Raw genomic sequence first — 118,680 nt, forward strand, 5'->3', positions numbered from 1 at the left:
TTGGTTTTCACCCTTCAGCTCTGGTAGAAGAGGGAAAAGAAAGAGGTTGTGGGAGAAAAAACCTCAAGTTTTGATTTCCAAAATGAGCAAATTGATGTGGAAGTCACAGATGGTGAATAAATATGGGACACAGAATTGTCATTTGGCAGCCAGTTCTGACCAATTTAAGAGGGAAACTGTTATCCAGTTTGGTTCAGGGAAAATATATTCTGGGCAGCAGTTAGTCATTTAAGAGGCCTCATTGTTTCATAAAATATATTTGGGTTTGATACAAACACAGTTAATTCAGCTTTCTAACATTGTGTTTGAACTAAGCCCAGAATATTTGTTGTGAACATTTATTCTTTTATGTCATTTCTCAGTTCCAGGTTCTTTTCTGAAGGCTTAGATTTAAAAACAGACTTGCAACAAAGAAAGAATGTTTGGGGTGACTTCAGCTGGTACAGCAAACTCCATTTTGTGCACTGTTTTGAGATGTGCCTCCAAATTATCTGACAAATGATATGTTTCAAATCAAGTCTCTCATTACCCATGCTTTTCTATTACTAAGTGCTGCACTTTCATTTTTCTGGAAGTATTTTCCATTATTATACCCTGTATTTTGGGGACTTCTTAAGCTTTGCTTGCTGGGTGTCACAACTAAAGCAAAGATTTGAATGAGGCATAGCAAAGCCAACAGTGCTGCCAGCTGAATCCAACTGCATTTAAGCTCATGCTTTGGCTTCCCAGCCTTTGAGGAGACAACACGAATGTCTACAGCCCTCCTGCCTCAAAAGCTTCTTCACTCCCAGCTCTCCATGCAGATCTCATTGGTGGTGATTGTGCTTTGGAAGCAGAAAACAAAGAATAGCACTGATGAACTGGAATGCTAAATGGTTTTTTTCAGTGTAGAAGCAGCTTGCTGTCTCCCATCTTACACCATTTTTCCTTCCCCAAAATGCTTCCTCGCCAGTGGCTCCTGCAAAACCCTCTTTTCCAACACGCAGCACTCAGAACTTACTGCAGTTGCAGAGCAGGGGCAGCATCCAAGCTCCTGCTGTACAGCTGCCAATTGCTGACAGTACAGATGACAGAGGGGGAAAAATCAAACCTCCATGTGGACATCAGTCCCCTTCTCCAATCTACGTAACTCTGTGGAGAGAGGAATTGGACACAAATATTTCAGTTTGCCATTCAGGTTAGGAGCCTCATGGTCTTGAGCACTGCAGCTGATGCTGTTCTGTGACCAAAGGGAACTGAGCTTCAAAGTCAGTACACAAAGCCTCTGCTGCTGTATGCTATCCTTTACTGATGGGGAATCAGCACCGTGTGTGTCACAGCTGATCTGCAGAGCACAGCACTCTGTCCCACACATCACTGCTAATTAGTGAGATTCCTGCTTCAAATTAGTGACGCCAAAACACTTTGAGATCCACACATGAAAAGAGCTGCAAAGGCCAAAGTGTTACTCAGCTCTTTGGTCACAGTATTTGAAATAGATATCCTTTAATAGCCCCTAACAAACAGGTAGTTGGTAAATGAGCCCTGTCCCAGCCTCCCTCAGCATCACAAGGAGGCAGGAGGGGGCCCTTTGAAGCTCCTCTGCAATTACAGCCCGGTGCTGATGAGCCATGCTGGGCAGAGGCACAGCAGTGTTAATGAGTTTCAAAACACACACGTGAACCTGAGCGATTAGGACTCTCTGAAATACCTTCAGTGAGAATCCTCACTGAGACAAAAATAGGTATCTGGTTTATTAAATATCTTCAAGATGAAAGCAACTTCTGAGTGTATCTTCTCTGCTCACCACATTATCATATTTGTGATAAAAAGGCCAGTCGAGCTTCTTGGCTTTGGAACTCATCATGCAGTGATTAATGTTGGTCTTTTTTCTTCCTGTTAGATGGTATCAGTACAGAGGAGAGGAAAGAGGTACCAGCACTGTTGGTCATAGGTATATGGCATCTTTCTAGTTAGCAGAAAACAGAAAGGACAGCTTGATTATCAACCATCTGTTTACTAAAAAAAAAAAGTCAATTACTACCATGAAGAAAATACATATTAAGTTCATGGCATATTTACTCTATAAGTTGTCCATCCACGCAGACTTGGAGCTCTTCTCTGAATACCTTCAGATCCTGTTGGAGATCCAAAAGCCCTGGGTTGCTTTCTGTCTGAACGCACTGCAGCTCGCTGCTCCTCCCACAGCCCTGCCAGCTCTTGGAGTCCCATCCCTTCTCTCCTCTGTTCTGCAGAAGCCCGGAGGTGCCTCATACCTCCCTGCCCATCTCAGGCTGCCAACACAAGTGCAGAAGCTCCAAACCACCCAGCCCTGCCAAGAGCTGGCTCCTGCCTGTGCAGCTTGCTAGCCAGAGGCAAATACATGAACTTTAGCGATTATCTAGTGGGAATATTCCAGGAATTTAGATTTCAGCCACAGCAGTAGGGCCATACATCATTAAAGCTGCCTCTCCCGCCAATGTAAAAAGCAAACAGTGATGATTTAAATCAAGGTTCCCCGGTGGCTCATTTAAATCACTTGGATGGAAATCAGTCCACCTTGTCACCGAGGCAGAGGTAGGAATAGAAGCTGTGGATTCATGACTCCCAGGTCAACGCTCTGCACTGCACACAGACCAGGTGACAGTAAATCCTGTGAGGCACAGGGCATAATAAGCAACTTTGTGAGGTGATGAAGGCTGCTTCCTATGGCATGCAGATTGTGTTTAGAGCTGCTTGGGTCTGCAAAGCATGACTGTGGCCAGAGCTTTTCCTGCAGTCATGGTGTGTACCATGGTGCTCCTGGGTGTCTTATGAGGGTTGAGCTCATGAATCAGCCTAATTTCTGTGAAACCTGTGAAATTAAAACACATTTGGGAGACATGGTAGGCAGACATGAGCCCATAAACTTCTCATGGTCCAGAAACTGGGTTGGACACCAACCTGCCCCATCAGAACCCAGCCACAAGCAGTGTGTGCGCAAGCAGCTGCCCACATTTTGACCAGCTTGTTTGATGGCTCCAGCATGGAACAGGTGACAACTGACTTCAGTCCCTGTGACATTGCATTCAGATGGGTGACCTTCACAGGTGCTGCAAAGAAATCTTTCCCAGCTTATGAACAAATAGATGAAAAGCAGAGGGAAAGAAAATGAAAGATGGAAGTAATGTCACATCAGTGTTCTCTCCAGCACTGGTTTATGGGAGTGAGAGGGAGAAGAAGGCACAGACTTAAATCCCTCTGACACTTCTGGCTGCTTAGTTTCCTTGTCTTCCATTTCATGATGCAGCTCTGGCTGAATAGGGCTCATACAGCATTAACTGTCTCCCACACTATATAGAAAGCTAATGCAATCTACACTCCATAAAGGGGAGAAAACCTCCACTGAAAACAGCAATCTCATGTGGCAGAAACAATTCCTGCTGAGATGCCTACAGAAAGCTCAGCAGTGCTGGGAACCAGCCAGGCAGGTCCCATCATAGGAACGTGTCCCTTCTGCACGAGCACTTCAGTTCCTCCTGAACTGATTTCAGCCACTACTGTTTTGCAGATTAACAATTTGTTAATGAGGATTTTACTTCCTATAAGTGGGCATCAGTTGACTCTGTTTAGGGAGTCTTCAACCTTTCACTTTCCAGTACTCAAAGGCAAAAATAATAAATTGTTCTTATTTGTATTAGAGCAAGAGCAGTAATATTATACTTCTTCCAAAGGAAGAACTTACAGGTATTACTCTGCCTTTCAGATATTAATTTGCCTTTCTAATGCTTTAAAACAGAGGTGGAAGCCTGGAAGCCAATAAACACCCAAAGTCTGAGAACTTACAGTGTTGGGAAGGCCTTGAGCTAAAATCTGGTGCCCTGTCTGAACTTAGAACCACAGAATAGAATCATAGAATCATCAAGGATGGAAAAGAACTATCAGATCATCTAGTCTAACTGTCAGCTCAGCCCCACCATGCCCACTGACCACGTCTCCAAGTGCCACATCTCACAGTTCTTGAACACCTCCAGGGGTGGTGACTCCACAGGCAGCTGTGCCACTGCATCACCACTCTTCCTGAGAAGAAATTTCTCCTAATACTCAACCTGAATCTCCCCTGGCTCAACTTGGAGCCATTCCCTCTCATCCTATCTCTGTTACCTGGGAGCAGAGGCTGACCTCACCACAACCTCTTTTCAGCCTCCTTGTAGAGAGTGAAATTGAGTTATTATTATTCTGCTCAATCTACAGCATAGCCCCACCAGTCCCCCCAGTGCCACCTCTCCCCAGGATGCTGAGCCTTTTCTGCAGTTCTTTTCTGAACTGCTGTTCTACCCATGCAGCTTCCAGCCATGAAATGATAAATCAAGAGCAAGGCAGCTTCCTCATCACACCTCTAGGAGGTGGGGAAGGACCTGAGTGTTCAGTGCCTTCTTCCATATTCCTGGTAACACAGTGACCTTTCTCTCTGCAGCTAGCAGCATCACATGGGATCAGCACAGAAAGATCAAAGAACACCATGGTGAAAAGTGATGGGCAATGAGCAGGCTGTGTATGAGCAAGAGCAGGAGGAAACGTGATAAACCCATGCTGAGACCTTTGAAGATAAGGGATAAGAGGCTAAAGCAGAGAAGTCCGTAGAAGAGTATAAATATGATTGGGGTATGGCTGGAGCTGTGAGATCTGTTAAATTGAATTTCTGTTGTGTGTAACATCCCTTGTATATGTTAATCTGTATGTGCTCTAGCAGCCTGATTTAGTGTTATAATCAAAAAGGGTTCCTCGACCGCCTTTGTCAAAGGAAGATTACAAATTATTCCAGATAAGTAATGCAACTAAAGACCTTTAAAACTAATTGGCAATTGTGCAATCCTGTTAATATCCTTTCTTGTCTAACAAAAACCTAGAAGGCAATTACAGGCAAATAACAAAAATCTGTACCTGGTCTCTTGCATGAAAATATGATTTATATGCCCTTGACTTTTTCTTTCAAGAGAAGAAAAAGTGGCAAACGATCATCCATCAGTAGCTAACATACCCGAGAAAATGATAGCTACTGAATTAGCCCTGAAACAGGAATGGTTTAAAGACGACCCTCCCCAAGGCTTTCCACAGAAATTTCCATTGGATGCCCTCATCAGGTAAGGAGCCCTGCTATTGACTGTGCCTTAACAAGGTGGAGCTCTGGTGTTTGGTGTACTATAGCTGTTTCCTGGCAGTGTGTCAACACTGTGTGCATGTGTGATGTGCTCCATCACATTCGTACAGACATCAGCAGAAGAGAGCTACTTTTGGCTGCACGTGTTGCATCAAAGGTGATTCCCTGTGTCATAGATAGGTAGAATCATTAAAGTTGACAAAGATCTCTAGGATCACCAAGTCCACCCCACCATGCCCTCTGTGTTCCTCAGTGCCACATCTCCAAGGTTCTGGAACACCTCCACAGACAGTGACTCCCCTGCCTCCCTGGGCAGCTGTGAAACTGCATCACTACTCTTTCTGACAAGGAATTTTTCCTAATAGCAATCTGAACCTCCAATGGCACAACTTGAGGTCATTACCTCTCATCCCATTGCTGTTACCTGGGAGAAGAAACTGACCCTACCTCACCACAACCTCCTTTCAGGAGATTTAGAGAGTGATGAAGCCTCTCAGCCTCCTCTTCTCCAGACTGAACCATCCCAGTTCCCTCAGCTGCTCCCTATAAGACCCCATTGTGTACCAGGTCCTTCAGAGCTTCTTGCCCAGCGGTGTTGTTGGGACAAAAGGAGTTGGCTCAGGGACATCACCCTATGAGCTGGTGCTGGCTGTGGAGGCCTTGTTGGAATCACCTTGCTCAATTTGGAAGAAATCAGGTGCAAGCATGGGGATTTCTCATTTGATAAATGAGATAAAACAAGATTAAAAGAGAAGAGATTAAGCTAATAGCTCTTCTGGGTTTTTAAAGTTGTCTAGAATTCCATGCTTTTTTATTTTATGCCCCCAAGCTAAAGCAGTCTTCTGGTGCATCAAAAGCTTTTGCATCTCACCTGCAGTGCTGTTTGCCTGATAAACCTGGCAGCACATCACTGCAATGCTGTGCAAGGGCTCCATCAGGTTGTCATCCTAAACAATACCTCAAAGCTCTGTTTAGTCCTAAAACTTACAACAGAATTAGTTCTGGAAACCCAAGGAAGTAGGAGGCTGGAGTAAGAAAGATCAGACAAGGCAGACTTTGACAAAAGAACTCTCTCTAGAGTGGAGCAAAGCATTCAGGTTGTGTCAGATGAAATTCTCCTGCACCCAAAGGGGTTCTGGTCACTGCATTTTGTTATCACTGTAATGGCCAACAAGCACTGAGTGACTGCTGCGGCTCTGCAGTTCGGGTGGGCATGTACATCTACAGACATATTTTGTCTTTAATGCACCAGGTTGCATTTTCCCTATGAGGCAGAGTCTTCAGCCTCCCTTGTAAAAGGGATCTTAGGAAATCTCATTTAAATTTCAAGGACCTCTTAGGGATAGTTGCTAATGGTTATGCTAATTGGCATAGGGTCTGAGTGACAGTTATGTCCTGGAATGATTTGCAAATCACATTTTCTTGGAGCTTATTAGCAGACTCATTAACTGTACAACAGTACATTACTTTCAGAAATTCAGATCTAAGCAGAAAATTAAAATTATTTGCTAAATGACCTAATAAAATTGAGCAAAATGTGCTGAGAAAGTAGAAACTGAGGTATATCAAGACACCAGATTTTGGCTAAAAATAATTTCAATTTACCATTGATGTTCACCCCTACTCTGGGAGTATTTTTAGTCCAGGTAAAACTCAGAAACCAACTTGTCACACCTAGAGCCAGCATTAAGATTTACTGCAGTCTTGGCCAGGACTTTTTCCTAGCAATGCATCCCGTGCTCCCTTCTGCACAGCCCTGAGTGATTAAGGCATGATACCCAACTTCCTTCTGCCTTCATCCCAAACTTCACAATGTTCATCTGCAACTTATTTGAATGAACATACATTTAAAGCGTTAGAAAAAACTGCAGCGTGAATGTATGCTTCCACTGTATATATAACAATATATATAACAATATATATAACATGATGCCAAGATGAGCAGTGCCAGTCTTTGAGGGAAGAAGCATCTGAGGAGTAACCTTTACAACAGTGTGTAAGCGCATTGCGTTGATGCTCCAAATCAAAGTCTGCTCCCAGGAAAGCCCTTGTACATCCAGCTGTTATGGACTGAAGTCCCATATCTGCATATCCGGAATGATACCCCCAAAATTGGAGAGCCAGGTGAATGGTTTTCAGCATCAGTTCTACCTGCTTCATTTCTTCTTTTGTTTCTCGGCTCTCTATCCACCAAGGCAACCCCTACTATTGTAAAAGACATTAAAGTCTTCACGGAGGATGTCAGTGCACAAAGGACAGGAATCTCTGTTAACCTCTCAGGGAACTCAGACTTCACCTCCTATTCAGAATTAAATGAGGTGATTTCTGTTGGCTCTGGATTTTATTGCAAAAGGTTTAAATACCTCTACTTAAGAAATGTTGAGCTGTGGCAGCAGTAACTGATGAGTGCACAGTTTTCTTGGCACAATGAAGTGTTTGAAAAATTCTCAGCAGTTCCCTGCTTCTCACGGGCATTGTTGCACTGGCAATTTATGTAGAGGTGAATAAAACACATTCTGGTTTGTGACACTTTTTCCCTGGAATTTTTTTTTTCATGCACATAACAGCAGGTTTTAAATAGAACCCCTAGGATATATTCTTTTTTTCATTAAAGAATTTCAAACGAGAAGATCTTTAAATTTAAACCTTCTCATCCTCACAAAACTGTTTTGCTAAAGAAGGAATCTGATATCATTGAAGTGATGTACAATTAAAAGCTTTTTTTCTTGAATGAGAAGTTCAAAAGAACTAACTTTTGAACAATTTCTTTTTTTAAAAAGGAAGCTGGAATTAAATATTTTGATGTCTTATAAAAAAAATCACTGCACATAAAAAAATGCATTCAGCTCTAGTGGTTTGGAACTGAAATGCTTGAAACTGTGATACTCTCAGTAAGTGAGGAAATCTGTCAGGAAAAAAGTGCTTTTAAAACATTCCATAGTTTCAGTATTCAAATCACAGAATCAGAAAGGTTGGAAAAGACAGCAAAGATCACCTGGCCCAACAATTAACCCATCGCCAATACACCAATTAAACCACATCCCTCAGTACAACACAGATAACATTTCACACACCTGTGGCGTCCTTTACATAACAGCAGATCTGCTCTAGAAGAGTCACTGCAGATCACGGACATAAGGCCAAATGGGAGAAATTACTGAGGCAAGAGAACCATGAGCAGATGGAGAAGTCACCCCTGGAAATGAGACAGCCACAAGTGTTGGGACCAACCCACCCCGGCACCCAGCAGCAGGCAGGCTGTTGTGATACACTTTGCTATCACAAAATGTAGGAAGGGCCCATCCTTATGGGCTGGGGTTGGTCCATTGAAAGCTTTTTTTCCCTCAAACTGTGCTGCAAATGCTGCTTTAATCCAACTATTCCAATACAATCCAGACTTACAGTGCTTATACACTGCTTTGAGCAATCTCACTTGGAGAGGCCAAGTCTTTAATAGCACTGATAGCATAAGGGAAAGCAAGCTATAGAGAAATCTGACCTTCAGGAAAATCCTCTACATGCTCCTTATGACATAATTTGTCTAAATATGTTACAGTCTCCCATGATAAATATGGAAACCTGTAGGAAAGAACCTGGGAGACCAGCACAAGAGCAGGGACCCTGCAAAATGTGTTCTTTAGCAACATACAATCAATAGCTGTACAATCAACAGGCGTACAGAGGTTAGGTGCAGTCAGATTATCATAGTGGAAAGAAAATCAAAACAAACGGAAACGCTCACCGGTGTCACAGGCTGACAGCAAACTCCACAAGGAGTGATCTCCAGAAAGAGATCCTTCCTCAGTAGCAGTCAGCACTTAACTGGGATCTAGGAGAGGAGCAGCCAGGCTCCACACCTTCCAATAGCACAGCTGAACTGCCCTCACCTGTGCTCCTGTGGCTGAACCATAGCTTGCCTCAGGTGGTCAATCAGAGGTTCAGGCCGTTCCCATACAGGCAACCAGCATGGAAACAACAGAATCATGTCAAAAGCAAATAAACAGCATGGATGAATGGTGCCTCAGGATCCAGACATCCCCCAAACTGGACTGGACTGTGCACAGAAGGATTAGCCAATGACTCGTCTGACCTGATACCAAAAGAGGGTCAAAGCCAAAATGCTTGCCTGAGAGTCCAAACATCCCTGGTGCTCTGAGAGCTGGATGAAGCACATCTGTTGGATGCCAAAGAGCAACGAGTAGCCTACGGGGTGGCCAGGAAATAGACACACCAACTTGTGTTCCTGCCTCTTCCTCCAGCAACCAAATCTAACATGGGCAAACAGAAACCCATGTCCTAGGCAAGGGAAGCATGCCCTTATCTTAGGAAGACTAATGATAGTAGATAAGGTATAGAAGTTCAGACTTGAGATACTTGAGACCCAAGAAGACCAGTAGTGCTGCCTTTACACTTGTTTAAGCTTCATGGGCTGTCTGGATGTCCATAGAGACAAAGCAACCGCTTGATAGCAACTTTCATGTGGCGCCTTTCACACTAGCCTCTTTTCACATTAATGACCCATATATCTCCATATACATTCAGCTTCAGAAGTTGCTGAGCATATTGAAAAAACAGACTAATTGTTTGGGAGACTGCTTGCAAAGTTAGGAACTCACCAGTACACTTCTGCATGGGGAAAACTTGTTCTAACTTGATTTCTATTTAGATCATTCTATTACTGGGAGAAAGAAACCACCAAACTCCACACAGGTCTACAAGTTTGCTTCAGGAGGCCCTTCTTTCCTAAGATTTTCATTCAAATCTGTGTCCTGGTTTTGGCTGGGGATAGAGTTAAATAGAGATACGTGGTTGGTGGTGCCAAGTTTTGGATTTTGGATGAGAATAATGTTGACAACACACTGGTGTCTCAACTGTTGCTGAGCAGTGCTCACACTAAGTCAGGGACTTTTCAGCATCTCGTGCTGCCCTGTGGGTGCACAAGGAGCTGGGGGGGGGAACCAGGACAGCTGAACCAAACTGGTCTAAGTGATCTCCCATGCCATTGGTGTTGCACTGAATGATAGAACCAGGGGAGCCAGCCAGGAAGGGGGCACTGCTCAAGGACTGCCTGGGCATTGGTGGGATGGCAGGGAGCATTTGTGTTGTACAATGCTTGTTTTGTGTTCTTTCCTTATTATAATTATTTTCCCTTCCTTTTCTGTCCTACTTTTATCTCAACCCATGAATTTTATCTTTTTCCAATTCTTTCCCCCATGCAGTGGTGTGCTGCTTAGCTGCCTGCTGGGTTAAACCACAACAATCTGCAAGCTACAGCCATTGTTTCAATGCATTCAAGCTATCCACAGGCTGCATTATTCTAATGATTTTACAAGAGGAAAACATTTCCAACATTCACCCTTCTTAAAAGTGTACCTGAGTATTAGCAGCCCATCCAGCTGGCTAGTTGCAGTTTCTCCCTGCAGTTCCATCTTCCCACTATTTCTGTGCCTGTAATAATAAAAACAAGGCAATAATTTAGCTCCCGTGTTTGCTGTACCGAAGCTTGGTTTTTATCCCACTCTCTTATCTTCTCCATTCAGAGCCAATGTATCTTATTGCTTTGCAGCAAACACGGTCAGAGATGAAAGATTCTGCCATATATTTTCCTTCATATTAAACCATAAGGCTTTATCCTTCTCTTTCTTTCTTCAGTCTTGGACTTTATTGTTTCTAGCTATCTCTGCCACGTGTGATTTTGGCCTTCGTGTGGAGGTGAATATGTGCATTTCCCTATTTATCCTTTTTATCACTACCAAACAATACTGGGAGCACTTTAAAATAACTGGCCACTGAACGCTGGTTCCGAAGTTATTTGATGCAATAACCATACCAGGGCAGACTCGTGTTATGCAGATATCAGAATAAAGCATTGTGGAAGGCTTGCAGTATTTCTATACATTCTCTTTGCCTGCCTAACACATAACTGCATCACAGCAGAACAAAAATCACATAGAAGCAGTATTGCCAGGCCAGACCCTGCCCACTGCAGTGCAGAGGACGAACCCAGAGGATGAGAACTCAGATAGGGCTCAGCAGGAGCTGTGGGACTGGATAAACCACATGATGTTCTCCTCCTACCAGCTAAGTACAGCCCAGCTGCAGGTTAGGATTAAAATACTTGATCACTCGGTGGAACAGTTAATTCTTTTTACCTCTATCTTCTCCCTTCAGATCTCAGATGGGTTTTTTTATTGGAAGGAGCAGGGTTTGCTGGAGACACAGTGGACATCATTTCTATCCCACTGAGGCAAAAATGGGGGTCAGGAAAAGAAGTGGAGTTTTTAAAACGATTTCAGTAATAGTAGTTCACCTTTTAAATTTGTACGTGGAGAAATGAATGGAAGAGAAGCCAGAAAGATCAGGGTGCCTGAAGGATTAGCATCTGATTTCGGTTTAAAGGAGTAATCACATCACCTAATTCAGTCTCCAAATGCCAGAAGCTGTGTTTCTCAAGAAAATGAAATGAATTGGTTATACCAGAGGGAGGAATGCTTAAACTATGAAACTCATAAGCACTGCTCAGCTATGTCTTATCCTAATTCTTCCTTTTCTGTTGTAGTTCCCAGCCCTTTCTGACAGGGCATGTCTCAGCCAGCTCCTCGCCAGGACAGCAGCACACCAGGACGAGTGTGCCCCAATAGCACACCCACCCTGCCCCAAGAACCACCCCAAGAGTGGTGATGCAGTGGCACAGCTGCCCAGGGAGGTGGTGGAGTCACCATTCCTGGAAGTGCTCCAGATGTGTGGAGATGTGGAACTGAGGGATGGGGTCAGTGGGCATGATGGGATGTGTTGGGGTCGGACTTAGTGATCTTAATGTCTTTTCCCATCTTAATGATTCTGTGATTCTATCTGTAAATAGATGGCAATGGTTTGCACTCATCCAGTGTAGCACCAGTATTCCTAGCCATAACTGACCTTGTGCACAACTTCCAAACAACCAAGGCTCACTTGTTTGGCAGTCCTCCTATGCACATGCAGAAAGCCAGGTATGGCTGGATGCCAACTGGGCTGTGCTGGCAACCACACTGCTGTCTAAACAGTGCACAGAGAATTGGTCAGCCCACAAAACCATCAGGTGCCCATTTCACAGAGAAAAGCTACAGCTTTCCCATGGATGCAGTGCTCATGTGCTACAATGAGTTCTCGCTCATGTGCTTTGCTGTTGTCCATCCACTGTTCAGCTGAAACAGTGGGTTGGAATGAGAGAAATGGAGACCCAATGGGGAATGTTGCTGCATGTGAATTCCTGTTCACACCTCTAATTAGTGTCAGTAGAATTGCCAGTGGTGTGGTCACATTAATTACAATGTGAATGACAGCAACAATAGCTTTGAGACTAAGAACGATTTCACTAGAATGACAAAGAGGACATATCTTTGACACAACACTAATACTGAACATATTAAAAAATAGTGATTTAAAGATTGCAATATTTTCATATTAAAATTATCTATAGTGTAGCAGCAATAGAAAAGGTGATATGAATGGAAAAACACAGTTCAGACATACAGTTTGTATTAGTGGTAATTCCGGAAGTTTCTTACAAGAAGAAGCTATAAATACGTTCATGGTGGCCATTAAGTCTCCCAAGATCTCAGCTGGTAGGAACCATCTGTTCTTCTGGCCTTTGCTGCAGAAGGCCATCCGTGCTCTGCAAGCACAAGTGCACAGGACCTTTTGCATGCTGGAAGCTGCATGGTGTGAGGAGCAGCAGCATCACCACAACACAGCTGAGGGAGCTTGAGGGGTAAGCATGACCATGCATGAGTCCAGTTCTCAGCTCCCTTGATCATGGAGAGCCTGGGTCTTCCTAACACTGTTCAGTGACCATGGCTGGGTGGAAGCAGCCCAGTGTCAGTGTTTGGCCATGCAGATGTAGATGAGGATGTGTCCTGTCAGAGGGTACCTACACCGGGCAGTGTCAGCTGTGATGGTGGCACAGGTAGACATGCCCATGGTCGCTCTGATCTGTCACAGGCAGCCAATGAACAATTGCAGTGCGTCTCTCCCAGCCCAGCCAGCTGCAGATACCTGGAAATGGCTGTGGCTGGCAGGGCAGCCTGAGCTGCTACTCCTGTTGCCCAAGGAGGTTGTGGATGCCCCATCCCTGAAGGCATTCAAGGCCAGGCTGGATGTGGCTCTGGGCAGTCTGTTCTGGTGGTTGGTGACCCTGCACATAGCAGGGGGTTTGGAACCAGATGATCACTGTGGTCCTTTTCAACCCAGGCCATTCTGTGATTCTATAATTCTATGACCTTGGCTGGAAGAAGGCAATTCCTATCACACTTCCTTAACATCTTCATGCAAAAGGAAACAACTTCCAAAACAATTCAGACAACTCATAGCTTGCTGCAAGCAGCATTCTGCCACAGAGTGTTAACAACATTGGGATTTTTTTGTTTTTTTTTTTCGCATGGAGGCACTTTGCTGTCCATTAGTATCCCTGGTTCTCCTGTGCAGAAGTGCATTATCTCTAACATGATAGAGCTGACAGTTAGCGAGAGCTGTGCAGCTCCCCAATGGTTAAATCTATGGAAAACCTCTGGTGTTTAATGAAACCCCTATGGAGACCTCCATATTAGCCATGGTTTAATGCTCCGTAATGGCAGCGAGTAATTTATCTATGAGCCACAACTCCCAGTTCTCTGTGCATTAAGAGTTATTTATGAGGTAATTTTAACAGTTTCACACTGGCTGGTCATTATGTTTCTGAAGGCTAACTGTCGGCAATTGTAGCATGGGAGGAGAAAAATACTTTCCCTGTCACTGCCTGAGTAGTAAACAGTGACACGGGAGTGCTGGCGTGTGGGCAGGAGCACAACTGGGAAGGGATGGCAGAAGGAAAAGCTCCATGGGGCACCCTTCCTCTCCATCCTCTTGTGATTGCTCACAGCACTGGTGCTGAGGAGGGTGGTGGGAGCAAAGGGAACACAGGGCAGCCTTGAGATGCTGATGGGCTGAGATATGGCATCACACATAGAGACTTTGCTATGGTCTGGTGGAGGTCCAGCTGGCACAGAAGCTACTGAGATGCCACCAAGACTGTGGTCAGAGCAATGAGATCAGTGAGAAACTCATCTTTAGGTACACAATTTGAGAGCTGGTGGAAGTTTTGGTAGCAACATAAGATGGTTTATTATTTGAGATTTGCTTTTCCTTTAGAAAAAAAAAGCATGTAACAGCACATGGGTAAGGTCAATGCAGAGTGAGCTCATATGCAAAAGGCTGCAGGGTCCCTAAGAGTCAGATCCTGGCTCAGCTCTCCCTCCTGGCACCTCTCTTCCCTGCAAAACACTGCAATGTAGAGCCAGCCCATTGCATGGGGATAGCAGTGTTGGTCTATTAGGTAGCTGCAAACCATAACTTGTATTCATTTTGTTGGCACTGTGCAAGCCAGAAATTAAACCTCCTTTTTTTTTTAACTGCCTCCCAGACCTTTGCAGGCAGACGTGATGCTGCACTAATTTGCAGAGCAGGTGTGCTCACTAAGAAGGTCCTGTAGCTAAACCACGCTTACAGAGTGGAAGCTCACATCAGGAGAGTTTACTCTAGGGAAGCATAACTCCTTGGATGTACATCTGGGTTTGCTGAAGCCAGTTAAAACACATTTACTGATCAGAAGGAGCCTCATCTGGCTTTCTGGATTCATCCCAATGGAACTACTTAAATGTACCTCCTGCCTCCACAGTCCATTTCTCTCAATGTGAAAACTTCCACCTCTCCGAACCATGCTCTAGGACAAGTGGATGCAGCTGTGACACCTGAAACCTCAGATGAGAACACACAGCTCTCCTTCCAACAGCAGAAGTCACCCTTAACACTTGTAAAATACAACATTTCCCAGTGCCATACTGCTCACCCACTTCTGCTGAGACCTTTTGAAAAGCATTCAGACTGAAACAGGTTCCCAATGCAGAAAATTTCAGTTAGAAGTAGCAAAAAAGGCCTTAAAATGGGAAGTGCTGAGCCATCCTTACAGTGTATTGTGGCCTTAGCATGTATTTGAGCTGTCCGATAGCTAGGCGCAGGGAGAACTGTCTGAAGGTGTGAATAGTTCTATGGGATATAAAATATATTGTACACATCAGGGCTAAATCTAGTATTTTGGGCAGCAGATCTCCTTCCTGGCTGCAGCTGTGTGATGAAATTCAGAATTTTCAGCACTTACTGAGCAGATGGATACCTCATGAACCGAACCCGTAAAACTCCCATAGAACATCCCACCTGCCTGCTTCATCTCTGGATTCCTGGAGGATTTCTTAGAAACAATTCTCAATCTATTCCATGTGAACAGAACTTCCAGAATTGGACTTCATCATTTTCAAACATCCGAATTTCCCCGAAAGGCCAGCAAAGAGTGGAGGAGTCATTTCCTCACCCACCCAGAGCCCCCACCCATCACCATCCCTTCATTGCCCCGATCCATGATGGAGATATATGAATTCATTCCAGTTCTCCATCCTACACCCCACCCCAGCAGTCCTTGCAGTCCTTCAGAAAACACATATATGGAACACAGAGAAAATAAAGACTGTTTTTTACTAATAGTTCTTAACCACATGCTTTACAGTGGGGTTGGCGCTGTGCTTTGGAGCATTAAACAGACCTCCAAAGTGGTCTATGAAATGGTAAAGGCTCAGATGCATTTGAACCAAAGCTCTATTTCTATATTTACACAATCAGAGCTGGAGCTGAGCTCAATCCCAGTTTCCAGAAGAAGCCAACAAGACTGCGCCGGTGTGAAACCACCTGCAGAAATACATTCATTTACTCTGAGAGTAAAACACAGTGTTAGCTCCCTGCATCCACTGCTTCAGAGAAGATCTAGCAAGGGAAGCCAAGCAGTGAGTAGGTTGGAGAAACCCCTCAGAGAAGTTTGCTTTTCCTTCCTTTTTCCTATATTGAGCATCAAATAGACAGACAGGCCAAGGAGCACCAGTTCCACCTCTCTTCATATGTTTGGTGGAGAATCAACACTTCTCTTTGAATTCTTCTGAACTTTCTGCTCCAATTCAAAGTAACATCAGTGAGCATTGGGTAAAGGACAGCAGGTGGAGGTGGGACAGGCAGAGCCTGGGAAGAAGAGTGATGTTCTGGCATGATAAAATCAACATTATTCAGTAGGAAAAAAAAAAGTGGGAGCAAAGACATGTTCATAGGAAGAGTCAACCTACACTAAACTTCGTTTTATTTCACCGAGATAGCACAAACAACCCTTCCTTGGTTCTTTTATAATGCTCATAAGTAGTCAAAGAGAAGAGAATCCCCTTTAGTTGGAATTCCAATAGATACAGCTGCAATGATTCACACTGCTGGGATGATTTACCTAAACCTGTAAACTGGGTACTTTGACAAAGCTGCCTGCAACTGAAATCAATGGAGATGCTTTCATGCTCTTCTCCTGTCCGCCTCCATAAGTTTTCTGGCTTTAAAACACTTCTTAACCTCAGGGCTTTACTTTCATTTACACGAGTTACATACATGAATGGCATCAGAGGAAATGTGTGTGATAAACTGAAGGTGCTCACTGCATACGTGGAAGGGGACCTTAGTGCCAGCCAGAGCCAGGCTGCTGCAGATCAGGGTAGGAAGATTCACCTTTTAGCTCCTGTTTTGGATTTGCTTTGGCTTCTCCTGGCTTCCTGTGAAGCCTCTAATTCCTGTACCAGGGGAATTGGTGAGCAGTCAACCTCTATCCATCCCCTCCCTCTCTCCTGTAGTTTTACACATCTCCAGGTCTTCCTCAGCTGTTTGCTTTCCAAGCTGTCACAAAAGGAGTAATAGCACTATAAATTATGGGACATATTTACAAACAAGCTATAGTGGTTTCTTAAAATCTAGAGCAACTACAGCAGCCCCCCATAGGGTAACATTTGTGTATACTGCTGATAAAAAGATGCTTTTATGTGAAATATGGGAAGAGGAAAATCAATGTAATTTCAGCTAATCATATGAAAGCAGTAACCATATTGTGATTATTGCAAGTTTTTCCATTTGTACGCAGTGCAAAGCTTCCTAGCAATGCTAATTAAATCCCCAATTTGTCCTCATCACAGATATAAAATATAACAGTGACAAAAGAACAAATGAAAAATTATGGCCCCAGGGCAAAGAGTAAGTTTAGGCTGGAAATTAGAAGGTTCTTGCATTAAGGGAGATGAAGTATTTCAGCATCCTCCGATTTCTGTTAGGAAGACTGAAAATGTCTGTGTGGCTTTGCCTGGCCTGGCACAAATTTCACACCACCCAACACAAAGGAGATTCGCAACGGGCGCAGGATGGGCAGAGAGATCCCAGAAGGAGCCCATTGCAGGCTTCTCACCCACTCTATGCATGCATGACACAGACCAAGCTGATGGTGCCCGAGCTGAGCTTTCATTGCCAGGGCTGTCAGTGTTCACTTGGCAGGGGCTGAGGGCTGAGCTTTCCTTTTTGACCTTCACATAGGAATCAGAAAGCTGTTTCCAACACAGTAACATGCTGTGTCTTCAAGCTGGTGATTTTATAACTTATTTATTTATGAGTACCGGAGTAGTTCCAGGTTGCACAGAAGCCATCTCCAGCTGACATAGTTAGAACCCTAACAAATCACTGGAAAGAGAGGAATTCTTGGTGTTTCTCTGATCTTGCCTTTCTAATTGCAGTGCAGGAGAGGCCGTAGGAAATGCCTTTTTTGAACCCATACAATTTGAAGCCAGCCAGCAAGATGCTTTGTGGCAAAAGCAGAGCCACATGTACTCAAACCATTCAATATTTGCTGTAGCAAACATGGGATGGAGGGCTTGGTGGTGCAGGAACACGAGCGCGGCACAGGAACTTTTGCACTGCTGCTTTAGACTTAAAGAATTCAGTGGTGAACATTTTTACTAATCACTGGGCACAGTGCTTTGCTGGCAGAAGAGATTCCTACAAGACACAGGCTACAGGAAAAGGCAGAAGGAAATCCTTGTGAAAAACAAAGAAGACAGTGCTGGTGTGGTCCTGTCAACCTGCACTGCATGCTTCAGGAGAACCATGGGTCTGCCAAAGACTGTTCTGGGATGGCAGCGATGTGTAGGAAGACATCCCTTGGCCAAACTGGGTAGGAAAAATGCATCAGCTTTGTAGGACTGTGTTTAGCACCTTCATCAGGACAGGCTTTTAAGAGCAACAAATTGAAAATATTGGCTGCCAATAGAGAAGACGACAGGAAGCCAGTCCACTGGCTGTGTTTGGATACGATGTGCTCACTTCATGTTTCTGGATGTGACTCTTCGCCATCTGTATGGCAGATGAGGCTTCTATGAAGCCCACGCTCTGACTATAAAACCACACAGGATCTCAGTTGTTGCTACGCAACATTCCAGCAGTGCAATTATTTGACAACTTGATGCCCCCAGTGCCCTCAGTTTTGCTGCCCACTTTGCTCCATCACCAGCCTGTGCAGCTCTGCTGTCACTCAGCGGGGTATTGCCACCTCCATGTGCAGTGAATGGCCACCTCCTCACCAAGAAAATAAATATAATCCCCGCATTATTCTCAGAGCAAGGCTCATGTCACAGAGCTGCTTCCCCATCTGGAAAACAGCAGGTCTGTTTTGTTGGTTTTTTTCCTGACAACAGTTTGTCCAGTGAGATTTATTGCAGGAAGAAAATGAATATATTTGCAGCCCCTGTCATTCCCCTCGCGAGGAAGTGAAAAGCATCAAAGCTGCAGCAGAACCGGCAGACAAACCCTTGCTCTTCCCTCGCCTGCAGCATCCTTCCTGCCCCTCTCACTGCTCTTATAACTTATCTTCTCATCTGAAAAATTTATTTCTGAAGGCCTTAAAGCATCATCAGTGGAAATCCACTGCAGAAGACATTACTGACAAAGTTCTCTTTAGATCCGCTTTCTACAGTAAGGCAGATTTCACAGAATGGACTTTGGAAGCTGCTCAATATATCTCTTTCTAGAAGAACACAAGAAAATCCATATGCTCAACAGTTGCAGATTTATTAAGTAATTGCTTAGGGATCTTACGCCATATATATGCTGCTTCAGGTAGTTTCAGGTGTGTATGGTACATTCCTATGACAGATTCAGGAACATCCAATGTTCTGTATCATATCAAGCCGAAAGAGCAAAATGAAAACCCTAGCCAGAGCCTTTCCAGTACTTTCCTAACCAGCAATTTCCCAGGTGCAATCTCAGCATGGATACACGAACCTCTTGTTGTCAGTCAAGTAAAAACTAACCTTTTTACAAGTTCCTGTATGGGAATCCTTAGAGCAAATAAGTACTTTTATTGAGGTCGATATGACCATCCTTGAAACCACTAACCTCATTAAGGAGAGGAACTCTTAATCACAGTAGGATGACTAAACTTCTCGTTGAGACAGGAGCATCCTGAAATAACATGCAGGTAATTAGCATGACTAGCTCGTCTGCAGGTAGGGAGATCAGCCCTGCTTCTCACTGACCAACTGCACCGTGCTGCGTCTGCACATCTTGGGAACCCTCTGGCTAGGGGCAAACCCAGTGGTTCCCAAAAGCAAAGGGAAAGACTACATGCTGCAGGACTTCAGCTTGCTCAAAGAGCTTGAAAGGGAGCAAAAGAAATCCTTGCTTCTTAGAAGAGTAATGCTTTACAATGCCAACATCCACTGAACCCCCCTTACAAATCACAATCTGAGCAGCACTGCCTGTAGCACCAGCTTCAGTACAACTGAGCAGGCGCACGGACAGTGATATTTAGCTTTCCCAGCTCCGCAAGCCCTTTACCTCCTACTGAAGCTGTTAGTGCCACAGTAGCTATCAGCCTGCTAGGGAGCTCAGCAGCAGAGAACACGAAGCTAAGCCTTAAAGAAGGGCTTTATGGGACTAAAGAAATCACACCCCTCCTCTCATGACCCATGCAAGTAATGCTAGGTTCAATGGGGACCCCTCCAGAGGGTAATCAATCCCACCCACAATAAATAAAGCACTGCCATTTGCATGTTAAAAAAGAGCTTCACAAGCCAGTTGCACTAATAACCCATAAAACCCAAATCACACAGGCTTTATCAGCTCTGTGATTTATACCTCTGTAGATTGGTAAATAATGGGGACTCTTGCTGGTTTTTCTTTCCTATGTGAAAGCTCCCATTATCTGAGCTAGAATTGAAAATGCAAAATGAAACAGATGTTTGAATGCCCTCGTTCTGTACCTTTCTGCTCCTGAAAGAAAAAGGTATTATTTCACGTTTAAGAAGTTGTCTGAGCAATGACTGCTAATAAAAGAGAACATATTAAAAGGTCACCAGCCTTCAGTGATACCAAAGCATAGCAGAAGCATCTTGTGCTCAGCTCAGTGCCAGAAATGAGTTAACAACCTTATTGTATTTTGGCCAAAATGACACTTTCCCAACTGGAACCCAGGGAACAGTACCATCCCCTGCCTGGCCCAGCCACCACCGGGCAAGCCCATGGGGTAAGAAAGTGCCAAGGCCACCCTTAGCAGACACAATGGAGGCAGCAAGGAGCAAAGATGGATACAACACAACCACAGCCCCGCTCAACAGAAGGACCTGAGTTTAAACACAGCCCTGGGGCTCAGCCAAGGTTCTTCAGGGTGATGAGGGCTTGTGGGTGCATGCAGTGACAGCTGTGCTCACTTACCTGCATGTCCTTCTGCCACTATCTTCCACTATCTTAGTGCTTGAAGAACATGTATTTTGTTTCTGGTATCTCTCTGAAGGTTGAAAGTTTTTCTGGGTGTCGTACAAAGAAGGAATTGGGTCCCTGAGGCACAGACATTGTAAACAGGATTTCTTCTGTTCTTTGTTTCTTTTCATTCTTTCAGATGAAGGTGGTGTATGGGCACCACTACCTTGATGTCAACTCACTGTGGAAAGAGCCAACCTGACCTTTTGGCTCAGACTGATGTGGGATTATGCTGCAGGATTCCTTGATATGAGCAAACCTGCTTGGATTTTGTTCTTTGTATCTTTATCCACTCCTGTGGAAGAATTTGAAACTCTTTCTTTCTTTAAACCACGTGCTACAGGTCCTCACCAACCCCATAGCTTTTTCCATGTGTGGACCTGGTTTTTGCCATGCTGTGAAGGACACAGCAAAGGTAGTTGCAGACAGAGATGGAGGCAACATGAGAAGCCTGACCAGACCTGCTCCATCCAACCTGCAAAAGCAGGCTTCTGTAGCCTGTTTTCAATATGGATCTGGTGTGAAGATCCTTATCTGAGCCTTTAGCAATAGGTGGCCCTTCTCAGACAGGCACTGTGGGGTGGAGTAGAGCAGCAGAGGTTGTCTGTAGGGTCATCTGTGATGCAGGGCAGTGCAAGGACATATGCAACTTTTGGGTGTTCACTGGTGATGGAAAAGAAGCCTAAGGATTCTCTTAATCGTCAATGTATTGGGGGTGGATGAGTGCCTGCTGCAAGGTTATCATCACCTGGGTTTGGAGTCTGTTTCTTGAATGGCACCACTTGACTCATCCCAATTTGTTACACCTCCATCAGATCAAAGTGAACTGAATGACTGAAACATGCCCATGAAGCACAGCTGGGATTGGCAGCTGTAGCCTTTGTGCAGAAAAATAAATATCACAAAAGTGCTTTGTTTTGGTTTGGTTTTTTATCTGAAGACTTTTTCGTAAGTAAGCAAGGAGCGTGCAGAATTATAAAACTGAAGCAACAAAATATCCAGGAGACATGTTCATGTTTACATTGTGTGCATTAAAATATATAATAAGGCTTTATGAAACAGGCTGTATTTCTCCTCCAGACATTCCTGATGTGTAATAGGGCTCATTTGAATTGGAAAGCAGAAAAGTCTTGGAATCGCTCTAGACATAATCCTGGGGATTTTCCAGTAAATTCAGTTTATTTTGGACTTTGCATGTGGGCCTGACTGAGCTTTGGAAGGTGCTTGAGAAATTTTGGAGCCCATGTTAGATTTTTATCTCTCTTGCACAAGTGGGAGCCTGAAACTGTTGTATTTATAGCATGAGATTCACTTCAGCATTACATCTGGATGCATTAATCAAGATCATACTTTGGCTCTGTCCCTGAATGTTTTATTTTGTGTTTGTTTGTGGGGTTTTTTTTGAATGGAGATGAGAGAGAAAGACAGCATTATGGTTCTTAATTTCCATTGTACCCCAATGGCGTTTAACAAAAAAAAAAAAAAAAAAAAAAGAAAGAAAACAAAGAAAAAAAAAGGGAAAAAAAGGAAAAACCAGCAAAATCTTTTCCCATCCTTTAACTTTCTGAAGTTTCTCATTTTGGTGACTTCAGCTCTTGGACCACATGAGGAAAGAAAGAAGACTATCTTCCACTGTCCATTAAAACTCTGAACAGCAGACAGATGCATTTTTCTATTTAATTTCTACAAAAGAAGGATGCTTTCTCATCTTCGTAGCAGTGCCATTTCACTGTCATAGGACAGGGCTTTTTCTTCAATATTGTTAAATACAAAGAGAAAGGCATGTGTGTGACTCCTGCACACTGGGAGCTCAGGGCCTGAGGGGTCTCATGAGATTGCCTCGTTTATTTTCCTGCCCTGGAGCAGGATCAGTCCTCCCTGCATCAGCCCTGACAGGTCTCAGCCACACACGTCCTCAGCCGGTCTGCAGGGAACCACATGGAAATTCAATCAAGTACACCAGGATCCAACAACAAGCAGATACTCATTTGAAATTGTAATTGCTGTTGGGCAGGAATGCTCCTTTGGAAATGGTCTTTGTTAAAAGTGATGCCGAGAGCAGGGGATCAAACTGTCCATTGCTTGGCCCGAGTGGGCATAAGGGAGAAAGCTTGGGAGAATCATTGCATTCTGGATGGCATGGGAAAGAAGCTGGGTACAGAAGTAGTAACTGGCTGCTTTTGTTTTATTTATTTATTTTTTTCACCCCTCCATTTATCTGCAGAGCTTCTCCTCTTCTTTGCTTAGACAAAGAACTTTGGCACTGAAGGCTGAGGAAGCTCAACAAGCAGATCCACCACCACAGACTGAAAGACAAGGGATCAACTCACTCCTTAAAGCTCCTTTTCCTTTGCTGGATGTACTTTTCAATTATTCCTGACCACCCGAGGTTTACTTTGGCAGCCAGTTTGGGTGGCTTCCCCCTTTGCCATGGTCACCCCAAGCGCTGCATCCACTCCTTGCGTGGAGGCACCTTTGAGCTCTTCACCAGTGCCTTTGCACAGATGTAGTTGCTTTTCCTGCAGGGTGGCAGAGAGCTGGATCTGACAGCCGGGTGTCTGAAGATCTGAATATATTGCCATGGTTAAAAACCAATGTAATTATGCAAAATGAGGCTCTGTGCATGCCTGGCAGTGCACAGTGCGGGTGTGCAGATGTACTGAAAGCGGCAGCTTCACCCAAAATGCAGCTGCTTTTTTTTTTTTTTTTTTTTTTTTTTTTTTTGCTTTTTTTCTAAAGATAGTGAAAAATTTCTCCTGTCAAAGAAATGCTCACGGAGCGCTAACAGAATCCAAGCAGAAATCAAAGTTCAACCAGACTGCACAGATTGGATCCTCGGTTGGTATAAATCGCTGCCTCCAGCAGGTCTGACAAACTGTGGGGCTGGAGCACCTTCCCCACAGGCTGCTGTGCCTCCTGCACTGCAGCTCAGAAGATGCTGGGACACCCCAAGCCCTCTCCTTCAGCTCGATGTGATGCCAGACCAGACCCAAAAGACCATTCTGACTGCCTGATGGCTGATTCAGATGCACATCTTTATTAGAAAGCTTTCCAGGTTCAATAAGGATAAGATACTCAGTAGCGGGGATGAAGTCCCAGCCCCTTGAGGGTTTGTGGTATCTGAGCATGGTGCTCAGGAGGACCAGGATTTTGAGCTGTATTTCAAGAGGGTGAATTACTACCTCATTACTTCAACATCCAAACAACATAGCATAGAGTAACGCACAGCAGCCAGAAAACGAATCTTAGGAGATACTGACCATAAACAAAAGTGAAATAAATACTTATTTTCCATTAGGCAAGCAGACAGTCCATAAGCACGCAGCCAGTCGAGCTAGCACAAATGTCAATGAACTTACAACAGCCATTTATTGCCCCACTGCTCACCTTCCATCCAAATGTCCCCAGCTCTCTGCCCACACGGGACTCTTCCTCCAGCCCCTTCTTGGACATGAACATAGCACATTTGAAATTCTCCAGCCACAGAATAGCTGTCCAGGAATTTCACTTTATTTTTTGACGTGAGCAGCTCCACAGAGCAAACCTGGCCTGTCTTGATGCCTGCAAAAAGGAAGCAAACCTGGGAGAGGCAGGGTTGCACCCTCATCATGCAACAAAATCCCTTTCCAATAGTTGGGATCCTGCTCTGTGCTGCTATGCTCTGCCAGCCCTTCTGCTGGCACTTTGCTCTGCAAATGTGTCCGGAGAGCTTCTAAAAGCATAAGCAAATATTTGCAGACCTTTTTGTCCTCCCTTACACATGTTTAGTCTTTATTTGGGAAAGCGTTCAGCATCCAGGATGCCAAAGGTTATCAAACAACTCCATCTAGATTTAAATATTGTTTTTGTACTGCGATTTCTCCAATAGATCTCCAGATGCTGCTGTGCGTCATTTGGGGCAGGAAGCATCAACCCACTTTCTCACAGATACACCTAAGGTCAGAGCAAGTTGGTATCTGAAAGAAAACAGCCCCAAATCCCAGTGCCAGACTCTAGAATGCATTTGATGGGGTGTGCATTAATGCAAAATTAATGGATATACATCACTGTGCAGTGACATTTAATTAAAAGTGCTATGCGAGCTAATAAATAACATACAGCAATAAAAAGTACATGATTTTGATGGCCACATGCTCCTCTAGTGTCAACAGTTTCTGCCAGTGGACTATTTGGCTTTCCAACTCCAAATAAGCCCAATTAAGGAGACAGATAATGAACTGACAGCTCATCTTCTGAGACTGAACTGTTCTCATCTAGATATGACCAAAACAAAATCAGTTTAGATATTAGGTACTTTTAGGATAAGCATAAGATAAGGAAAGGAAACACAAGTGGAAGAAGATAGGAGATAATAGTAAATGCCAATGAGTAAATGTAAGAATGAAGACCTTGGGTTTTTGTGAATGTTTTATGTAAAATTTAAATATTCTCTTTCTAAAATATTTTCAGCAACGAGCAGTGAAGGTCTGAGTTCTTACTCAACAAAGCAGATGAAGAGGTGTCCCCAGCCAGAAAACAACAGGCTCAGTATGAGGGAGCAGGATTTCCAGCCAGGAGGGGATACTGATGGAAAACCTGCACAGAACATCATTACCAGCTGCAGCCCTATGTGGAGACATGGGACATGGGATGCATAGAAAAGGAAGCTGGTAACTTATTGTTTCATGCTGCCTGAGCATCAGCAAAGGCCCATAAGGGCAGGGGAGAGATCTCTGCCCTGTGCCTGCATTGGCTTTCTGCAGGTCTGGGCTGTCCTTTGCTCCTTCTCCAGCAGCACCTGAGCACACCTGCTGCAAACAAAACCAGGAGGCAGCATTTACAGCAACACATCTCCATTACTCTGAATGCATCTGGAGTAGATTCAGAACAGGAAAATCCTCAAAAGAACTTTCAGATCCCAGTCCTAAAGCAAAGTGGAATCATAGAATCACAGAATGGCCTGGGTTGCAAAGGAGCACAGCGCTCAGCCAGTCCCAACCCCCTGCTGTGTGCAGGTCACCAACCAGCAGCCCAGGCTGCCCAGAGCCACATCCAGCCTGGCCTTGAATGCCTCCAGGGATGGGGCATCCACAGCCTCCTTGGGCAACCTGTGCCAGGGCCTCACCACCTTCTGTGTGAAAAACTTCCTCCCAATATCTAACCTAAACCTCCCCTGTCTCAGTTTGAAACCATTCCCCTTGTCCTATCACTATCCACCCTCATGGACATTCGCAATGGACAGATTGCTGGGTTGTTTTCTGCTAGGATGAGTAAAACAATTTCCCTTTGTGTTCCTTCTCTGGAGTTTTTTTCCTGACCAAAGCAGCTGCAGAAATTTTCTGCAGACATCCTCAGCCCAAATCCTTACAGTCTGGCAGCATTCTGAGCAGCTGACAGTGAGATGCAGTGTGGGGCTCACTGACCTGCGTGGGGCTGAAGGATGGCTGGACAATGAAGGATGGGAGTACATGAAAAGACTGCTCTTATTATTAATTGTAAGGGTTCCATAAAATTGCCCTCAAAGGAGAGATGTGACTAAGGCTAGCCTGGTAAACAAATTAATTCAATATCAAGCCATTACATTAAAAAAAAAAAAAAAAACCACACAAAAAACCAACAATAATAGAAACAAATAGATTAAGTAACCTTCAGCTGAACCAGCTCTTTGTCAGTTTGTATTCCGCTTACCAATAAATAACAAAATCCATCAGTAGAGCTTGTTCACACATTTCTACTTCAAATACCAATTTCAGCCCAAAGATCAACTCCTGACAGTTAATTAGGTGAACTGAGGTGAGAGATGTTTCTGCTGATTGAAAAGTTGCAGGGAGGGAAAATAATGCCATGATTTGCCAGTGCAGATGGAGGCTGTACAACGTGTGGGAGGTGTGGGCAGCCCTGGAGTGCAGCACTGGGTGAAGGCACACATCTGGCAGCAGCTGGGAGCATCAGTGCTGCTGGGCTCCACCTGCTGCAGAGGGAAATGTAAAGGTTCTTGCTTTCAGGCAACAGAAATGGTGATGATTGCTGAACCTCAGCTCCAGAGACTTGAGTAGGATATTCTTCTTCCACACCCAGCTGTGCTCTGCTTTACATACTGATGGCTGAATTTGGTAATTCAGGCTGAGCCTGTGCACTTCAAACCCCGAGGCGCAGATTTTCAAAGGCATTTAAACCATTAACTCCATTTCAAATCAACAGGACTGGAGCACCAAAATATTCAGGATAGTTTGAGCACTGACCTCCAGCACTTAACTGAATACTGCCAAACCAGAGTAAGCCAGCACAGCAATGGAAGGGGTGTGGGAAGAAAGGTCCCGTGTGCTATCAGCACCAGAGTGCCCTGGTAGGACCTGAGTGCAAGTGGGTAAGCTGCACTAAGGCACTGTGTCAGGAGCTGGAGGGCCAGCAGCATCAACACAGCAGTTGCCACTGGTCACACCTCCCTGCACACCGCCTGGGGAGGGAAGGGGAGCACCGTGTACATGGCACAGGGTCACCATCCCCAGGGCACAGATGGGGAAATTAAAAGGCAACGTTCCACGCCCACGATGGCACAGCAGCAAACAGCAGCAGGAATAGAAACAGGCTGTTTGCAAAAGCTCAGAAAGCAAACACTGCTTCTGAATGTCCTGGTGCTTGGGGATTTCATCCCAGCAAATGTCTATGAATATCTTTTTATTTTAATGAATAATGTCTCCTTTCTCATTTTAGTGAACAGTTCCAGTGGTGATTATCATGCATTTGTATTATTTATAGAAAACTGGTGAATATGGAGAAAACAGCAAGATTACCATACACTAAATTCCATTTTCATACAAATATGGAAACTACCCAATGTCTGATTCAGAATACATAAGAATGATTGGGCCTCAGCTAGCAGTATAAAAATGGACCTCTTTAGCTCAAGTCCACATCCTTGCTCCTGGTTTCATACCTGGTTTCATATGAGTGACCACTGCGACCTTCCTGAAGGAGGGATTTCGTCAGCACTTGGTTAAGAGGAACCAGAGAAAATCTTTGTTGAATCAAGAAGAAACACAGCTGCATCGGCAGATGGAGCTTCTCCATGCAGTTGGGATTCTGTCTCAGCTCCAGTGTTCACCCCTTAGCTCAAAGGAAGTTCTCAAGGACCGCCAGCAGCCAGCAGAGCCCCTTCAAAAACATCAGAGATAAGATCCAGTTTGCTGACATGGCCTCAGACAGCGAATATTTTGCATCCTGGTGTTATTGGCACCACTATTCTGGTGCTTACATCCCATGTTTCAGTTGATATCTGCCTGATCCTAATGGAATCCAGAGTCCAGATCCACCCCTGAACATGCAATGGACTTCTCTGATGGCACAGTCATTTGTGAAAACAAGTTATCTTGACTCTGTACCTGCTTTTCAGGCATAATTATAGGACTACCTTGCCAGAAAATCAGGCCCAGCAGTTCCGTCTGCTAAGTAGTTGCTGGTGGCTTGATGTGTGGGGAAAAAGCAAAGCTAGAAGGTGGCTTAAAATCACAAACAAACAAACAACCATAAAATGCTATAGACGAGAGTCCATTAAGTCCTAAGATTCAACTCTGCCTAGAAATCCCAACCTGACAAAGTGGAGGATCGCGTCCTAATCTCATATAATTAATGTCTGTCATCTTGCTGGAAACTGCCAGATTATCAGTAGTTCATCTTTTGTGTTTCCAGGAGAAACTCATTACTCAGTGAGTGAAACGTTAGGAAATTATTTACAATTATGCTGCCGAGAGCAGTTGGCTAATTCCATCTACTAATTAGCCCCACTTGCATAAGTATAGGTAGAGCACTATAAATAATAGCAGCAATGTGTGCCATGCTGGCACCCGCTCTCTGGGTCTTCGCTGCAGCAGAGGAAGCTGCCCCCTCTGGTGGCCTTTTAATGGGATTTTACTCAATCCGTGGGAAAAGCTACGAGTTGTTCTTTGCCTTGGTGGAGGGAGCTGCAGCGATGTGCAGAGCAGGTTCTCTGGCTCCTTTCTGCAGAGGGGAACCTTGGCTTAAACACCAGTCGATGCTTCCCGGTCTGCCCCGACACTGCCGGGAGGGAAGTATTTCTGTAAGAGGCCTTAGGGGAAGCAGAGCAAATAGGAGGGGGGGAAAATTAGGTGTGATCTAGAAGTTGTTGTGGAGGTTCCAGGCTACAGATGTGCTGTGACAGCACTGGTTTGTTCCTCTGGTGACTGAAGTCTCCTCAACTCAGCCAACCTCTGAACCAGGATGGAGTGCACAGCTGCAATGCACATCCCCTTTGTGCTGTGGCCTCCAGCAGCAGAGACTGCATTTCACATTCAATAGTGAATTTGAAAAAAAAAACACCAAAAGAATAAAACAAAAACCTAAAAAAATCCCATGCCTTAGGGCAGGAATCTGTCTCCCAGCTGGCTGGATCAATTAACTGAAGGCAGGGGAATTTGTCTTATTTGCACAGCACATGTGCATAGGTAACCCTCATTTGGGTGAGACCTGAGCAAAGACCTGAGGTTTTTAAATCTGACCTCTGCACTCCCACAGTCATGTTATTCTACGTCATCACTTGCATTCTCCACCCACCTCCATTAAATTCACTCCTCCCTGCTCAGTAACCTGGATTTACCAGGGATTCACCCTACCCCACAGCTCAGTCTGTTCCTTGGGGATCTGGGGAGTGGCTAGAGATGTGCGTCTATGTGTGAATTTAAAAGTCAATTAGCTCTATTTTAAAAAAAGATTTGGAAGCATCTTCCTTTGGAAAGTATTCCAGACTGAGGATCTCCCATGGACAAATGCAAGTCCTGTATAGATGGAACTCATCCTCTCAGCTGCCATACAGAGTCAGGCATGTTACCAGCAAGCTTGTCCTTCAAGAACATCTGATGCCTAGAAGTGAAGAATACAGAATCCTTCTTTGGATCAGGGCTGATGAATCAGCGCCTGCTTGAGAAAAAAAGATTAATGCATACTTGAATTGTAATCACAGAATTAGAGAATGCCTTAGGTTGGAAGGGACCTCAAAGATTGTCCAGTTGCTCCCCAGCAGCTCAGGCTGCCCAGGGCCCAGCCATGGCCTCAGGCACCTCCAGGGATGGGCAGCCACAGTTCTGGGCAGCAGTGCCAGGGCCTCACCACCCTCTGAGCAAAGAATTTCTTCCTCACATCTAACCTAAATCTCCCCTCCTGTAGCCTAAAGCCATTCCTCCTTTTCCTATTACTATGAGGCCAAACAAGCCCGCAATGCCAAGGTGTGCACTGACAAAAGAAGTCCAGAGAATGAATAACTTTTCTTAAGGCCTTGGAACATGCAGAAATGAACAGCTGCCATCTTAAAGCACTTCAAATATTAGTGACATAATAAAACACTGATTTTCATATGCCTTTCAGTTTGTACACTTAGCCACAGCCAGCATTTCCAGACTAAATACATGGAATTGGCCAACAAATTCGGCTGAACAGTCTCAGATGTTGGAGTCCTTATTACAGTGTTCCCAGCATCAACTGCCTGGAACTGTTTAATAAGATGGAATTGCAGTTTGAATGACACATATAATCAAAATTCTCATTTGTTTTCAGAAGGAAAAAATCCATCTGATCTCCAGCAGAAGAGAATGGAAGTGGTTTTGAGGCAGGCGGACCACGCTGCAGTATCAATTTAAATGCAATTCGAAATATAGGATTTGCCTTAATGGATCATCAGGTCTTAATACTGAGGGAAAATGAAAGTATAAGAAGGGCTATTGAATGTGAAGGAAAGGCTATTATTAAAAAGCAAGAAAAAATCACGGAGGGAAAATAAAATATATATTTCTGTGGTTGTAAGTAGAAACAATTACTGCATACAATAGGATACTTCAGAACCCTTTGGTCACTTGCTATATCCAGAGCATTTTCCTGCTGCAGCAGGAATGTTCCCTGTAGCTCATGATCCGATTTTCCAGCCAGTTTTTCAATGACCCATGCAAGACATCAAAACACTCCCTACATGAATACTGCACTGCTCCAATCTGCAAGAGGAAATCATATAATTTTCTTTACAGGGTCTTTACCATCCATCCAAGGTACCTTACTTGAAGAAGCAGCCAAAAGGAATAGTTTCCTTCTTCTGCAGCTATTTTAAAACATATAGTTGTTTCCTGCTCAGCACCTTCTCTTTTCTTCCACAGTATCATTCTCCAAGGAAAGATGGTTTCTTCTTTCAGCACTGCAATCCCATTATTTGGGTTGTTTTTTTGTTTTTGTTTTTGTTTTTGTTTTTTTTTTGGTGCCTGCTCATTCTCTCTCATGGTTTTCATCAAATATGTTCTTCAGGAAAAGCATACACTGACAAAGCATACGCCTCTCTCTCCCCACGTCCTTGTTTAGTTTACTTGTCTGTTAAACTGAGTTGTTCAGCACAAACACTTCCCTCAGACACACAGAAGCCATGAGAAGAGCACAGCCAAGCTCTTGGAGCCCTTCATTCTTCACTGCAGCCTCAACACTTGACCCAGAGCTCTTGTTGCATTGACATTACAGGGTACAGCATACAGGGCTGTGTGTGTGTGCCCTTGTGCTCACTGGCCTTGCTTATTTGGTCTCCCTTTCTTGTCTTGTTATCCAGCTCCCAGAAAGACTCCTCTATTCCATTCATTTCCTATAATTCATTTCCTACCATTCCATACTGGGAAAGTGCCCAGAACCCCCGGGCTCTTCAGGACAATCTCTCACCTTGTGGAGCATTTTCCTGATGGGTATAAGAGCATGTTTCCTGACAGCTCCCACTTCTTCAGCCATCTCCATCTCATATGTCCCACAGTCCACCAGCTCATACAGCCATCAGGCCCCAGTTTGGCTGTTGGAGCTGGCAATGACACAGAACCTGTACCCTGAACATGATGTGTGCAGCAAACCATCCCACACCCCTCAGATCCCAGCACTGACTGTGTGGCAGCCCAGAAGTTTCCAATGGAGGCAGCAAGGTTTTTGCTGAGAGTTCCCAGGACTGATGCCCAGCCAATGGGAAGCAGCTCCACGTGCATGCAGCCATACTCACATTCTATTCTGGTAAATAAAAGGCAGAAACAACTCCAATTTGATCCTGCTCATGGCATTCCCCATGGGTCAACAGATACCAAGATCTGCTTTGCTGAGCATCTGCGAAGAAAGCCTGGGCTTTGAAAGTTACCTTGATTTACACAGCTACAGACACATGTACATTCAGTTGTTTGCTTTGCAAATTTTGAAGTCATTGCAACACTTTTTATATGTCAAATTCAAAAGGCAAAAGTTTTCCGCTGCTTTATTTTTATTCCCTCTTATTTGAATTTGTATTTCCAGCATGGTGCAAATCACAGGCTTACACCAGGATGTAAGGCACAAAAGCACCGCCTCATTACACACACAAATGTTTGGGATTAAAATTATAGGCTAGTGGCATACATAAGAGGTGGATTATAATTAGTATCTAGATGCATGAGTGATGAATCACAACAGAGCATTACATACTATTAGCCTTACACCATGTAGAGGGTCAAACGCCAATGATCCAAGCAATGCCCTTGAGCATAAGGGTTGCAGGACTGGGTGCCCCTTGGCATGACTCAGAGCTAGCAGGTGTCCCTGCTGCTTGGACTTTCCCAGAAAGCTAAAACAGTGTTGATGAAGGCTGCTCCAGAGCACAGAGCAAAAAAGGTTTAACTATGGCTGCTCGGTATCAGGAGGGGCGAAGCAGAGAGAAAGCAGGGGAGAAAGCTGAAAAGGAAAGAGGAATGGATAGCTATGAGCATTGGGAAAATTTCAGGTTATTTGCAGGAAAATCACCATTTCTGGAGCTGAAATTCGAAAATCGAAGTTTGAAATCTGATCTGGATTGAAGGTGGAGATGCAGACTTCAGAGAAGATTTTTCTAGGAAGGAAAGGGCAAGAGACAGGAAGGTGGGCAGGGACACTTCCCGGCCTCCCTGGGCCATGGGTTCCTGGCACTGAGCTGGGACCGACTGTCTCCACAAAGCTGGGCAGGTTCCCCAAGGCCCCTCTCTTCACAGGGCAGTTTCCAGAGAAAGTTGCTGATCTCCCTGCACAGGGTCTACAGATGATCTTAGTGATCTTTTCCAACCTCAATGATTCTATGTTTCTGTGACTAATGCCCACATGAGCCCGCTCTGCTGAGCACACGAGTGCAGCCCAGTGTCACTGCAAGCCTTGCACTGTGCTGCTGCTTCTCAGTGTATTTCTCAGCTGACTGAATAGTTAAGAAGATGCAAATTCAGTTTCAATGCATAATTTCCTTTCTGAATGCATGCTGCCCCCAACAATTAGTCTGCATTTCAAAGCATGGCACACATACCCATTTATATACACATAGTCACATCCTCGTGAGACACACGCACATGTGAACTAACATTTCAATTACAAAACCACCCCGAATCTCCTCTACAGTAATTCCACCCTGCAGGGAGACACACGGGCTGACAGTGAGATGATTGTGAAGGTGATTGAGCTTTGAGACGTATTGTTGCTCTGCTCAATAGTGCTGATTGGCAGCAGTGATTAAATGACTCAAGCAAGGGGAAGTGGCATTCAGAGGCTGACCAAACGGATCAGAGATGCAATCAGTTTAAGCATCTGAGGATAAGTGCTGGTTTCTTGGTGCTGCTGTGGAAGCCAGGTGTCTATGCTTGGTGAGGTTAGGGTAGGAGGATCAGGCTGGCTTTTTTCCCACGTTTCTAAGTTAATCCATCTGGTGACATCATGGGAAAACCCAGGTGGTCAGTCTCTACCTCCTAAACTTCAAACTCAACCAACCTTGGAAGGCCAGATGCTTCCAATGCTGACTTTGTGGTAATTCCCTCTATTGCCACAGTGTGCTGGAGATGGGCCTCAGGGCTCCTGCTGCTTTTTTTCCATCTCACATTCTGGTTTTTCTTCATAGGAGTTCTCTGGTACATGGCAGTGCTGGAAGTGCCCAATTGCTGGGAAGAAAAGAGGGCTGGGAGGAGACCTGCAGCAACAGCCACATCTCAGAGCTGGCTGCACCCTAAATAATTTCCCAGTCTCCCTTTCCCAGGCAGCGTGCTGGTGGATTAACATAACACATACATCCACAAACACCTCGATGTCCTCAGCATGAGCCAGCATTCATAGACTGGTAGGGGAAGCACTTAGTGCCCTGAGGCCACAGAAATCCCACAGTAGTTAATGGAGGAAGGCCAGACTGCCTTCTCCCTTGCAGCCTTCACTGTGCTGAAGACCTCAGTCCTCCATGTCTAGTGGCTGCTTAAAACATCCCATTCCGGAAATCCTCATTCCCCTGTGCCAGCAGCTGTGACAGGGACTCTGTGGATCCTACCTTCTGCATCTCTACCCACCAGATTCCAAAGCAACCCAACAGAATTCAAACAAGACATTTCAATTTCAGCTGGGTCTGGAGAGTCTTTCAAGGACTTCCATGGACAAAGACAAATCTGTTGGCTAGCTTGAAGCCTACAGACGGGCACAGATGGAACTCCCATTGGCAAGGGAGGCAAATAAGATAAAAAACTGTAGGAGGAATTATTTTTAAAAATCACATTATATGCAAAGATGTACATACCTGTATGCATCTGTATACATTCTTGATTACCCTTTTTAAAGCTATCAGAAGTTCAAGTATCTGTCCTTTTTTCTGTTATTCAGAGGAGGGCGAGATTGCCATCGTCAGTTAGAACAGGGAACAGTCACTGCTTGAATACATTTTCTGTTATTTTTTTTACCTCAGCATTTCTTGAAAACAATCAAGATCTACTGATGGGGTCTACACTAATTGCAAGCCATTGGAAAAAAATACTGCACCAGCACAGTGAGACAGAACAAAGGAATCAAAACAAGAAGGGCATCTGGATGCCCATATCAAAGCACTGTTGTAAAAGCCAATGACATGATCTCACTTGAGCACTGTGTTCAGTTTTGATGATTCTATCTCAAAAGCTGTACAGACAAAAATAGCAGTATCTGTGAGGAAAAAACAGAAGTAATGGTTTTAGAAGAACCTTCATGTGAACAGAAAGCACAGGAACCAGGAGTTAGCAACATCTAATAGGATGAATTGATGGAGAGGGGCATGGGGGATCTGAGCTCCCTTCCCCATCGTCTTTCACAGACAATAACCTCAGACGAGTTATTTTGCCTCCTAACTCCTCAGTTTCCCCTTCAGTAAAACGAGGAATAAATGACATTTAAAAGACATGCTCTGAAAGAACTGTGTAAGAAATCCTCTAAGGTGACAGTACCTACTTGTTATTTAACATCTGCATATCGGTGTCACCTTTCTCATGCCCCATCTCAAGGCAGCTGCAGTGGCCCCAGAAGAAATGGGATTCTCACCTGAGGAAACTGCTTTTCTGATCCTGCGTGGCAATTCCTATACTGAGCTATAGAAATACCAAAAGTATAAGGGTGAAAACAGAGAGAGTATTTACGCAGAATACAATACTCCAAGGAACAGCCTTCAAAACACACTTCTAATTTAGAGAAGACTGTCAAATGCCCCGTAGGGTTACTGTGTCATGCATCAAATTTCCTTTTTGCAGGTTTTAATTTGCGACTTCTCTCATAAAGCAGAAAGCAGATGAATTATTTTAACAGTTGCTGACTGTAATTATATCATTGCAGCCTCAGCTCTTCCCTTGGGTATGACACAGCCACCACAGCAAACTGCCCAGAGCAAAGGTGCTCCAGTCCTGGTCCCCAGAGGAGGTGCTGTTTGTATCACCTTGCAGCACAGCCGAGTCTTAACCCTCCTCATCCCATCATATGGCTGAGTACCATCATTCTGGTAGTGGTGGCAGAGAAAGATGTTCCTCCCCAGAACCACGGATGCAGACATCTTCTGTGGCAGAGGTCTTCCTCAGGAGCTCACAGACCAGCCGGGCCCTACATTTCTTAGCTTTGCTTCAGGGAGGTTTCACTGCAATGAAGAAGGGCTTTCCTGGAGGACACCAAACCTGAGCAGAGATAAGGAAGGATATGGAATTTCTGATGTGCAACTGCTGTTGACTTAGCACGAAAACTTCATCTTACAAAGGGCAGCTGTATCATGGTGCTGCTCACATGCCTGCTGTGCTTGTCATCCACATCCCACTGGTCAGGCATAGGCTGCCCAGGGAGATGGTGGAGTCACCGTCCCCAGAAGTGTTCATAGATGTCATACTGAGTGACATGGTGTGGAGTTGATGCATGGGCAACAAGCATGAGTTGATGGTTGGACTAGATGACCTTAGAAGTCTTTCCAACCTTAATGATTTCATGATTCTATACTGCTTGTCAGTATGAGCTGGGAGAAAGCAGAGGAGAAAGGGCAGCCTGAGAAGTGGGAGCCCAAGGAGAACCACGGCCTCTGCAGCTCACCAAGCACACTCACACAGCTCTCAGGGCTCATTACCACCGAATTCCTCTTTCTTCCTTTTCCCAATGTACGTTTCATAAATTGCAGAAGCCACGTCTTTCAGCATTAAAACGTAATTAATGATTTCACTGTAATGAAATTAATAATTAACTGGAAAGACATTTGAACCCTTTGTTGAACAAAACTCACTAATATTATGATGTATTAGGACGTCTGGGCTAGTCTGTCTCTAGCAGCACTATTGTGCTGCTGGCTGGAAGCCAGGAGCTGCAGAAAACATATTTTCTTCCTGTCAGAGCCTTTCTGACAGGCCACTGCAGCACAGTAGCAGCCCCACTCGCAGGCACCGTCTGATCCTGGCTTCTGGATCCTTTCAGATACAGGAAAACAAAAGAAAATGTTATACAAAGATGAGTGGTGCAAGGGTTCCAGCTGGCCAGCTGCCCACCAACCTGCTGTCATGTGTGGGATGTGCAAGCAAGAGCATTTTTAAAAGAATTTAGGCATCAATATTTTGATGTCTTCTTCAGAGGATGGTGTCTACTTGGCAAAGAAAGACTATGGAAGCCATCAGTCCCAGGACAGGAACAAGGCCTCAGGACATGAACACCCTGCACAGCAATGTCCTGTGTCCTCAACTTTGAAGTATCTTGGGAGTATGATCCCCAGGGCACATTTCTTTCATATCCACCTGATGTCATTGCCCTGGTGATAGCCAACAACATTGCCTATGGGTTCCTTGAGCTGATCCCACCAGCACTGTGCACAGGGTTAAGGTTGGATATTAGGAAAAACTTACTCTCTGAAAGAGTGTCGATGGAGTGATACAGCTGCCCAGGAAGGTGGGGAGTCACAGGGTCCCAGAACCGTTGAGATGTGGCACTGAAGGACATGGGCAGTGAGCACAGTGTGTATGGGTTGGGGTTGCACTTGATGATCTCAGTAGTCTTTTCCGATCTTAATGATTCTAGGATTTTAGCAGGTCTTTAGGTCTATTGAAAATCTTCATCTGCTGGAAACACATGAGGCTTGAACTCCGAAACTTTGCATAAGGCCTTTAAGACCTAAGACTCAAAACAACCGATTAGTGACCTCTGCAATACCACCTTAGCTTCCAGCTGAGCAAGCTCTCTTCTTTGGCACTGAAGCATCTTAAACTAAGGTTTTAGCTTTCCCCCGAAGAAAACTGAATTAATCAATTCCTCCTCGGCATTGAAATAAAGCTCTCTTTCTGCTAGGTGGGTCAAAAACGCACAATCTATTTCAACTGTTCTGTTCCCATGAATTCTATTACAATACATTGCAAAAGGGAAGATTACAGAGAAGGCAGAGCCAGCGGCATGCCTTGCTTTATGAGGGGGAAAAAACACACACACAATTTATTTTTCATTGCTTTATGATGAATATGAATTCAATTACATGCAGAGGAGAACTGCGGTAGTCAGGCAGAATTATACTCAGCTAGTAAGAAATATAATAGCTTTTAACAAGGAGAGCTTATCATCAAGGTTCAGACAAGCTTGAGCCCATGTTGCACCTGATGAACCTGCAAAAGGAGACAATGGCTATCAGAGCTGAGAATTAATCTCTCATCTCCTTGCATTGAGGAGAGGGAAGGGAAGGGAAGGGAAGGGAAGGGAAGGGAAGGGAAGGGAAGGGAAGGGAAGGGAAGGGAAGGGAAGGGAAGGGAAGGGAAGGGAAGGGAAGGGAAGGGAAGGGAAGGGAAGGGAAGGGAAGGGAAGGGAAGGGAAGGGAAGGGAAGGGAAGGGAAGGGAAGGGAAGGGAAGGGAAGGGAAGGGAAGGGAAGGGAAGGGAAGGGAAGGGAAGGGAAGGGAAGGGAAGGGAAAGGGAAAGGGAGTGTTAGAGAAATCCTCAGTCACAGCCAGTTCTCTAAGCACGCTATTGGGCAGCAGGGAGCAGCTAGATCATCCCTTGGGACATAAACACAACAAAAGCAACTCAGAAAACATGCTCATCTCCATCCCTGTTGCTGTTGTTTTTCCCACCAGATGAAGTGCATCTCTTACTGCTCCTTGTTGTCATTTCCAACAGTCAAGTTTGTTCACAGAACCCACATGCCAGACAACTGTCATATGCTATGCATTAACCTCACACACATTGTGAGCCTCCCAGATTGCCACTGGTGCTTGTGCTACATAATGTGTCCAGGATTCCGTCTTCCAGGTAGCTCTCACATTGTTTCTTGGCATGCTTAGCAACTCCAGATCAGAAAGGTTATGCTAATGCAACATGCCATGCACCCACATCCAGCCTTTCTCAAGGAGCAGGTGTGACAAGATTACGCATCATTAGGTAGCTCCTAACAAAGCAGTTACAAGCCATGAGTCCATCTAACCCAACATTGTTTCTAAGTCAGAAGACCCCAAACCTTCAGCAGTGTGGGCAAAAACATTCAAAAGTGTGCTGTTGCCTGTCCTACCTGAACATAAAGCAGGACTTGTATTTTGTGCAGATGCAGCGATTTAGGGCTCAGTCCTGCAGCAGCAGTGGTGCTGGACTCAGATCCTAAAGGATGCTGATGGACTAAGCTTCCCAGAAGCTGGTCCTGCCATATACAGGCAGTGCACACAAGGCTTTCTACGTTTCAAAAACAAAATGTTATTTCTGGAGCAGCTGCCTGGGAAGGGATGCTAAAAGCTTGCCTAATAGTAAAAATAAACATTAAATATTTTGTTGCTATTTTTCATCATCTGGGTATTTGTGGGTTAAGCATCACATCTTCAGTAGGGTCAGTGTTGCTGCTCAGAGACAGGAGAAATGTGATCATTGCATTTGCTGGCCAAACTTATGAATCAAGACAGAACAAATCTCATACAAAATCCCAACATCTGTTCTCCTTCATCCCCATTTATCTGTTCCCAGCATCTGTTCTCCTTCATCCCTATCTTTCTCATCAGCAGCATGGCAATACTGCGGCTGTGAAACAGCAACTGCTCACGCACTGCTCAGAGAGAACTGCCAAGTTTTGTTCCTTCACTTTAAGGAAGAAGGTGCTTATCTCCATTCTTATCCAGGTGGAGCTGTGCAGCCCAGGGCCTCCATCCCACCCAGAGCATCAGGGTGAGCAGAGCTGGGCTCTGCCGTGAGCGCTGGAACCAGGCTGTGGCAGCAGACAAAACCCAGGGGTTGAATCCTGACATCTGCTCACCAGGCTTGATTGAAAGTGGAGGAATTATATTAAATTACCTGATTACGTGAAGGCTGAGAAATGATAGTAGATATTACAGCCAAGGCTGAACAAGAGCTTGGCAGTTCCCGTCTCTACAGGAGGAGTGGGAGTTTTGCCCTGGTAATAACAAGCTTTGCAAGTTCCTTCTCTTTAGAGAATTTTCTTTTTTTTTTTCTTTTTCTTTTTTTTTTACTGAAGATGGAGAAGAAAACATACAAATTGCACATAATAAGTGGAACACAGAAAAAGAACCAGCTGTACTCGCAGATGTTACAATACATCCAAAGGTGCTTCTCTATTTTCTCTCCTCTTAGAATAGGCCATATATGTCTGATGAATAATGCAAGAGATTTCCTCTATAGAATTATTAGCAGGCAGCCCTTCCTGACCTGTCTTTAATCACACTCAGCACTCAGCAGGCCCCGGAAGGGAAGGGAAGGGAAGGGAAGGGAAGGGAAGGGAAGGGAAGGGAAGGGAAGGGAAGGCAACACCACTCTTACTAGGTGAACCCAGTGGGTAGCAGTCACCCCAGTCCTTCTCAACTTTAACACTTCAATGTGAGGAAAATCCATGAGCAGCTCTATGAGCTTTGTTCCTCACCTGGGCCAAAGTTTGGGTTAAAGTCAACAGATGTTTTGCATCTCAGTTGAATGTGATCAGCATTTAAAAGTGATGTTTGTAAGGAGAAGCTTTTGCTTAATTACAAAGACTTGTTCAATTGAACTCATAAAATCACAGAATCGTAGAAAATTCCAAGTTGGAAGGGACCTGTAAGGATCATTGAGTCCATACTCCTATTCAGGGATGATGATGCTTCAGATTCATGTTTGTGCACGTTCATGGAGATCCAGACACTCTCACTCACTTGCAGAAGGCTAACAGTGGTAGACCTGACTCTATCAGCCTAACAGATACAGAGAATTTATTCTGACTGTCAGGTATCAATCGCTAGCAGTGCAGATGGTGGTGCTGCAAGCACCATGAACTGTGTAAGCCTACTAATCAAGCCTGGATCCCAATCTTTCCCAGAAACTAATGCTTACAGAAGTATTTGGGAAGCTCTGCAGATGGACAGATTAAAAAAGAGAATGAGAGTTTGGCTATGTTGAATCTCAAAGAGAAGAGTTTGGCTATGCTGAAAGGGAGTCAGTTTTTGCAAATAAAAAAGCTGGATGGACTCTCCTAGTCCATGCAGTGCTGCCCAGCCCAGGAGACAACATGGTGCAGCACTGCAGGAGCTTTGTGCAAAGCAAAAGGAAATTAAACGTGAGTCATAAGCAAGTGTCAGAGAACACTGCAGGCCCAAATTCCCATTCATCCAGAAGATCTGATTACCTTAATGTGCTTTGTCCAACCTGAACATTTCTACATGCATAAATCAAAAGGTTCCGCTATGCCTTGTTGAGCTGTTGCAGCAGCACAGCAGCTCACCTCTCCTGCACAGGCTCAGCCCAAACACCATCAGCCCACGGTCTGCTGCCATCCCTCTGCCCTCCCAGCCAGCCTCTGAGCCCTGGCCTGTGCCTCGAGGGCATGACAGCCCTCACAGCACCTGGGCAGCAGAAAGGTGGCTCACAGCATTGAACCCCAGCTCCCGAGGCACTGGGCCAGCTCTGGCCAGTACAGAGAAACCCTGAATTAATTGAAAATGACATGTTTTGATTTGGCTTAATACGCTGAGATAGTTTGATCTGGATCCGCCAGGCAGGAATGATGCGTTTCGTTCAAATCTTCTTGACAAAACAGAAACGTCTATGTGATTCCTTTAAAATCAATTTTTTCCATGGAAAAAATATGATCTTTTTACAGAATATGCATTTTCTCCATCTAGAAACACTCAGCACTAATTACCACATTGGTGAGTTTGATAACAAACTTCTTGTGAACTCTAGTCTGAACTACAGTGAAGTCATTTTCAATTCCCTTACTCACTGGAATCCAGAGCCATAAAATGGTGTAAAACACAACTAGGGAGAAGCATTGAGAGCCCCCACTCACTGCTGCCTACAAACTGGGATGGACAGGCACAAGAACAGCCTTACATGAATGACGCTCACATCTGACCGCGGTCCCCCAACCACAACCACATGCAGCTCTGCTGCCAGCACCCCATGTGCTCCTCCTGTTTCCTTATTTCCCTTCCAGACATCAGCAGACACTTCAGAAGAAAAAGACGTGCCCAGGTTGGAGGAAGGGGGGGAGCTGATCTTATGCATGTCTTGAAAAATATAAATAAACTTTCCCACTCCCATGATGGTTCGTATATTTGTCAACTGGTCTTTATGGGAAAGTGGTAAAGAAGATTTCCAATGCCTCGTAGTGACATATATTCCCAGTGAGGAACAAAGTTTGAACCAATTTTTGAGTTTTAAAATTATTGAGAGGAGAGATTACCATGGCCAAGAATAACTGTGTATGGAAGGAAATTGATTTCTGGCCTGCTAATAATTCATTTTACATTCTTCATAATCATATTCCAAAAAGCATATATTCTACAGCAATAAACAGTTCCAAGGACTCTCCTCATTTACTCTCCCCACTGCATTCTTCGGACTTGCTTAATTTCATAGCCCAAGGCTGCAGTGGGACTTGGGTGGATAACATATTGTGCCTATTAGAGACACGAAGCCATCCAAACACTGCCAGCATGGAGCATCCTACTACAACAGCTCCCAGCTCACCATATAGGACGATCTCTCCTGCTCCTTAACAAGCATTTTAATTTGGTCTGTCTGTGTAGCCCTTCCATGCCAGCTTCTGCTTTCTGTTCTACTCCCATCCTTATCCCTCTGGGCGGAAAATCTCAGGATTGAAATCCTTTATGAACTCCAAGAGTTGTAAATTCATGTTCAATTTACTGTTAAATAGATGTCTGATATGAAAATGGAATGGTTTTTAAAGATGTTACTCAATTCTGAACTTTTAAAGTAGCCCTGGGAAGAAATGTGGGATGAATGCAAAACTTTCTGACTTCCAAGTGAGGTCACCAACAATAGTGTTCCATCTTTGCTTTGTTGTTTTCAGGTTTTCATTGAAACTATCTAACATTTTATCTAGCAGATAAAAAATAATAATAATAATAAAGCACTTTATTTAGATAACTTACTTACCAGATACCTCTGGGCCATGATTTTGAAACGTCTCCATTGGTCACGACTAGAAAAGGCAAAGGATGCAGCAAATTAGGGTTTTCTTCCTCCATATGGATTCATCTGCAAAGCATGCAGCCACCTGCATTATCAGAAGCAAGAAGGCAATCATCAGCAGGGTGAACAGACAGCTGACTTCAGGGATGAGCTCAGATTTTTCTGAAAGGAGGGTGGATAGCAATAGGGAATAGGAAAAAACTCCCTTGGGTCATCTTTACCAGCATGCTGTGCCCCGAACATTGCCTCTACTCAGAGCCCATGTCAGACAGCCCTCATTGGGCAGAAGGACCCAAGGACCTCAGACATAACCCTCTTACCTGGGCTTTCGAGGATTTGAAGCCAGATTGAGCACAGGGTGGGAGCCTGCATTCCCACATACCTGAGGGCTGAAGCTGCTGGAGATGACACGGCCCCAAGATCTTAAATCCCGTTACCTTTCACCACAGCAAATGGGACCTGCAGTACAGCTTGCTCAGGAGGGCATGATGGATGTGCAGGTTTGATGCTGCGGATGCTGCAGGCTGCTGCTCCCAGGGCAGCTGAGCCACAGAAAGTGTTAACACAGCTCCCGCACTTCGCTTTATGCTGTGAAATGAATGTTATTCTCAGGGGCTGCAATAAGGTTGTAACAAGCTTAAATACTTCATTAATGAGGGCTCTGTAAGTACCACAGAGACAAACAAGATTTGAGAGGGGCAGAAGCCTTTGTGCTTTCCTCTTCTCCACTGGGGAGAATTCAACTCACTGTCCAATTTGCAATTGCTAACAGAAAATTTTGCACGTGGAAATGGATTTGCTTGCACAGTTTGTGCCTCCATCTAATTGTTTTTAAACTTTGCATCTTGGGAAGAATTAGCAATCATGTTTTAGCAGATCTCTGTTCTTAATGTCTCTGAGTTTTGGGGGGATTTTCTTCATGTAATATCCCATATGTTCTGATTGTTTTCAGGGGAACACAGTCAAGTCATCTCTAACAAATACCTGTTAAATCACAGAGCACATCAATCCATTGGCCAAAGCATTTGTAGTCTATCACGGAAGTTATGACATACCTTTTGCTAATGGGGAGAATGATGCCAGGAATAAACATAAGTCTTGCTAATGTGGTTGTTTTATTCTTCTAAACTATAGATGCAAACACGTTATTTTCTTATGTTTTTTTTGTTTGTTTGCTTGCTTGTTTTTTTAATTTTAAAGTAAGAAGGAATGAGAAAGCAAGAACAGAAGGACGTCTGTATAAATCTGCCAAGGCTCAATGGTTCCATGGAGCCACTCCTTCACAGTTTGCTACCACGGGTTCAGTGCTGCTGGGGAAATGGAGGTGCATGAGCAACTTCTACCACCTTCCTCATTCCTCTCCTGCTATAACCTTACACCACTTCCAGGCCTGACTGCTAGCAATAGCTGACCACAGCCAGATGTCACACTGCCATCCAAGATGTGTCCTTACCACCCACTTTGACACACCAACCTCACTGAATTCTGCTTTGATGTCCCCTTGGGGACCTTAAGAGTGAGATAAAGGGGACAGATCTTTGGAACATTTGGTCTATTGTGGCAGTAGAAAAATCCTGAACTATTTCAACTGTTGTGCTTAAAAATAATGTTGGCTCTGTTTTTGAAGTCCTCTTAAATCCTCCTACTTGGGAGAAGATAAAAATATCCCACTGCACCTGGTTACCTCAACCATTTCCAACAGCCACTGCCTCCTGAGAAGAGCTCCTTCAAGATGCTGCCTCCTTAACTGCTTTGTCCTGACGTTGCACAGGTCGGAGGTTTGGGGATTTAGGCAATGTGCACCAAAACAAAGAAAAGGCCTTTGAGCTGGAGGCACTTGTGTACAGTGGAAGTGCAGCTTGCCCCTGCAACACTCACCCCTTTGGTTATGCTTCCACAGCAGCCTCCTAACTCATTTCCTTCAAGGGAAAATGTTTTCCTTTCCACAGCTCTATTGTAGGCTTGTAATCAAAAGTGGGCTCCTTAAAACTGGACTGACCCTAGCATCTGTTAGCCCTTCTAATATCAGCGAAAACAGGGCATGAAGTGCTTTAAATCAGAGCTTCATTCCTCAGAATAAGGAGGATCGTCCCTCTCTGGTCAAAAGTCACAGATGGCAGATGTTCAGTTTTATCCCCTTTGGCCACTGGCAATGGCAGATTCAGAGCTGCGACGAAGCGCTAAGGCTCCGCACCAGCTCTTAGCTCTGGGAAATACTGGCTGTCTGCTCTCATTCATTCTCTTGAAGCAATCTTTAATCTTCCCAAAGACCCCTTCAGGCTCTCCGTTCCAAGGCCGCAGCTAGAAGAATGGCTTTACACAAAACCCAGAGCACAGTGCAACCTCAAGGCACTGAGTGAAAAAGTGAACACAACAAATGTAATAATAGTCATAAAATAAAAAAAGCAATCTACCACAAAATCGAAGTGGTTACCAAAATCCCCACCCACTGAGCCATTTGTTCTACTCGTTCCTCTGAACACCGAAGCCAAAGTCCTGTTCTTCCTCCCTTCATCTTTCTTCCTTTCCGCAATGAACTCTTACTGAAACAGAAGCATCAGCCTTGGACTCATTGAGCTGCTGGGTCTGCAGCAAGTCATGCACTGTATGGCAGCTGGCACTTCCCATCCATTTCGCCTACCTCCATCCTGCTAATAGCCAATCTGTGATGGAGTTTATGACCACAGTGCTCCAACCATCTTTGTCTGAAGCTTAGAATGCCATGAATCAAGGCTTTCTGCCTACAACAAAAGGGAGAGAGAGGGCCTGTGAGGTCCAGGAGCATGGATTACAGAAGGCTCTTGTGCACACCTGGTACACTTTCCACATGCTTGCCTGAATAAGATCCTGCCATGAATATTGCTACTGACTTCGGATTTAAGAGCTAACTTGCTTTTCTTCCTTTTCTGACAAATGTAATCAAGGCCTAAAGGAAAGCAGAAAACAAGAGCTTGGAGAAATTTGCAAGCTGGCAGATCCACAGGTGAAGGACCAAAACAGACCTGAACTGCTAACCAGACTCCTGAAGTCATCTGAGGAGAGACAGAATCAGTAGAGATGACATTACTCACAGATCCCTCCTGATGCCTTACATAATTCATAGCAAACACTGGGACATGAAGACCAGAAATCCCATGAGGAGGCATGTGGCATTGTTTTTTCTCATTAGGGTGAGTCACACAACACACATTATTACATAAAGCGGGATGTCTCATTAATTACATCTGTCTGGGGGCTATAGTGTACAGTGTCTGGAAGAGCTCCAGGAGACTAAGTCCTTGTCCTCATCATTCCAGAAAGTCCTACAGTGCCTCTTTGTAGGAAGCCACCATCACTTCCACCCAGCTGCCAGCTGGGCTCTGGCTCCCAGCACCCTCACTATGGTTCTGCCAGTGGGTGCCAGTGTGCATTCCCCAGCAAGGTCCCTTTTCTGCCAAACTGCCCCCCAAGGACATGGATCTCCTCATGCTCACCCACAGCAAGGCACAGAGAGGGAAAACCCACCCTGAGCCAAACTCATGTCGCTGCCATCCACACTGAGAAAACAACAGGCTGAAGGAGGAGCTGTAATAAAATGGTGTTTGGAATAGGAGGCAGTGCTGCACCGTGGCTTCCAGGAAGAGGGGAAGCGGAGCATTGCAACAGCAACTGCCAGCGTTTGCCCATGCAGACAGGTGGTGGCTGTGCCTGCCAGCTGCATCAGGGACCTCAGGATCCACTCCTCCTAACACATCCGTGAGCATCCAGGAGGGCCAGCCCTGTTGGCACGGACAGCAGTGCAAAGGGGTGCAGTGCCATCCACTTCACTTCTGTCACCTGCAGGCCCCCAGATGAGCCTGAATATTCAGTAAGAGAAGGCTGTCTCACAGCTCCCTGCTACCTCTTCAACAAGGAAAGCTGTTATAGGAGGCATACGCCTCTTTGCCTCTCCACAAACTCAGACTTTGAAAACCTAGGTCAGCCTATGGGAGCCTCCTGTGGTTCAGTTATACAGGGTGGACTAAAACCCCCCAGATCCCTTGCAGCCCCTTTGTGCCCTCCTACAGCACTGCAGGTGGGGCTGTGCCTGGTGGAGGATACCTGTACCCTGCAGTGATGTGAGACAGAGATCAGAGACAGGAAGGGGAATTTGATTTTGCTGTTTGGCACAAAAGAGGATCACAGAAATATGTCAGTGGATCACTGAGATTCACACTAACATGACCTGAGAAGTGTTCAGCCCTGTGCTTGATTGCATCCAGATCACCAAAACACTGCTGCCAGCAGACAGTGCTCATTGCCTCCACAGAAAACATAGGAGTTACTGGTGGGGAGAAGGGAAAGGTCAGGGAACGTCCTCACACGTTTTGCTCTCTAACAGTTAGTTCTTCTGACTATATCAATATGCAGTAGCAATGACAAGGACAGATGATCTGGAACTCCCTGCATTATTCATACACAGAGAAAGAGGAGGCAGCTATTGTGAGAAGTATCTGTTGGCGTGTTGAATATACAAGGCTCTAAACCTCAATGCACTGCTGCAGATAATGCTGTATTGAAATGCAACTAACCTATTGAGAAGTCCCACACTGAATAGAACAGGGTATGTTTCCAAAGTTCAAACATTCCAACATACTCCAGGATTGGAAATAGGATATTAAGAACAGGCTGGGGAAAAGAAAGAAAAAAAAAAAGGTGGATTTGGGGAGAGGAAGAGGTGGGTTTGGGAGCTCTACCAGCGCCCAGTTCTCCCAGTTAGGGCTTCAGCCCCCATGAGACACCCTTACCATCACATAAGCAAAAGCACTGCTGCACATCTCACAAGTGGGAAGTGCTTCCTTACTCTCCTTTGAGCTCACAAGACACCACCCACTGGTGCCTGCCTTGCCCAAGATGAGCAGCTCACCCCAGCACTCCAAATGCCAGATTCTCATCCTGTCATTGCATGAAACAAGGTCTATACATAGCTCCAGTTTGCCTTCTGGAAGGGGCTTTCATCCTCCATCTCACGCTCAGTCTCATGACTAGGAAAACAAACAGTGAGATTCCTCTACAGCAACACAGCAGAAGAAAGAACGGAGAGATCTTCCTCCTCCATGTACCCCCAAATAACCACACTGCACTGGATCATGGCACAGCCCAATGAAAGTACGAGTAATGCAGAGGCAGTGCCCCAAGTTCTGCAGTAACCAAATCTCAGGGAGACTTTATCCTAAACTCTTCAGCATCCAGTGACTAAGAAACACATGTAAAAGCATTCCCTAATGCTCACAGATACAAGGAGGCCAGGAGACACGAGTTTTCTCCTTTTGCTGTGTTAGGGTTTAATAGAATTATATGGTCTTTAGTTTACCTTGCCATGCAGGCACATTAAGCATGGATTTCTCTAAAGCTGGAACATCACACGATACCCAAACAACCTTGTCATTGCAATTTTGCACATTTTTCCTCTTTTGTGTATCTGTGAGCTCTGACTGCGGTAAAATTTCATCTCAGCCCACTGCCATCTGGAGCAAGGTTTGGTCTCAGACACAAGCGTAATGGGAAAGGATATTTCTGGGGAGTGGTGGGAAGGTTAATCATGTGAATGCTTAAAGATGCTGATCTCTTTCAGTATCTCACTGCGACACGTATGATCTGGATCCATCAAGACCAAGTATGTGGAAAGACAGAAAGAGCTTTGAGATCTGATTGGTACTGTGGTCTACAAATCCTTAGTCATCACAGCAGGAAGATTCGCCCTAGCTGATTTTCAGTTTGGAGTTACCCTCATTTATCCAGGAGACCTACAGTGATCTGCACCACCTGCAGAGCATCAGAAGAAGACTCTCAGCCACTGCAGGGACTCTGCAGCTCCCAGCTCTGGGTCTGCTCACCCTCAAGGGACAAAGACAGATGGTGCTCAGATGGGTTCACTCCAGATTACCTGTTAGGCTTCACAGGGAGCATCAAAACCTTGATTATCAGGATTCAAAAGGAACATCAGAGGATGCCTTGCAACCTCCTGCCACCAAGAGAACAGGTAGCACCCATCCCTTTGCACTGCTTAGACATCACACCATCTTTCCACATTGCCTGTTGGATACAGGCTGGGACACTCTCTGCTGGCATCACCAGTGCATGACACCTCCCTGAATGGCTCCAGCCCTCTGATAACATCCTTCACCCATTTTAGTGCTCGTGCTCTTTCTGCCTTGCAAGGTTTCCCCCCCAGCACTCCACAAGGCAGAGACCAGAGAGAAGAGGAAGAGTGATGCTCAGAGATTTGTCAGACCCATGTCAGGCAGCCTGTTTACTTCTGCTGGGCTTAGCTGGAGATGTTTGGATGCTTTTATACGACTTGACATCCACCCCTCAAATAACAGACCCTGCATCCCCAAAAAGGCCAGACAGACATATTATCTTCTGATTCTATTTCCAGCTTTGTCCGGCAGACACCACTGGGGAAGAAGAGCAGCTGCAGCTGGGGCAGGTTTACAAGCTGTTACTGGGCTGCCCGTTCCAGGCGATGGCTGTCAGGTCTGCGTGAGCTGGGCTCCTGTAATCAGCCAAAGCTGTTGTTTGTTAGCCCCTCGCGGTCTCTTGACTTTTCATCTTGATTAAAGAGCACGCCAAACGGCAGGATTAGCAAGGCAGGCATCCCAATCCTTTTGCTGCTCCTGAAATCCAGTCGCCTGCCTACCGCACACGTGCTCATCCTCGGGGCTAACAATTAGTGGCACCAGCTGCTAGCCTGGATGCCAGGGCCAGGAGCTATTAGTGCACAGACCATTAGCTTTAAAAGGCATTTGGAACTTCTGAACGTATTAGGGTTCTTATGACTGACGGATAGAACAGCCATATGTGGCTCACTGTTTTTTCTGTCAATATATTTCTCCAAATCAGCGTTGGGTTATCGGAACGATTTAGGTGGAGTACTTGGGAAGGCATCTTACCAAGAGGACTGAGTACTGCATGCAGTTGAGTAATTGTTACCTGCTTTAACTAACATCATTGGCACCTTCTTCCAAGTCAGGAATGGCAATGGGTTGCTTGAATAGCTGGATATTGAGACTCTATTTTTAGTCCTGCCATTTGCCCACCTAATGATTCCAGGGAAGTCATTTCAATTCTTTATGCTTCAGCAACCCCATCTGTAAGATGGCAATGATGAGCCCATACCACAGGACTTGGAGATCTGTGCCTGTAAAACAATATAATAAAACTTCAGATTACCGTTACTGTTTAAAGCTGAGGTGGGGAGGAAGCCCCATGGGTCTCTGCATAGTTTGCAGCAGTACCTTCATGGATTTTTTTCAAATCTCACATTCCCACGTGCACATCACTTGAAGCCAGTGACAAGAGAGAGAGACAGAGCTCCAGGCTGGTTGCTCTGCACCTTGTGGCAGAGGGTGCAGACACGAGGAGACCACTCAGTCTCCTGGCCATTACCCTCGACCCACAGGGATGAGCCAGGTTGCAGAGCAGAGCGTTGACTCTAAACCAAGTTAAAAGCCAGACTGCCTTACCAGCCTCAGCCCACTGCAATCCAACCACAAAGAGATTTTCCCATTATTTTCCCAGCTTTTTGTTTAAAGTAGAGCTGTCACGGAATTTGGAGTTCAAACACAAGATCTCTTCAAAAGCCTTTAAAAGAGATTTTACAATGTGATGTTCTGATGAAATTTCCAGGCCTTCTTGTTTTGTACAGCTGGCAAACACCAGCAAAATTCTTATCATTTTTTTAAATGTTTGAATATAATAAAATAATATAATCCTGTAGCTGGATTCTTGAAATGCATACATTATGTCAGTAACACACAAACTGGTCTTTTTATCCTGGGTCTGCCAGATTTTCAGGCTCAGGACAGTTCTTCTGCCATTTGAAAGGGCTCTCCCCTTAGTTAGACACACATGTCCCTCTACTCACCCAGATGGTTTCCTCCTCCAAGCTAGAATAATGTATTTAAATTTATCCAATGGCTTCCATGACTCAGATTTCCCATAGCTGGAAGGTTTCTAGCCGTCCTCTGCTCCACCTGCTCAGATGTTGAAGCAGCCCTCTCACTGGCTCACAACCTGCAATTCTGCACTTCATCAGTGAAGCGTGACTGCTGTTGGGGCAGGGAGAGGCTTTTAGCTATTTTAGTCTTTCATGAAGCAGTTCTAGAGCAGCTTCATGCTCACATAACCCAAGGTCTGAAGGTTAGTCCCTGGCAGTCCTGGAGAGAAACCACAGCTTTTAGAGGTTTGTTTCTTCTGGAGAGGAAGGGTATGTCCTGAAAGCCATCATTCAGTGATAGGGTAAGAGGTAATGGCTTTAAGTTTTGCCAGAGGAGGTTCAGATAACATATTAGGGAAAATTTCTTATCAGAAGGAGTGATGCTGCACTGGCACAGGCTGCCCAGGGAGGTGGTAGAGTCACCATCCCTGGAGATATTCAAGAAACATGGAGATGTGGCACTGAGGGACATGATTAGTGGGCACAGTGGGATGAGTTGAATTTGGGGATCTTAGTGGTCTTTTCCAACCTTAATGATTCCATGATTCCATGATTTCAGCCTTCTGATCTGACCAATGGATAACCAAAATTTCACTCCATCCCCAAATATTTCTCACTTCCTATCCACACCTAAACCACACTTCCTATTCAACAGCAAACTCATTCAGCAACTACAACACACAACAACTTTGCTGTCTACATAAACAGATAACTGTCTGGTTCGGACAACAGGACAGAAATGCAAATCCTTACATACTGATGTTTTATCATTTGCTTCAATTTCCTTGAGATAACAGGCAATGATTTCAAGTAGCACGTCAGTGATCAAGACACTCTTCTTTACTGGTGTTCACTAGGACCTGAGATCCTATGCTACACAGGCCATTTTGAAAATGCCACCTGGAGCATTCCAACTCACAGGAGTCCTTCTGTAGACAGCACATCTTTAGATAAAAGCATCCCAAATGATACTGACGTTCTAAAAATCCTTTGAAATTGCTGGCAGGCATGAGTAGTGGCTCATCATAGCCTGGAGCAGCTGAAAGCTGGAGAAGCAGCTGAGGAAGGATGTAGTGATTCCATCAGGCTCAGAGAGAAGCCAGAGAGGAACAAAGGCAAGAGGGTGCACAGGCTTCAAAGCTGTTGGGTTAAGCTGTTAGACTGGTTTTATAACACATATGTTGAAGTTTAAGAAGGGAGAAGAGTACTGAGCTACAGGGTTCCTGCCATCATCTTCCATGGGCTATTCCCAACCATCACAGTAGTCCCAGGACATTTGAAATCCCTGTTCTGGTTCTACCCAGACTCCACAGGGCACCGAATGCACAAAATTCAAGCAAGAACCTGCTTGAGAGAAATAAAAACAGTGACCAGCAAAGTCTTTGCCTCAGTGACCCAACAACACTCACAGTATGGCACAGATCACTGCAACCAAGGCAGGCTGTATCAGCCACCTTCTGAAACATCAACAAGCTATGTGGTGTCTCGGAGCAGGAGCACAAATGAAACATAAAAGCAGATTGGAAAACTAAGCCTCTTGTCATAAAAGACAACATAGGGAAGGAAGATTGGCAAGGGCAAACAGTCAAGCAGTTAATTACAGAGTAAATTAACTCTCCAACCATGTACATAATCAGACAGGAAACATTATAAGCTTAAGCCAGCAGTTTCAGTAACAAGATTTTGACAAAGTTCCCATTTATCATCCCTGGGCTTAGGCAGTGAAGTTCTGCTTGAATGTCTCAAAATGGAACTGTAGTCCCCTACAATATTGTCACCAAATCCCTTGCACTTAACTGGGTTTTGGGGAACAGATATTGAGCCAAATGCAGGAGGGCAATAACAAAATAACACCTTCAAAATCACTGCTAATTGTCAGAAGCATTTCACAGCATGGCCCTGGGTCCTTTCTTCATCACAGAGCAGTGGGGTGTTCTGGCCTTGGATCAGGACTCTAAAGGGAAGATGACCCTACTGCATAAGACCCTGATGTCATTTGTCATGAAACCTTGAGACAAACAAGGACTTCACTTTTCCATGGTAAACTGTTTCACAATTTGAGATATCCAGGGCCAGATCTGTAGATGCAAATGTAGCAAAAGCCGTGAAAATCAGCTAGAGAGATGAGTGCTGTAAACAAATAAATAATCAGCCTCATCAATTTTCAAGTTCAGAAAAAGAAATCTCAGTGGAAATTTTTCACAGCTCTTCTGTGCCTCAGTTCTCCGACTGGAAAACAAGAGGATGTATGATGCTTCTGGGGCATTCTTAAATAAAATAAAATCACAACCACAAAGCTGAGGCACCACAGAGGAGCACAGTTAGGGTGCAGTTAGGAATCTGAATCCCACACAGTGTCTATGAAGGACCCAGAAGAACAGGGAGAAATTTGGCCCACAAGCAAAACACCAGAAAAGCTTGCTTGCTGCCACCAGGCACACACGTAAGCGGCTGGGCCAAATTATACTTACACACTGTCTGTTAGACAGACATGGAATGAAGTGGGGAAAATAAAACATTGGTCAGGAGCTTACCCCAAAGCACGTGATCCCTCCTAGTGTGAGGAGCTGATGCTGATGTGGGGTTAGCATTATTCCTCCCTGGGGCTGCAGCATGCTGGGTGCCAGCCGACAACAAGCTGCCTGATGGAGAAAGGACAGTCAGCACATGGCACCAGGCTTAGCACCATAGCAAGGGTGCACCCAGGAAAGCCCCAGAGGATGGGAAACATGTCTGCAGCCCTCTGGTGCACTGTGAATATGGGTTGTTTTTCCACAGCAGCAGCAGCAGCAGCAGCAGCAAAAGAACCAAATAAAATCATTTTTTATTAGTTGAGGAGCCCTCAGCAGCCCGAGCACAAGTGTGCGGTTTTCGTCAGCCTGCCTGAGGAACATTTAAGGCTTTCAATATCAATGTGTCATTTCTGAAAACAGCCCATCAACAGGGGTGAGTTGTCCAAACAAGCCTTCATGGCTGTTAACAGTGTCTCAGTGCATTTCTCCATCCCCAAAGCAGCTCCCTAGGCTGCTGGCTCTGGCTGCAGGCTGCTGGCTGCAAGTGCTGGGACCACCTCAGCAATGGCAATCCCATGGTTGCTGCTAATGGAATGAGTCTGCACACACTGCCCCAAGAGCTGCCTGCCCACGTAATCCTTCCTCCCAGACATCAAAGCACAGCAGGCTGGGGATACCAGAAGACAAAGCCCTGTGGCCCAAAAAGCTATAGTAGGTCAATGCCAAGAGATTGCTCTTAGGAATATGAAGCAGCAGCTTCATGATTTGGCACTACCAGCTGTTCCTTTTTTTGGTTGTTGTTGAAGCTTTTTATGTCTTATAAAGGAATTTTACCTGGATTCACTCTTAAGCTGTGGTCATGTACCTCCCTCAGAAATTGTAATTGGACTTTAACCAATTTGCCAAGGCCAAAATAGCTTCCTGTATCTTGAATACAGGCATTTCACCAAATAATCCAAAGACTGCTCTATTTCTCTGTTGAGAGAAAAGGTTTTATAACGCTATGGATTTTTCTGGCTTTTAGTAACAGCTTAAGATCAGATTTGGCTGAGTCTCACACACTTGTACTTGGTGTTTTTCAAGAATCAGCAGGGATCAGAGCACAAAGGCTGAGGATGCGGCTGCAGGACATGCAAGGTTCAGGGCAGGATGGCCAGGGTGCCTTGTGCTCCCATCTAGCACAGCTAGAGGCTGTCCTGTCGATCAAGCCACCACACAAGAGAACACAGTCCTGGTATCAGCTGCACCAAGAATACCAGCCTCATCAAAAGCTTCACTTCCTCCAGCCCTACCTGAACGTGTCCTGGAATTATTCACGAACCAGCTGACAGCTTTGTCTCAAAGATCAGGGACAGCAGACTGGAACTTTGCAACTTCTCTGTAATGAATTTGGCAAAGAAGGTAATGGCATGCTTGTCCTGCAGGTTCCATTTGTCTGCACCTGTCCTCAGCAGGCTGATCCAGCTCTGTTCTCCGAAGTGGCCGCATGCCAGCACCATCCATCTCTTGCTGTCTTCTGGGATGCACAGGCCAGGTTCCTAATAGATGTGGCCTGAACAGATCCCATAGGCACCTGGCAGAGAGAGGGATGCTGATGAAGGATGAGTGAACACCACCTGTAAATGCCAATCTTTCTGAAGTCAAGGGATGGAGGGGCATGAGATCACCATGGCGGGCACGGACCCAGAGAGAGGAAAGAGAGATGTTGATGTGCCATGTATTCAATCCCAAAATATTCTTCATCGCTTAAAATAAGAGCTGGGAAGGAAGTCCACACTGCCCAATGGGCAAAGCTTGGCAGGGTTCAGACTTGTACATAGGCAGGATGCAGGAAGGCACGAGCGACAGAATGACGGAGGTGGCCAGAACAATTCTTCATTAAAACCCAGTGAATTAATGAGTTATTGGGGCCTTTCATATCGATCAGCCCAGAAATGCTACTTGGGTATGCTTTCAAAATGCTTGCATTTAAATTTCTTTTTCACATCTGGGATTTGTGATCAGAGATCTGTTCTCATCATCAGATTCTACAGCTTCAAAATGTTTTTGTTTGTTTTTTAATCTGTTCTTCTTTGCTTCTATTCTTACCAGCAAAACAGAAAGCACAACAAAAAAAAAGAAACAAAGCTTTTCTGAAAATTGAGATTTCAGGACCTTTTTGCAAGGAGGGCAGAAAAATGAACAAGAAATCAATTTTAAAAGGAAAAATATAAATAAAACCAATAAAACAGAAGATGAAAGAAAAAGAAAAAATCCAACTGGCTGGAATTAGTCTGATTTCACCTGAACCTTCCCCAAATGGAGAATCTCCCTCAGAAGTCAAGCACGGAGCCTTTTTTCACATTTTCCACAGTAACCTTTAGAGTTCAAAACGCTCATCTGCTCGCTCCCCCCCCATCCCCTCACAGCAGCGTTTGCAAATGACACAAACATTTGACTATGATCTGTGCTCTCCCTAACGCAGCCCAGCCCTGCTAACAATTTTCTCTGGAGCAAGTTCAAGCACAATTTGCTCATGCTGCTATCTATCTGTCATCGGATGTGTCAGCCGAATCTCTTTCAGCTCGGGTGGGGAGGAAAGAGACAAAAGGTCACCTTCTACATACAGTGCGTTCTCCAGGAGGCACAGAAGAAAAAGAGAAGAACCGAGTTTTCATCTACCTGACAGGAATCAAATGCTTTTTCCCTTCTCCCCTTGCATTTCATTCCACGCTTGCAGCACGTCTCAGTGTCTCTGATAGCAGATGGAGATGTTCAGGAGGAATGAAAATCCCTCCTGAGCCACTGGAGAGCCAGGAGGGTTAAAGCACACAGCAGCCCGAAAGGTTGCAATGTGTTCCATCAGCCTTTGGACCCTGACAGTATCTCAGCTCCCAAAGCCACGATTAGCACCGCAGTTATGTTTGGTTGATACAGCCACGGTGCTCTCAGGAGCTGTGGGTTCATGGCACTGCCCCAGCTGAAGTCACACCGTGCTGCTTGGACCTCATCCTCCCATGGGAGATGCAAGCAAGATGACTTCAAGTGCAGTTCTGCACTGACAAGGGGTTAACGTGGAACAACACCTTTCTTTCTACTCCTTACAGGCGCTCCTGACTGTGTCCCGTCATTCCGCTGCCTGCAAGCAAGAACACATGGATCTGTGAGCCTGTCCCATCATGCTGTAATCTGGCACTGCTTCCACCAAGTGTGCCAAGAGGGGATGTGCTCACTGGGGAGAGGGGGATTTCATGGCCAGACACTCCACTCAGGTATGGGCAGCAACCTGCAGCATCTCAACAGTGAGGAACATATGCTCTCAAAAAGGACAGTTTGGGTTGTAAGGACGAAGATGCCAAGGCATCACCTCTGTTGAAAAAAAAAATCCTATCCTTACTGTAGTTAGGAAGTGAAGGATTTTTGCCACCTTAAAGCCTTGACTATTATTTTTTTTTAATTAGCATTTCTGTGTTTGACCAAAAGGGATTCCGGGGAAAAAATATAAATGGTACATTTACTTTTTTGTGAAAGAAGCTGTATGATTTCCAGCAGTAAGTCAGCAAGAGCAGGAGATGTACAGGAAGGTAAGGAATAGAAGAGCTTGGAGATTTATTTCCCATTAGAGAGTGGCAGATGGAGAGGAAGGGGGCACAGCAAATAATCTGAGTTGGAGCCAAACTGAGGAAAGGCAAAAATCAAATCAAGACTGGATGAAAGTTTTCCAGTGAAATATTCCCCCCCACAACCACCACTAAAAAAAGAGTTTTCTACAAAACAGCATGCTCAGGGACAGCCCCACTTTGCACAGAGTTGTTATTATTTTTCAGTTAGCACTGAGTAACCAACCCAAAAAGGATTAGCACCACCAGAAAAAGAAGTCAGGTTGCAGCAGACTTATTTCCATAGAAGACGTGGGTGAAAGCAAAGCCTCATGTGCAATTCTTTCATCAATAAAATCTAATTTTCCAACCATTTTTAAGGCTGAAGTGGAAAAGAGATTTAAGGAAAAACATTCTGAGGAAAATCAAGCTGGATGCTATTGACAGCAAAGCTGCAGAAACTTTCCCCAATCTGCTGCTGTTGTTACCTGCCCATCTCCCAAGTCCCACTTGAAGGACAACCCTGTCCTAAGAGACATCCTGCTGTGTCTAGCAGGGACAGACTTCTCTGTCAAAAATGCTTCTTTTTTTTTTTCTTTCCCCAGTCATATCTCCTCAATTAATAAAAGGTTTTGCCTCTCCCTACAAGCCTTGCCTTGCTCTGACATCCCTCACTAGCTACTGACATCCAAAATAGCCTTGCCAATTTTGGAGTACAGCAGAGGTCTGAAGCACAAAAGTGATGTACCCAGGCTTGCAGAGGAACATCTCTCAGAGGGACTGTGCACAAAACTGATTTTCATTAGCAGGAAAAGAGGCTGACAGCACGGACCCGTCGCTCAGCCCCACTCCAACCCCACATTTATTCTGCTGTGCCTCAAACCGTGCTGCGCAAGCATCTTGTCCTCCCTTATCACATCCCTGATACTCCTTGTAGCCCTATTAGATCTTTTTGGAGTCACTAAAATAGGAAATATAAGGGCAAACACCCACACAAGTGAAATCTAGTAAGACTAATTGGGTGGAAAAAAGCACTTCTTCACAAGGTGTTTGTTACCAGCACAGCAGCAGAGGGTGCAAGATGGACATTCTGCAGCACATCAATGTGCAAAGATCTGGGCTCAGATTTCTAGCAGCAGCAAGAGCTGTGATGGAACTGCCTTGTAAGAGCCACCTTAAGGTAATGAAGCAGTGGTAACGCCAAGATGCCATTTGCCATGCAGCCAAACTAAGCGCCTTTCAGTCCTTCATAAATGCATCTCCTCAGCACAAACTTCTCACACTAAAAGAGAGGAAATCATCCTTGCACTTTAGCAAGAGGAATGACTCAGTTAGCCCCAGGCAACAAAGATCTGAGCCAATAAAGAACAACAGTGTCTGACTGCCTTTGGAAAAGCATTTGCTGATATTTTTTCACATGTACCATTGCTTTAAGCTCCAAAAGACACATAGGTTTATGGCAGCTCACTAGGAGGATGTTACTGTGATATTTCTTTCCAGCACATCTTCCTTGCATACTTTAGAGATGTGGGGCCAGCTGGGAGACAGGCTGTCCATGGGAGCCTCCACTGCAGTTCTCTAAGCAAAAAAGGAACCAAAAAAATTGAAACATCATAGGGTGAAATCTGGGCCTAAGTCCATAGAAAAAAAATCCTGCTGGTTTCCATAGGCTCACACAGATTCTCTTATCACTACTCAAACATCCAGACAGGCTCGGAAAACCTTATCAGGATGGATTATGCTCATGCTGTCCATCATTCTGCTTACAGTTCCACCACCACAGTAAGAGGTCAGGTAAGGGCACAGATCCTGCCAGCAGCTCTGCTCTGACAGGGAAGAGGTTGTGGCCTTCTGACCTTCTCTACTGACTACAAGATCAGGTGAAGGGCTTTCTCGCCTCATCTCCTGCTTATGTGGGATTTCTGACATTTCTTTCAGGATGAAGAGAGCACTGTAAAAAAGCCCTGTCTCACCAACATCACATTTTTTAATAAATGCATCCAAACTGATGAGGCAGGACGGGCAGAATGATTCTCTCTACCCCACACACAAGAGCTCACCCTCCCTGCTCTCCACATCTGCATGAGCTGCTGTGGTGTCCGGGGTGCAGGTCTCATCTGTGCCCCTCACCCATCAGCCCCACACTGGAGTGAGACAGCCCAACCTGCTGCTTCTCCCAGCCCAGTGCATCGCTCACGCAGAGCAGCACCAACCAGAGGGTGCCTCAGCCCTCCCTAAGCACCTTGTCCTGCCCTGTTCTTCCAAAGATTGCATGGAGGGGGCAAAGAGAGGACCCAGCAAAGCTGTGAGTCATGCCTGGATGATACCAAGAGCAGACAAACCATCTCCCAGGGAAACAGTCTCCTGCTCCCCTGACCTGACCCGTGACAGTTGCACAAGCCGGTAAAAACAAGTACTTTGTTCATCAGATAGCTGTGTGACATCCACAGGGCCAGCAGTGCAAGTGCAGTTTGCCAAGGCCTTGGATGCACCAGAGACTTACGGCAGTGCACTAAAGGGACTAAACCAAGCACAGTCCAAAGGAAAATTTACTGTGTCTCATGTCCTAACCTTTGTCGGTGTTAAATGCTGAAGTCATTGCTTGGTTTTCATCATCATGACCAGGCAAAACTTACCTCGATTTTCCCTCAGCAGTTATCTACTACTTTAGACACAAAACCACGTAGCACTTACCATGATGGTTGTCCAATTAGATTCCACAGGTATGGAATAACCCTCTGATTCTATACACACTTTCAGTGGAAGCCATTCTGTGTGTCAGCCCAGAAAGCAGGTTCTGAAGGTAGCAAATAAGTACAAACAGATCATGGAAAACACAGTACATGTGAGATATTTGCAACTCAAAGCAAGAAGACTCTATGAAGCCAAGGAAATATCTATTTAAATGAAGAATACTTCAATTTTTTTCTCCTCCGCAAATGTATGCTTTAATTATGTATTTTTAGAGCTTTATGCTTCCAACCTCACCAGCTATTTTGTACGTTCCAGTATCTTTACATGCTGTTAAAGTTACATTTGTTCTCTCACTGACAATTAATACCTTATTCCATTAATATTCTTACATTCACTAAATAGGCATAAAATCTCTCATCTTCACAAAAAAATGTTCTTTTAATGATCTCTGAAGTTCTGCTGCAGGCAATGTTTTGCAGGTGTACAAGGGAGTTGGGAAACAACTACAGAGAGCTGGGACTGCCAGTGCTCTTTCTCTGCAAGAAAGGAGGATTCCAGCACTCCATCTGCAGTAACTTGTCTTCCTTAGAAGGAAGGATGCTGCAGGAAGATAACTGAAGTTTGTGAGTTATATTGTATCGTAAGTTTTGTCCTTAAGAATTTTGTTAGGAACTTGTAGAGAAAGCCAAAATCCCATGTTCCACCAGTTCACACTGGCCAGTGTGAGCCTTAAACTTTGCCTCTATGTTTCACCCATCTTCAAGGCCAATTTCACAGAGTTTTACACATTTGGGGTGTAAGCAGTGTCTCTGTGGCATTGTTTTCCAAAGCAGGACTGCAAAATCTAGCTGAGTCTAATCTGCAGAAGGAATTCAGGTTTGAGCACACCAGCAAGGGGCAGAGGTACCTCAGAGCATTACCTACATGAGAAACAACTCAGAACTTTCCATGCAAAGAAAAAGGGGGATAAACTAGTGGGGTAAAATGTCAAGCAAGCATACTACTTAAATCATAGAAATTACAAAAATAGTCTATGTAACCTGTTTCCAGTTTAGCAGCTTGTGAGCCAGGAGTACTTAGTGATACAGAGAGAACCAAGTATGCAACCTTACAGGTTGTGCTAACAGAGATTTTGCAAGAGAGGACTTTCAAATTCTATTTAAGAAAAGAGGTGATACTGAAATCAGCTTCTTTGTGAAATGCAGCTTAGTACGAGTTTGACTAAATACCCTGCTCAATGCCAGTCAGCAGCTTCAGAGGTGCTCCTGCAATGTTTCCTTTGCTTAGGGCTTTCTTAGTTAAGGAAAGATAGAAAAGCAATGAGATCGAGAGGTTTTCATAAAGGAAAACAGACAGGGCCTTGCCATGGAAGAGTTAGAATTAGCACGTTGAGATGTCCATACTACACAATGTCTCTGATAGTTTTTCTGCTGGACTGCATTTGAATGTTTCACATCAAAAATCCATTGCAAGCATAAGGTAGGACTGACTGAAGGGTGGTACAGTAGCAGAATCCTTACTTGTTCTAAATTCCATGGCTAGATTTGTGTAAGAATGAGGACCATTCTGGGAAGCATCAGCACAAATAGGCTTATTTTGTTGTGTTTTTTTTTTTTTCTTGAGGCTTAAAACTTGACATATTCAATCAATTCTACTGCTTCTGTTGCATTGTGGATTAGTTAATTGCAGAAGTGAAAATGTGTGCCTGATTTATTATGTATAGATCTTTGGAAAATTACAAAAAGCAGGAACCTAGACAAGTCATCCAACTCCTCTCTAATGGCCTTTAGCAACAAGGAAATGAGACTAACTGTAGTAAAAATGCAAATAAAACCCACAACATATGAATTCAGGCCTCTGCCTTCGTTACAGAATCAATACGAAATACTTCAGTTCAGGCAGTCCAAAAGTTTAAAACCAAAACAGGAGAACAAACTCCAGTTTTTCACATCTGTAGCCCTGGCAGCAAGGAAATGTTGCCAAATTCCTTATCACTTACATGGCCATTTATACCCCCCATCACTCCACATGGGCTCAAGCAGCCTCAGATAACAGTTTAGAGAAGCATCCAGAAATTAGAAGTTAGCCTTGTTTGGGAGACAAGAGGATCCTCTCCTGAAGTCTCTTCCATGATGACAGCATGTAATTGTCAAGACCTAGAATCATAGAATTATTTTGAGTTGGAAGGGACCTTCAAAGGCCATCTGGTCCAATCCCCCTGCAGTGCACAGGGACACCCACAGCTCCATCAGTGCTCAGAGCCCCATCCAGCCTGTCCTTGGGTGTCTGCAGGGATGGGGCATCACCACCTCTCTGGGCAACCCGTGGCAGTGCCTCATCACCCTCATTTCCTTATATCAAACAAAAATCTCCCCTCGTTTAGTCTGAAATCACTTCCCCTTGTCCTGTGACAGCAGACCCTGCTAAAGAGTCTCCCTTTCTTTCTTACAGCCCCTCTTTACATATTGGAAGGCCTCTATTGAAGCACCTGCTGAACTGAACTTGACCAAAATGTAAACTGGAGTTTATGACCAGTCCAAAGTGCTCAGTGCTTCCTCCCAAACGTTTCTCTTCCAGGTTCAGGGCCTGTCCTGCTCAAACACAGCAACAAGCCCTGCTCTACAGGCACTCCCATCACACTACAGAGCGGGGCTGAGCAGCAGCTGCATGAAAAATTCTCTTTGGGAATGTTTCAGACACCAGATCTATTCAGGATAAAATATCAGAACTTGACGAGTTTGACTGTGATACAAGCTGATTTTGAGGAATCCATTACACAGCCATCAGCTTGTGACAACTCTTGGCTTTTAGAGACTGAAGCAGTGGCACAGAGGAGAGATCTACACGCAGTTACCTAAGCTCAAATCCCCTTCGTGGTGAAGCATCTCATAGCACAGTAAGCATAAGTTTAGTGCTAGGAGAATGGAGCTCAGGCAGAAACAAAGCTTTCAATCATTGCATGTGCCTGTATGCATCAAATTTCTACACTGCTCTTTGCCAATTAATACTTTCACACAAAGCACACTGAGAAGCAGCTTTAAATCTCATAGATTTTGTTTGCTCTCCTGCCCTGATAGACTTCTTAGCATTTTAACACCGCTTTACGTGTCCAAATATTTGCCTGGATAAATAGATTTAGAGTACCTTGAATAAGCTGAGCTTTCTCTCAGGAAGCTGGGTGAGTCAAATCAGAAAAGAAATATGTATCTCGGGAAAGATCAACAGCACAACTACAGACAGGAAAATGAATGCAGAAGTTGCACTAAGTTGATCAGGGAGGGTAGAAATGCCCAACCTATGCAAAACATGACTAGTCTCTGGAGTCAAATAAAACTTGCCAAAGGATGCATTTTCCCAAGCTTTGTCATTGCTACAACAATTTCTTTCTGAAAAATATGAAATATGTGCTTTTACTTCTTTTTAATGTGAGACACATAGTTACACACAGTTAGAAAACCATAATGCTGGAAACACCCCTGGAATCTTTGCATATATCTAAGATGCAAGAAAAACAATATTGCTTACTCTTTTGTTACTGTGCTCTCAACCAAAGGAAGAAAAGGAATAAAATAACATAAGCAAGAGAGGGCTTGAGCTAATTTTGCATATCTCAGGGCATAGGCTGTCCTCGTATGCTTCAGAAATCCCCGTATAGATAGAGCAGGTTACATAGATCAATTGCACGCATACAATTAGGGAAGCAAAAAGTGATATTTCCACCATTAAATATAGGTTGGAGACTTAATAAGGCACAAAGTGAGGGAAATTAGAAGCTTTTAAATTGAAGTTATTATGTGCTGAAACAACTGCCAGAAATTACATGCTAATGTCATTCTCCTGCTTTTATTCCTCTCTGGTTCAGCAGCAAACCACTCTCATAAGTCTCTTCCTACATCTGCAACTGCTCCTGTTTCACAGATTTGTCACCTCTCTCTTTTGACAAGGGACTGTCCCCAGGAAAACACATCATCCTCCCCTCAAACACCCCAAGCACAACAACTTCACCATGGATCCAGCAACCTTCTCTCCCTGCGGTACCACAGCACTGAGCCCCTCCAGGACTTCTCCACGTCTGTGCCACAGCCCTGACCATAATCTGAGACTTTTCTCCTACAGTAAACATCATGCTAGAAGGATGAGATTAGGCATTCAAGCTTTCTCAGCCTTGCCTTTCATTTCTGTATATGGGAAGTAGTAAAATTCAATTAAGGTTATAGCTTTTTTTCCCTCCTTCCTGATTTGCTTCAGTTAAAAGAAAACAACAGCCCAATGCTGGCCAAACGGAAATTTGTGGCAACTTCCATTCCTGCCTCTAGGAACACAAAGAATAAAAGAAACAAACTTCCAAAGTGAAGGACTGCCTGGGAACAGTGCTGTTAGCACCTGGGAACTACCCAGAATTAATAATGATGTTCTGTAGCCCACTTACAAGCTTGCTGTGCTCTCCTTAGCTGCGTTGTCCCAAATCCCCTCTGCAGCCACAGGTAACTCTGGCTCTGCTGGCTCTAAGAATGGCTGATGTTCACCAGTCTCCAAAATCAGACAGTGGCAGAGGTTTAATCACACGGATAACAATAAGCACAAAAATGGTATTATCTGAGGTGAAGCGCCTGTGGAGAGAGGAGAAAATTATACAAAGATTTACAGGGAACACAGGACTGAGGCGAAAAGCGGAAAGCCAGAAGTTCTCAGGCAATTATGGGTGACTTTCCTGGCAATCAAAACTTGCAAATCAAGTCCACCTCCTGCCCTGGTGGCTGATTGCCAGGAACAAGTTAATTAACCATCACTAACAAACGCACGTCTAGTCTAGACTTTAACAGCTCCACTGACGCTGGCCCCACCGCCTCTTGGCAGCTTCCCCTGCCCAACCTCCTGCAATTGCCTGGAAGCCAAATTCATCCTTGGGGAAAGCCTATTTCTTTAGCTTGCACCAGGAATGATCGCAGCCCAGTAAGTCTGCCTTGGCAACCTCCCCATAACCTAAATCATCACATCTTTCTTTTTCTCCTTCCTCTCCTTAATACGAACCATCTTTTCATCTTCCTCCAATCACCTTCACGCCAAACACAGCCAGCACTTCTTCTCTTGCAGCTGATACTTACAAGCATTCATTTCAGAAGTTGCTCGCTGAACTTTTTCTAGTTCATGGGTCTTACTTTAAAATTATAATTCACAAAATAGTCTAATTCTCCAAACGGCGCTGAGCTGAGTGAAATAATTACCTTACTTGTTTTAGGCCTCTGCTGGAGTCCAAAATTATACACTTGGAAAATTACGATTGTTTTATCTTCTTTCTTTTTTTTTCTTCTTTTTCTTTTTTTTTTTTCAGCTTCACAAGATGTGTGAAAGACAGGTTTTTATAAAGGACATAAAACCAGCCAAAACTATAATTATTACAGGCAGAAAAGAATCCACAGAAAAGATGATTTTATGATTAAGGCACTGAATTAGAAATTCAGAAATTCAGCTTCTCTTTGTAGCTCTGCCAAAATCTCTCTCTCTAACCTTTGCTGAGTGAGTTCACTCCCTTGTGCCTCAAAGAAAGCACTTTGCAACTTTCTTGTTTTATGGTAGCTGCTGCGAAAACACATTCATTCACCTCTGCGAGATGTTCAAATACACCAACAATCAGAAAACCACAAGGATCGGGCTGGTTTCAGTCATCTGACTACATTTAATCACCTTCTGTCAAAAGCATATTGCATCTCTGATCATAAGCACATGGCATGCAGCAGCATCACTCTTGAGAAACAAAGTTAAAGGAACTAAAGGAAAGCTAAAGCTAAAGGAAAAGAAAGACTAAACATACCTATTCCTAACAGAAAATATTTTGCAAAGCATTACAGCAAATACCTAAATGTAGATGTGAAGCATAACATCCGTCCATCACCTTGTCCTCAGCACAGGGATCAGCTTAGGTCTCTTATAATTGACCAAAAATGTCAATTCATATTCCACTGGAGTTGTACCAACACAGGAGCAATTACAGAAGCTTCCACACTTGCATCTTGATAACAAGAAAAAAAAAAAAACTCAAAAAAAAAAAAGCTACTGAAGATATGCAGCTGATTTTCAAACTGACCTTAAAACAGGTTGCCAGACGTGCTGGGGCATTCGCTGCTCATGGTTCTGGGCTGCAGTGCAGAAAATCAACTTCCAGAGTGAATTCCATTTAGAAACTCTTAGACTGGGGAGTGAATGAAACGAGGACATGGGACCAGACTGCATCCCGTCTGTGTGTAGGGACCCCCAACCCAGCCACAGCAAGCTCATGGGGGTCTCATCTCTTCTCCTCCTCCCAGAGCACCAGGGCCGAGGGATGGTGCTACATCAGCCAATCCTCCCCGTCTTTTTCATTGCTTCAATAAATTAAGCCAAGCAACAATAGAGATGAGGGAAAGCAGGACAATGTGGTAAATGTAGCAGAAAGAAATTTGAATTGTAATGAGGAGAGCTAATCAGAAAAAGAATGGACTATAGAAAAAGCACTAATGAGTTTCTAAATAAATTCAAAAGGTTAATATTGTTCTGTCTAACAAATAGGAGAAGAATCCTAATGTGAAAAGAAAGGCCTCACTCCAATGCCCCCATGGCCACATGTTACAGCCACATCCAATCCAACTGCCAACACCTGGCTGGCCACTGCTGCTCCTGCTGCCCACCACAGGCTGCCTGGGCTTCCAACCAGACTCATGTCTTGGTCTCTTTGTTTCTGCACTTGAAATGTCCCAGTCAAAGTCCAATAAGTCAGTGGACAGACTCTCTTTGACGTAGAGGGATTGCATCAGGTTTTTGTGCCAGGCTTATGTTAGCATTAACAAACCAGCCATCAGAACATGGTTTGCAAACCACAAGGGGAGTGCATGTCTGAATGCTGGGTGATGTGGTTTTTCAAGCACAACACTTCTATTACCGTGCGGATCATCAGGGTGAGGAGAATGCCCTGCAGGTGCACTACAGAAAGGGCAAGTAAATAGAAAAGTTTATAGAAATAAAAAGCTTGAAGGGCTTTTTTATTTGTTTGGGTGTTTGTTTGTTTTTAATTTAAGTGATAGCTGTATTTCAAAATGCAATCTAAGACTTTCTATATATAAAAATCAAAAGCAAAAATATTCAGCGTTCTTTATGCATTCTATTACAAAACATGGTAAAAATGGTGCGCCAGTCAAAGTGTGATTTTTTTTAAAGCAAGAAAAGCAGCCCACTTCAAGAAAAAAAAAATCCAATTCCCAGGAAAGTAATAGACTCACAGGCTTTTCATAAGAACAGAAGATCTGCTCAACCATTTTCTTGCTTGAAGGAAGGAAATCGTGCCATTATAATATTTTACTCTGAATACAAAAAATCTGTCATGACATCATTCTTCAGGGAGAGATCTGTGTGTGTTTGTGTACATGGCTGCCCATATGTCTTCTGAACAACAAACAAAACGTGGAGGGAAGAGGCGAGGGAGCAGCACATTCATCTTCTCCCACTTCCACAATGCCAGGAGATGAGTTAGGCGAGGTCCCAGCACCGCATCACCTCGTTACGATCACACTGCACCCACAGCAATACATCTCACTGCACACACTGCTGCTGGCGTGGCCACACGGATCCCCCACTCCTGAAACTTGCAGAGAACAAAGGAAATTAAGATCTGTACCTTTTACTTTTCAGATACGTGAATCATCCTACCGCCAGTATAAAGCTGCTGCGCCACAGCTGACCATTCTATGTACTTTCAGGGGAATTTGCATACTGCTACTCAGCCATTCATCAGCCACAAATAATTTTTGTTCAACAGGCAGATTGAAGATTTCAGCTTTCCTTTTCTCTTCCTCCTAAAAGGGAGGGTGAGCATTTGTCTGTCACACTGGGAGTCACCAAAGCACAAACACTCACTAGAGGTTTTGGCAGAGTTTGAGGGAGAGATTGATAGCCAAAACCCTTGGATCCAAGAGACCACAGGATTCTCAAAGGTGCAGAGACAGGACAGCCAAGACTGTTTGCACGTAACCCTTTGAAAGCCAGTGGAAATGTCACTTAACTTCATATCGGTTACATGGAGCTCATCAGAGCTCTTTAACGTTTGCAGCCCAAACCATGAGGGAAATAAGATGGAAATTAGTAGATCAACTCATTCTCTTGAATTCAAGGTGGAAGTCACCCAGCTGGATGTTCCTGGCACTGCTCTGTAAATGGTTAAATGCAAAATTATTTTTTGTGACAAGGGGCACTGCAATGAAACAGCTAACTGTGGATAAACAAGACAGTTGCACAGCTCATCATAACCTTAATGATCCCCTCTAAATCATGCAGCCCCATCACCTAGATCTATTGGCCACATTAGCAGACTGCTGAGTGCAGGAAATGTGGAGAGGATCATTTTTAAATGGTTTTACGTGCCGGGCTCATTGGGAACCCTTTGAGATGGAGTCTAAAGCAGATGGTAAAATGGGAAAATTATTCACATTAATTCTTCAGCAGCCTAAAATAAATAAAAAAATAAACGAAGTAATGAAAGCCTCATTCAGTCACGCTTCTGCAACAGTCATAAAAGCTCCAACAGGAAGAAACCAGCACTGTTCTGTTCTTTGCCACAAACCTGCTGCTAGTTAATTGGCTTCAAAGACACAGGGACATTAATATCCTGTAAAAAAAATAAATGATCTGCTCCATTCTTTGGCTATTGTTCAATGGCCTGATGAAAGAACAAGCTGAAACAGCAAATAAGCCTTACTGTATACAGTGTGCTTTGTGTCTATTTCAATTTTCCTTCACACACATTTCCTACAGAACAACATCTTTTGCTTGGAGCTTTTCTTACCCTCTGGAAATTGTTGCAGTGTGATTAGTAGTACCCCATTTTACAGACAGGGAAACTGAGACACTGCTTGCATCCCAAGGGAGAACAGCAAAGTCATAACAAGAGCTTATATCTAATCCAACCCCAAGACTAAGTTGTCTTGCCAGTCCCATAGGATGAGCGCTTCCACCAAGACCTGGTTTATCACAGCTTTGAATCCCCCTGAGCTGAACACACTGTGACCCCTGCCAAATAATTCAGCAGCTCCAGGACTGGTTCTCCTTCACCTACATGAGCCTGAGGACCTGAGAAGCAGCAGGCTGCTGCAGTAGCAGTGGGTTATACAAAACTTTACCTGCAGTCTTAAAGACAAGTCGCAAACAAAGAACGCTGCAGCATTGGTAAGATATTTATACACAACAGCAGAACAAAGCTCTGTGGAACTACTGAAAGCAAATGATTCTAAAATACTAAAAATGAACTTCTAAAAATGACTAGCACCAAATATACCTAGTATTAAGAGATGAAGTCCAAACTTCTCCACAGCTGTTAGAGGAACGCGGTGCAAGCTGCTGCTTTATTTCATTCCTGATACAAAGTTATTTAAATTTCTATCTGAAAGGTGAATCAAATCTCTTGCCTGTTGTGGCCAAGGGCACTTAGCAATATTTACTACATGGAAATCTCTGACTCAATCCTGAAACAACACAGCCCCGTTGCTTTCCAGCTATTTTATTTCCTATTCATTTTTTGGCACAAGGAGTAGGACATACTCCTTGTACACATATAGGATGCTACAAGGCTTACAGCAGCTTGTAGATCTCATCTGCATTCCTCTAAGCTCTGCCCATGGTGCCTGACACACTATTTTAATTGTATCTTCTCTCTAACGCGCTAAGGTGTGCAAAATGAGTTCAGCTCTCACAGCAAGAGCTGCCATCAGCAGTGAGCTGCTGCTGTAGTGTTTTCCTGTCAGGTTAGTGCCAGGGTAAGCAGCCAGCTGTTTTGGAGAATGAACATATGTGGATCTACATCAGCTGGATGCACCACCCTGCTTCATTTCCTGGAGTCCAGCAATGGAGAGACAAAATTTAACCACTCTAGAGCTATCCATCATCTGGACAGTGGCTGCTCAGCAGCCCAGGCTCAGGGACAAGAGGCAACAGCAGTGCCCTGGCTGGGAGCAGCTGCCTCCCATCCTCAAAAAAAAAAATATCTTTCTTTCCATTTTGGAACATTCCCTGGGGCATCCCCTGGGGCTGAGACTTTCCTGCCTTGCTCCTAAAGTGAGACTGTTCCTGGAGTGGAGGAGATTATGAAAAATGTCTCTGTGCTCCTGTTGTCTATGCTCAGCATCAGCTGAAAGCTTGGAGCCCTGGAAAATGCACAGCTTGGTAAAGGTCGTGATCTGAATGCAGATTATTCGTGGACATGAATTTATCTGATGAATTACTCTAAACATATAATTCAACTGGCTCCACTGAACACGTATAGGATGCGTTTCTGCAGCTACCCTAAATAAAAAGCAAGACATTAAATAAGGACAGTCACTTGTGTGAACGCATAATGTTTTATTTGCCACAAATATGCTAATTCTTTAATTTTCACACCGTGTGCTAACTAGATATACAACCTGAGCAAGATGCATTTACTTGTAGCTGATTACTAGGTAGCATACTGCAACTGATACCATAGGTTTTAGTCTCTGATTCAGTAGTAGGTTAAATTTTTACCTCATTCTGATCATGTGGTAACTTTGAATTGTTTACCAACATTTAGGACTGTCACACATTGGCAATGGCCCTGTGCTGCCTACTGGGTACATTTATTGGCAGGTTTGTCAGAAAATGCATCATTCTTTCCTATATCTTCTAAATAAAGAGCAAGATGCAACAAAGAGCCAGCTATTTCAGTATCCACCCCAATGTCCTGATGAACTTCCTGTCTTCTGGACTTTAGTTCAGTGAATTTAGACAATGAATGCAAAATGAGAAAACTTCGAATTTCAAAGGCTCGCTGCAAAATGAGGAGAGCTGGAGCAATGTGTCTGCTGGGGTGCAAAGCATCCTCTGAAGCCCAGCAGCTTGTCTCCATGCATACCAGCTTGAGCCCCAGGCAATACAGGTAACTCACAGGGACCCATTTCAATTAATGCATCTGTACAATCAATAGCTGTACAATCAACAGGCGTACAGAGGTTAGGTGCAGTCAGATTATCACAGTGGAAAGAGAATCAAAACAAACGGAAACGCTCACCGGTGTCACAGGCTGACAGCAAACTCCACAAGGAGCGATCTCCAGAAAGAGATCCTTCCTCAGGGGCAGTCAGCACTTAACTGGGATCTAGGAGAGGAGCAGCCAGGCTCCACCCCTTCCAATAGCACAGCTGAACTGCCCTCACCTGTGCTCCTGTGGCTGAACCATAGTGTTGGAAATAATCCAAGTAATTTTGTCAGGACGGTATCTCTGATAAAAGCAGAATTTATTCGCGATTGCAATGGCGGGCGTCCCACAAGTAGGAGCGCTCCTATGGACACAACATGACAGCCTTTATACCCTGTTTTCTCCCCCTTGCCTTCCCCCTCCCCTGTTTCCCCAATGGCTGGGTACTCCAGGTTCACAATCTTATCAGAAGGTTTACATTTGTTATTTACTTGTTATCTGGTGCCAGTCAGCAGTCATCCTGTTGTCTCCAAGATGTCTCGGTGCTCTCCTTGTCCTATTGATATGGTGATTTTCTTTAAAGTCATCATCGTTAAACAAAGAGCACTGGGGATGATGCAGGCCTTCCCAATGTCAGGCGCTTCCTCGGGCTGCCATGGCTTGTTCTCTGGTTTGCTCTCGTGCAGGATATTCTTGCAGTGTGTATGACAAAATGTACATATATACACCTATATACAGTGTGTTCCTGGGAACTATGATAGCAGAGATCATAAAATAAAAATAATATTATACAATTCTAATGCAGAAACAACACTTGATTCCCACAATTCCCCCCTTTTTCTTTTTTTATACATTGTTGATTTCTGCAATTCTTTAAGGTTCACTTTTATAGACATCGCCCTCATCTTCACTTTCTTTATCTCCCATCTCCTCTAATACCACAATTTTATCCAAATGTAATGGCTCCATTAGTGCTTGCTTCAGTAGTGCTCTCTCTATCAATCACTCTACTAGTCCCCTCACAAAGGGGATAACACAGCAACCAGTGGCCATCAAGGCTGCTGCTGCTACTGTCAACGAAGTAAATGTGGATACAGTCACCCCTTTCCATTTACCAAACCAGAACTCCAACCATCCAGTGACAGAAGTATCTATTCCTGATTTTTTTTTTTCTACCACTTCATTGCCAAGGGTGGCACCAAGCCCTTGCAATGCCTTCATTATTATGTCATCCAGAGCTGTGTTATTGGGATGAAGGTGCAACAACGGGTACCCAGTGTTACATATACATTCCTTTATCATATCTTAGCAGATCCTATTTTCTCAGGCCACCCTACTTGTGGCATATAACTGTCCTGCAATTCTCTTTATTGCACTCTTTGTATAATTTGTAAATCTCCATTGATTATAACAGATGTAGTTAACCCAATCTACATTCTTGTTGATCATCACCCACCAGGACAGTGACTCAAACCCTGCAACAGTTTGATTTCTTGCCTTAAAGTCATCAGGAACAACAAGAAGAAAAAAAAGTTTAAATCCTTAGCTTGCCCACATACCAAACAATATTGATATGTAATAATGTTTGTCACAAGAGATACATAAGTATTTACATCAAATGCTGCACTCATCAAATCAACATTTCTAACAGTTACAAGAGCCCACATTTCTGTCCTTAGATTCACAATTTTAAGGGTCCAGCTGATTTCAGTTCTCATTCTGTTTGAGGGACCTTCTTACCTCTAGTATGATGTATCCACAATGCTTTCACTGTTGTGTGGGATGTTAGCAGCGCCTGGAACAGACCTACCCACCTTGGTTCCAGGGGCGAATCTTAAAGAGATTTGTTACATACATATTATCGAGCCATATCAAGGCCTTGAGCTCTAGTTCCTAGAACCAGTTTCTCCTTTTCTCAAAGCTATTCCTGCAGACTTATCACATGCTCAGTTAGTATTTCGCTCCCTACTTGGGTAGAAATCCCCTTTTGTACAACATAAGGCCTTCTGTACAGTATTTTGAAAGGACTTAACCCCTCTTTGGCTCTAGGTTTTGTTCTGGTGCTAAGGAGAGCCAGAGGCAACAACTGTGATCAGGATAGTCCAGCTTCCTGGCCCAGTTTTACACCCTGTGATTTAATTAGACAGTTCATCTTTTCCCCCTGACCACTCGCCTGTGGTCTGTGTGCTGTGTGCAATTGCCAATTTATTCCCAATGCTTGCTGACCTCTGGGACAATCTCTGCAATAAAATGAGTTCCCTGGTTGAAGGGTATTGTTGCAGGACACCCAAACCTTGGAATAATCTCCTGCAAAAGTACCTTGGTTACTTTCTTGGCTCTATTGGTCCTGCAAGGGAATGCTTCTGGTCACCCTGAAAGGGTATTGGTTAGAACTAGCATATCTCAAAACCCTCATTTTTCCTGGCAGTTAAAAAAAAATCAATTTGCAATTGTTGTCCTGGAAGGTTCCCTTTCCAACAAGCGCCACTTGTACCCTGTTCCTGGTACTAGGATTGTACAGTTACTTTCTGGTGTCTGAACCCCCCCATGTTTTATTATGTTCCCTTAGAACCAAATTCTATAAAATACTAATGGGCACAACAGTGTGTCCATCTGGGTATGCACCCATCTGTCAGCTTGCTCTCTTCCCTTCATTCATTAGATTCCTATCCTTTCTAGAGTACCTTATAGGTTCTGACTAAGGTTCAGGTATTTCAAATGTACCGTCTGGAATTAAAGCCGTTCACCAATTTCTTTTCCTTCAGCTGCCTGTTGTGCCACCTGATTCATCATCATATTTCCAGTTTCCTGTACAGTGTCACTCTTCTGATGTCCTTTACAATGTATAACAGCCATGATGTTCTTTGGTAGATTTACATCATGCTGAATTTGTTTTCCTTGTGTGTAAACAATCCTTGCTCTTTCCAGATGGTACCACGAGTGGGTACCACCCCAAAAGCATATTTAGCATCCATCCATATATTTAAGGTTCTTGTCAAGGCAATTATTTCAGCCTTCTGAGTGGAAGTCCCCACAGGTAATGGTTGTGCTTCAATTACCTTGTCAGTAGCAGTTACTGCATGTCCTGCCTTCCGGTTTCCTTGTCTTCACAAAACTGCTTCCGTCGATGAATCCAGGACTCCTCAGCATCGTCCAACGGTTCCTCCTGTAGCTCTGACAGCTGGCACAGACAGCCTCCATGCAGTCGCACACTGCTGGCTTGGAGGCAGCTCTGCATTGGCGTTCTGGGTGTTCAGCAAGCTGCTTCCTTCTCTTTGATCAGTTGTTCTTTCTGTTGAGAAACTTGATAGCCATTTAAATCAAGAAATTCAGCAAGCTCACAGTCCATTGCACACAGTCCTTCGTTACTGCAGCATCCACGTACTGCAGTAAAGTTCCACTGTGAGATGGTGAACCCAAATCTCAGGCTCACGAGTTGACCAGTTCTCAAAAATCATTGGGCTGTTCTCACAACCCTGGGTAACACTGTGCAGGTTAACTGAATTATTATTATTCTCTCCATATTTGAGTTTTTCTATTCAAAGGCAAATAATTTTAGACTTTCTTTTGCAAAACCAGGCAGAAAAAGGTGTACTTCAAGTCCAGAACGGTAAAACCCACCTACTTATTCCTTAACTTGGTTAATAAAGATATACACCATGTGTTGTATATATTCAACTTTTCTATTAATTGCCCTCAAACCTTGTACCAAACTATAGCTCTTGCCATCCAATTTTTCATTTGCAAGATTGGGTGTTGTATTTGGATTTCTATCCAATTAGTAATCCAAAATCCAAAAAGTTATTATTTCTTTTACCCTCCTACAATCTCGTATCCTCAAAAGGCATTGCTTTACCCTGGTTGGGCTGGCTCCCACCTTTAACTTAACTTTCATTGGGCTGCATTTTTGGCTCTGCCAGGCATCCCTGATGCCTGCAATCCTGTGTATACCCAATGTAGGATTTACGTAACTTCTGGGAGTACAACATTGCTTTTCCCAGTTTGTGTTAAAGCCAGACTTAAAATTTTCAGTCCATTGCTCTTGCTTGACAAGTAGGTCCAATCGTCTCTACTGAATTTAATCTCTACATTCAACTATTCTAACATGTCATGCCCAAATAATGGTTTTGGAAAACCTGGCATGTACAAGAATTTATATATTCCTACTTGTTCTCCTAGCCTGTATTTAATTGGTCCAAAAAAAAGTAAACTTCTCTTGCCAGTAGCTGCTACAACTATTACAAAAATCACCTACGGGTAACAGTAAGACGCACCCAGAGGTACCAGAAAATAAACCTCTTCAGCCTGCTTCCCCTGCTGCTTTCGGTCCTGGCAGGGTGGAACTCTCCCTGAGCCCTTCCAGGCTCCCCTTACCTCTTCTTCTAGGTAAGGACATCCCTGTTAACCTTGCTCAACTTTGCCTTCCTCAGTTTGTTTTTCCCAAGCCCTTTTCACTTCCCAAACTCTCATCATCACAGCCATTACTAACATCGTATTTCAGTTTCACTCCCTTCTCTCCCCAGGCTTCCAGTGCTCACACTGATACCGGGTTTCCCCAGCTCTGCAGATGCCGGCTATTCTCACTTCCAATGTCCGTCCCATCCCCATTCACAAGCACTGCACCCCTTCACATCACAGCGGGAGGCTCCGGCCCCCAGCTCTTTCTCCCACTCCAAGCTGTTCTTACAGGCCGCAGTGGGGGGGTGTGCGGGGCTGTGTTCTCGTGCCGGCCCAACTCCAATATCCCAAACTCACTGTTTTCCTTCACCTTTTTGCCATTCTTTTTTTTGTTTGTTTGTTTGTTTGTTTTTCCACAATTCCACTATTTGTACCCTCAACTGCAATTCCACATACCATTAACAATTGCATTTCCACATACCATTAAAAACTGCATTTCCACATAATTTCCATATACCGTTAACAACTGCATTTCTACATACCATTAAAATTGCACTTCCACACAATTTCCACATACCATTAAAAGTTGCATTTCCACACAATTTCCACATCCCATTAAAAACTGCATTTCCACACAATTTCCACATAGCATTAAAATTGCATTTCTGCATTTTCATATACCATTAAAACTGCATTTCCACATACCATTAAAACTGCATTTCCACATACCATTAAAAGCTGCATTTCCACATACCATTAAAAGCTGCATTTCCACATAATTTCCACATACCATTAAGACAGTTTCTCCTAGTGCCTTCAAAATCCACAAATCAAACAACACAATTCCTCAACTTCCACAAACAGCCAGCACTTGGTCTCATGATTAGGGCACTCAATTATACAACTGGTCCCATTACTCCATTTACGTTCCTGGTTTCTCATTCAATATTCCCCCTGGCTCACCAACAATGTTTCTCCAGTGAGCCAAAATACAACCCAGGGGGTCTTCTCATATCACTTTAGACACCCCTTGTTCCATAACAGCCTCGTACACAACATAACATAACACAACACCTTCAGGACATAAACACTTAACAATCACACAGACAGTGACAATAATCAGTACAATTTATCCTCAGGATCCTTCCTCTCTCTCTGCCTTCCTCCAGAGCTCAACCTTCCCTCTGTATTCATTTCTCACACTTGCATAGCTGCCAACCTCCTTCTCCAATAAACAACATATCAATGATAAATATCATTTCCATCCATGAGTACAAATTAGGCCCTAGAAATTGATCTAATTGTTCTGCTACACTTATAGGATCCTCAGTTAAGGAATTTTTCTTGCAACTCCTAACTTCTAGTAAAAACAGCAGGCATTACCGCACCTTTTTTCCCTTTGACCTAAGACTGCCTTAAGAGGACAAAGTGAAGTATTAGTAAGGTTAGTATTAGAGAAAGGAAAACTATCCAGGTCCCATTCGCATGACTCCAACTCCCTCAGTAATTGAGAGCGCATCCTCTCTCCAGGACCCTGCACAGATCAGCAGCACCCACTTTCCTCCTCTGGAGAGGTCACCGCCGCTTTAAAAATTGCACTGCTTTAGAAATTAAAGGGGGGGGAAGTTATCTAAGGGATCCCATTTATGATCTTTCTGCTTCTTTCCCATTTCCTTTGAACTTGGACTCCTCGCGAGGAACATTTCTTTTCTTCTTGCACTCATTAAGCGACCTAAGCCAATTCTGTTTCAGAAAAAGGAGTCTTACTGTTTACATATAAATAGGCCCAATTTTCTTCAGACTCCTATTTTGGTCAAAATAATGATTTTCCCTGTAGTGGCTCCCTACTGTATACAGTATTTAAACATCTTTTCCCTGTTCTTTTCCTAGTTTTGGGATTATTTTCCAATTTTGAAACACTTCTCCCAAGGGGCTGGCTCTCTCTAGGCACCATTCCGGGGACCTTTTTCCCCTGCTCTCGGGAACTCCTATTACCCATCCCTCCAGAATGCTACTGTGAACTCCCCAGCTCACAGGTTACCACACTCTGATTCTCGGATTTTGGGCCCAATCCCTCAGGAGTACTATACTCCTATCTCGGATTAATAGGGGTGTACTGCTGGCACTTCGTCAAGTGCACAGGGTACCGCACACCAACAGCTCCCTCCCGAGACTCTTCCTTTCACCAACACAGCCGCTTCGTCCGTCCCTGGCCGCGCCCCTCGCGGCACAGCGGAACCGCAGGGCGGGACTCAGCACTCGCTTCGCGCTGACGGCGCGTCTCAGTCACACACACTCAAAGAGTCTCAACCGACCCCCAAGGAAAGAGTTAAATCCCCTTACCTTGGTCCGTGCACGAAGTTACCGGGTCGCAATGGCCAACACCCGTGCCTACCTGCCCCTTGGCTTTTACAGAGTCCGTCCTCTATGAAACAGTCTCGGTTTTTTATCGGCCGTACCAAGGAGTCACCTCAGCACCCAGACAGGACCGCTGAAATCAGCGGGGTGCACCTATCCTGTGCAGGGCAGTAGGGAAACTCTCAAAGAGGCGATCATAATCCCGGACGAGCCCCCAAATTGTTGGAAATAATCCAAGTAATTTTGTCAGGACGGTACCTCTGATAAAAGCAGAATTTATTCGCGATTGCAATGGCGGGCGTCCCACAAGTAGGAGCGCGCCTATGGACACAACATGACAGCCTTTACACCCTGTTTTCTCCCCCTTGCCTTCCCCCTCCCCTGTTTCCCCAATGGCTGGGTACTCCAGGTTCACAATCTTATCAAAAGGTTTACATTTGTTATTTACTTGTTATCTGGTGCCAGTCAGCAGTCATCCTGTTGTCTCCAAGATGTCTCGGTGCTCTCCTGGTCCTATTGATATGGTGATTTTCTTTAAAGTCATCATCGTTAAACAAAGAGCACTGGGGGATGATGTCAGGCCTTCCCAATGTCAGGCGCTTCCTCCGGCATGCCATGGCTTGTTCTCTGGTTTGCTCTCGTGCAGGATATTCTTGCAGTGTGTATGACAAAATGTACATATATACACATATATACAGAGTGTGTTCCTGGGAACTATGATAGCGGAGATCATAAAATAAAAATAATATTATACAATTCTAATGCAGAAACAACACTTGATTCCCACAATTGCTTGCCTCAGGTGGTCAATCAGAGGTTCAGGCCGTGATCAACAGTTCCCACACAGCGTCCTTTTCTCTCGAGCTTCACTGGTCCTGCTGCTACCACTGTACAACTCCTCATTTTAAAAAGGCTGTTTGCTGTCACTGTGATCTCTCTAAATACAAGCTCCCACGTGGAGGGACCACAGGTATCATTTTCAGTGGGGTCTGGGGAGGTTAGAAACAATTTATTCTGCTGGCTGTAGGTAGGCCTAGGCAGAGCTAATCTAATTATACAGCAACTATGGGAATTGTCTCCAAGGAAGAAGGCACAAGGTGCAGTCCAAGAGGAATAAATTGCAATTCATCCAAGCAAGAAGGCTCAAAGATACAGATCTAGGACTGAAGCCTGCAATTCCTGCAAGGAATACACTTGCACGTGGTTAATTATACTGACTGCTCGTTCAGGTAAATGGAAGCGTGCACTTAAAGCTGAGCGCACATTTCAGCGCCTTCGGAAGCTGGGACAGTACGAACATTGCAGCTTGGGTCCTTCTTGGAAATCAGCAGCCTTGGGGGGGTCAGGCTTTGCTCCACAAATTACAGCAGTATCTCCAAAGGCTTTCAGCCACATGTGGTGCTCACACCTCCTGCGGTGTTTTGCCGTGACAAAACAGACAGGGAAATTTGCCACGATGGAGTCTTACTGAGGCAAATTTACTGTCACCCCGCGCTGCTTGGAGCTGTTGATTGCTTTAGTGCTTGTGTACAGTGCCAGCACAGACAATTTCAGGAGATGAAGAAAACTGAAAAACTGTTCTGAAAACAAGCACAACTTTTTGCATCTCCTGAAAAGTTCAAGAGCATTGTTGTTTCAGGACAAATTTTCAATTTAATTCTTATCTTATCCGAACACCCAATCTCTTTTGTCATCAGTTATTTTCCAAGGCACTGAACAAGAGAGCTCTGCACTTACGTTTAAAAGGCATGGCAATGGCACGGAGCACTTCAGCTCGCCTCCTGCAGAGATAAGCCCACACCAGGCAGCAGGCAGCCTCCAGACTTGGGGATGTTCAAATCCAGAACATGTCAGGGTAAAGTCCCAGAACTCGGAAAGCAGCAGCATATAACAGTATGATGAACATTTCTGTCTTGTTCTCTTCACCATCTCACCCTATTTCTCCACTCAGCTCACAGGCAAGACAAGCAACACAAGCAGGACTTCAGCCAGGCACATTTCTTGGCCACGTCCAATCTATGAAGCTCAACAGTAAAAGCTTAATGTAATTCTCCCTTTGAAAAATGCACATCTATTAAATGGAAGCTGATCAGAAGAAAGGGTCACTTCCATATCTGGGGGTGTTTATTTATTTATTTATTTACACAAGGGCAGAAAAATGTATTTAAAGCTCAAATTAAAAATGCTTAAAGCTAGATGAACTATTAAAAAGAAGTCAGGACAGCAATGACTGTTCAAATAAAGCAAATAAATTAACTGATCAGCAAAAGTGTCTGAATTCAAGTTATTCCTTCTGATTCAAAATCTTACACACTTTCCTGGGAGAAGAAAATTGTTTCTCATACTACTTTACCAATTCAGACACTGTCACCATACTTCATAATCCCTTTTTGAGAACACTTCTCCAATTCTTAAGTAAATGATTTGTTTTCTTCCCCAACTCCCTCTCAAAATCTTTTTGTTTTCCCCTGGAGTGTCATATATACTCTTTGTTGAAAGAACAAAATGGATTCAATGGACTTTACAAAGGAAAACAAGAGAAAGAAAAGCATAACCTTTTTCATTAAGCCAAAGCACAACCTACTCAACTTTATTTCTACAGCCGAGTCCTTCAAAATGGATTGATGGTGTTGTCGTTATGCAGACTTCAAAAGCTGATCAAGGACACTGAGACAATCCAGGGGACACCTGGGACTTGGTGGACACAACCTCCTGCTTTCCACAGGGACCTCAGAATGGCAAGCCAGCCTGGTTTTGGATAACGTGGGTTTGGAACAGAACATGCACTGTGGCAGTGGAGGCAGGTCTATGGCAGCCTTCATACTCAGCAGGACATGTTATGCCAAAACATGTACATATGGGAAACAAGCGACAAGCAGAAAAGAAGAAACTGCTTCAGACAGCATCTTCATTCAACCAGCAGAAAATCAGCTGCTCAGCAATGGGCTCTGGTTTATTTGTTAGAACAGGCAGCCCAAACCTGGGGGATTAATAATAACACCATGAGCAAGGCAATAGATGCCTCCAGAACAGGCACTTTCAGCTTTGCTTTAATATAGGGTAAGGGAAGAAGGAAGGAAACAAATGCAATAGGAAGGAGTGGAGCAGCAGAACAAGGTGACAGCACAGTGACAGGAAACAATTTATAACTTACTCAAGAGCCTTTTCCAAGTCATCTGTTCTGCAGCACAAACAGCAGTGGAGGTTTGTTCGGCTACATGGTACAGACACACAAGCATACATATATTCAAAGCTGTTTGTAACCACCTCACTCATTCTAAGCTGCGAGATGGTTTCATCGAGCCACATCTGCTCTGATTTGCTGCTGTGCTTAGTGCTGAACAAAACAATTCAGAGTATTATGACAAACCGAAGAGGGAAACCTCATTGAATTCCATGGAAACTTCTCTAACAATACATGAGTTGTGAGTTGGGATTCATGATTTTTTGTGCAATATGCTAAAGCCAGAAATAATAATCCCAAAGAATATCCCAAAGACATCCTTTAACCATAAACTATTCTCTGCCAGCTTATGAGAAAAAGCCCGGTGCCCCAGGCCAATAAACTGTGGCCACTAGAGCCCTGGAGAGGCAAACCACAGTGCTGTCCTCTCTCAGGTCCTTGTATGAACCCCAGCACTTAAATACAGGGTTTGATTGTTAGAGCGTCCCTTTGGAGCTCATTAGCCACAATGGTTTGGGCAGGGACAAGAAGGTTCTCAGAAGTCTTGCAAGACCTACTTGGCATCCCTGAGCTTGTGCTTTGAGCTGGGTCACAGCCTGCATCTGTGAAAACATTTGCTGTTGCTCTCACATCCTTACTGCAAACAGAGTTTGCCTGGCAGCAGTGCCAGCCCCTGCTAGTCATCTGTGTTCAGAGCTGTTTCTTACTCAGGTTGTTAACTAGCAATACTTCACCCATACAGAAACTGAGAGCACTCAGTAAAGGAGGAAAACTTAAAGGAAAAAGTACTACTGGAATGACTTGTACAAAAAGTAGTATGGGAATGACTTGTTAAATTTACACCCACAAAATCACAGAATAATTACCCAAGCCTTCTGTTTGCACAGTAATTACAATGCAACAGTTCAAGGAGGAGGAGAAGAATCTCACCCATCAGTGTGGTTGGTTTCTAGCCACCTCCCTCTCACGCTCCCTCTGTTCCTGTACAGCAGAAGGGATCCATCAGCCCCATGGCACCCCTTGGCCCTGCTTCAGTTCCATGTGCTGCCAGAATGGACTGTGGTGGCCCTGAGCCCCCTTCTCAAACATACTGGGGCACAACAGCAGCTGCTACAATGCAGGCAGCACAGGTGCCTTCAGGTGGCCAAGCAGTGCCATGGACAGAGTCACCAGAAGCATAGGGCTCCCAAAACACAACCCAAGCAGAGCCCAAAACAACTACCTTTCTAAATTCTAATTAAATCCATCAGAAAAACACGTGAGGAAGAACTGTTTGACTCAAAGTGACAGAATGCCTATTTATAGTACTATCTGAGCTTGCTGCACGAGCTGCTTGCATGCAAGAGCTCTGCTCAGAGACTATGCTTGGATAGAGGGCATCTCCTCTTCATCCTCCCAAACAGCCCCCCATACCCAGGGCAGGCATTCACTGCTCCATGGCCATCTCAAGAAAAATTACTGCATTCCTCAGACCCACACTTTTCACACAATAAACTCTCGTTGCCTTTCTAGCTCCTCCTGCCTGCACAAGAGGAATCCCCTTAGTTCTCCTTTTGGGGCTGGAGAACTGTCACACCAGCTCAATTGGGACCAAGGAGGTGGGACCTTCCCCTTGCCAGCAGACAAGAGCTTCAAAGCCTGCAAGTGACCATAGCAGACCTCTCCCAGCCTCTTTTAAAACACCACTGCAAACTCCCAGCTTGAGGCATTAAAATTTAATTACCAGGGACAGCTGGATCTGGGCAAGGGTCTGACTCTGAGGACCTGAATAAAAAAAACTTCATTCAGCAGCAAGCTGTCCAGCACTGAGGAAATGGACTCAAGCCAGATGTTATTCATACATCTTAAGGTCTTAGAGATTTTGCTCCAGCAGCTTGGCCAGCCAAGCAGCCAAATGCAGCCTTGCTGCCTGCGGTACAAATGCCTGGGGACCCACTTTTCCCATCCCCACACTTTTTGGGAGGGATCCAAGTCCTGATACATCAGTGACCTTCATTTTAGGGAACACAGGTGGTGGTGGGACAGGAGAACACACACACTGGTTCAGTGTGCTGCTGGAGCATCCTGCACCCCATGGCCACGGCTCACAGTGAATGTGCAGGTGACAGATTTTGTATTTTCAGTTAGAAATGAAATTCAATCTCACACAAATAATTATATTTGTTTTCCCTTCAGCTTCCAGTCAGGCTTAGCTAGCTACTGAAAAAGCCAAATACTCATCAAATTTGCCTTTCCTCTACTTTTCAGTGCCAAATGTTGTATTTTTTTTCTCCTGGACAAGTAGTATTAACTTAAATACCTGGGCATCAGCTGCATTTTAGTTTTTTGTCAAACTGATCAGAACTGGCAAGAAAACCATCTTCCTATACACAAACAGCAATTTTTAAACAGCATTTTGTTTGCAGAGAAAGAAAGGGAAGACAGATCAGTTTTGAAACTGTTTGCAACACAGACTCAATCTTCTCGTTTACCCCAGCAAATCTACAGTTCTCTCAGTTGTTTTAAAGGCAGGTGGTTGTTGCTTTCCAGTTCTATTTTTTATTTTTTTCTTTTCTTTAAACACAAGCATCTTTTCCTGGATGAAGTGGTGGAGGTGCAAGGCAGGACACAGGCAGGAGGAGTGGATCCCTTTGGGATACCCAGGGGTGCATTTGGCATTCGAGGTTCCCCAGCGCCTCTCCTTCCCCCCCGGCTGCTCCTGGAAGGAGCTTTTGGGGGGTGTCACTCCTCGGTGGCGGTATGCGGGGCTCTGTCACCCCCTGGTGCTCGGCTCACGGAAGGACACGACAGAGGAGCCTCAGAAAAGCACACAAGCTGAGGTTTGTGCAACAAACACAGAATCACAGAATGGCCAGGGTTGGAAGGGACCTCAAGGATCACGAATCTCCAACCCCTCTGCCACGTGCAGGGCCACCAACCTCCCCATTTCATACCAGCCCACGCTGCCCAGGGCCCCATCCAACCTGGCCTTGAACACCTCCAGGGATGGACGGGGCATCCACAGCCTCTCTGGGCAGCTGTTCCAGCACCATGGGAGTTGCAGTCGTCTACTACACATGGGTGACAGACACATGGTAAAGATAAGATCAATTAAGAAATCCTCGTTTAAAAAAAAAATGCTCGATGCATTCTTACCTCCTCAGGGCAGAGACTGAGCCAAGGCTCGCTTTGCACTTTCCCAGTGGAAATATGAGCAGAGATGATGCTCTGGGTCTGAAAAAACCCACAGCAAGCAGGTAATGCTCTGCTTCTCCAGGAAATGCACTGAGTGTATTTGGAAAGGTTCTGAAGAGCAAGATGGCACTTACCAGTGTCTGGAGGAAGTGATTGCTGCTGCCCTGGAAGGCACGCCTGAAGGATTTGCTTTACCCCAGTTCTGGTTTGAGGTAAAGAAAGGCAGGATAGTTCTCACTGAAAGCCAACACTGTCCTGAGAAAAAGGCAAAAACAGTTTTCCATTAAAAAATATGTTTGTTTTGCTAGCTCAATTTTTAATCTACATAAAGCACACTGGATATGTAACCATTTGGTGGAGAAAGTTTTTACCATGGGGGTTCCTAGTCTATGATGAAACTAGAAGAAAAAAAAAATCCACCTTTCACTGAGAATGAGGAAAATGAATGCAGACATTTTTAAACCACATAATTCCCATAAATTCATTAGAAATCCACCTAAATGTTCTCCAAAATATTTTCATTCTTATAAGGAAAAAATGTTTCCAATTTCTAGCTGTTCAACAAGTTAATTAAAAGAGAGCAGGAAAGCTCCTTTGGAAATCACTTTTAAAATCCTCCATTGTCCATTCAATCTTAGGCTTAAAAACCTCTGGAAGTTTAACAGCAAAAATAATCTTCTTGGTTACTGCAAACAAAAATAAACAACCACAACGTATGTGTGTGAGGTTTTTTTAACCATCTTGGTTGAAAAAAATGAGAAACATTTATTGGTGGATTTGGTTAAAATTACTTGTAGAAATATCCTCAGTCTCATCACAGACCTATCAGTGATGGGAAAAGCCTCTGGCATTAAAAACATCCCATTAGCAGGCAGGTAGTTTTGTGTGTGTACTATTAGCTTTTCGAAAGCAAATTCATCACACACCTTGCCCACCTCTGCAGCTCTCCTCTGGACTCTCACAGTTTTATGTCCTTCCTATGTTGCAGCACCCAATTCCGCACACAGTGCTGAAGATGACTCCCTTCCCACCTTTTGTGTTGTCCCTTATGGAGGAAGATGGATCCTCCTCCACCAAAGAAGCCACGGCTTCAGGGGAGCAGCTTCAAACCTGAGCCGACGGCTGTAAACCAGCAGAGAGCAGCGTCGAGCCCATGGAGATGGACATCCTGCTAGAGGAGGAACGCATGGAGGTGCATCCACCTCCATCGAGGCAGGCAGGCACCCCAACATCCTGTCTGCATGGAGATGCTGCTACATCCATCAGCAGCACATCAGGGGCTCTCGATTTCCACCCTGGCCCTGAAATGTCACCATCCACCAGAGAGCCCTGCGCCAGCTGCTGCTCCCTGCCGCCCTTTCTTCCCCGTCCTCCATCCTCATCCTTCCCCAAGAGCTCTCACCTCTTCTTTCCCGAGCTCTGAGGAAACGGGAAGGACCAGGACTGCTGCGCCATAAGCTGCTGTGCTGATAGGAGACAAGTCCAGCAGATGGCCCTGAGCTCCGTGCGGCCTCACGTGAGCCCTGAGGGCAGGACTGGGACTGGTGCCCTGTGAGCTGCTGCACCAGCACAGCCAGAGGAGCCCAGCGATGGCGCTGAGCTCCCTGTGGCCTCCAGCGGTGTCACAGAAGCTACAGAGGCTGTTCCTTTGGAGAAGCAGAGGACTTTGGTTTGGATGGGAAGAAGGGCTGAAGTGCAGCACGAAGGTCCATTCCAGTTGCTCCATTGGGACTGTTGTTTCAACACTGGGCCATAAACAATTTAAAAGCAATTTCTTAAGCAAGCAAAACCAGTCCGTGCCTCTCCATTTGGGCGCTCTGGCTGCGGACAGAGCTTTGGGAGGAGGCAGGGCTATAAGCCTCCCAGAGCTTCTCCCAGTGTGTGACAGAAGCTCTGCACCTTCCCATGAAGCCTGTCCCATGGCTCCACAGCTCAATGAAGGAGAGATTTTGTTGTTGGTTTTACATTTGCCACGATTTGCCCATGTTCTGAGTCCGTCACATGTTCCAGCAGGCTCTCACATACATTTGCAGCTTCATCCCAGGCTAATGCAGACTCAGCCTATGACCAAGTCAGATGTCACCATCATGATCCTCTACTGAATTACTTCATTTAAGCCTACTAATGCTCTGGGAAACCTCAAAAGAAAGCCAGGTGAATCTCCTACAACTGCAGGTTCTGAGCTAGCTGAAAGTGCTGTGGCCAGAAAAGGCCTCAGTGACCTTCTCCTTCTCAGCAGCAAATTGCTCCTCCAAGCAGATCTGCTCTGACATCACAAGATGTAAGGGTGATGAGGTGTTCCAAGGAGCTGTGCATTTCCAGCCCATATTAATGGGCTGGAAAGTCAGAAGTTTCCCACAGAGAGCATGAAGAATCTTCATCTTTTCTCCTGGCAACAAATCATACACTGAGGTACTTGAAAGTTTCTTCAAGAGCCCAGGATTACTTAATCGCAGCTCCATGCAAGCATCATCAGTAGCATCAAACCCTCCTCGTTTCTGGTAGCGGTATTTCGCATTGGCTGATGTTACATCAGCACCTGATGCTAGAATGTGAAGTCTGAGAATCTCAGAAAGCGTGCAGCTATCAAGATCCAAGTTTTTCAAATTGCAGCCCTGATGTATTGCTGGCTGGCAATAAGATGATGGATTAGCTCTATCCATTCCCAGGGGATGGTAGGAACAGCACTTCCCCATTCCCACCTTTTTTTTTCAGTTTCTCTGTTGATAGCAGTGCCTGATTGGCATGCGTTTTCACAACCCAACTCCAACACAGACTCAGTCTTAGCCACACATGGTAGCCATTGCTCCTTATTTCTTGTGCTCAAGACATTAGTTTCCCCGAGGGAATCCGATTCTCCTTTATGATGTACTCTTGAGGCAGCGTTTCCAATTCTTTCCAAAGAGTAACATCTCGTCTTCAGTGTTAGAGACAGATCTTGTTCATTCCTGAAACCTGAAAGATTCTGACAACTTCCTCCTATGAGACTGTCAGCACTGCCTCGTTTACTTGTCAGCTCACACTGCTGCAATTTCCTTGCACGCTGTGTCTGAACAGCTAACTCTTCTGAAGAGGACTTCCAGGAAGCTCCATACTCCTCCTTCTTTCCCTTTGGCTCCTTGCGAAGTAGGCTTAGAAGAAGACATTCAGTTGACTTGAAAGAGTTCAAGTGAAGAATTTTTGAAGGCTGTGGGTCACAGGTCTCATCTCGGACTGAATGTTTTCCATTGCATTTATTTGGAATTGTGACGAAGCCACACATAACCAAAATATTAACAAAAAGTTCATAGTATTCAAAAGTAAGCAATGGTTCAGGAAGATTGAGAAAATAATCAGCAACTGTTCACGAGTCTTCTGGTGGTGTCCTCTAGTGGTTCCTACCCATACAGGAAACACAGTTTCTTTGGCTAATTTATGTCAGCTGCACTGTAAAAAGCATTTGGGGGAAGGAAAACCACAAACTTATGACATGACTCAAAGGAACAGAAAAATATGAAATTTTCTTCCTTTGGTTATGTGCTTAAAAGCTATAGCAATATTGAGTCCTCCCTAATATTGAGGCAGTTTTACAAAAGGTAACAAACAGCAGCACAATTCAATACTTTTGAAGTGACGGCTTTCTATAAATATAGGAAAAATCATAAATGACCAGCAGAACTATTAATTAACATCTGAAAGTAGATAAATAATGAATAACGAGTGTCATGTATTCATTAAGATTCTACAAATGAAAAATATCTCTCCCGGTTATTCCTTTGATGAATCCAGCCCAAATATACTTGAACCGCAACATGAAAAATTCAGAATGCTCGTATTTCAGTCTCTATCAGCCACTCTCTGATCCCCAGATCTCAAAGCCAAGAACTGCAGATGTCTAATCACATCATTGATACCTACCTCATTCTGCAGCCTTAGACAAGTCATTTACTCTGTCGTGACCTTGATACAAGAATCTCTCTAATAAACCCTTGTGAGGTCGTGTGTAATTTTTGGAGATGAGACGCCTGCAAGGTGAGCAGTTAGCTAGTGGGAGGTCCAGGGTGTGCGGTGGAAACCTCAGCATTTGATCCGAGGACTCCAACAGCTGAAACTATGGTTTATTCAAGAGATCATCTTAGAAGAAGGTCTGCATCTCCTATTTGGGTCTACTTGCTGCGTTATAAAAATACGTTAAAAATAAAGCCACAGATATGCATAAATAACATTGCTTCTTTGCTAAAACATTTTCCAGAAGCAACCAAGTCTCTTTTGAAGAACCAGAACCAAGCATGCCACTGAAATCCAAAAGCAACCTTGGGCCTTAAGTCAGCTCTGCACTTAAAAACATAAAGAAAATGAACATCTGAACATCTGCCACGTCACCAGCCTACAACACAAGGAGCTGCATCACACCGTGACTCATTGATGGCAACTCAACAACTGCCCTCATGGGCTGGTCCTCCTCCCACTCCAAGCCCTGATGAAGAAGGAAGCATGAGGGCAAACTGTCACCAGACCCTGCTGCCCCTTCCAAGGAATTCCTCAGCCCAGCGATTCTTTTTTCTCTCACAGCAAACGTTTTCACTAAACATTAAAATAAGGTTCCTGAAGTGTACCAGCAGTTGTTAATAAAAGACATGCTTTCCCCTGGGGTTTGTCAGCTCTGCACTTCAAAGCTCATTTTATACACAGGCCGTCGCTGTGTTTTAAGAAGTGAATGTTAACATGAGCTCTTTAGTCATCTGAATAAAAGTATCAGGAGCCCCCTCTCCTTCCCTTCCCGTCTAACTAAAATATATATATATATATACCAGCAGCTTTGGATGGATTTAAAAATGCCATTGTTCTTCTAATATATCGTTACTGCTTTGCTTTCTGTTTTGGACTCATGCTGTTCCATCATCAACCCTCTGCTCTCCCAGATCCTGAATCTCTCCAGCTCCTGCTTTGTTCCTTCTCACAGACAGCCCAGAGTGCTTGGGCACTGGCACTGAAATGGAGCATGAACAGCTTTGGGCTAAGATATTCCTCATGCACCACAAAGCTCCCGAGGCATTTTGCTCAAGCAGGTGCCAGCTGACCTTTGCTGACAGCAAGAACAGAGTGGTTAGTCTTGCCCCCGTTCAGTTATTGTCCCTCCTAGTTTAAAGGCATTTAAACCAAAGAGCCTATCAGCATTTTGCTTCCCAATCTCTATTTAGACGTAGGAGATGCTGGGAGGAAGAGGTGTGAGCATACCCACTCCAAGGTTAAAAATAAAAATACTCTAAGCTTTATGGATGTGACAGACCAAGAGAAGTTGATGCAGATACGGCCCATCTCAGATGTGCTGCATGCTGCAGCCCAGACTGGTAAAGGGATGGAGAAACCAATTTCCTTGTGCTATGTTGTCTCATTGCCCTTTTTGGGGTTCCTTGACGGAGGCCTTCATCTTACTGTTTTTTGCCATCAGCTCTCCAGTTTTTCCCATTCACAGTAGGTCCAAAACACAACACGTACCTACCATCCCAGCATGGATATGGTGGCCCAGGGCCACTTCAAACCCTCTGCTCTGAGATTTCACACCTACAGGAACTCCTGGGTTGCCTGCATCCAGGACAGAAATTGACTGCTTTCTCCTCTCACTCTTTCTTTTTAACAACGCCCATCTTTAGACAAAGCCCAAGAACCCAGCACTGGTGGGGAAGGAATGCATCATAGCCAGTGGGTCTTGTCCACAGTGAAGACACCTGGATTTAAGGGCTGCAGATCCGCCAGCAGCAGCCCAATTCAAGCAAAACTGGCTGACTGTGCATGTGAAGGAGCCAAGCTCCTATCACAACCAGAGAGGAAACTCCTCACAGTGTTAATTAAGAGTGTATAAATTAAGTACTGCCTACTGATAGGGATAAGCTATGGGGTGGATGTAAGGTCTAAAGCAAAGAGCAGCTCTTAAAGCCATGAAACCAAAAGAGAATTAAAGCAAAAAAATATATTACCTCTAGTGATTTGGATAATTACAACGACATATATATGCGTATTAAATTTATATTTATTGTAATTAATGGATCACTTAAATCACCACGCAGTTGATAGAAATTGTATAGACAAATTAGAATGACTTATAATTATTTTAAATCCTTTGAGAGTGAGAAATATTTTCTAACATGCATTGAAAGATTCTAAGTCTAACTGTAGCACAGAGTTGCAAAACGTTCTGTTTTGGCTGATGGTTTTTTTTCTAGCAATTAGAAAGTGGTTGATGATGTAATTACACTCTTGCATAAGATCTTTGCAGCTTAGATAATTTTTTATTGAATACTAATCAGAAAACATGTGGTGGGAAGTAGTAATATTCTGTTTTTCTGGCATTTCTGCAGACACAGTTTGCAGCTCCAGTGCAGGTCTTTGCACCACAGACAAGAGGGGTGGAAGTGGAGAAAAAAAAGGGAAGAAAAAGAGTCAAGCAATTAATGCACAGTAACTTCCCTTAGAAAAGATTATCTCTGCATTAGAAGAGCGTGCGGTTAAGGTTAATTTCAGATGGAAGAATAATCTCCACATGAGAGTAAGAAGATTAAAAGTCAAAAGACAGCGTAAAAATTCTTCATCACATTTTGTTTGTTTGATTCAAAGGTTATGATTCAGCAGTGGGGGGCTGTTGGGTTTTTTTTCCCCATTTAGGTCTACTCTATCAATTCCTGACCTGCAGCACTGTAGCTTTAGAGCACCAACCAAAGTCTCTTTGAAAAAAAGACGGGTTTAGACAAAGGTAAAGCCAAATTCCCTCAGTCAAGCAGCAAGAATCTGCCTTGGCTTAACTCTGGTCTTGCAGGAATTGTGCTGATCTCCGCAGGACCAGCCAGCCTCAGGTGACTGGAACAACAGAAGCAGAGGTATCATGCATTGGCATCAAGGCCCAAAGAAAGCAACTCTCCAAGTCACCTACAAGCTGGAGTTCCTTCCAAGAGCTGTCAGGTTGCACCGGGTCCTGCTCTCCTCTCTTTTTGCTTTTGCTTTTCTGTTTGAACCAGACTTCCAGCAGACCTGGAAGCTCAGAATGTCCAGCCTGTCCAAATGCCAGTCATCTTTGAAAAGGATCTTTTAGTTGATTATGAAAAGCTGGAATTCACATCTTTAAGATCTGTCAGTGGATTAGGAAATAACAGATGAAAAATCGAAGACCGCACAATTACTCACCAATAATAAATGTTTCTCTCCAGAAAATGAAAATCTTATGCAAAGAAGCATTCATTATCATCTATCACGGGTTCTTCTGCAGAATCAGTCATTACTGTACCCTGGCATGGCATGATCCCAGAGATGCTGCAGTCTATCATTTGCACGGAAATGAGCAAGTTCTCCTTAAACCTTTATCCCACACTGGCCTCCCTTACACATTTACAGCAACTGCGTCTCCGCTGAATTCTCTAACATTATTGTTGTTGATTCCCATCAGCAGGAGAGCAATCCAGGGCTGCATAGCAAAAAGCAGAGATCTTCAAGAAAGCCAGAATCTCAGGTCTATTTTACTGAAATACAAGTACACTAAAAAGAAAACATTTAAATACTGAAGCGTAAGGGTTTCACTGCCATCAGCTTCAGCAGTGAAGGCTGAAAACCAACACCTGGTTCCTCTCCAGAACTGCATTTAGGCACGTGGATCTTGTGGGCATCAGGACACTGCAAATGAAGGTAGCACCCCCCTCAGCAATTGTCAGCTGAGGGCTGTGGAGCTTCTGCAGCACATCTGGCACTTTGAGAGTGCATCAGACCAGAGCCACATTATGCAGAGCCCATACAGTGGCCTGCACATTTCATCAGAGCATCCTTTGTACCAAATTGTTAGATAAAAACCTTGTTGATGTTTTGGCAGATGTGGTACTGGGCAGGTCTTGCATCTGCTAATGTAAGCATTCCTGTTCTGCAATTCATGTGGGTGCAGTAGCAGTGGCTACCAATTTTGGTCACAATATAATATATGGGTTTAAATACCTTACTGATGGGTTATTCTAGCTCTAGAATTGTAGTGCTCAAGGAAAAGAAATAACATTTTGCTTCACACACACAAAAATAGCATTTTAAAACCTAGCTATTAAACAATATATCCAGACTTTCAGGTCATAATTTGCTCAGCTTTAGAATGAGGCAGATGTTGTTGCCATGTCCACTGACCAACAATGTGAGACTGATAATGCTGGGTACAAGAGGACTAACTAAGTAGACTGACCCTTGTGCCATGGAGCAGTCATTTGCTTCCCCTCCATGTTTTGGGAAGTGATGTGACCAGCTAAGAAAAGACAGAGGAAATTCACGTAGTGAGCTTGCAGATCAGCTGGGTAACTCGATGGAAGCATCAACAACATTTTCAGAAACTGCACTGGCAGAAATGCCTGGAGGCATAAGGCAGGCACAGACCACCTGATTCAGATTCACAAAAAAGCATTGAACTGTGAGAAAAAAAATAAGGCAGAGGACAGCTGGCATGAGCAAGAGGCCAAGTGGAAGCGTAGGGCTTGAGGGGGAGGGCCTGGAAGCAAAGTTAAGATGAAAAACTGGGAGAAGGAGAAGGAAGTGAAAAGTGCAAAACGAAATGCGTGATAAAATGAAGTTACCTAAAAGTAAACTAAAGGCAGGCGTGCTGACACCACTGCACTTTGAATGCGTGGAACTAACGTTGGTGGGATCAGTTTCAGGATCTGTTTGAAGGTAGCACCAGAACCTTTGATGTGTGCCATGTAGGTCAGTGCAATGCAACTCAAGGAATATCAGCAGCTAAATCCCGACTGTTTCCCTTATGACTCCAGGGCGTAGTGTGATGCAAAGGGCAAGCTGCAAGCAGTCAGGAATCAGGTCAGCCTCCTTGGTGGAGCCACCAAGCAGCAAATCACAGAATCACAGAATCACAGAATTGTAGGGGTTGGAAGGGACCTCCAGAGATCATCGAGTCCAACCCCCTGCCAAAGCAGGTTCCCTACAGTAGGTCGCACAGGTCGGCATCCAGGCAGGTCTTGAACATCTCCAGAGAAGGAGACTCCACCACCTCCCTGGGCAGCCTGTTCCAGTGCTCCATCACCTCACTGTAAAGAAGTTCTTGCGCATGTTTGTGCGGAACTTCCTATGCTGCAGTTTCTGGCCATTTCCCCTTGTCCTGTCTCCACTCACCACTGAAAAGAGTCCGGCCTCGCCATTCTGCCCCCCACACCTTAGATATTTATAGACCTGGATCAGGTCCCCTCTCAGTCTCCTTTTCTCAAGGCTGAACAGACCCAGTTCACTCAGCCTTTCTCCATAGCAGAGATGCTCCAGGCCCCTCACCATCTTGGTGGCCCTCCGCTGGACTCTTTCCAAGAGATCCCTGTCTTTTTTGTACTGGGGAGCCCAGAACTGGACGCAGTGCTCCAGATGAGGCCTTACCAGGGCAGAGTAGAGGGGGAGGATCACCTCCCTCGACCTGCTGGCCACGCTCTGTGCAATGCACCCCAGTAAGCCATTGGCCCTCTTGGCCACAAGGGCACACTGCTGGCTCATGGCCAACCTGTCATCCACCAGGACACCCAGGTCCCTTTCCGCAGAGCTCCCCTCCTGCAGGTCATCCCCCAACCTGTACTGCTGCATGCCATTATTCCTCCCCAGATGCAAGACTCTACACTTGCTTTTGTTAAACCTCATCTGGTTTCTTTCTGCCCAGCTCTCCAGCCTGTCCAGGTCTCGCTGAATGGCAGCACAGCCTTCAGGCGTGTCAGCCAATCCTCCCAACTTCGTATCATTGGCAAACTTGCTGAGGGTGGCCATTATCCCCTCATCAAGGTCATTGATGAAGATGTTGAACAAGACTGGACCCAGCACAGACCCCTGAGGAACACCGCTGGTTACAGGCCTCCAACCGGACTCTGCACCACCAACAACGACCCTCTGTGCTCTGCCAGTCAGCCAGTTCTCAACCCACCTCACTGTCCACTCATGTATCCCACACTTCCTCAGCTTTGTTATAAGGATGTCATGGGGGACAGTATCAAATGCCTTGCTGAAATCAAGGTAGACTACATCCACTGCTCTCCCCCTATCCACCCAGCCAGAGACAGTATCATAGAAGGCTACCAGGTTGGTCAAGCACAACCTCCCCCTGGTGAACCTGTGCTGACTATTCCTGATAACCTCCTCTTCTTCCAGTTGTCTGGAGATGACATCCAGCACAGCTGTTCCATCACCTTTCCAGGGACAGAGGTGAGGCTGACTGGCTTATAATTGCCTGGGTCTTCCTTCTTGCCCTTTTTGAAGACCGGGGTGACGTTGGCTATCCTCCAGTCTTCAGGCACCTCCCCCGTTCTCCAAGACCTTTCAAAGATGACAGAAAGCAGTTCAGCAATCACCTCTGCCAGCTCCTTCAGCACCCGTGGATGAATCCCATCGGGTCCCATGGATTTGTGAACATTGGTGTTGCCTAGGTGCTCCCGGACCACCTCTTCCCTGACAGAAGGGAGGTCTTCCATTCCCCAGAGCCTCTCACTCACCTCCAGAGTCTCGGATTCCCGAGGGGGAGCTTTTTCACTGAAGACAGAAGCAAAGAAGGCATTCAGTATCTCCGCCTTCTCAGCATCCCCCATTACTAGCACACCCCCTTAGTCACTTAGTCACCTAGCAGGGGAGCCACATTCTCCCTAGTCTTCCTTTTACTGTTAACGTACTTAAAAAAGCCTTTTTTATTATCCTTTATCCCCTTTGCCAGATTTAATTCCAGGCGGGCTTTAGCCTTCCTCGTCGCATCCCTGCAGGCCCTGACAACATTCCTGTATTCTTCCCAAGTAATCAGACCCTTTTTCCACATTTCATGGGCCTTCTTTCCTTTGGGTTTGCCCATGAGCTCCTTGCTCATCCACACAGGGATCTAAATCTATGAGGTACAGCCTGGGATCCTGGGACTGATCACAGAATCACTGAATGGCTTGGGTTGGAAGCAACCTTCAAGATCATCCAACTCCAACTACCTGCTGTGGGCTGGGTGCCCAACCAGCTCAGGCTACCCAGGGCCCCATCCAGCCTGGCCTTGGGCATCTCCAGGAATGGGACACCCAAATTCTCTGGGCAGCAGTGCAGGGGCCACAGTTGTGGATTCCAAAGTCTAATGTTATTTACATATGAAAAATCAAATTCAAGCAAGACTTCTAGCAAGATTTATTTGCACAGCAGCATTTAGGGTTAGCTGTCATTTTTCTACCTTCAGATAGTTGCTGAGAAGCAGTCTGTTTTCTTCTGCAGCTTTTCTTACGTGCTTTTTGTTAGTGAATCCAATCAAATACACTGATTTTTCAAATACAACAAAACCCCAGAGGCTGTACAGAGAATAAGACATTCCAATGAACTTTTAAAATCAAGTATAAGAGCAACCTGAGCAGCAGCTGGAAACGCTGGCAACTGCAAAACATTTCAAGGCAAAGGAGTGATGAGTGGTTCAAATGACTCCAACATTATTTGAACGAAAGTCTAAAGAATTAGGAGAATTTATTTTATTTTAATTTATTTTCTGGAACAGACTGCCAAGGGATGCAGTAGGTTTCCCATCACTTCATTTTTTTCAGTGAAGACTGAATTTTCTATAGATACACACGTATTTTTGTCCTTGGCCAACCAGGGACAGATACCTCACTGGGTGAAACACTGTGACTTGTGCTATACAAGGTGTTAGCTCAGGTTATAACAACAATGCCCACTACACCTAAAAAACTATGACAGAAATATTAACTTCATTTTAAATTGAAAATAAATTGATTTCATTTCAATCCTAACAGTAACTCACCACATGAACCTATTCAGACCCAAGACAAAGGACATATTTTTATATATAATAAAAAAGAATTTACCACTACTGAAGATTAAATATTTTTTGATCATGACCATACATAAATAACGGAATGCTATCCTCATTCTAGAAAAAGCTACACGTAGTACCTAATAGAGCTATGAGCCAAACCAAATCTGAAAGCTCCCAGATTGCAGATAAAACGCACTAACCTGTAAAATAAGTTACTAAGAAAAACAATGTCTATGGTAAACTGAAAAAAAAGATATTTTCTGGTAACTCCTGAGAGCATTTTCCTAACCCAGAATGAGATGCCAGTTCTAGAGATAAGGCAAGTCCTGAAACATTGCTCCTCTTTGCCAACAAAAACTTAAAGTATTTACACAAAGATAGTTAAAGATTTGCGATCTTATTCAGTAAGATCCTAACATCTTTAGAGGGCTGCAGAGCCAACAATCATATTTTATTAAAAAGAAATCTGAAAACCAAAAAAACCCCTGAGCTCCCACTGTATGAAAGCCTGACTATAAAGTCTGTCACACGGCACTTAATAGGTGAGGCACTTCCAAGAAAGCAGCACTTCGACATTAGGAAACACTTCCTTGCAGAAAGGGTGGCTAAGCACTGGAATAGGCTCCCCAGGGAGGTGGTTGAGTCACCGTCCCTGGATGAGTTTAAGAGCTGTTTCGATGTGGTAGATATGATATGAGATGAGATATGATTTAGCAGAGGGTTACTAGAGTTAGGGTACTATAGTTAGGCTGCGGTTGGACTTGATGATCCTTGAGGTCCCTTCCAACCTGACTAATTCTAGGATTCTATGATTCTAAGGAGACAAGAGAAACAGGGAAGCTGCTCCTTCCCCACCAAGACAGGGAGCCCTTCCTGCTAAGCTCTGCCCCTTCCCTTCCCTTCCCGGTGAAAAATACCCAGGATAGCATTTGCTTTGCTAGCACTGCTATCAAACACCAGCACGCTCACAGCTACGGCACTGATCAGTGGCAACACCAAATCCATTCCATTGGTTGCTTCAACCAATTGTTTATTTGTCACCGCTTGGGAAAATGTCCCACAGAAAGTCCTTGGCTGGACTCGGGCAGGCAAATGCCAACAACAGCAACGCCACAACAAGCGCACAGCAAAGCTCCCCCTATCCGCGCCCTTGGCGACGGCATCGCAGAGTCACAGTCAGCCCATGCACTCACAACGGGCCGGGTGCCTATAAATACCCAGCGGGCCCAGCCCGCCTTGAGTCTTGCTGGCGACTCTCGAGGTGTGAGCGTCTTCCTGAGGGAGCACGAGACACTGAGACTTTGCCAGTGCGTGAGACACAGGAGTCTTGCGAGTGGATTGCCAGTGGAGGCGCAGAGGCTGCCGACTGCTCCGCAAGAGGCAGCCTCCAGCGAATCCATCCTTGGGTCTTCAAATCCATCCTTGGAGCCCCACAGCGCCAGGGCAGCCGCAGCCATGAGCCAGGAGGCGGCTCCCAACCGCAGGCGCAAGCCGTGGGCCTGGCCGGTGGAGGCCCGCGAGGACCGGTGCCCCATCTGCCTGGACCGGGTCACCGACACCGTCCGCGCTCTGCCCTGCAGGCACATCTTCTGCAGGGAGTGCATTGAGCAGTGGACGGCCAACAGCCCCAACTGCCCCCTGTGCCGCCAGAGGATCTTCGCCAAGCAGCGCCTGGACTGGCGCCCCTCGGCTGTGCCCCCGACCTGCTCACCGCAGGGGAAGCTGCAGCGCACCAGGGAGAGGCGGGAGGCAAGATCTGCCCGGCGCTCCCGCAGCGTCCCACCACGCAGCCCGCTGCGCAGCCGCTCCAGGTCCCCCCGCCGGCTGGTGCGCAGCTCCTCCTGGCACGGGGAGCTCAACCAGCGCAGCCGCTTCGAGGAGCTGCCGCCGCAGAACCAGGACCGCGAGTGGCTGCGGCGGGCGGCACGGGAGCGGCAGATGGGCGCCGGAGAGCCCGCGCGGCACCCCGACGGGCCCCCCTTGTGAGCGGGCGGCCCTACCTCAGCCGCACGGAACGGCACGGGGACGGAGAGCGCAGGCGGGGGAGAGGCTGAGGTACTGCACGGCTCTTCTGCCTCAGCTCTCGCTGACCATCACTCCCCTGCCCTGCTGGAGAAGACCACCGGCAGATCCAGCTCATCCTACCGGCCCCCGCTGATCGGCCTCCGTCAGCCCACAGTGCCCGGGCTGGGGCTGCCGCTACCAGCGACCCAGGCACTGCACGGAGCCCAGCAAACGGCGGCCCAGTGGCAGAAGAACACAACATCTCCGCTACGAGGACGGCGCTGCGATGGCCCTCCTGGAGGCCACAGAGAGGGCGCGCGGGGATCTGGGCCTAAACATTCCAATAAACATCCACACACCCTCAAATGAGCAGCCTAGTTGCGTCTATTTCTTTCGGGAAGGTAAACCGTAAGCCTGGAATCCCAGTGCAAAACAGGGACGGGGAACGAGGAAGAGGTCGGCTGGAGAAACCAGCCGTTGACTTCCAGAACCCTGAGAGCCCGAGCTCTGTGACTGCGTGGCAGCACGCACCAGGGGGGCAGAGGGCTTAAATGGCACCATGGAGTGCCATACTGAAGTCAGAGCAGGCGAGGTGTGCCTGCAGCACACAGACAGCAGTCCCTCAGAAGCAGGACAGTTGTGTCAGTCAGGAGAGTGCTGACCTGGCTCGTGTTCCTCGCAGAAAACAGTCTGTGGTGCTACTGTAAGCCACAACCTGGATGTACACGATAAGCACTGAATCCAACCCAGCGAGCACGAGGCCTGGCACCTGGTTTCCTTGGACAACCAAGAAAAAACTTGGACGTGATGTTACTGCAACCTCTTTTCAGTCATCCACGTGCAACAGCATTTCCAAACACCTCCCTTCAATTTCTGCCTCCCGAAAGTAAGAAAAGTTCCCTTCCCTTGTGTAAATCTGATCTCTGCTGTTGCTACAGCACTTGCAAAATGCACAACGTGAGGGCCACCCTATACGCACTTCAGACTAAGCAAACTTCCCTGGGTTTTATTCCAACAAGAAACACTACAGCTTGACTGCAGCACAGCCCAGCCTCGTGGCAGCTGCACCTGAGGCTGCACGGCCACCAGCAACCCAGGAAGTGGCTTCTGCACAGCACTCGGAGAGCTCAGAGCCCACGATGCTGCTGCTGCCTGTCCTACTCTGGAGCTGCTGCAGATGCGGCCTATCCTGCCCTGTAGCAGCCGCACACGCAGGCTGAGCCTCAGAGCTGCTTCTGAGGCAGCTCCCCTTCATATCTGCCCCATCTTCTTTGGAAGACGTGGAGCTTTTGGAAGGGTCCCAGCAGAGGCAATGAAGATGCTGAGGGCTGCAGCACCTCTCCTACAAGGACAGGCTAAAGGATCTCAGCTTGTTTAGCCTGGAAAAGATCCATAGGAGACCTCATTGTGGCCTTCCTATCCTTAAAAGGAACTTATAACAGGATGGAAATAGACTTTTTGCACAGATGGGTGCTGATAAGATGAAGGAGAACATTTTTAAACTAAAAGAGTGGGAAATCTACCCTGAGAAGTTGACGTCCTGGCACAGGCTGCCCAGAGGAGTTGTGTATGCTTCTTCATCCCTGGAGGTGCTCAAAGTAAGGTTGGATAGGGCCGGGGGCAACCTGATTTTGAACCTGATTTACTGATGGGCTACTGTGCCTGCAGCAGGCGGCTGGAACCAGATGATCTTTGAGGTCCCTCCTAGGCCAAGGGATTCTGTGATTCTGTGAAGAGGAAAAGCAGAGTCCAATATCATTGCAAAACACGGCTGTATTGCATTGCTGAACAGCACTTGTTGCTTTTCATTTACATAGCCGTATTTTGACTTACAGAGTGGAGAAATAAATACAACTGTGCAATGTTGATGCCAGGAGAGTGCTGTGTCCTGTTGTTTGCAAGCTTTGTTCCTCAGGGAGGAGGATAAATTCTGCAGTTTAGGTGTAAAAATGCCCCATTTCTTGAACTCTTCTTTCACATGCAGACAAGTCCTTCCAGTTGTTGCTCATCTGGTGGCTCTGGAGCCCTGGCAGAGAGCTGTGACCAGCTGAGTTGGGGCTGCAGCCACTGCCCTGACTGCTGGCTTGTTGGGATCACTCCTCACCTACCTTGCATCCTCTCCTTATTTAGTCAGGACTACCAGAATGGTTGTCTCATTTCTGCTGCGCTGTAATGGCTTATTTTCATGCAATGTTTGTGAAACAGCATGATCTCTGCAGAGAAAAAGGAAAGCTTAACAGTAGCCTAGACCAGGGGTCCTGGAAACACGCCCAGCTTGCTAATACAAAGCACGAGGGCTAACACAGAAACCTCTTCCCTTTCTGAACAGTCTCTTCAAACTACAGGCACCCAAGCAATATTTTTCTGCCAAAGTAGTTCACTGCTTCTCTCTCCACTGTTTTTCAGACTGCTTTAATCTACAGCCAAAGCACCCTGCCCTGCTGCCACTGAAATTAATAGATCTTTTGCCATTATGTTCAGTGGGATGAAAATTAAGCCTTAAGAAAGCCAGAGAATCACACCACAGTCCATATTCATGTAGGGAATACTGCAAGCGGGATTTAAAAGGACCCTGCATTTATCTTTCTACTGCCTGTGCTCCATCTGCATATAATTGCTTGTGTCTACAGATGCTGCAATGCTCTAAGGCTGTATTCTTACCCACACCGGGTCTCTCTTTCAACTGGCAGAAAATTCTCCTCGCTTTGCGCTCTGCACACAGCCAGGTAGCATTTAATAATTCAAATTGTATCACAATATGCGATGGAAAATAGTCCTTATAGATTTACAACACAATGCAGGTAGCTAAAGTACGCAGATTTTGGCGTTCCAGGAAATGAGTACTATTTTCATACGGAGCTAATCCTATAACAACAACAATATACAAAAACATCCATAATATTGTCCGTAATCTTTTTTTCTTTTTTTTTTTTTCATGCATGCATTGAAGGGTTTGTGTTGATTTCCCACCCACCCTCGGTTTTTTTAAATGCTCAACCAACTGAGTTATAGCAGAACATTTTTCTACACTGTGAATCTTATTTACATACTGTAAATAACTGTGATAGCAATAAAATTGTGGTACAAATAATGTGGAATAATGCCTCAATTTGCAGTTGTTTTACATCAGTGTATTTTATAGCAGTGTTTTCTGTAGTCTTAGAAACAAATAAATAAAAAGACAAAAAGAAAGACAAAAACTTTCCTATTACCCACTCTCCAATGTGGCTTCTGATCCAGTACCCTGCACTGTGCTGAAACACAGCTATTAAAAATCAAAGGCTGCAAAAGATACCAGATCCCAGCCTGGGAAGTGCAGTACAGAAGGAGAAGGTTTGTGTCCCACACCACTCACAGCTTTGTGCCCCAAGATGAACACACAGTACCAGGCACACTGAGACCCAGTCATCGCTCGGACCTGGACAGCTAACTGACCCTGGTGCAGATCCTTCCCCACATCCCAGATCTGTGTGTCATACAGGGTCAGTTCCTCCCTGGGCTCCCAGCTCATACTCTCATCTTCCCGATTTGTCCATTTGGGCCGTCTCACTGGAGCACTTCAGGCACTGACCCTGCTTCTGGTTTCTGCCACTTTTGTGCGACACTCCAGGCGCGAACAGTTCTTAAGGCTATTCCTCACCCTCTGCTATCTCACTCTGAAGCCTAATGGTAACTGCCCGAGCTGCCCTGTTTTCATAGCCCAGCTCCATCTGGCCACCAGAAGCAATCTGTCTGGTGGAAACAAGGCCTGGAAGCCTGGCAGACACCAAATCTGGGGTACACACAAAAAGGATCTCATATTCCCTTCCAACAACCCACTGCAAATTCAAGTTACTGATGATACAAAGAGACTTTCCTCCTAATTTAGACTGTTCTGCAGGTCCTGGGTTTTTTATGAGACAAGTTTCCTCAGTATTTCCATGATGATTTGATCTGCTTTCTATAAAAAACCCTTTAACGCATTAGTAGGGCTCGTGGGGATAACTCTGGACTGCCAGCAGGGCTTTGCCAAGATAGGCCAGGTATGATGGCAGATCTCATAGTCCACTAGCTACCATCCCCACCAGCCAAACAAATGTGTCAGTCTCTGCTGCTGCTTGGAACAGATGGGTCAGGAGAAAGATTTCTCTAATTTTTTTTTTCTTCCTGGAATATCAGAGAGCCAGAACAGAGCCTTGAAAAGATGGTGCACAATTTTCTTTAAGCAAAAACTGAGATGCGAAGAGCCATTTCCAAGAACTTAAAACCCCAGGGAAGTAGATAAGCAATTACTCTAACCAGACAGCACTGAAGTCTAAGAAATTAATTTCTGTGCTAACATTTCACTCCTAGAGTTTTAAATTTCCAAGCACATCATCTTCTGAAGAAGATACACAGGTGTACAATTAGGTTCCCCAGACATCTGGCTCCATCTCCACATGGTGCAATAACCTCCATGGCCTTGAGTAAGCAACAGCTCACACAGATGTTGCAGAGCTGCTGGCCCACAGGGTCAGTTGACATTTCCACAGGAAGAAATAGAAGGCATTACTTATGGAGCAACCTACGTATATGCAGTCCAAGAGAATTCCTCCTCATTCAGTGCAGCCCAGGCAAGCCAAAAGGTTGGACAGCCATGCAACATCTGAATATTCCTCCTTCCCTCTCTAAATTCAGAATGTCCTCGAGCCTTAATGGTAAAAGCCCGTCTTCTTCTACTAACGTTTAATGGAAAAACAAGAGCTGTCACAGGGTTGCAGGTACTAGGAAACCACAGCACTCTATTTAGTCCTACAGAGCCATTAAGAATAACCAAAATAAGTCAAACGAAGACGAATAACCCAGGGTTAACAGCAGCATTTTGGGTTTACAGTGCGGTGAGTTGAATGTGATGGATAATAAATATGGTCAGTCTATCTTGCATCTGAGGTCCTCAGCCACATCTAAAACTGTGCTTAAATAACCATCCCAGGCACCTGCAGACAACTTTAATCATTCATGTGCAGTCATACTTCAAAGGTAAGATACTGAAAATAAATAGCAAGTATCTACATACGGATTTAGTGCCTTCCTTAATAAATTCTTACATTTGGAACTGGCTCAACAACTACCGTGCAATCCTCAGAATAGGGAAAGGCAGCTGCTTGGAAAGCGTCCCATGAATATTCATTGACAAATATCTACTAATGTGTCATATTTGCGTGGGGGTCATGAAGAACGGCACAACTCCGAAGCCCATCCGGTCGCCCTGCTCACTCTCCCTTAGCATTCCGAATGGTCTCAGGAAATTGTCTTGGTAGTAGTAACTTGGAGCCTTGAGATCTCATTTTTTACTTTATGTCATTTGCCAAACATCCCTTTATATTCTTTTCCTGCAGCTCTAAATGTTCTCTGCCCTTCATTTCAATTAACGGTGTCATAGATCAGTATATTTTCCAAACAAACTATTAAATTAACTGCCAACCTCTTCCTTCATTTTTTACCCACAGAAAGGAAGAAAAAAATAACCACAGCAAACTGATGCACTTAACTCTTTATGATTTCAAATAAAAGCCAGAAAAAAATAATGGTAATGCTTTGCTAGCCCCACGGTTTAGCCAAAAAGCACACTGTACATCTTAGTTATGTCGTGTTTTATTCCTCAGCCCATGAAGATGCTGGAGAGGAATGTGTCAGGGTACAAAAAAAAAAAACAACCCAAAATGAGAAGAAACTACCAGCAACTCCAAGTCAGAGATTTTTCTGGTGCTTGACTTAACACCTCCACAAATAATCTTCTTCTTCTCTCCCCCTTTAAAAACAAAGAGGCAGTGCGAGGAAATAAAAAATGCCACATGAAGCTTTTATTTCTGAGTCTGTGGAAGCAGCAGTTTTTCATCTTTAGCTCTTGCAGTTATAACCCCTGTCACGTCCCCTCCCTGCTGGCTGAGGGAGCTGAGTGACAGCGTGTCCTGCATTCCTGTCATGTTGGGAGTGGGTCAAGCACTGCCCCCAGACAAACGGGCTGCAGAAAAATTCCCCTCAAGAACATCTATATTAAATATTTACAGATATGCTTCTTCGTGACAGGACCACCAGGAACAGAAAAGCATCCACCATTGGATTCTTAAACTTTTCACCACTTTTTTTTCCACTTTTCTCCCTTATTCTGAGCAGTAGTGCCCACTTTTCCCCTTCTGCACCCCTCCCTCATCCTGCCTGCCCCTCAGCTCCCTGCAGTTTCCCCTCTCCCCCTTTTCCCCAACAATCTCCTCCATCAAATCTTCCATTCAGCAGCATCCTTTCCACCTCCAGCTCTACCACTTTTTCTTCATTTTTCATTATAAACTGCACTTAATGAAGTTTTTTAAAACAATCATACAGTCAAGTGTTCACCAACACTTAATACTTAATACACTGATGGGGACAAGCAATGCTGAAGGATTTATTGCCACTAACGGGCATGTAACAGACCTGCTGTACCTTTGGGCTGCTGCTTTGCAGGGCACGTTCTTCTCAGAGGGCAGCACATTCACTCACCCCATGGCTGAACTGAGCCTAAGGGTTGTTCCAGTGATTTCTTGTTCTTCCTGCACGTTTTATTCAGTTCTGTCAGGAAAGGACTTTAAGGCCATTAAGGAGCCCCCTGCCCTGCCTCAGGCCACCACTGCCAACGAGCAAGGAGATGAACAGCAGTCAGGATTTGAGGCAACCCCTGTGCATTAACTGCTGAAGCATCAGCAATGCCTTAGCAATTAGCACTGCAGCACAGGCAGACTCCAAAGCAGAGACGAGATTTGGTCGCTCATCCAGGGCTTGGGGTAGGGAATGGGATGCACAGGATAAACCGCCATGAAATCCTCCACCACCTTTAGGTAACACCTTTAGCAACTGCACCCAGTTTGGGGACTCAGAGCAGCTGCAGCATCACAGCAGTCAGCACGGATTGCTGAAATACGAAGGGCTGAACTCCTGAAACCAAACAGGGCTCCCAGACCCAGGGGTGAACATCCAAAAGTGACACAGGTGTCAACCTGAAGATCCAAACCCAAGGATTAAAGAAACCTTCAAAAACCAATGGTTGCAGAAAGCTCTTTTAGCTGTCATGTCCAAGAAACCCGGAGATGCAGAAATATCCAACCTGTGTGTGTAGGAAACCTTATGGGATTTCTGTAAGGACGTTACTACAGGGACAGGCCACAGCCACATTGCCCACTCAGCACTGACCTGTGCTTCACTGTGTCCAAAGCAGTTTCCCATTATAATCAGGCTGTCTGCAATTACAATTGCCTTTTGACATTTGTTTGTTGTTATTTAAGACTGAAATGCATTACAAACACTTCATAGCTGCACACCAATTATTAGTTTTCCTGCTTTCTAAAGGCTGTGACTCACAAGCTGGGATGCTCTCTGCGTTTTTCCAAAGCTCCCAGTGGTCACTATGAGAACATGAGACAGTTCTGAAGCTCTGTTCCTTCCTTGTTCCAGACAGAACCCAGCTCATTACCTACAAGCATCAGCTCCATGAAGTGGAGCTGCTCAGTGAGGCTGTCACACCAGCTTCTAGAGAGCAGTGGCAAATATTTTTCCCTGGGTTGACAGATTCATCATATGTTAATTGGTTTTTAATTACAGACTTTAGACAGCCCACAAGCCTTTGTTGCCCTCTCACGGCTGGCCCACCTGCAAGAGAGGCACTGGGACCAGAAAGATCTCTCAGGTCATCAAGTCCTATCATATTTTATTGCAGACAAATGCATTATATAAGCCCTTTAATACACGTTATCAATCTCATCTGTAAAAATTGGTTAGATTAATGTGATGCTATTTTTATTAAAGCCCAGAGAACTTGCGTTTAACTGCAATTACACTGTTTAAACATGAGACAACTCTAAAATGATAGGAGCCAGAGCTAAGTGTTGACTGAAATCACAGCCCCTGGCCCATCTCTCAGAGTCAGGCTGACTTTTTGGTTCAGCAACTACATGCCCCATCTTTTCTCAGCAGTGTCAGTGATTCCACGTTCTCAGAGAATTCATATCTACTCCTGAGCAAAGGATTTGACTTGCACAAAAAAGCCACACAAAGGGAAGGCATTACCACCAGGTCCCTGCACCAGCACTTAGAACATCATCCCCAGGAGGGTCACATATTGGACACTTGACTGCACGTGGCATGTTATGCGCCAGCTAACAGTATGAAAAAAATCTACAGATGAATCACAGAATGGCCAGGGTTGAAAGGGACCTCAGGGATCATGAAGCTCCAACCCCTCTGCCACGTGCAGGGCCAGCAATCTCCCCATTTCATACCAGCCCAGGCTGCCCAGGGCCCCATCCAACCTGGCCTTGAACACCTCCAGGGATGGACGGGGCATCCACAGCCTCTCTGGACAGCTGTTCCAGCACCTCACCACTCTCTCTGTAAAGAATTTCCCCCTGACATGCAACCTAAATCTTCCCTCCTTCAACTTAAAACCATTTCCCTTTGTCCTGCTATTATCCACCCTCTCGAAGAGTTGGCTCCCCTCCTGTTTATAGGCTCCCTTTAGGTACTGAAAGGCACCTTTTTCAAACTGTCTCTTTGGTAAGATTTACCAGTGAGCTGCAGCGATGCTAACTCTACACAGTAAGCCAACTTCTGTGGTAGGGCACCTTCAGGAGCAGGGAAGAACTTTGCATGCTCCACTGGAAGTTCACCTCTGTGTGAACACTCTTTCTAGACTCAATCACATAGAGACAAAACAAGAACTTTAGCGATGGAGTCTGAATTAAGTTCATCAACACCAAGGTCTTGCAAGACGGCTTCCATATTGTACTAAACTCTCTAAAACTCCATGCCCAGAACCTCTCCTTAAGCTGCTTCTGCAACCTAGCAATTGCCATGTGCACTGTGCAACCAAGATGACAAAAGGCCATAGATTAAGTAGAGTTGGTGCTGAGTCCTCATTAGTCAGGTGTTGGCAGGACTTCATTAAAGGCAGTAATTAGTCGGGGAAAAAAAAAGTTCAGTGGTGACAGTGGAAAATTCCACCACTTAAATATTCATTACTATCGACTCCTCTAACTTCACAGTGCAAACTATTTGATTAGCTTCCTTTGGGCCAGCATCTCAGGTTGGCTCAGCTGGTAGCACTGAAGGTGAAAGGCTGGAAGTGCTAAACTTCTTTCAGAGGCCAGCAGATTTACACTGAGATAAATGACTGCCCCTCAATTCCCTGAGCAGCCACTTCAGTTTTCAAAGCCATCAGGGCATGGTGAGTGTGGCTAACAAGTGCAAGTCTTCACTTTGTCCTTTTAATTCATAAACAACAGGAAAGTAGTAAGAAAGACCAAAGGGAAAATGAAGCACTGAGTACAGAAACATTGTCCTAAATACAAGAAGGTTGTAGAGGCATAGTGCACTCTACAACTGTCTCTTAAGACTGACTAATGAAGGTCAGCAGAGCAATCTGGAAGGTTCTCTAATAAAGGCCAGAAGTAAAATACCTAGGAGAAGATTCTCAAGAACTTCTAGTATTGCCATTTACAGGTGATCAGCCTTAAGCATTACCACAGAAACCATAATTCTTGAGCATGCTGAAGTCCACAGGAAGCAGAGGCAATCAAGAACATAAGGTCTACGTTTTTCAAACTACATCTGAAGTTCCCAGAGAGCTCAGTTTCGTTTTAGTTCTGCTGAAGGATATGAAGGCAGCTCAGCATCTCTGTGTTACATCCTTTGGTTTCCAGTTGACCAAGGGTCAAAAGCTCTGCAATGGAAGATGTTCTACCCGAAATCATTTGGAGTCAGTGTCTCAGGTTGTCCATGATCCAGTAAGATATCATACATACTAAATCTATGACCTCCAACATATTAGATAGGAAGGCACTCCAGGCATGTGCACAAAAATTAAAATATCTACTTTGATTCCACACAGCCTAGGATTTGGAAATGTGTTTATCTTCCCCTTTAAAGCACATTTCAACTCGACTGTACACAACCAAGGGCAAAGCTCATCAACTACAGCACAAGGGTATTCGTGTCCTTTGGGAAAGGAGGAAGAGAAATAATAAAAGAAAAAAAAACAACACAGCCTGCCTGTCGTATCTCTTATCTGGCAGTAATTATTCTATCAGCACGCAGCAAGATGGAGCTTTGCCAAATTCTGTTAGCTGGAGGACCTTGCTGTTCAATTCTACTGGTCCAAAGCATTTGTGAGATAAGATCTGTGATTCTCAAAAGATGACCAGGACCTCTGTGGTTTATTTCCCTACTTATGAACCTGGGATAATGCTTCACCTTGTCCTAGTGGTGCTGTACATCATAACACGACAGCTGCTAAGTGCCAGGAGAGCTTCAGGCTGGAGGGGGAAAGCATAAACCCACAGAGTGTTTTATTGCTTAAAGTAAATGGTACTCTTAGTGCAGCACTCAAAAAAAAAAAAAAAAAGAGGCTGAGCAGATCTGACCTTTGAATAGTTCTCTAACTTTTGCTTAGAATAAGATTCCAGACCTATCTGGAGTGAAATAACATGAGCTTCTGGTACACAACTCCAGCACAGTGACCAGCACAGGAAAGATGGTGCTTATCAGGAAAGGCCATTGTGGTATAACGTATAATGTATAACTAGCTGCAGCAGTGCAGCTCTGGAGAAGGCAGCACTGCATTAAGATGCCTTCAAGAACAGGAAGGTATTTAATTGAGATTATTCCATTCCTGGAGTTAAAATATTTCCAGAGATCTAGCCTATCCTACACATTACCCTTCCAGGCTTCTGCACAGAGGGAGGATTTAAGGCAAGGCAACTCCATTTCCCACCGTACTTTATGTCCTGCAATACTCTTCTATTTGCTGTTCTCTTCGCAACAGTTTTTCACCTCCATAGAGCATAATCGGTTCTCATTTGTGTCTCTGCTTTCACCTCTGCTAAATATGGTCTGCATAATGCTTTGACTTTTTGCTGGGTGGTTAGTTTAAATGAAATGTATAAATGGGAAAGCATGGAAACCCACACGGTCCAAGCAAATGAAAAAAGGAGCCTTCCCGTGTCACCTGGGCTGGAAAAGCACTGCTCCCTGCCCGGCATTAGGCATGCAGAGCACTGGCAGCAAAGCTCCCGAGACACCATCTGTGCTCATAATAAAAAGCGGTGGGATTTTAGTAACAGAAATGATTGAATTTGCTTTCTGCCTCCCTTGCAGTGGGAGTATGCTAGCTATTAAGTGCCATAAGAACTTGCCAGACTACCTTTGAATATCAAATTTATCTTCTCTGATTCATGCCCTCTCCCACCTCTGCTCGTAATGCTGGAGCTGTTACAGGAAGTGTTGTAGTCATTTTGTTTAGACAAAATTAAGCCCACCTATCTGTAACAGCTGCCTAAATCAGGAGCGTCAGTGTACTGCTTCCAGGCCTTACCTAGCTCTGCTCTGACAGCAGGACAAACCCTGAGTGCCTGCTGTGCCATAATGCTTCTCCCGAACCTTTCACATTTCTGTGCCAAATCCGAGTCAAAAAACAAAAGGCAGCTGTGCAGTACCACCTATCTCTGTCTCATTATGAGCTCCCGCCCCTGGTTTACTCCAGCACTTGGCAATCACTTCCCAGGTCAGAGGGGAATTTTGGATCTCCGATCTTCTCTATTTTTCCCATGTAAGTAAAATACGTTTTATTTTTCAGCTGCATGCATCACCTTCAGCACGCAGAACCACCAGTCAAAGAAGGGCCTCTCGCTGTCCTGTTGCACTGCATTATGATGCCAAACTCTCCATGAGGATAACATGTTCTACCAGTACTGTCTACCTCAGGCTGAAGAGGTCTGAAATAGCTTGGCCAAAATGAGTCAGGGATTTCAGACAAGAGAAAATAAACAAACAAAAATGTTCCTGTCTTACAAAGAATATCAAGCCAGGTAGTGATGCTCTCCCTAGGAGAGTCAGAGCATCTCAGCCTTTCTGGCAGGGATGCATGGTGCCAGCAAGGAACTTTTAAACACCACCATGGTCAGAACACTGATGTGCACCAGGCACACCATGATTAATTCTGGCCTCTTCCTGCCCTTGCCATTCTTCGCTATGCTCCCTCAGTATCTTTCTGTGCAGTTGGTAGTGTCCCTGATTTACAGCAAATCAGCTGAGCTGTGGGCTTTCCTGTTTCCAGGAGAGGAAGGCAAGGGGAAGCAGAGGCACAGAAGAAAGGGAGCTGCTGGTCTATCCCAAGGGCTGTTGGATTTCCTTACAGCACATCTGCATGACTGGCATTTTGCAGCCCAGTGCCTGTCCCCAGGGGATGCCCATCACCGGGAGAGGCAGCCAAGGCACCCACAGCAACTTGCCAGAATTAGAGATGGAAAGAGAAAGGCTGTGGGCTCTGCCTGCTCTGAAGATCACTCTCAGCCCAGGGGGGTGAGTGCACACCAGCTGCTCCCTGCAGGGCCCTGGAGGGAGACCCACATCTCTCTGCTGGACCACCAGCACCTACCCACAGCAGCGCCCACCCTTGGTAACTCCAGCTCTGCACAGAGCCAGTGGGCAGGCCTGGTTGTACTGTTAAGAGAGATTTAAATCCACACTAAGAGATTTCTAATGTGCAAATAAAAAGAGTTTCTTGGGCTTCTATTAAGCTTCTTTCTCTGTTAAGCTGCAATGACATGCATTAGCAGAGGAGGCACCCCCCAGGCACTCCAACAAGCGCTTACTCTCCTCCCAGTATCCCTCCCCCCAGTATCCTTCCTATCCTCTCTCCTGCCTGTTGCCAGCCCCAGCTAAGGTTTTTTGCACTGACTTCATTACTGCATCTCCAGAAGGTTGGGGAGCAGTGAGAGGAAAGGAAGAATGAGAAAAAGGAAAAAATAATTACAACGGGATTTCATCGACAAGAGGTAAAAAAGGAAGTGTCCCTCTGGGTTTGATCAATAATGCAGCACTTGTTATCTTGATCTTCTTAATAAACTACAAGGAACCCACATACATTTCTATCTGGGAATCGATTCTTTGTGATGTTTCCATCACAATATCACAGGACATGCAACCACACAAACATAAAATGGAATGGGCCGGTTTATTGATTGTCTGGACAGGAGCCCTTGTAGTTTGCATGGATTATCTAGCAAAGAAGTGCCACCTGCTCTATGTAATTACTTTTGCTTTGTTTCAGATTTTGTTTCTTCCCCACTGTGATTACATGCACCACCAGGCGATCCCCTATCCCATACCAATGGCTACATCCATTCATTTCACCCCACAAACATTTGTTAAGCCTGCTACAGGAGCTGTGTTTGTATCTGTGTCCCTCGTTGGAGGAACACTCCTGGGCACAGCTTTTATTTATCCTAAACTAGAGGTGACAGAGGTGTCACCACACTTCACAAGGGGCAGAACCTTCCCAGCGTTCCTCACCCAATAGGAGAGTTAATTACACAGCTAATCGTATGGGTGAGTTCTCCTCCTTTCACCTCTCTTTTGTTCCCAGCTTGAAGCCTGCCTGCAAAGTTCATCTCCTCCAACCCAAGGCTGTGCAGGCTGTGGCCACACATCCAAACCCCACTAAGCATTAATTGCATTGCTGAGCCAGGGTCAGACCTCAGAGCCCTCCCTGCTGCCCTGGGAAGCAGCCTCAAGGAACTCACCAGAGGTAACCATCAGTAAATGCTCACAAGTGTATCACTGGGTATCTTCAGCTTTCAATCCTTTCAATCATACCCTCCCAATGACAGCACACTGGGGCCAGGCATTGCAGTACAAAGGAAGGGGGACCAGGCCATGGGGATGGTCTCCCTACAACCAGTGCAGCCACTCCACAGGACAGCAACACACGCATCACACACATGGCCACTTATATCCAGCCATCACCTCTCAGTAACCAAAGGCTGCTTTTTCACCCCAGATTGTATTCCAACATCTTTTCTTTCCCCTTTCAATATAACAATTTCCTTTTACAAAGGAAACTTAAGAATAACCCAAACTAGGTTTGATCAACAAAGGAGATACTGATTTTCAATTTTTGACCCTATGATGCAAATAACAACCACAGGAGGATACTGCATCAGGATACTGCCCACAGTACTGTTTTCCATGGGTCTGGCAGATCCATGCTGCAGCTTGCATTGATTCAGAGGGTTGTACAGTCATTCGGCACATTCCTCCAGCCTTTATCATGGATATTACTAATTGATTTGAGAAGACAGACCCTGAATGTATGCAGATGAGCCCTCCCCTTCCTGCTGAACCATCCTTCAAGAAAAAATGTAATTAAGTTAGACTTGTGAACAGTAATGAGTTTCTATTACACCCTGCTGAGAGTAGCAGCAACATCTGAAAATTATTTTTCTCTGTCTACAGCCAAGCAACAGCTCCTTTATTAGACACAGGGATGAGCTGACAGCTCGGACTGTAGCAGCTTCAAGCTTATTTCAAGAGCAAAGCATCATGAAAGACGATGCTGTGGATTAAAGCTCTGTGGTAACACATGCACATAACTGTTGAACAACAGCAGGATGGTGCTGGAAGCCTCAGAGGATGATTTACACCAAACCCCATCTTTTCCAGCATAGCCCAGCCCTGTGACCGTGCTCACACTGTGCAGGCTGTGCTCTCCCACCTCCTGCATGGCTGCTGACTGTTCTTCTCCATGTACGTACTTCCCATTCAGCCCCACTGAATGCCACCGGGTGCTGTGCAGCCACTCACACATCTGAGCTCATTGCAGCCAGGCCCCCTCTGCAGGAGGTTTTATTAATGAGGAAATGGAAAAAATCCAAACAATCTATTGGTCCTTAAGATGCAGGAGAGATGGTTTCTGTCCTAACACGAAGTAATAGCTTATCTAGAGCCCTGAACACACTAGGATGAAAACCTCTTGTGAATTTTATCCAAGAGAGTTCATTGCCTTAATCCTGGATAATCCATATCTAATCCTTTTTATAATCTTACTCATCTACTTGCCTCAATAGTTTTCCACAGCGGGGAGTTTACATTTCATAAAAGGAACATTTTTCTCTCTCTCTTTTTTGAAATGAGTTTTCCTGTCACGGGGGTTTCTCTTCTGCAAGCGTTCTTCAGCCAAACTGAAAATAAATCACCTCTTCTGCATGCCGTGCCTTGTAAAGGACTGAGCAGCTGTCTGGCTCCCCAACAGGTGGCTAATAGCTGCCAGGGGGTATTTTGGACCTCAGAACAGTCACAGACCCCTGATGGCCACAAGCATGAACATGTACTGCACAGAGCAGGTAGGTTTTCAACACTGAACACAATGTATTTTAATCAGAACAAAAATAGGATGCAGACACCAATTTCCTATAACAATGCAATGTATTCCAGGTCTGGCCACTGAGACAGAAATCCTGCTGTATAGGTGGCACCATATGGGACAACCAAGACCTGGGACAAAAGCAGCATCCTGAAGACCACCTCCAGGACAGGCTCAGACCATGCTGGGCATCCTTCATCCTTCATCTTTCATGCCAGGGATGTCCACCAGCAAGGATGCTGTAGTGCAGGAGCCCATAGGAGGTGCAGGAGGAAGCGGGGACAGGATGTGGCCTCTCCACAGAGTCAGCAACCCAAGAGAAACCCCCAACACAGAACACAAGCTTTCCCATCACAGAACCCACTGATGCGGCAGATGTATTGACTTCTGCCTCAAAATCTGCTTGAATTATCTCTATGTGCTTAAGGAAACAAGACTGGTATGGATTTGTTTTATTATTATTGTTTTATGAATAATTTAGAAAAAGAAGGCGGCTACATGAAAGATGTAGCTGCCACATATCACTGCCTTCCCATCCTAACAAAAACAAATCAGCCAGCCTTCAAACTTTTGTTTACTACTCAGCTCTGAGGGAGCCATAGCATCTCCTCTGACATAAATAACATGCATCTGGCATGTATTCAAGGCAGATATAACACACACAAGACAAAACACAGCATTAGGCTGAATCATCTTTTAGTGATCAACATCTAGGACCAAACCCATGGTCTACAAACAACACGCCAAGAATGAACTGGAAACCATACAGTGAGGTGAATAACAACTTCAAGAAATTGGCAAATTTGTCCCCAGGCTGGGGTGGTGCTTTTTGCTGAGGGAACCTCCAACATTCAGGAGTCATGAAGAAATCCCACCCCTCATCAGCAGAGCATCATCTGCATCTGAAATGGAGATCCCTGCATTCAGCTACCTACTAATAAAGGCAGTTTCTTAGTAGGGCTGATCTTAACTACCAGCAGATCACTTCCAGCTGCTCCTTATCTAATTTCCATTGTCAGATGATGCTGTTTGTTTACAGTATATCACTCTATTGAAATATTAATTACATAAGAGCTCATTACCACAGATGCATTTAGCAGGACGCATGCCTGCTGATGGGTAGCCAAATTGCTGTGCAGAACAAACAGGCAGTGCGTTTCCCTTAGAATACTGAGCTACTGAAATCCCCTTTAATTGAGGCAGGATGGGCACTGCACCGATGAGCTCTGGGCAGAGGCAGAGGGATGGGGAGCTACTGGGGTTGCCTCTCACTGCAAGAAAGACATTGAGGTTCTGAAGCATGTCCAGAGAGGGACAACGGAGCTGTGAAGGCTCTGGAGCACTATGGGATCTTATGGGGAGCGGCTGAGGGAACTGGGATGGCTCAGTCTGGAGAAGATGAGGCTCAGGGGAGACCTTCTTGCTGTCTGCAACTCCCTGAAAGGAGGTTGGGGGGGGGGGAAGGTTCAGCCTCTGATTTCAGGTAACAGCAATAGGTTGAGAGGCGATGGCCTCAAGTTGTGCCAGGGGGGGGAGGTGCAGGTTTGGAGATTAGGAAATATTTATTCTCCAAAAGAGTGGTGATGCAGTGGCACAGCTGCCCATGCAGCAGGAGGTGTTCAAAACCCATGCAGATGTGGCACTAAGAGATAAGGTCAATGGGTATGGTAGGATGGGCTGAAGTTGGACTGGGTGATCTTAGAGGTCTTTTCCAACCTTAATGATTCCATGATTCTATGAATTTATTCCAGCAAGAGGAAAAAAAAAAAACAAAACACAGATCACTGCTTCTGAAGGCTCTGTGTCAATATTGAGGGTGGGCACAGCCCAGAAGATATGTATCAGCTGCTGATGAATCTTCTGATGAATACCTGAACCACTGTTCAGGGCTGATGATGGGCCTGCCATGCTGCAGCATCTCTTGGAGGCTGCAAGTAGGGGCTGTGGTGAGATTGGTGAAGTAGAGACCAGATGGAAACAAAGCTGTACCCACAGAACCTGCCCTGAAGCAACTAAATCCTTGAACAATAACACAGTGGGTAAAAGAACTGTTTTGGGTCACAAGAAAACAAATACTGCAGCTCTGCTTCTGCCTCTAGTTTCTAAGAGCAATGCGTGCATCCATGCAGTTGTGCGCTGCAATGGTGCTGGCTGGGAAGCGCCTGTGACCTTCATCCAGGGATTGAAATGCAGCCATGGAGATTGCCAGGCTGCCAAGAAAGCTGCCATTTATCATCCTTAACCCCACATCTTTTCATCTCTTTGGGGTTTCTCATCCATCTCCCCACCACAGACACCATTTGTCAGGGGTGCCTGGCCCCATGTCGTGCTGCTTCAGCAGGGCCAGGAGGATCTGCACTACAGTGTAAGCTGCTCTTTGCCTTCACCCTCCCAGCACAGAAGGATGCTTTGGGATATAACCACACTTCTATCTATAGGGACCCTGCTTGAATTCATTCTCATTAGATGCAGATCTTTCCAGGGGCATTTATCATTTACTGCAGCTAAGCTGCTGCTCTGCCTGTTGCCAGGAGAGCACAGGAAAGCAGTGCAGGTAGGGAGCCATGGCACAGGGACAGCTACAGTGCCCAGAGGAAAACAGAACTGTACCCCAGAGGACACTCCCTGCTGTACCATGGCTGCTGCAGCCTCCCTCTATGGGACCACCCTGGGGATGGAGCCAGCATCTTCCTGGAGCCAGATGGAGACCCTCACACAAGATAACCCTAACAAGAACACAGAACTCCCCCATCCAGTCATCCACGTGGTTTCCAGCATGCCTATACCCCTCTGCCCAGAGCAGCTCAGCCACGTTCCTGCAACCTGGGCATCACCCGCTGATTTAAATGATGCACTGTCACTTAACAAGGCAGCATCCCTGGGCTCTTTAGGACTGAAACAGCTTGGAGCCACTTCCAGCAGAGAAACTCCAGCAGAGGTGGCCCTTGGGGACATTCCATGGGGAGCGGGGAGGGAGCTGTGCTCAGCCACCAATCCGCTGCCTCCCAGAGGCATGGGATTCACTCCAGACACAATTTAAAAAGTAGTTCTTTTAAGTCTGAATTTTTCCCCAGCCGGGTTGTTGTGTTTTGTTCCATTATATTTAAGACAAGGGGGGAAAAAGGAAAGAAAGGAAAAAAAAAAAAGGTATTAATTACATGCTGCCAAGATCTTTGGAGAAAAATTCAATATTATCTTTTACCGCAAAGCAGGAATGAATCAAGGCTCCATTCCAAATCCAGCAGCAGCCCTGACTGTGACGTGCCAAGGAAAATAATAACTTCCAGCACATACTAATTGTCTTGTTAACATGGATTATGCAGCCAGCCAAATAAATGTCATTCATGCTTTTATGAGGATGAGCATAAATCTGAAAATCAGAAACGCACAGTATTTTATTTTAATCTTTTCTTTTCTCCCCATTCCGCATGCGTAGCCTACACATATTTACATTTCTAATCCACACAAACAAAGCAAAAGTCTGCTGGAGACTGCAGAAGCCTCCCCGGGGTCCCAGGCTCCAGGTGAACAGGTTTTTTCAAGGTGCCTTGAAACCAGTTTGTATTTTTTTGGCACCGCAGAGTGGTTCTGAAATCAGGATGATTTACAGCCCACGTAATTTGCACAAAGTTGCCTGCACAGCATCGCCTTCCCTGCAGGGTGCCAGCAGCACGGTGCTGGAGCCCAGCACTGCTGGGCAGCTACCAGACCCTCCTAGAGGGAGGAAGGGTCACACATGGAGGTACGACACGGACTCACACCGGCTCTCTGACAAACTGCACTCATCCATGTCACTTCTGTAGTTACTGCAATTCAGCATTTGCCTTTCCCCTCTGCAAATCGGGAGCAGCTGCCATGGGATGCACAGCACAGCTGGCATCTGACCTCCTCAGCACTGCATCTCCAGCCACAGCCTGTCCTTGGGCTTCCTTCAAACGTAGGGTGCTCTGAAAGTAACGCCTCATTTTATTCCCATGGAAACTACAACCAGTACAAGTAGTACAATAACGTTATTTGATAAAGCAAATTCCAGGCTATAAACCAATATTTTTTTATCACAGTCACCACCATGAGCTGTGTCCTTTTGACAGTGTGAAACAAGAGCCTGCATGCCATGCTCATATACATCTACACCAGTGGAGGTGACAACTGTCACTTCTGAAACACCCCAAGTGCCCCGTGCAGGAGGATGGAGGCAGCCCGGGCTGCAAGGAAGCAGCCGAGGGACTGATTGCTGCACAGCTCTGAGTCCCATTGCACTTCACACCAATAAATCTGAACCCACCCTAACAAACCTTCACTGACACCATCAGCCAGAGCCACCCGTGGGGCAGCCAGATTGACACAGCAATTCCAGCAAAGCTTATGGACAGCCACAATTAAAATGAGCACTATAGTTTCAATTAACTCTTCTCCCCAGCAGCACAGGCTGGGAAAGGACTCTTAATAGATCTCTTCCACTGCAGTGCACAAACTCTATTGCTGCTCCTCCGCTGATTATTGAAAGTTAGCAGAGTGCAGCCGTTTCCTCACATCTTCATGGTGATTTGCAGATCTGCCTGTTATTAGCTGGTCATTTTGCCAACACGGAGGCTAAGCAGGAGGCAGCAGGAGCATTTTGCAGGCAGTTGATCCACCCCAGCCTCCATGGGCTGGTTTTTGGAATGGGCTCACCCAGCTGCCACAGCTGTGCCCAACACTGAGCTGCACTGACATACACTGCATCCTCTGTGATTAAACCACAGGAGCGTGCATCCTCCTGTCACCTCAGGCTGATTAGGAACAAGGCCAGGAATCACCTCGGATAGATTTTCTTTCTCAGACAGAGAAATATCCTGGTGGTTTAAGCTTCTCTTTCTTTAGCTTGCAAAATCCTTCCCCAGGACGGCAGGCGGGGAAGGCAGGTGTCAGCCGTGCTGCAGGACTTCCACACCTGGGCTCCTGACCAGGGAAAGGAGCTCCTTAAGGTTTGTATAGGTGAGAAGGTCGGCCCCCAGCACACCTCAGCACTGGGAGCACGGCTGATCTGGGTTCTTGCATGGCTGTATGTGGAGGCTCTGGAAGAAATTCTGACTTCAGCAGCCAGCACAGAAAAGAGCATCAAGGAGAGCAGAGCTGAGCCCTCCTTCCCCATCTGAAAACCCTACGTGAGAAGCACAGCGCTCTTTTTAATAGAAATTGTTCACCTCTGGGATGGCTGACCCGGAGATGTCCAAGATTCTCTAATCCTGCACATTTCAAATCAATTCTGGCAGACTTTCTAAAAAACCTATTATAAAAATAGACAATATCACACCATTTTTTTCCATGAGAAATGCCACCTCCCAATGGTTTCTTCATTTCCTTTACCTCCAATTTCTTCTTGGCTACAAGAAAATGGAGTGTGCGAGTGAGGCTCCAAGATGAGAACCAGACTGCTCACAGACCACGTCAGATCCCAGCACTGACTTCCCATGCCCTTCAAGCTCCATTTTGTCATTTTAAAAGGTGATGGACCCACTAATTTTCTATAAGAGATCTTGAATGGGAAGGATTAAAGAACTGCAAGATTTTTTTTCTCCATTAAAATTACTTCAATTATTTTCTTCTTGTCCTGTTACATATGGACTTGCCCCTTCTTGATTCTTTTTCCTACCTTAATTTAGGTAATTGCCATGGTCCCTAGACATGGGACACTACAAACATCCGATCCCACCTTTACTTTAGTGGAAAAAAAAGCCAGGAAAATCACCAAGTCTCACCTTCTTATGGAAAACTCCCAAGAATATTTTCTGACATCCCCCAAGACATGAGTTCATGCTGTGGATTTTCTCTTTGTTAAGCCCATGGAAGAGCCTCCCCACCTGCCCAGCTATTTCTCCAGAGCCTTTCAGAAATATATTACCTTCCCAAGCTCTTGCCTGTCAAATTGCAATGAAATTGGCCAGTTGTTCAGAAGATGACAAGAACAGCCTGACAGGCAGACACACACATTTAGCATTCACACAGCTTTTGTTCTCCCTGCTAAAGAAGCCTACCAAAGAAAAACAACCAACAAACACAATGCACACACCTCCCTGCTTCCAGCCAGCCTGGGGATGCCAGGAGCAACAGCCCCAGGCAGCAACACCTGGTCAGATCCTGAGAGCTCAGATCAGCCCTCACAAGGTGTAATCCCAAATCAGAGGGAAACACGGAAGACTTTGGACCAGAAACAAAGCCTTTTTAGTCTGCATCCTGATCTGGATCAAGATTGCATCGTGCACTGCTTTGAATCTGATCCCCATATCCTGTTTGCATCTGGGTATTTTTGGGAAGGCGCCCCACAGCAGAGCTCAGCGCAGCAACAGGACTTTGAGCAGCAGGTAGCCACGGCCAGACCCCTCCATGAACATCTTGCATTGCTCCCAAAGCAAGAGGAACAAAGCACAAGTTGGGGGAAAGAGAGGAACTCCTCTCTGAGTGGAGGAAG

The 118,680-nt window shown here is 45.1% G+C and overlaps 2 long non-coding RNA genes across 3 annotated transcripts; both read right to left on the bottom strand.

Moving 5' to 3' along the window:
* Positions 1-2,730: 2,730 nt before the first annotated feature.
* Positions 2,731-77,250, bottom strand: LOC125701308 (uncharacterized). Of its 2 annotated transcripts, none has more exons than XR_007380202.1 (3): positions 70,248-77,250; positions 8,194-8,315; positions 2,731-2,833 (listed from the first exon to the last, which is right to left on the bottom strand). It is a non-coding gene; the product is annotated as an uncharacterized LOC125701308 (long non-coding RNA). The 2 variants fall into 2 exon arrangements; XR_007380203.1 differs by lacking the exon at positions 70,248-77,250 and adding an exon at positions 8,862-8,934.
* On the bottom strand, positions 32,114-53,033 carry LOC125701309 (uncharacterized). The gene is made up of 6 exons (XR_007380204.1): positions 52,950-53,033; positions 45,097-45,196; positions 42,420-42,540; positions 36,919-37,665; positions 36,309-36,489; positions 32,114-35,718 (listed from the first exon to the last, which is right to left on the bottom strand). It is a non-coding gene; the product is annotated as an uncharacterized LOC125701309 (long non-coding RNA).
* Positions 77,251-118,680: the final 41,430 nt, after the last annotated feature.

Source organism: Lagopus muta, chromosome 16 (genome assembly GCF_023343835.1).
Source record: "Lagopus muta isolate bLagMut1 chromosome 16, bLagMut1 primary, whole genome shotgun sequence".
NCBI lineage: Eukaryota > Metazoa > Chordata > Aves > Galliformes > Phasianidae > Lagopus > Lagopus muta.